Source organism: Hoplias malabaricus, chromosome Y, assembly GCF_029633855.1.
Source record: "Hoplias malabaricus isolate fHopMal1 chromosome Y, fHopMal1.hap1, whole genome shotgun sequence".
In the NCBI taxonomy this organism is placed as follows: domain Eukaryota; kingdom Metazoa; phylum Chordata; class Actinopteri; order Characiformes; family Erythrinidae; genus Hoplias; species Hoplias malabaricus.
Genome location: NC_089820.1, coordinates 84,687,075 through 84,831,253, shown reverse-complemented (window position 1 = coordinate 84,831,253; position 144,179 = coordinate 84,687,075). Strand labels below are relative to the sequence as shown.

The window sequence follows — 144,179 nt, the reverse complement described above, 5'->3', positions numbered from 1 at the left end:
TCACTTATGTGTGTGCGCGCGATAAAAGGGGTGGGGGGTTCGCTAATGTCTGTGCGCGATAAAGGGGTGGGGTGGTTGATCGTTAGCGATTACGGTAGCGAGTGTGCGTCTGATAAAGCGTAGCTCGTGACTTGACACCTGTGATGAAACAGAGCCTGTGCGCGCGTGTGTGCGCGATAAAGGGGTGGGGGGTTCGCGTATGTGCGCGCGCGATAAAGGGGTTCATCGTGGGGGGTCGTAGATATCTATAATAAAACAGAGCGAAGGGCGGGAATTACGGTTAAAATGCACGTTTATGATTGGTTGAGGGGAGGGCGGGAAATCCGGGGGTAAAATACACGCTTGTGATTGGACGAAGCGAGGGCAGGACTTTTGAACAAGGGCGGGAAAATACACGCTTATGATTGGTCGATGACAGGGCGGGACTTCCGATCAAATAAACGCTTCTGATTGGACGAGAGGGCGGGACTTCCTGTCAAATACACGCTTCTGATTGGACAAGGGGGCGGGACTTCCCTTCCAAAAGGGGGCGGGGCTTGATGACGTGGCACGCTCTGATTGGCCCAAATGACCTGTCAAAACGAAGTTACAAAAAGTGCCTCATATATCTCTCTGAGATGAGCCAAGTCTGTGCTGACAAAGGTGTAAACACATGCTGAAGTACATCCTGACATCAGAAAACATTTTTAATGTAATTTGTAAGATTACTTACTGTTGTTTTATAGCATTAGGCTCTGACAATAATCAGAAAATAGGTAAAGGAACAAACTGGCTTAGGTTTGCCTTGGTTTCAGTGGGTTTAATCATTCTTAAAGTCATTGTTGTCTTCATCACCATCAAGAAACAATCAGCAGGTATTTTCATTTCCGTTTTAAACCATGTCTATAACAATCTTCCAATTTTCTGGGGAAAAAAAGCTTTTTTTCCATTACATGATGGATACTATGTTGCAAGCAAACATGCCTTTGCTTCTGTCAGAGCTAACACAGCCTGTAAACATGTTCTCATAGTTCACCCCAAAATAAGTTAGCATTTTTAAGATTACATTAAAGATTTATTGACAGTATTTAATTGAAATAAAATACGCAGCATGCTTTTTAATTCTTATTTGTCTTTTAATTTGTCATTTAGAGTCACATTATTCGTCCATGAATGTTAGAAGGTCAGTTTTGTTCTGTAAATGAAACATAATGAAATGACAAACCAATCTAGAGATCTACTTGCATCATATCTATCCATCCATCCATCCATTATCTGTAACTGCTTATCCAATTCAGGGTCGCGGTGGGTCCCTGGGCGCAAGGCTGGACTACACCCTGGAGGGGGCGCCAGTCCTTCACAGAGCAACACACTTTTGAGTCGCCAATCCATATACCAACGTGTGTTTTTGGACTGAGAGAGGAAACTGGAGCACCCGGAGGAAACCCACACGGACACGGGGAAAACACACCAACTCCTCTGCATCATATACATATCTATAATGTATAATTCTTAAGGTTCTTTATTCTTAAGGTCACAGTTCTCATTGGAGTCCACTTTCTATAAGTGTTACTTACTATTGTGTATGTGTATGTCCGGTGTGTGTGTGTTTCATGTCTGTAAATAATTTAGTGGATCTGACTGCACAGGGCTGCTTTTTAAAACCACAGTGGGGCAGTGATGGTGAAGGAGGAAGTCAAGGTGTAAAGCAGGAAAGTAATAAATAGAAACTGAACAAACCACAGAGAAACACCAACTAAACTTTCACACACAAAGTTAGAACACACAGTGATGTTCTTATTGTGCTTACAGTTGCACAAAAGTATTTTTAAAAAGATTTTGTATATTTATGTATATATTTCTCTGTTTAAATATTTGAATATTTATTAAAATATAATTGAAAATGAAATGAATTGAAAGTTCATTTGTGAGATGTGACTAGTAAAACATACACTCTAACACAGATGTGATGAACAAAATTAATATAACTGTATGAAGGGCTGGCGCCCCCTCCAGGGCGTGTTCCTGCCTTGCGCCCAGTGATTCCAGGTAGGCTCTGGACCCACCACGACCCTGAACTGGATAAGGGTTACAGACAATGAATGAATGAATTAATGAATTTATGAGTAACTGACTACACGTTAGCAACTGTCCACTCAGTTTTACATGTACACTGCGTTGTTTTGTAAAAACCTGCAGTTAAAAATTTTCCAAAGACCAAAACAAATTCATTCTCTGTTCTATTTGAGAGTCCATGCATCATAAAATGCAAATACAAAATATACAAAATTTTAAATGTAATTGGATTTTCAGGCCCCATCTTTGTTTTGTTGTATAACATTGTATTGATCTTTGTCTTTATGAGTTAGAAAGAAACAATGAAAGCCTCTTGGGGTGTTTTCACAGTTTTTTTTAATGAACCAAGCGGACAGAGGAGGGATTATTCAGAGCTTCCTTTTTCCTTCTAAAAGCGAAGCTTCTCATAAACTGTAACATGGCGCTGATGCTCCAGCTGATCTTCACTCTGTTCACTCTGAGCTCCAACACAGGTAAGAACTGAACATCTCTGAAATGAATCTCTGAAGTGTTTAGAATGTGTGATTCATTTATGTCTGAGGCAGAAGGTTGATTATACACAATGATGAGTTTATGACATTGCAGTGTAGAAATTTATATTTTAAGCTCAATAATAAATTAAAGAAAATTACTTCATTAAAGAAAATATTTCATTGGGACAAAGGCTGTACAGCTGTAACCTAAAGAAGAGAGCGCTGACCTGACTGAAGTAAACCTAGGTTTAAACCTAAGCCTAATAATTAAATATTGTGTGCTGTAATGTTTAAAGCCAGAATTTTCCACAGTTGTTTCTCACTTCACCTGCTGAGTGTCAATCTGAACAAACAGCTGTAGACTAAATAAAGAGTCACTGTTTACTAGTTGAAGACCTTTAACAGGACTAACATGTATTTAATATGGAATTACATTCACTGTAGTGTAACATATACATATATTTTTATAATTTGTTTTATAGCCTTGACCTTATTCAAACTCCTCCAACCTCTGATATTTGACTTAATGAAATTAATTAAGATTTATAATTGGCTTAAGCAATTAAAACATTAATAATTAGTTTGAGAATGAATAATAATCATGCTAAATGAGTACGTCAGGATTTTCAGGAGAATAACGAACAAATCGCAAACACTGTGATTTCAAATAATGAGAGTTTTATTAATAAAGAGAAGATATTTAATTAACATAGCGTAGCCTTATAATCTCACGGTATCACCACAGGGAAAACCGATTTTGACCTTAAGGGGGGCTAGGCACTGCTGTCTTGTGATTAAATTGTTGCTAACTAAGGTTAATAAATGGTAAATTATAAAGAGAGTTTATTTAGACATCAGCTCCTGGAAAAGGTGTTAAATACGCTAGCTTACTCGTTCGCCGTTTCACCGAGCCGTCGCGTCCTGCTGTTTAATCTCCGTGTCCTGGGGTGCTCTCGTCGTTCCCACGTGGTGAGAAACAGGCTCGCTTATGGAGGATCTCTTTCCGGTTGAGTTGAAGACTTTCGATTCCAAGCTGAGCTGCGTCGATCGAGATTTCCCTTCTTTGGATTTTCACAGGCGTGGCTGGTTTTCCACCGTAGTGGAGCGGCTTTTTCAGAGTATTAGCTAGTCTCGTTGTTCAGTTTTCCAGGATTGATGTCTTCAGGAATCAGCTTATAACGTTAATATATCTATTATCGACTAATCAAAAGGTTGATATCTTATTCTGGCCACAAATATGTTTCACCCGCTTTGATCACTCGTGAGATCACACTTCGATGGGTAATAAAACATAAACAAGATTAAAAGAAAAGAAGATATTCGAATTACTCGACGTATTAGTAAAACTTCATACTCTTAGCTAATTTCGAGACGTCTCTCGTAAGCTTTCAATGAAGTCTCTGAGTTTTTCTTTTGTTTCGTTGTCGTCGGCGTCCTCTCTTTTCCGCTTTCTTTCGTGGTTCGTTACTTCTGTCAAGCTCTCGGGACTGAATTCTCGTAACTCTGTTGAACTTCGAACTGAACTGCGTTGGGCTGCTCTGTGTTTTCAAGGCTGGCGCGGTCACGCCTTAACGGGAGGAGTCCTCTTTCTGATTGGACACAAATTCAGTCTCACGTGACTCTCGCGAGGGGGAGAGAGTCGAAGGGGGTTTGAATCATTGATTCACACATAAAGAATATGAATTTCGCGTATCAAAATTCTTATACCTGTTATCAACATATAACAATGGGTACACTGGATTATTAATATCAAACATTTACATAAGGTTTCATTTTTAGGTCCCATTTATGACGATACGCTAGAAAGGAATATTAATCCGTTTTCTCTTATTCAGAGGTAGGATTTCTTTTCATGATAGAAACAATCCACAATATACAACATTTCATTAGGAGGTAGGCATTCATCTGAGGGTACAGAAAGTGACATTAATACATCTGTTTATACACAAATAATCAGAGTTCGACTATTTTCCGCTATGGTTTCCGGCGACTCCGAGCGAGGCGTAGTTTCGCCAGTGTCCATTTGGGGTCGCTGTTGATCCATGTGTAGGTTGTCGCTTAGATGAGTCAATGGGGTTCAATTCGAGGTCACCCCCTCTGAACATCTGTTGATTCCCGTGGAAGATAACGAGACATTGAGGTGCCACTTTGTCCCAAGCGGGATTATAATCCTTCCTTTTGTTTGAGGTTCCTGTCTCTTAAGAGCATTATAAAAATTGGTTATCTCGACAGTTCCTGTTAGTTAAAAGAGAGAAGGGGGTTGTTGGGGCCATGTGTTACTTTAAAGGGTTCTTTGATGTTTTAGATTGGGTGTGTGTGTGTGGGTGTTTGTGGGGGTGTAGGGTCCTGGTCAGAGTGAGAAAGTTTTAATTCAAAGCCTTTCATTTCATTATTTCTTCATTGTCCAGTGTTCATATTTGGCCCATACTCCACTACACACTAATGAATCATTATTATTGATACTAAACATCTAAGATACATTTTTAAATAAAATTAATTTTACTGCTGTATTAACTTAGAGTAACTGAGTTATTATTAATTAAAGGTATTTTCTTCCTCTACAGAGTGCAGTGATGTGTTTGTGTCGGTTGGTGACTCAGTTCAGCTGCACACACAGGAGCCTCTACCAGAGTTTACAACATTTATCTGGAAGTTTAATAAAACTGAAAAAGTTCTAGAATATTTAAAGAAATACAATGATGCCACAGCATTTCCCCGTCTCAAAGACAGAGTGGCGTTCAATAATGAAAACTACAGTCTGACACTGAAGAATTTACAGAAGACTGATAGTGGACTCTATGAAGCAATAGTATCAGGTCAAAAAGACACAGAAGTTGCAGCGTATAATCTCTCAGTGTGGGGTAAGTGTTACAGAAAAGGAGTCAAGTCATAAAATAAACACAGTCCTGTCGCAACACTGCTTTTATTATCAATGAGACATCTCAGTGGTCTGAGGGTAAGACTGTGATAAGCTCATGTACTTTATGAGTCTAATTATATAAAAAATAAAAAAATAAAATAAATTAAATGCTCTTAGAGAGGAGTTTGGTGTGTTCACCCTGTGTCTGTGTGGGTTTCTTCCGGGTACTCCAGTTTCCTCCAGCAGTCCAAAAACACATGTTGTTAGGTGGATTGTCAACTCAAAGTGTCCATAGGTTTGAGTAAATGTGTGAGAGTGTGTTGCCCTGTGAATATGTGTTCCTGCCTTGTGCCGTGATTCCGGGTAGGTTCCAGACCCACTGCCACCCTGAACTGGATAAGGGTTACAGACAATAATAATAATAATAATAAGTTATATTTATATAGCGCCTTTCTAATACCCAAGGTCGCTTTACACAAAGAGGAGGGGGAGAGAAGGGGGAGGGAAAAAAAAAAAGATAATGATAATTATAATAATAAAAATAAAAATATAGAGGAATACACTTATGCCTGCAGAGTGCAGAAGTACTGAGAGAAGAGATAGGTCTTTAGCTGGGGTTTAAAGGCAGAAAATGAAGAGCAGAGACAAAGGCTTTGTGGTAATGAATTCCAGAGCTTGGGTGCCATCACGCTGAATGATCTACCACCAGCAGTAACCAGTTTAAATTTTGGTACTGACAAAAGACCGCTCTCAGGGGACCTCAGTGATCTAGTAGGACAGTAGGAGTGTAAAAGTTCAGAAAGGTAGGCTGGCGCCAGACCATGCAGAGCTTTGTATGTGAGCAGGAGAACTTTAAACTGAATACGGAGCGAGACAGGTAACCAGTGGAGCTGATGAAGAACAGGGGTGATATGAGCTGATTTTTTAGAAATGAGAGGACTCGAGCAGCAGAGTTCTGAACACACTGAAGGGAGTGTATGGTCATAGAAGGAAGGCCAATGAAGAGAGAATTACAATAGTCTAAATGGGAGGAAATGAAAGCATGGACCAGAATTTCAGCATCCTTAACAGAAAGCAGGGGACGAAGGCGAGCAATATTATGTAGATGGAAGAAGAATGTTTTGGTAAGGCCCGTAATATGAGGTTTGAAGGACAGGGAGGAGTCAAGAAGTACACCTAAATTGCGAACAACTGGAGAGGTTTTTGAATGAATGAATGAATGAATAAAGTCTACAAAATATAACTGAACACTGTTGCTGTTAATATGCTGAACTTTCTGCACACAATCAGCATTCTGAGATTGAAGATTTTGTATAAAAAACAGGAATTATTGTTAAATACATTTGCCTTATTTTACAAATTCTAATTCAATGAGCATAAAAATAGCGATAATCAGGGGTCAGCAAAGTGTTATAAATCCATAGTAAAATAGCATTTGCTACTATGGACCACATCACTATTCCCATCACTCGTGAACAAGAACCCGAGATATTTGAACTCTTTCACTTGGGGTAGGTTCTCACCCTCTACCTGAAGGGAGCATGCCATCTGTTCCCAGGAGATAACCATGGCCTCAGACTGGGAGGTGCTGATCCACACACTCGGCTGCAATCCGCTCAAGAGAATTCTGGAGGCCTCCATGCGAAAAAGCCAGAAGAACAACATCATCTGCAAATAGCAGAGATGCCACCTCCTGAGCCCCTTGACGAAAGCCCTCATGTCCCAGGCTATGCCTCACCAACCTGTCCATGAATATCAGGAACAGGAGTGGAGACAAGGCATAGCCCTGACAGAGTCCAATGCCCACACTGAACAAGCTTGACTTATTGCAGAGGATGCAAACACAAGGTGTGTCAGCCAACACAGCCCTACAGTATTTTGGGCCTTCATTAACTCCAGGCAAATCTTATCCACTCCCAGGGATTTACCACTGTGAAGTTTTTTAACCACCTCAGTGTCTTCAGCCAAGGAAATGGAGGATAAAACCCTAGACACTTTTGGGCTTACCTCCTGCACAGGAGGAATGTCTGTTGGGTTTGGGAGCTGTGCAAAGCACTCCTTACAACGCCTGACAATACACTCAGTCGAGTTCAGAGTTTCACAATCCTTACTGAGCACAGCTTGACCAGTTTCCCCCATCCCCCTCCTGAGCTGTCAGAGTGTTTTCCAGAACCGCTTAGAGGCCGCCGAGAACTCATTCTCCACAGACTCTCCAAACTCCTCCCATACTCTGGATATTGCATCTGCAACTGCCGCAGCTCTCTTCCTGGATCAGGGCCTTGTCGTGGCGGAAGGCTTGTGTGGTCTCATGACCTCCAGGGCTATGTCGTCGGGAGCTGTTAGCTCCCAGTAGGGTCTCCCATGGCGAACAGGTCTGGAGTGAAGATCCAGACAAACATGATCCAAAAGCATCCCTATGAGTACACCCATTAAAATTCAGTGTACCCTGCATGGGAGAGAGTTACCGGGACTTACCCATGGAGCCAGGCCTGGAGGTCGTGTCCGACGGCGAGCGCCTGGTGGCTGGGCAGCCCACGTAACCCGGCCGGGCTCAGCCCGAAATGGCAACGTGGGAGGATCATGTGGGCTCACCACCCGCAAGATCCAGAGTAGGGGTGCAGTGCAATGCCCATCGGGCACAGAGTGGGGGCAAAGGGGCCCCTGGGGTTGTGGAACTTGTCAGCGGAAACTGGTTCTTGGTACGTGGAACATAACCTCACTGGGGGGGGGGGCAGAGCTGGTGCGTGAGGTTTAGAGATACCAGCTAGATATAGTTGGGCTCACCTCTACACACAGTGTAGGCTCTGGAACCAAACCCCTCAATAGGGGTTGGTCTCTCTCCTACTCAGGAGTTGCACAGGGTGAGAGGCGGTGGGCGGGTGTGGGGATACTCACAAGTCCCCGGCTGGCGCCTGTACAGCTGGAGACACTTGGGTAAAGAGAGGGGCTGAGCTGTCAACCGATCACCATCTGGTGGTGAGTTGGATCCGATGGCGGGGAAAGCTGCCGGACAGACCTGGTAAACCCAAATGTATAGTGAGGGTGTGCTGGGAAAAGCTGGCAGATGACTCTGTCCAGATGGATTTCAACTCTCACCTCCAAAAGAAATTCTCACATGTTCCGGAGGAGGTAGGGGGAATGGAGTCTGAATGGACACTGTTCCGGACCTCCATCGTGGAAGTGGCTGCATGTAGCTGTGGTCAAAAGCTTGTCGTGCCTGTTATAGCGGCAACCCAAGAACCCGTTGGTGGACACCGGGGCTGAGGGAAGCTGTCAAGCGGAAGAAGGAGGCTTTTCGAGATTGGCTAGCTCGGGGAAATTCTGATTCTGCGGATGGGTACCGGCAGGTGAAAAAGGCTGCAGCTGTAGCAGTTGCTGAAGCAAAATCCAGAGCATGGGAGGAGAGGCCATGGAGAATGACTTCCGGGCAGCCTCAAAGAGGTTCTGGAAAACACTCCGACAGGTCAGGAGGGAGAGGGGGGACACTGTCCAAGCTGTGCTCAGCAAGGATGGTTAAACTCTGAACTCGACTCAGCGTATTGTTGGGCGTTGGAAGGAGCACTTTGAGGAACTCCTTAACCCGAGAGACATGCCTGCTGTGCAGGAGGTAGGGCCAGAAGTGTCTGGGGGGTCAGATTCCATTTCCTTGGCTGAAGTCACTGAGGTGGTGAAAAAGCTTCACAGTGGCAAAGCTCCAGGAGTGGATGAGATTCACCCAGAGTTATTGAAGGCGCTCGATACTGTGGGGCTGTCTTTGATGACACGCCTATACAATATTGCATGGACCTCGGGAACCGGGGTGGTGGTTCCTATTTTCAAAAAAGGGGACCGGAGAAAGTGTGCCAATTATCTTGGCATTACACTTCTCAGCCTCCGTGGGGAAAGTCTATGCCAAGGTGCTGGAAAGGAGAATCCGTCCGATAGTCGAACCTAGGATTTTGGAGGAACAGTGCGGATTTTGTCCTGGCCGTGGAACTATGGACCAACTCTTTACTTTTGCACAGATGATTGAGGGGGTGTGGGAATTTGCTACTCCACTCTACACATGCTTTGTGGATTTGGAGAAGGCATATGACCGTGTTCCCTGAGAGATTCTGTGGGAGGTGCTCCGGGAGTATGGGGTGCCAGGGTCGCTCCGGCGAGCCGTACGGTCCTTGTACTCTCAGAGTTTGAGTTGTGTTCGCATCCTTGGTAGTAAGTCAAGCTTGTTCAGTGTGGGCATTGGACTCTGTCAGGGCTGTGCCTTATCTCCACTCCTGTTCCTGATATTCATGGACAGGGTGGCACGGCGTAGCCTGGGGCAGGAGGGCTTCCATTGAGGAGCTCAGGAGGTGGCATCTCTGCTTTTTGTGGACGATGTTGTTCTTCTGGCTTCTTCGCATGGAGGCCTCCAGCGTTCACTTGAGCAGTTTGCAGCCGAGTGTGAAGCGGTCGGTATGCGGATCAGCACCTCCAAGTCTGAGGCCATGGTTATCTCCTGGAAACAGATGGCATGCTCTTTTCAGGTAAGGGGTGAGAACCTGCCCCAAGTGAAGGAGTTCAAGTATCTTGGGTTCTTGTTCACGAGTGATGGGAAGAGGGATGGTGAGATTGACCGTATGATAGGTGCAGTGTCTGCGGTGATGCGGTCACTGTGCCGCGCCATTGTGGTGAAGAGAGAGCTGAGCCATAAAGCAAAGCTCTCAATTTACCGGTCAGTCTACGTCCCCACTCTCACCTATGGTCATGAGCTCTGGGTAATGACCGAAAGAACAAGATCGCGGATACAAGCGGCCGAAATGAGCTTTCTCCGACGGGTCGCTGGGCGTACTCCACATGATCGTGTGAGGAGCTCAGTGACTAGGGAGGAGCTCAGAGTAGGGTCGCTGCTCCTTCGCATTGAGAGAAGTCAGTTGAGGTGGTTTGGGCATCTGATCAGGATGCCTCCTGGGCGCCTCCCACTGGAGGAATACCAGGCACGTCCAACAGGAAGGAGGCCCCGTGGTAGACCCAGGACATGCTGGAGGGATTATATCTCCCGGCTGACCTGGGAACGCCTTGGGATCCCCCAGGAGGAATTGGTGGATGTTGCAAGGGACAGAGACGTCTGGGCTTCTTTGCTCGCACTGTTGCCACCGCGACCCTGAAATGGAAAAGCAGAAAAGAAGATGTATGTAATGTATGTAACTGCCGCAGCTGCAGCCTTTTTTGCCTGTCAGTAGGAGTGCTTTCTGGATCCTGTTCGCCATAGGAGACCATACTGGGAGTTCACAGCTCCTGATGACATAGCCATGGAGGTCATTAGACCAAACAAACCCTTCTGCCATGACAAGGCTCTGATCCAGGAAGGGTCATGTAACATGTCCAAAATATTTTTATTCATTTTGCTTTGTGTGAGCAAGCTTTTAGAGGCATTCATTTTCCCAAATGTATGGTTTCTAAAACCACCATTGAAATTTAATTAGGACATTTCATTGCATTACAGTGATGTGTCTGTGTGTGTTTTACCTCAGACCCAGTGGAGGCTCCAGTCCTGATTTACCAGCTAAAAAAGGAAACCTGTAACATCACGGTCTCCTGTAGAACTCATCACCTCTCTGTCAACTCCAGCTGTGATAAGAAAACCTGTGAAGAGAGGAAAGTGTCAGCACTTGGACTGGTCTGCCTTTCACTGTTTGTCAGCAGCAGCTCTATCATCTGTAACCATAGCAACCCAGTCAGCTGGAAGATGGATATATTGGAGATGGAAAAACTCGACTGTTCTAATGAAGGTGTGTACTGAGACTTAAAAATACATAAGAACTGTCACACAAAAGAAAAGTCCCCTAAAACTTTTAGATGTTTTTTTTTCTACATCACCCTGTTTCAGGATGTAGTCTGGATGTATTTCAGTTCTACAGTGAAATGTTTGCATACATACATAGTTAATTGATGTTTTATTACACTATTATAAGAATAAGAAGAATCTCTCTCTAGATATCATGTATGGAGAATGTGTTTTTCTTATGTGTTAGTTAATATTTTACATTTAAAATTATTGATTTACATTTTATTATAAAATAAATCATCTTCTTCATATATTAATATTGTTCTTTACTTCTGTGTTTCTGTGCTCAGTTAATAATGAGGGGCGTTTTTTTTCTTAGATTCAGGTTCATAGATCAAGAGCATAGGGGGGGACTAGTTGATACTAGTGATGGGCAATTTGGATCTTTTCAGCCAATCAGATCATCTGGCTCAGCTCACTAAATAAATATTACCCGTTTAGCTCTCTATTTAACAGCATTGGCTTTATGGGGCCTGTATACAGTCAGGGATTGAACAAGACATGCACAATGCTAATTAACCATTTCATTATTGTAAGGACTATGAAATAGATATGAAAATTATATATTTTAAATCAATGGTATCAATGTTTAGATCACCCCCCCCCCCCCAAAAAAAAAAAAAAAAAAAAACCCAAATAAATAATACTATGGACACTGGTGTAAAATTCTGGTGGCTTTATTTATTACAGTGTGTTTGTTGTATGTTTCAGATGCAGTATCTCCCTCTGCTGGTGTATCTGTGTGTTTACTGAAGATTGTGCTGTTTTCCACTGCTCTGATCCTCATGGTGTCTGCCGTCATCACTGTCCACGTCAACTCATACTGTTACACAGTTAATAAGAGTTGTATTATGTAATCCTTCAATATAAACTATATTACTCTTTGGACCAACTGAAAACTGAACCTTTTTCCCCTTACATTCATTCCTTCTGTAACCGCTTTTCCAGTTCAGGGATGTGGTGCATCTGGAGCTGGACACAAGGCAGAACGCTATGGAGAGAGATTAGTCTCAAAATACTTTACAAATACGTAAACGTTAATCCACAAATTAAACACAAGTCACAAATATGTTCAAGCACATCACACTCTGTGTTTCACAGTCTGCAGTTTGTACACATACAGTTACATTCATAAATACACGTTTGGTTTTCATAGATATATCACAATTTTATGTGAAAATAATTACATTTGTATAAATTTACATTTAATATATTTGTAAAATCGAAGTCTCGAATTTAAAATTTATTTGTAAATTGTTGAATCTGCGTTTGTAAATCGAGTTACTCACGAGTTTTCGGTGACGTGCATTTGTTCATTTCCTCTCGCGGGTTCCCTAATTCCCTAATTTCACTGCAGACTAGAGTTGTCAAATAAAATACTTTAAAATCATCCCGTATTTGGACACTAAAAGCGGTGTTGCGTATTAGACTGATACGGGACGCGATGTGTTTCCTATTTTTGCGATTGGACTGTTAAAACGGGGGATTTGTTTCAGACAAACACCTTCAGACGGAGGGTGGGTACCCCATAGCTCCTAAACAGAATATGCGCTTCTCATTGGTCTTCACTTTTATTTAGCCAATCAGCAGCCAGAGTTATCTTTCTATCATTTACTGCCACTGGAGTCATAGTCCCGCCTACAGGGGGTTGTTTCGCTGCCGCCCTGAGAGCAACAGGTTAGTTCTGAGACACTGGGGAAAACAACAGTGCCACCTAGCTGTGTCTTGTTCGCCTGCTGGCCACATTTGTGGATCAGGCTGCACTTGTATTTGGATCGGGTGAAATGTGAAAGAAAAGTCTCAAAACACAAAAACCCGCGAGAGGAAATGAACAAATGCACGTCACGAATAACACGTGAGTGACTCGATTCACAAACACAGATTCAACATTTTACAAATATATTTTAAATTCGAGACTTCGACTTTACAAATATATTTAATATAAATTTAAACAAATGTATTTATTTTCACATAAAATTATGATATATCTATGAAAACTAAACATGTATTTATGAATGTAACTGTATTTAACTTGTAAGTGGATGTGACTTGTGTTTAATTTGTGGATTAACATTTACGCATTTGTAAAGTATTTTGAGACTAATCTCTCTCCATAGTTATCCAAATATTTTTCTCAAATCCATGTGCCCAAATCTGTTTTTTATTCTTAAATCAATATGTTTGACAGATATGAATTATATGCAAACAAATGTCCCAACCCCACTTCATGTAGCCAGTCAGGTGTGGACAAAGACTGGTATTGCTGTGTACGCGTCAGAATATTTACTTCATTTCCATAAATGCAGTGAACAGAGCCAGTGGCAGAATGCAGCAAGGAACATAGACATGTGCCCTCACATATATTCTCACACTGAACACCTCTACCTCTAGGGGGCAATAGTGGACTAAAAAGATCTTAAAAGTAAGAAGTTAATCTGTTAATTTAATTATTATACTTTAGGTACATCTCATGTCTATGACAGATTTTATATATTTCTGAGAATAATCTTGGAATAATTCACTGCACGTAGAATGTGGCAGACACAACCACAGTGTAACTGAGGAATGCAGTGTGTTGCTGAAGTCATACTATGGTATAGATTTCAGGAATAAACACTCAGTCCTCTGCCACATCAGGACCAGATTGTGATTAGTGTTTAAACTCTGAATAAACACTCAGTCCTCTGCCACATCAGGACCAGATTGTGATTAGTGTTTAAACTCTGAATAAACACTCAGTTCTCTTCCACATCAGGACCAGACCGTGATTAGTTTTTAAACCCTGAATTGGTGCAAGAACCCATTTATTCAGAAGAGGGCTTGTTTCACAGGGTACAATTAATGATCACGAAAATGATCGATCCAGAGCATTACGGCTCGGACTCATGCAATAAACTACAGCCTTATGCATCGCAGTCAGGGGCTGCACTGATGGCGGTTAGTCGTCATGTCGTGTGAATTCGTTTAATAAATAATTCTGTTCACTTCACTGACTGCTTCTTTCAGAACTCACTCATGGAGCACAGACTGTTAATCTGTCTGTCTACATATTATAATCAATAATAACCCAAATATCTCTAAATATTCTGACTTTATTCTCTGAATTATACTGATCTTTTTTCAGAATTATTATGAGATTATTCTGAGAATTCCACTTTTTAAACAAATCTAAAAACAGAAGAAAATATATTTAGTATGTGGTTGATAAAACATAATACACAAAGAAAAAGTACAGCCTTAGAATTGTTCTACAAACATCCTTCAGTAAATTGCAAAGTGTCAGGAATCGCGGGACGGACTGACGGAGGTGGACGCACTTGCTAAAACACAGTATTTATTGAAACAATTGATGACTAAACAGAGATAGACAGACTCGAATGATTAGACAGAATACCAGGACAGAAGGAGACCTAGACAGAGACTTGAACAGAGAGATTGTACTGGAAGAGTTAAACAGGGACTTGGAGAAGGAGAGCAAATCAGAGAACTGAACAAGGAGAGCTAAACAGAGAACTAAACAGATACAAAGAGAGCTAGACTGAATTAAGATACAAACAGACCTGAGACAAGGGAAGCGATAGGAACAAGGCAAGGGAACGAGCGACAGACAAGACAGACAGACTTGAAAACAACATGACCTAGGAAACGAACAGAGGAAACGACATGACCTGGGAGTAGAAACGAGAACATGACATGACGGAGACAAACAGACCGGACTAGCGACATAGAGCAACACAACATGACTTTAGAAAGGAAATAACAATACTGGGAATTGGAACGAATGACCGACAAGAGGAAGTGAGACAAGGGGACTTAAATACATAACACAGACAAGACACACCTGAAACAGATAACGAGGAGGACAGACAAGGAGGCGGAACAAAGGCGGGACATGGGCAGAGACATGGACAATAACAAACAGAGCCATGTGCTGAGAGAGCACATGGCGGGGAAAACGGACACGGCAAGACAAGGGTGTGACAGATGCCCCCTCCTGAACATGCAACTCCCGGGGCGCGTAAACCTAGACCCCCCTGGAGCTGGCGCAGGAGAGAGCACGGAAAACAAGACAGACCAAGACAAGACAAGGAACAATCAGGAGACAGGACTCAGGACAAGAGAGGAACAGACACAGGAGCTGGGGACAAGACAGGACCAGATATAGGAGACTGGACTTGGGACAGGACAGGAGCCTGACAAAGGGGGGCAACAGGAGACTGAACAAGAGACTGCACAGGTGACTTAGACAATGGAACAGGAGACGGGACTAGGGACTGGAATGGACTAGACAGGACGGGAGTGGAAACACAAGACTTGACAGGAGACTGGGGTTGCACATTGGACAGGAACTGAGACAAGACTGAGGATAGGACAGGACCTGAGACGCAAGACTGGACAGGGGCATGTGACTGGACAGAGGCTGGGTGCTGGGACTGGACAGGAGACGGGACAGGTGACGGAATGGAAAACTGGGAATGGACAGGGGACTGGACTTGATTACAGACTGGGGACTTGAATGGAGACAGGACAGGTGACGGGACTGGGTGCTGGGAATGGACAGGAGACTGGACTTGAGACAGGACAGAGGGTTGAATCAGGGACTGGACTGGAGACAAGACAGGAGAAGAGCGATTTTGCTACAAACCTAGCGGTGTGCAATCATAAAGTTATAATTGTAGGAGATTTCAATATCCATTTTGAGAAGGAAAGTGACCCACTAAAAAAAGGCATTTACCTCAATCTTAGACTCTATTGGTATTACTCAAAATGTAATAGGGTCTACACACTACTGCAGTCACACTTTAGACTTAGTTCTGACACTAGGTCTTAACATTAACAAAATTAATATCTTACCGCAATCCTCAGCAATCTCTGACCATTACCTAATTTCATATGAGCTACGTCTTAGCCATAATATATGTAAGAACCCTCGCTATTCTACAAGGCGTATAATAAAATCATCTACTGCCCTACAATTTATAGAAAACCTCCCAGAAATATCAACACCAGTTCCCACTCCATCAGACCCAATGGACCTAGATGTACTAACTGATTACCTAGAAAATACCTGTCGATCTACTTTAGAAAAGGTAGCACAACTTAAACATAAAAGTATAAGACAGAAAAAGCTCGCACCATGGTATAATGATAAAACCTGTACTTTAAAACAAACATTACGGAAACTAGAGCGGAAATGGTGATCAACCAAGCTGGAAGTGTTCCATTCTGCCTGGAAGGACAGCCTTATAGAGTATAGAAATGCCCTCACTAAAGCTCGCTCAGCATATCTGGCCTCGCTGATCTCCAATAATAAAAATAATCAGAGAGCACTGTTTAGTGTGTTTTCTAGAATTACAAAAAGTCAAGCAGGTTCCGAACAACTAATTCCAGCATCTCTCACCAGTAAAGATTTTATGGACTTTTTTAATAATAAAATTGAGAATATTAGACAACAAACTCAAGCCACAGGATTAAATCCATCCTGGCTGCCACCTGATGTGAATGATATAAAACATAATGTAATTGTAAAAGAAAGACTTGAAACCTTTTACCCACTCCCACAGTTAGAACTAGAGAAGATTATCACCTCCGCAAACTGTACAACTTGCACACTTGATGCAATTCCCACAAAATTGCTCAAAGAAGTACTACCAGCTATTATCGATCCTCTTTTAACTATAGTAAACTCATCCCTTAGCCTGGACCATGTACCCAAAGCTTTTAAACTAGCAGTTATTAAACCTATGATCAAGAAACCAAATCTTGATGCTAGTACACTGTCTAATTACAGGCCTATTTCAAATTTGCCATTTCTGTCCAAGATCTTAGAAAAAGCCGTGGAACAACAATTTAGTTCATATCTACATAAGAATCTTATATATGAAAAATTCCAATCTGGATTCAGGCCACATCATAGTACAGAGACAGCTCTAGTCAAGATAACAAATGATCTTCTTCCTCTGATCAAGGCCACATATCCCTGTTGGTGCTTCTTGACCTAAGTGCAGCCTTCAATACAATAGACCACAATATTCTCATAGAAAGGTTAGAAAACATGGTTGGAATCACAGGGACAGCCCTATTATGATTCAAATCTTACTTAATGGAACGTTATCAATTCATAAAAGTAAACAATCTAAATTCAAATTATTCAAAAGTAAAATTTGGAATTCCACAAGGCTCTATTTTAGGACCATTATTATTTACATTATACATGTTACCGCTAGGCACAGTTATAAGAAACCATGACATTAACTTTCACTGTTATGCAGACGACACGCAATTGTATATTTCAGCCAAGCCCGATGACAAACACAGATTAAAGAAAATAGAGGACTGTGTAAAAGACGTGAAAGGCTGGATGTTGCGTAACTTCCTCCTTCTAAACAGCAACAAAACAGAGGTCCTGCTTTTGGGTCCAAAAGTGGCAAGAAATAAATGATCAGATTTTATTTTAAATCTCGCTGACTTTCCAGTTAAACCTGGTTCAGCAGCAAAAAATCTTGGTGTCACAATTGACCCGGATTTATCATTTGATCAACACATAGGCAGTATCACTAGGACAGCTTTTTACATCTTCGCAATATTGCTAAGATTAGAAACGCCTTATCCCTTCAGGATGCTACGACGGAGTTTTAGGGCCACAGCGGTAAAAAAAAAAAAAAAAAACAAGATTCTGAGATTAAAGTCAGAATTCTGAGAAAAAAAGTCGGAATAATTCTGAGAAAAAAAGTCAGAATAATTCTGAGAAAAAAAGTCGGAATAATTCTGAGAAAAAAAGTCGGAATAATTCTGAGAAAAAAAGTCAGAATAATTCGCTGCGTATAATGGAGCAGACACAGTGTAAAAGAGTAGAACTCCGGCGCCCACGAGGCTCCATCGTGTTACGGCTCGGACTCGACTTTTTTTCTCAGAATTATTCCGACTTTTTTTCTCAGAATTATTCCGACTTTTTTTCTCAGAATTATTCCGAGATTTTTTCTCAGAATTCTGACTTTAATCTCGGAATCTTGTTTTTTTTTTTTTTTACCGCTGTGGCCCTAAAACTCCGTCGTAGGATGCAGAAACATTAGTACATGCCTTTATTACTTCAAGGCTTGACTACTGTAACACACTACTGTCAGGATGCACCAGCAGCAATTCAAGAAAACTTCAACTAGTTCAAAATGCTGCAGCTAGGGTCCTCACTAAAACTAGAAAATTTGAACATATCAGTCCAGTTCTATCATCACTTCATTGGCTGCCTGTTAAATTCCGCATTGACTACAAAATTCTGTTATTAACATATAAAGCTCTACATGAGCTTGCTCCTGAATACCTTCAAGATACAATTTCCTATTATGAGCCTCCACGTTTACTCAGATCACAGAATACTGGATTTTTAATTGTTTGTCAACACTCAGGTTTGTTGACAGTGGAGCGGAGGGATGCCAGTGTTTCAGGATGCTCCCGTGTCTGTGTGTCCTCCTGGTTCTCTCCTTTTAGTTAAAGCTGTCATAGTCAGATCTGCTGGAGTCATTAGCCACACTCTGGAACAGACAGTTCAAAATTAATTCCATCCCTTTACATATTTCCGAGTAAACAACTGCCCACCTGTCTGTCTGGACACTGATGGATGACTGTCGAGATCCTCCTCCACACTTCAGATCAGCTGCCCACGCTCCAGCAACCACCAAGTGCCTTGAAGCTGCCCCTACACTGAAGTTCTCATGGACTACTAACTATTATCACCAGTAGATTGACCAGAGGAGGATGGGTCACCCCTTGTGAGCCTTGGTTCCTCCCAAGGTTTCTTCCTCAGCTGGAGGAGTTTTTCCTTGCCACTGTCGCCCCTGGCTCACTCACTTGAGGGTTTTACATTTAGTTTTTTACATTTCATGTCAAATCTTTGTCTTACTGGAATTCTGTGAAGCTGCTTTGTGACAACATCAGTTGTGAAAAGCGCTATATAAATAAATTTGATTTGATTTGATTTGAAAACGGACATGACAAGACAAGGGCGTGACACAAACAAGCACTCCTTGTAAATATATATTTATTTATTGCCTAATTTTAATGCTCTTTTTATAATGAAATACCTGCAAATGGTTTCTGCAAAGGTTCTTGATAAATGATTAAAACAATATATAACAGGAGAAAAGTAATTATTTTATTTTTTATTTTTTTGGAGGGTGTGTGTGTAAACATGTATTTTTCTTGTGTATATTCTGATCTGTCTCTTACTCTTACTCTTACTCTACTTATCTTTGATTTTTCTACAAGTTTCTAAAGACTTTCACACTCTCCTTTATATCTGTTCCGTACAAACCCACATTCCCACGAGTCAGATTCAGAGCCAGAGTGCTAGGGGACGTCTCGGGCGTGCAAGGCATACGAGCACGAGCCGCCACCTCCCGGTCAACATCACCGGTGCTCTGGCTCTGCCAAAAACTGGACCAGTGATGAAATACATTCCTCCGCCCCCCAAGGTTTGCTTTTGTTTTTATATTGTGCCCGCCCACTTTTACCCAGGATCACCTCCAGGTCATTTTCTGGTAAAGCCACAGGTGTGGAGACATTGCAGTGTTTCACAATTAGAGTTCATCTGACTATTCTATCTCCAGAGAGAGTGTGCTAATCATTTTGCTGGCCTTATTAAAAATAATCTGAGTTAGAGTTGGCATTTTCCAGAGGGAGAAACAGAAGATAAACAGTTAATCAGACAGAGAGCAACTTAAGCCAAGGGATCTCCCCATTGTCCATAATGAAGATTTTAAAATCTATTTGTTGATAGCTTCCCCTTTACCCTTTTTCGACACCGTCTGATCTCAGTGATCACACAGCCACAGATGATTCACAGGTTCCAGCTGAATATATAGGGCTCTCTACAGGCACATTTTTGTTCATCAATGTAAACAGTATAAATGTACCATGAAAAAGGTACAACAGTGGTTGTAAGCTCCAGTCACTTGTCTAATATAGGGTGTAAAAAAAATTCAAATATGTTTAGCCTTATAACAGTTTTGTGAATTGTTCAGAATAAGTTTCTTAATTATTATTAATTAGACTATAATTATATGCTTTAACTTTACCTTTTCATAAAATAGTAAGAATATCACACACTTCCTATTAATGACCATGATACCTGTATTTAATAAACCTGCAAGTGAATCCTATAAGCTGTAACTGACTAATACTAATACTAAACAAATACATACACACACACACACTTATTTCAAATGTACTTAATTACTTTTTATCATTTTATGATTAAATTTACAAGGATTTATACACAATCCTTGTACACAAGGATTTATACACAAATTTAAAAGAATTTATATATAATTTGAAGGTAATTCATAGTAAGATGTGTGTTGCTTTATTATAAATGGAGGAAAAAGTACCATTAAAAATGTATTAAAGTTATTTAATATACACTTGCCCCCTCCAGGGTGTATCCCGCCTTGTGCCCAATGATTCCAGGTAGGCTCTGGACCCACCACAACCCTGGATTGGATAAGCGGTTACAGATAATGAATGAATGAATAATATACACTTATTAAAACTGTAACTGTGGTGGTACAAATATATATATCAAATTTGATATTTGAATATTGACTGTATCAGAATACAGTACCACTGTACTGTGTCTTCTAACTAATGGTATCAAATATGTAGGCCTTCTCTTAAGAGTACCACCCCAGTGAATCTCAAAGAACGAAATATCCCATAACCTGTAGCTTGTATTTACAAAGCGTAAGCTTCAAACTGACTTTCAAGCTTCAAGCAGACCCTACACAACTTTTACAATCTCTTACTTAACTTTGAAAGCAGCAGCTATCTTTGCACCAACTAAGAAAGCCTCAATGACATCAGCAAACTACATGTGTTCAAACAGGGTGATTACAGTTACTAAAATAAACATAGTCTTCCAGTACACTGTCACTAGAACTGGACCACAGTGCATGATGTACATCAAAAAATTTAATAGTTAAAGTTTAATACAGCCACAAAAAAGAGAATATTAACTACTGTATGAATAAAGGACATAATATAATTATATATAAATGTATATAATTTTGTTCCGATCCCTTGGGAATATACAGCAAATAAGGCTTGGATCAGCTCAAGTTGTTTTAGGATTAGGATTACACACATTGGTTCTGTTCACCATCAGCACCGCCAATACACAATGCAATGTTATATTTACATTACATTTATTGGAAACCAATAAGTGGAATTTTTTTCAATATTCAGAATGATATGCATCAGATTTTAAGGACTCCTAAGGTAAAGCCTAATTCAAGCTAACCAGATGTGCACATGAAGCTTAAAATGTAACAGCAAAACAGAAAAAAATGGCTAAAATGTGATACTTGACCAGAGGAAGCCAACCATTGTATATTACTCTATTTTAAATGAATATTAATACTGTAAGAAATTACAGCATGGACCCAAATGTGACTGGCTTAACTTGCTGCAATCAACAATATAAATATCATAATAAATGTTCCAAACCAGTGTGTCTTCTTAGAGATAGGTTGACCATTTGGCATATTTAGAGCCACAACAGCTCTCACTGTGGGACCAGAAGACCTAATCAATATCAAAGGAAGTTTATTACTGAGTAATCAACAACCACCACAGACAAAGTGAACTAGTCTAGACATGAAGGTGATAGAACTCAATACACATTAGGTTCCTCACAGATGACAGGGTTCCATGTGTATTGTGTTCCTTAGGAGGAGCTGAGATGGAAGGCGGTATTGTCAAACTATATAAGCTGTGTTTTTCTATTACTCAATGTTCAATCTAGCTCCGCTGAACCCATGGTACATCTTTGTATCTTGCAACTACTTGCTGTAATAAAGGTTTTCCATTTTTCATCAATTTTTGAGAGACGTCCCATTTTTTCCTACAACTGGCGAGCCATCCACTCGAGGGATTTTCCAAAACAAAAAGTGGGGAAGACAAGTTGGTAAGTAAAATCAATTCTGTGTTTACATTACTGGTTTTAGGTTATCACCTCGTTTAAAAAAATCTAGAAAATTAAAGACAGGGATAATTCTAGGTTAATCTTTTATTCAATCATAGCAGGAGGAGTCGTGTACCAAATTTCTGATAAATCTGTAAAGATTCTAAAGTAAGTGAATCCTCCCGACGTAGTGTGGTAAACAGAATAGTATCAGTATTAGGTATTAAAGTTTCTAGAGTAACTGAAACTTGTGCTGTAAAGTTTCTAAAGTAACTGAAACTTATGCTGTAAGGAAGAGCAGACTGTAAATCTGTGCACGGTTCTGCATAGGAATCACAGGACTCTGTGGTACCTATAGTACTTATGCCATGAAATAATATTGTAAGCCAATTTTAAATGTTATTGGAGGTCAGTGCAATGATTGGCTATTGAAGATATTAAACACATAAAATAAAAATGATGCATTTGTGAAATCCGTAACAACCATTCATTAGTGGTTTTGTATTTACCATCTTTGCCGATGCAAGATGAAACAGTTCGGCCCATTTGACATTGTTGTGTATTCACACCACAATCTGAATATTAGTGTTTGTTTGTGCTGCCATTTGGCACAAACCCCCCACTGACAGGTCTGACACTCAGCAGTTACAGCTGTGTGATAAGGAGGGGAGGGACAAGGTGTGCAGGCAGCTTTCATACAAAAATATAAACACTTATGCTTCACATCATTATTTAGTGCTACAACTAATATCAGGGAAAACACGAGTGACTCTAAAGAAGGGCTTTGAGCAGAACCACAACATTTAGAATGTGGGGATCAAACTCAAAGTGAAGACTCCCTATTCCCCCACAAAGCGGTTAGCGCTTCCTCACTTCTCTTAGAGTCTAGAACTCTCATGGTTAGGTAGGGACAGTAGTAGCACTATTTAATATGTGAAAGTCCACAGTTATTTTAATAACAGATGCCATCAAAACAGGATAGTGCTGTTGCTTTGTTTATGCATTTCAGGAAATGTCGAGTGAGTGTTGGAGGATTTTCTGAAGCTATGGTGGATAAAGAGATGCCAGCAGATACTCTACTCAGCAACCTGAAACCAACTGAAACACAGATGACGACGGAAGATGCAACACTTAAAGCATTCATCTCTCCTACTGTCTTAAATGAAATTACCTCAAATGAAAACAAAAAGTGCTTTCAAAAAGGGAGAGATTTTAGGATTTATATATTTTTTTATTTCTTTTATATACTTTCCTTTCACATTCCAAATTTACAACCTTTCATTAACTGATCAAGCTGACAAAGCTGAGGTTGGTGTTTAATGTATAATGTTGTGGTGTGTGTATGTGTGGTTAGTTTTCACATTCCAACTTCCTCAAACACTTCATTTTGGCAGTTCCACTGAATGTGATGGTTGTTGAATGAGACTCCAAAAAATCTTGTTAATGTTTGGTTTTTTACTTGTTATTCTCTCATTCTCTTCTTCCTTGTAGAAGAACTGTTATGATAGTTTACTATTAGAGCAAGTATGTACCAGTGTGTTTTGAGGCACTTCTCCAATGACGGGTAAGACTTCTCAAACCAGTGAGGGGCAACCTAAGGCAGGAGGGTGTCGACCACTGGGTATCACTCAGAAAATTTATGTATAGTAAGTAGTTGATGTGATGCTTCAAAAGCATCAAAGGGGGGAACTGTAAGAAATTACAGCATGGACCCAAATGTGACTGGCTTAACTTGCTGCAATCAACAATATAAATATCATAATAAATGTTCCAAACCAGTGTGTCTTCCTAGAGATAGGTTGACCACCTGACATATTTAGTATATAAACAGGCAAAGCAGGAAGAGCCACAACAGCTCTCACTGTGGGACCAGAAGACCTAATCAATATCAAAGGAAGTTTATTACTGAGTAATCAACAACCACCACAGACAAAGTGAACTAGTCTAGACATGAAGGTGATAGAACTCAATACACATTAGGTTCCTCACAGATGACAGGGTTCCATGTGTATTGTGTTCCTTAGGAGGAGCTGAGATGGAAGGCAGTATTGTCAAACTATATAAGCTGTGTTTTTCTATTACTCAATGTTCAATCTAGCTCCGCTGAACCCATGGTACATCTTTGTATCTTGCAACTGCTTACTGTAATAAAGGTTTTCCATTTTTCATCAATTTTTGAGAGACGTCCCATTTTTTCCTACAATACACATTCAGTGCCAGGTTTGACAATACTTCTGCCTTCAACGTTCATAAAGAGAAGGTCTTAATGTACGTCACCATTTTCAGTTCCCTAAATGTATTTCCTGATTTTATTCACAAAGTAAAATGGCGATAGTTCAGCTGCTCACCATCTTTCTATGTTTTGTGCTCTCATTTACAGGTAAATACTCTTCTAAATTCTAATTTTCAGATAAAAACAGATTTACATCAAATTACTATACGGCTTTAGTCTTTTTCACATTACAATTCAAGTAAAGTTATGAAATCATTAAGTTAAAAACACACATTACTGTATTTATATAAGCTATATTTTATGATTTAAAACACTGAATAGTTACATTTACTGTTAGTACTAAACAATACAGAGATTTCTCCACCTTTACTAAACAATAAACACTGTTACTTTGTAACAATAAAGTCTGATTTGTTAACATTACTGTATTATATTATATTTAATACATTAATTATGTTAAAATGTATACATACATTATATTTAAAAGAAAATTATCAAGGAGGTGTTTTAAAACTCTCTTAAACAGTGGCTCAGACAAGCTTCTTAAACACGGTTAAAATGTTTCAGCAGGAAATCCCCTGATCAGGGCCACTGCTTTAGTCTCAGGGAGATTTCTTAACCTTAAACTCTCTGCTTCATTCAAGTTTTTCTGCTGTTTATTCAGTCATCACCACTGCTATTCGTACATCATCCAAAAAAGTCATTACTAAGTTGTTACAGTGACATAACATCAGAAACACAGTGAGGTAACAGAGGATTCCAGCTTTTTCATATTTAGATTTTCTTCTCATTTTAATTAATGTGAGGAAACTTCACAAAAGGGATTTTGTTCAATAATTTCACTGTCTGAGTCGCATCTGTTTCTTGTGCAAAGTAATAATCAGTAATATACAGAGAACTCTAAACAGACTCCATAAGAAAAAACACTTCCTGTATTTTTTTTACAAAGTGAACAAAATATGTAATTTGTACAATGTTAAAACTGTTGGATATAAATATGACTGTTATATAAACAAAATTACTATACAAAACTACTAACACGTTCAGAAAATAACCTAAACATTTTCTGTTATTTCTTCCTCTACAGAATGCAGTGATGTGTTTGTGTCGGTTGGTGACTCAGTTCAGCTGCACACACAGGAGCCTCTACCAGAGTTTACAACATTTATCTGGAAGTTTAATAAAACTGAAAAAGTTCTAGAATATTTAAAGAAATATAATGATGCCACAGCATTTCCCCATCTAAAAGACAGAGGGGAGTTCAATAAGGAAACCTACAGCCTGACACTGAACAACTTACAGAAGAATGATAGTGGACTCTATGAAGCGATAGCATCAGGTCAAAAAGACACAGTAGTTGCAGCGTATAATCTCTCAGTGTGGGGTAAGTGTTACAGAAAAGGATCTCAGCAGTGTGAGGGAAAGACTGTGATTAGCTCATGTACTTTATGAACTTAATTATATTTACAAAATGTGAATATTTCAAAAAAAGAATCATACTTATTCAGTAAACATCCACATCTGTATTTTACAGCGGGGTTTAAGCCAAAATAATGATTTTAGTTTATTACCATTTCCAAAAATTACAGACACTGAAGACAATGCAAACAAAAACAAAAAAATACTTATTTTAAATATGTATTATTAATATTTCAAATTGATTTTATAATAAAATTTTGAAATTAAAATATATTTTTGCTTTTGAAAAAATGCTCAAATTTTTATTTGATGACAGCAATAAATTTCCAATGGCGGCACGGTGGTGCAGCAGGTAGGTGTCCCAGTCACACAGCTCCAGGGACCTGGAGGTTGTGGGTTCGAGTCCAGCTCCAGGTGACTGTCTGTGAGGAGTGTGGTGTGTTCTCCCTGTGTCTGCGTGGGTTTCCTCCGGGTGACTGTCTGTGAGGAGTTGGTGTGTTCTCCTTGAGTTTGTGTGGGTTTCCTCCGGGTGACTGTCTGTGAGGAGTGTGCTGTGTTCTCCCTGTTTCTGCATGGGTTTCCTCCGGGTGGCTGTCTGTGAGGAATATGGTGTGTTCTCCCTGTGTCTGTGTGGGTTTCCTCAGAGTGACTGTCTGTGAGGAGTTGGTGTGTTATCGCTGTGTCTGTGTGGGTTTCCTCTGGGTGACTGTCTGTGAGGAGTGTGGTGTGTTATCGCTGTGTCTGTGTGGGTTTCCTCTGGGTGACTGTCTGTGAGGAGTGTGGTGTGTTCTCCCTGTGTCTGCATGGGTTTCCTCCGGGTGACTGTCTGTGAGGAGTGTGGTGTGTTCTCCCTGTGTCTGCATGTGTTTCCTCCGGGTGACTGTCTGTGAGGAGTGTGGTGTGTTCTCCCTGTGTCTTCGTGGGTTTCCTCCGGGTGCTCCGGTTTCCCTCCACGCTCCAAAAACACACGTTGGTAGGTGGATTGGTGACTCAAAAGTGTCTGTAGGTGTGAGTGTGTGAGTGTGTGTGTTGCCCTGTAAAGGACTGGCGCCCAAGGGTGTGTTCCCACCTTGCACCCAATGATTCCAGGTAGGCTCTGGACCCACCACAACCCTGAACTGGATAAGGGTTACAGAAAATGAATGAATGAATGAATGAATACATTTTCAAAATGTGAGACAGGATCATGTTCACTACTGTGTAGCTTCACCTCTTTTGTAACCACACTGTGTAAGTGTTTGGGAAATGAAGAGACCAATTGCCGTAGTTTGGAAAGTGAAATAATTTCCTTGACATTCTTGATATTCACATGTTGGATGATATGTCTAGACTACAGCAGGCCAGTTTAGACTCTTTTACTACATAGCCATGTCACTTTAAGACATGCAGGATTTGCTTTACAGCCACCTGGATGCTGATCTCCTCTTTATCCTGGAGAAGGACGCATCCACAATTTCCAAAATAAATTTTGATTCTTCAAACCTCGTGTAGTGGAAATAGTATGCACACGTTGTGGTGGCATTAGCACTACATAGCGAAGTCAATGATAATTAATTATTATTTTATTAATAATTAATTATTTAATTTATTTTGCTAACCTCCATGTTTGGGAGCCATTAACTAATATGTAGTGTCTTTACTTGTCTTAATTTCAGCTTAGACAAGAAAGCCATCTTCACATATTATACAGCAGAATTAGCTAGAATGAACTATTATTAATGAATTATGCTCATTGACCCACCGTGGGTTCTTGACTCTGAAATGGAATCTGAACTAGAAGTTATAATTCCATACAAGAAAGGTGCACACACAAACAAATAACCAAGGATTGGTTTTATCACACAACTGGTTTATTAATTGTAATATCAAATAATGAATATTGATTAGACATTCATATAATAAAATGGATTACAGCGATATATGAGGGAATTTCTCTATGATAATTATTGCCCTAAGTTCTAAGAAAGGCTATTGTTTATCCCAGCAAACTTTCAGTACCAACCCATGAGCCATGAGAGACATGAGACCATGTGACCTTACGTATCCGGAGTTGGACAGGGAGCATGTCGCTGATGGTGCCTTCCAGCACGACTTCCTGGAGAATTGCAGACGCTGGCCTTGTAGGTTGCAACCGTGGGCGTTCCTTTTCTCCCGAGGCTTTCAGACGCAGCCGTCTGAGCTGACCATGCTTTAAAGGCCCAAGACTGTTTAAGAAAGCCATGAGTCTGACGCCTGCAGAGTCATTTCAAAAACTTAGGTCATTTTACTCTTTAGCCTTGAAAAAGGCTAAAAGAGGAAACACCCCAAGTGTCTGGAGCCTTGAAGTGAAGAGTCAAACAGCGGAGAAAAAGGGGAAAAAGCCTGTGTTATTTGTCGCCACAGGTTTTTAACCAGAGTTTAGAAAACCCGCCCTGAATTCCTGATTCGTCCTCAATGAGGGAGAATTGGAGCTTTTCTTGCTCCTGATTGGCTGTTTCCTGTACCTTGGTAGTGGCATCATATAGAATTTATGACACTTGACAAGACAAAGACTTGATCATCCCTGGTTTCATCCCAGGATTCAGAATCATACTTTGCAAGATTATATGTTAACACAAAGTAATATCATTAAGACAACCATGTTCTACATAATTATTAACCAACTACACACATAGTATGTGGCTACCTTGGTTCTACATAAATTCAAATAAAACAAAATTGACTTTAAACACATGTAAATTAATCCCAGCCATTTTGATTGTCCAAATGGAATTAATTTCAAACAGTTGTGCCCATATACAACTTGTTTTCCATGTAAGAACTTTGGGATGTTTGAGTCTTTTAGAGTTAACAGTCTTTAAAAAGGTGTAAGAGGGCATTGTGAGTTTCAATCAAGATTGAGTCTGTGTGTCTCTCTGCATTCTTTTCTTGACCCTGGGGGTCCTTAAGTCATAAAAAAGGGTCTTTGGAGAGGTTTACGAGCCTGCTCTGGAGGTTTTTCTCACCTTACATCTGCTAGTGTGGAGATGTCTCTGAAACGAGCTAAAGTTTGGGTACTTAAAATTAAAACTCTCAAAAAGTCACAATTTCTTATTAGGAATTAATACACATTCATCTTATCATACTACATATCCCCCCTTTCAGATCATGTTATCTTTCTAGAAGCATTGAGCTGATAATGCAGAGATGAATGTGAACAGCAAGGTCAGTGGAATCATTCATTCATACATTCAGGGTTGATACCTTTCTGGGATAATTTAATATGGGAATAAACCTTTATCCATAAACCTGATCCAATATGATATTGTGAGTGTTCACCTTACTTTAAAAGTGTCTGTAAACTAGGAAATATTATTGTTATCAAAGGAAATCAAGGGTTGTTATTCATGCAAATACTTAAAAAAAAATCTGCCTTAGTGATAATTACTGGATAAGCAGAGTGTTCCTCTATAGTTAAGCTAACTAAGAACTCTGATTTAACATGACTAGTGGGCATAGGCCTGTTAGGCATTGAATGTGAGCGTTATCACCTTAGATCGCTGAAGAAACAAAGAAAAATACGTTTTCCAGAGAAAAAAAAAATTAAAACAGTACTGTGTGCTGACTGCGTCACCCCCCTTTTGAATCATTTGTTGTGGCTTAATGAATTAGCTGTGCATAGCGATGGACGGCGATACACGAGTTAGAATGGAATACAATGCTTGAAGTACAAATTAGAATTTTTATTTCTAGATTGATATACCACGGATTACTTTATCAGGCGGACGCAACGTAAGTACAGATGAAAGTTTTTTGTTTTTTTTATATATTCGGTTGTGAAAGAATCAGAATCAGAATCAGAATCAGAAATACTTTATTGATCCCAGGGGGAAATTGCAGTTATTACAGTAGCAGCCAGTTGTAAAAGAATAAACACTCTAATAAAAATTTAACACAAAAGGAATTTTTTACAAATATGTACACATCTATAATAATAAATACGGATATACTGTATACAGCAGTATGAGTATTGCACATTTGAGTTGTTACACTCATAATTAAAAAATTTGTTCTATTGTAATTACTGTACATGTGAAAGGTGTCGTGCTTTAAGTGTGGAGTTATAAAGTCTGGTAGCCACTGGTAGGAAGCTGACGATTAATACCATTAAAGGTATTCTGGGTGTCTGCTGCTCTTTTATGACTTAACAAGGGTGTTGTTGTTCCCTACAAGTCTCATGGTGATTTGGTGAGGTTCCATCTGGTTGTGAGGAACCCATTTGAAGTCAGTGCTTTGCTGATCTCTATTCACATTCCTGAACAGAAGATGAATGGTGGGGGAAAGATTTAAGACCTTGTGTGGGTCTGACTCATGTGGCAGGAACTTATTAGCTTGTTTCTCACTTTTCATGGACTTTTGGGCCAGTTTAATTGAGTTGTACTTTTGTAAATTGTCCCCCCTTTTCAGCCTTTCACAGAACACATTTTGGCCATAACCATTTTTGCATCCCCTTTTTGCTCTTTTCCAGTCTCTGCTGGCTGACTGCAAATGCGGCTCTGAGGAGTTTTGCAAGCTGCCCTTATCTTGTTGTGTGTTGTATGTATTTTGCTGGACTATGTGATGTTTCACTTTGGTCCCTTTTTGTCCTGCACTTGGGAATTGAATGGAATTAAAATCACATGGGATGTTTTTGTGGTTACCCTGGTTTGTCAGGTCTTTTAATTTATCTCTTTCTGGAGGCCATTTGGGATCCAAATGGGTGTTAGCAAAAGGGACTTTTATTGTGTGGACAGTCATTTGTTCATCATGAGCTGAGATTCTCTGGCTCATGGCATCCTTTGTCATTGTTGGAGTGTGAAAGGTGTTAGTAGTCTCTGTGGACCTGGTGTTTAGGTGACAGGACTGAGCTTCAAGGTGATGTGAGTGTGAGATGGGCAGGGGTTTGTGAACCTGGGCCCAGATCTTCAAACACTTGAAGTCAATCAGTGGCTCAAGCCTGTTGAGCAGGTCCTTGCCAATAAGGAAGGGAATGTTTTCAATAGGAGACAAATATACAGGGTGAACCAGACTTATGGGTCCTATCGTTATGAGCACTCTTGCCACGGACTGTATTTTGATACCAGTGTATGAATAAGGCACAATTCGGAGGGAACAGTTTTGTAACTGTAATCTCCATGGGGCATGGTCTGCTGCAGCCCACACTTTATCAAAGAGTGTGGATGACATCAGAGTGATGTCTGATGCAATGTCCAAGAGAGCTTCTTGCATAATCTTCTTTTACAGGACTGTGGTCAGGTTTAATCTACGAGCACCCCCCTTTTCTGTTAAATGGCCCATGTACTGTGGTGCAGGTGGATCACCTTGAACAACCGTGACATTAAGAGGAGTCTGATTTTCACCCCCCTTATTAAATTGGTCAGACGTCCAAGTCTGAATTGCAGGAGTCCTTGGGACATGCTCAGTTTCACATGAGATGTCTGAGAGGAGGTCAGCTGTCTTTAGACAGGTGCAAAAACACATGTTCAGTGGTTACTGGAATCTCTGTGCTAATTCCAAATACTTCAGACTCATTCGCATCCTCTGAGCTTTCACATTGGGGCCAGTTCTCATACCTGTTCTTGTTAGTTGAGTTAGGACAGGGGCTTTTGTCTACGGTTTTGTCGTGTGTGTGAGAGTTTTGGGGCCATCCATGGTCCAACATTTTCCTTGGGTGCTGGATTCTCGTGCCTACTGGCGGGGAATTTATTCTGAGAGTGCCCTGACATTAACTGATTAACACAGGAGTTTGAGTGATGTTGAGTTTCACCTGACCATTGAGGACTGGAGTGAGGCGGACTCCTATTGGATTATAAAGATTTATTATTCCCCTGGTTTTCTGTAAGCCATGGAGCGAGTTTTGGATACCATGATTTAGCCCTAGGGGCTTCGTCTAGCTCCATGGGGGAAGGCTGAATGTAACAATTAAAATTTTGTGGCATTTCTGGCTGTTGATTTAGTTTGTTGGTCTTTTAAAAAGCCTTTGAGTGCTAAGTCACGCAACTGTTTGCTAAACAGGGTGAGTGGACATGCTGCAACACCTAGATAATAACAAGTGTTGGGATAGAGATTTAGAACAAACAGTGTTTTGAAATCCAACTCTTCTTCCATTCCTGGTTCATTTTGGGGCCCGAAATAAGCTTGTCTAAGGCGGTGATAATACTGATGGGGTGACTCCTGCTTTTGCTGCTTAACTTGCAGTGCTGTCATCAGTCCTGCCTGTGACAGCTGATTGGAGAACTCCTTCTCCAAAGCGTCACAGAGCACATCATATTGTCTCCTGACATAGTTAGGTTGCCGTTCAATGAAACTGCTGACTTCCTGCTGGATGTCATTCTGATCAGGTACAATCTGTCATCTAACGTGGCCCCGGGGAACCTTTGCAAAAAGAAATTTATATCTTTTAGGTACAAATAGATTTCATTTGAGCCATCCGGCTTTGGCTCAAAGCGCATTATGTGGTGCGCGATTCTGTCCAGGTCGCTGTAGGAGGAAGTCTGGTAATGTGCTGGGGGCACATAGCTAAACTGAGAGAACCTATGTTCACCTGTGTTTGGGAGGACTCTGTTAGCCTCCAGTGGTGGAGCTGGTGTAGGGGCTGTTGGTGCTGGGAAAGGTGACTCAGGAATACCTTTGGACTTTGGAATCTGCAGCGCCCTTAAATATGTGAGTGGTTCTCTGTTGGTTGCTAAATAGCTGTGAGCATACCTTCTCTAGCTCTGCTTTAGCAATGTTTAGCTTGCTTTCTGTCTCTGACTGCAGGTGCTGAGACAATTGGAGTTCATCTTTGACTGCAGCAAGTTCCGCTGTTTTTGCATGCAGTGCCATTAAATGATCAGGCTCTTTGCAAGCATTTCTGATGTTCTCCATTTCTGGGCTCATCATTTGTGTTTTTACTGCTTCTAATTCTATATCCTGGAAAGTGTGTTTAAGTTTTTCTATTGCTGGTGTAGCCATTTGGCTGGCTACCTTTATTAAGGACTCACCTTTAGGTTTCTCCATTAAATGGAGAGCCATTAATTGTGACATCATATTTGCCATGTGAGAGGGCTCAGCGCTGTGGATCATGGCTGTATATTCTGACATATTCTGATATTCTGTGGCTCTTGTTGAGTGTCACGGATCACGGGGCGGACTGACGGACTCGCTAAAACTCAGAAAACTTTTAATTAAACAAAACAGAATACTAAAGAACAGACTTAAACAGAAAGGAAACACGATGACTGAAAAACAAATGAAAACAACGGAAACAAAACAAGGACATGAAAAACAATGAACTAGAAACAGCGGAGACAGACAGACTTGAGAACACAACCGAATAGACACGATACAAAGAACAAATGACCAACAAACAGGAAGTGCAGGAAGGGGACTTAAATACAAGACATAAACGAGACACACCTGGACAGATAACGAGGAGGACGGGTTAACAAATGACAGACGAGGAGGCGGAACAAAGGCGGAGACTAGAACATAAACAAAACATATTCATGTGCTAAAAGAGCACATGACCGGGGAAAACAGACATGACGAGACGAGGGCGTGACATTGAGCTTGCTAATTACAAATACACCTCAGTCAGGGGTCTTACCACTGATGCTTGGTGACTGGGTTGTGTGTCAGATTTAATGCTAATTAATGTCTAATTACTGCAGTTTTATTTTATTTCACCTCAACCAATATAGATTTTATAATCAGTAATTGATTACTTCCACTTATGGAAGAATGAGTAGAGGATAGAAGCAGTACAACAAATATAACCTACAATTTACATGTGAATTTGCTATACTTTATGAAAGACAACAGCTTTTAATTAGCTTGCACTTACACAAGTCACACAAAAGTGCACCAGAGAAACTTTAAATGCAGTAACACAAGTCATGCGAAAGGGGGCACTATAAATTGACTTCTGTTGCAATAGCACAAGTCAGCCACAGGGCTCCTGGTGTTTCCAGGGCTGGGTCAGTGGCAACACCTTATTTACTTAACTCCTCCCACTGGGGTAGGTTCACTGGTTTGGCGTAATTTAAACCATTCCAGTTCGGACACTGCAGGGAAAACACACCATTGCCAGTCTTAAAACAAAACAGGGACCTTTGTTTGGGCCGCTTTAGAGCGAGTTCACTATTCACGTTGTTTTACAAATTCAAGGCATGAGAATTATGAGCGCGGGATTCGCGGTCTCACTACTTATGGGTTGAATCAACGCTTCTCACAAATAATTTCTGAACGTATTTTAACAAGCCGTATGTCAGAGGTACAAAATTTGCCGATCAAAAGCTGGAATTCGCAGACTTTTGAGCCATTCAGAACGTACACATACACGGAGATTCGCACGTAGTGATTAATTTAACTTCCCACGGGTGTGTCATACGCTTTTCATGCAGGCGATTAAACAGTGACGCAGCACAGCTGACAAACCCACAGTATTACTTCACAATTAGGCGCACGGCGGCAGCCTAATAATTTCACTAATGAAAAGCGTGTTCACACTAATCATTAAATCAAAACAAGAGTGAAATGACAATCATCGCTCACATTCAAGGCTTAATTTAGGAACAGGTCCTAGTTATGAATTAGAGGGGATTAAGGTTGGGAGGAACCAGTTGTGAGGCCCGTATCTTAAACAGTCCGCTCTTATCGCTGAAGCACAAGGCTGCGCTTAACTTATTAGTGTGCGGTTTTCTTGTACAGGAATCATAACTTCTGATCATGATTATTAATCAGAGGCCTTACTGTTGGACGCCAATAAAATATATATGTAGCGGAAATAGTATGCACACGTTGCGGTGGCATTAGCACTACATAGCGGAGTCAATTATAATTAATTATTATTTTATTAATAATTAATCATTTAATTTATTTTGCTAACCTCCATGTTTGGGAGCCATTAACTAATATGTAGTGTCCTTACTTGTCTTAATTTCAGCTTAGACAAGAAAGCCATCTTCACATATTATACAGCAGAATTAGCTAGAATTAACTATTATTAATGAATTATGCTCATTGACCCGCCGTGGGTTCTCTTGAAATGGAATCTGAACTAGAAGTTATAATTCCATACAAGAAAGGTGCACACACAAACAATTAACCAAGGATTGGTTTTATCACACAACTAGTTTATTAATTGTAATATCAAATATTGAATACTGATTAGACATTCATATAATGAAATGGATTACAGCGATATATGAGGAAACAGGGAGATTAAAATATGAGGGAATTTCTCTATGATAATTATTACCCTAAGGTCTAAGAAAGGCAATTGTTTATCCCAGCAAACTTTCAGTACCAACCCATGAGCCATGAGACCATGTGACCTTACGTATCCGCAGATGGACAGGGAGCATGTCGCTGACTTCCTGGAGAATTGCAGATGTGGGCCTTGTAGGTTGCAGCCGCGGGCGTTCCTTTTCTCCCGGGGCTTTCAGATGCAGCCGTCGGAGCTGGTGGCGTTCTGAAGGTCTCTGTGGGGATTCTTCGTCGTCGCTGATCTGCCACCTTGTGAGAGAGAGACACGTCCATGCAGGTCTCTCCTGGGCAGGTTCCTCCTCATCTCAGAAGGTCATTCTGAGGGTGCGTGGGGCCTTCTTTCGTCGTTATTGGTCCGGAGGCGTTGTCGTCCTTTTAAGGGTCAGAGGTCTAAGGTTGCCTTCATGCTCTGGGTGTGGCGTTGAAATTTTGCTAGGGTTAAACTATAGCTTTTCTTAATCTGTAGTTTCTATCTGGACCATGCTTTAAAGGCCCAAGACTGTTTAAGAAAGCCATGAGTCTGACGCCTGCAGAGTCATTTCAAAAACCCCGGGTCATTTTACTCTTTAGCCTTGAAAAAGGTTAAAAGAGGAAACGCCCCAAGTGTCTGGAGCCTTGAAGTGAAGAGTCGAGCAGGGGAGAAAAAGGGGGAAGAAGCCTGTGTCGTTTGGCGCCACAGGTTTTTAACAAGAGTTCAGAAAAATGATTCATTCTCAATGAGGGAGAATTGGCGAATTTATTGCTCCTGATTGGTTGTTTCCTGTACCTTGGTAGTGGCATCACATAGAATGTGTGACCCTGGACAAGACAAAGGCTTGAAGACCTCCTTTGAATGAATCTCCAAGATTTTGAATCATTCTTTTGCAATATAAAAGTTTAGATGTTAACACAAAGTAATATCATTAAGACAACCATGTTCTACATAATTATTAACCAACTACACACATAGTATGTGGCTACCTTGGTTCTACATAAATTCAAATAAAACAAAATTGACTTTAAACACATGTAAATTAATCCCAGCCATTTTGATTGTCCAAATGGAATTAATTTCAAACAGTTGTGCCCATATACAACTTGTTTTCCATGTAAGAACTTTGGGATGTTTGAGTCTTTTAGAGTTAACAGTCTTTAAAAAGGTGTATAAGGACATATTGTGAGTTTCAATCAAGATTGAGTCTGTGTGTCTCTCTGCATTCTTTTCTTGACCCTGGGGGTCCTTAAGTCATAAAAAAGGGTCTTTGGAGAGGTTTACGAGCCTGCTCTGGAGGTTTTTCTCACCTTACATCTGCTTGTGTGGAGATGTCTCTGAAATGAGCTAAAGTTTGGGTACTTAAAATTAAAACTCTCAAAAAGTCACAATTTCTTATTAGGAATTAATACACATTCATCTTATCATACTACACTCTGAATAAGTCAATTTTAAACGAGCTCAGGCCAAAGAAGGTAGCAGCATTTCTGGATTTTGTTTACACATGGTTTCTTTGTTGCATGACAGTTTTAACTTGCATTTGTGGATACAGCGACAAAACACATTCACTGATATTGTGACCTAGTTTCTTGCATATAAACTCTCTAAACTATTTAATGATCAAGAATATTCTGTAGATGAGGAAATCCCTATGTTCTTTGCTATCTTACACTGAAAAAAAGATTTTTCATACAGTGGTGAATCTCTCTCTAATTAATGCCAGTGGAATTGCCGTTTTAATGCAAACACAGCGTCAGGAGAGCAGCAATAGTATTAGCATGAAGACAGCAGCTTGTTTCAGTAACTAACACATCCTTTATAAACTATAATACACTCTGGGTTCATGATTTCCCTCACCCTAATCCTAACGCTCACCCTAATTGTTAAGTGTTAACAAATTAATTCTAATATTAAGGAACTCAGCAAGTCATGACATTTTACCAGGCATTTTCAGGCAAGTTAGAGTCAAAAGCCACGTTTACATGCAGCCTGAAAATCCATTAATAATCTGACTGGTAATGCAATAGACCATTTGAATACCATTTCTATCAGATTGAATGAGGTGTATAATCCTTTATATAAACCCTTAAACATAAGATTAATAGCCATGTAAAAAGCAGTATCCAATTACATTAACAATAGAAACTTTTAAGCATGTTCTGCGCATGTGCATTTGCGAAGAGCAAATACTGGTCTGCAGAAAAGACAAAGTTCATGCTGCAAACTTTAAAAGACGTCATAATAGTCAGCAGGATGGAGGCCGTAAACCATGTAATTTGGGACTTTTATAAGTGTCAGGCTCGAGGGGTGCACACGGACTGAGGCGGATGCACTCGCTAAAACACAGAATCCTTTATTAAACAGAGGTTAACTAAACAAAGACAGGCAGACTTGGACAGAGAGAATCAAATGGAAACCTAGACTAAAGAGACAGATACTAACTAAATATAAACAGAGGGAACTAGACAGACAGAGATAAACCTAGACAAAGTAAGCAAAACCACGAGACTGGGGACTGGAATCTAATGAGAACAAGAAAGACACAAAACGACATGACCTGACTGGGAACACGACAAAACAAAGGTGAAAGGAGAAATGTTCGACAAGAGGAAGTGAGACAAGAGGGCTTAAATACCAAACATAGACGAGACGCACCTGAGACAGATAACAAGGGGGCAGGATAACAAATGAGACAAACGGGGAGGCGGAACAAAGGCGGGACCAGAACAACAACAAAACAAAGCCATGTGCTGAGATCGAGCACATGGCCGGAAAAACAGTCCCGACAAGACGAGGGTGTGACAATAAGTTGCTTTACTGGTGACTGTACCATTTCTTTACAGAACATATAACTTCATGACCAGGCTTTATGGAGGCCAAACTGGTTAGCGATAATGCGGTACTCATCATAAGATCCTAGCTTGTACCAGGCAACAGCAACTCCCATTATTAGCAACAAAGGTGCTCTTACTCTATGTCCCGCAGGGGCAAGATTATCTTTCACAAAGTCATGAACGAAATCTGTGGTATGCAAGAAGTTTGCTTTTACTCCAAATCAGAGAATTCCTGTAGTACAACACTCACACCAGTCTTTACTGCAAGTTTTTATCCAAATGATTGTCACCTGCGGTGGGATTGGTATCCAGCTTATGTGTCTGGGAATGTTCTAAGACATGACATCTTCCTCTTAGCCCTTCTTTAACATGTGAATGTGAAGTATGTTTTCCTGAGTCCATCATAATTCTAACACAATTAAAATAGCAAATACACCATCTGCAAACTCGGGTAACATAGCCATGCCACTTCTTTTACTCTAACTGGACTCACGTGATGCTCGTTGTCGTGGTAAAATAAGTGCTACTCCATAAGTGTGTTATTTTGTGGAGTTAATTTGTACTTTTACACATGTAAACTGAGATTTTCATGAGATTGTTGGATAGTGCAACACCACCCCCACCCCAAGCACAAAGCAAGCCAAGGTTGTAATTTTTTTTTTGTTGTTGTTTTTTTTGCTTGTGCCATTCTATCTGAAACAATCTTAAAAATGTGTTTTCACTGTTCAGTGTGAAGTTATTTCTTTGATATTTCTGATTGGCTCTTTGTTTTTGCTAGATGTGCTTTTTTCCTCCGACACATGCAAAAGAGATTTACAGCTTCAGTGACTGCACGTCATCACAGCCAGATTTATATGTTGATATTTTGCTTTAGTGATTCTCTGGAACAGAGTAGAGTGGTAAAGTGGGCTGCTGATTTGACCAGCGTGTCATGGTGGTGCAACAAGCAGTGTGCTGTGTCCCAGACCATTAAACATTGGAATTACCATCATTTAAACTAAGAAATGGTTCAGTACTCAGCTTTAAAATTGTAATTCTAACTGTGCGTTCACATCAGAAGGTGACAGAGCGAAAAGCTCTAGTTTCTAGATTCTGCTCTCTGGCCATTTTTCACTACCATTTCATTCCTGTTCTCAACAGTGTGGTTGTAAATGTGGAAGAGAAGTCATAACTACTAGTTCTTCTTTATGTGCACTTTTTTTTTGCTTATAGTCTTTATCACTCAATCCACAGCTGATGGGCCTTTAAGCAAGGTGCCTAAATCTTTCACCAGTCTTGCTGTGTGTATTGGTGCATTGTCCACGGCACCGCCTTCAGGACACAATGCTTGAACCATTGGATGCACATGGTCTTACTGGTGCAATGTGCAATTAATGAAGATTGGACACCAGGCTGCTCCAATTTAGCCATGAGACCTCCCACACTACAATGACAGGTGTTTCACTTTCATTGTCTAACCCCCTGTGTGTGTCTGTGTGTGTGTATACACCTCAGATCCAGTGGAGCCACCAGTTCTTACTTCATTCCCAAACAAGTCAAAGAGTGACCTTTGTAACATCACCGTCTCCTGCAGAAGTGATGACCTCTCCATTAACTTCATGTGTTATAACAAAACCTGCCAAGAGAAGACAGAGTCACAAAGTGGAAACACTGTCCTTTCAGTGTTTATCAACGAAAGTTCCATCATCTGTAACCATAGCAACCCAGCCAGCTGGAAGAATGTTGTTTTGAAGATGAAACGATTCTGTGGTGACAAAGGTGTAAACTCATGCTGTAGTATATTCTGTTATAAAAAAACATTTTATATTTTGTTGTAAGATTACTTACAATCTGTTTTTATACCATTAGACACAGACAGTAGTCAGGGACCAGCTCCTTTTCATAAGTGGCCCATGGTTTTGACCATTGTTATAGTCATCATCATCTTCAACGTCATCCTCATCTTGATCATCTTCAGAAGGAGAACATCAAAAGGTATTATCGTTTTCATTTCAAACCAGTTCTATAACAATCTTTTTTTTTTATTTAAACAACAAAAAGTTCCATTATATAAGTATTATATAATGTACATGCCTTTGTAAGAGTTAACACGTCCTGTAAAAATGTTTTGATATTTCACCCCAAAATAAATGAGCATGTTTAGATTAAAGATTTATTCACAGTATTTATTTTAATTAAAAGATGTTTGCTTGATTTCTAATCATAATTTAGAGTCACATAATAGTTTTTAAAGTTGCATTCATTCTATTCTTTGGGGACAGCACAGTGGTTTGTTGATTAGCATGTTCACCTCCCAAGTGCTGAGACCATAGGTTCCAGTCCCATCTGTGGGGAGTTTCCATGTTCTCTCAGTGTAAATAAATAAGTTAAATTTGAACTGGAAGATATTTCTCACATACATATGAACATTATGTGCCAGTTTCCTGGAGGCAGACTACAAATAATCCTAAAGTAGTTTTCATCTTTAAATCACCACTATTGTGCTACAAATACTAGAGGACGCGTTCAAGAATTATTTATCATTATACACTATATGAACAAAAGTTCGACATTATACACTATATGGACACAACACCTAACCATTGAATTCAAGTGTTTCATTCAAGCCCATTGTCACAGGGGTAGAACATCAAGCACCTAATCAAGCATCTTTATAAACCTTTGTGGAAAAGTTGGTTGTTCTAAAGAGCTCACTGGATTAGAGTGTGGTGTTGTAATAGGTTGCATTTCAACTGTATACAATGAACAGTGAAACAAAACAACGTTTCTGGAAGAACCAAGGTTCTAAATAGAACAGTCACATAATACTAAAGTGCATGAGTGCAGACAAGGAACAAGAACGCAAAACAAAATAACAATAAACAATGCAATGCATAAATATAACAATAAGTATTAAGGAGGGGAGACATCAATTGACCAGTCACAGTTCACACAGTGGGTGAAGTGAGTGAGATTAAGTGCAGTACGCAATAATTGTATATTGAATGGAAGGTAAACATTGTACACTAAATAGCAACAGAAGGAGAGCAATGATTTTCTGTTCAATAGTTCTACATTTAGCAACATTTATGATAAATGGAGAAAATTAAGTCCAGGATCCATGGATTTTGGTGGACTTTACAGCACTGCTGTATTATGACCAATTCCATGTTTATTATAATCGGCTGTAATTAATTTCAAATACTAATTTTAGCCAAATGTTTGCAAATGTATTGCAGCTCTTTGTAATTAAACATGCCATTGAATCCAACACAAAGAGAAATTTGAATGCAGGAAACTCTGTTTATTAAGTTTGTTTAGAGAGAGGTGTGTCATTCCTCAGTAGAACACAGTTGCCCGATCTTTTACTGAACTCTGCTGCAATTCCTCTATTCATACAATGTACAGTCTGCACAGCATTCAGCAAACACCACAAAATACAATGAAATGCCAAAATATCATGGATCAGTAGTGTGTAAATGGACTATGAACAGAGGAGTAGTCAAGAATTGTACTCAAGTAAAATAAGTGTTACTTTAGAATAATCTGACTTAAGTAAAAGTAGTCACCCAATTAATAACTTGAGTAAGAGTAAAAAATACTAAGTGAAAAAACTACTCCAGCACTGAGTAACTGCTGAGTGACCTCTTTGTTTAATTAACAAATTCAGAGCCGGAGAATATCCCTTAAGCAACTAAAACAATAAATTAAATTCAGCCACAAACAACAACTCTTATACGTGCAATTTATCCAAAAAGTTACTCTAGTAAATCTATAAATGTAATGGAGTAAATGTAGTGTGTGTCGCGGCTGCGTAAGGAGGACAAGGAGACGGACGTATACAGAATATAAGGAATATAAGGAATTTTATTTAAACAAAGACAGAATCAAAATAAACACGGGTAATAAATACAGATGGTAATAAAGACAAGACTAAACTAAACATAATTAAACTAGGGCAGACAGAGAAGAGCCATGAACTGGGGTAGGTAGACACATGTAAACAGAAGGACTGAGAAACATACATCTACACACACAACACCAGACAAAGGAGCACTAAAACTACAGGGGTATATCAGGACAAGACAAACGAGGAACACGTGGAGACAATAACGGGACAGAGGCAGGATTAAGGCGGAACTAGGGTGGAGACATGAACATTAACAAACAGAGCCATGTGCTAAGTGAGCACATGGCAGGGAAAACAGACACGACAGGACAAGGGCGTGACAGTGCGTTTCTACCCACCTCTGATTATGAAGTGGTGTTACCTCAGGGGGCAGCTTGGAAACACCCACACACCTGTATACGTTATTATGTGTTATTTTGTGTGTGTATAAAAGTGAAAAAAGAGTGGCAAGGCAATGTGAATTATCTGAGTTTGACTGAGGCAAGAAAGGGGATGGGTATTTACCATTTAAAACTTCATAATTCAGATTGCCTTGCCATGAATTCTTAGTGCAGTGTTCAGCCTCACTCTCAATATACAGTCCACAACCTCACACCATCTACAGCTGTGGGTATTTCTTAGCCATCTCTTGTGGTAAGGCCACTTCTAAATTAATTTTCATTTTTATCCCATGATATTTTGCATGTCAGTTTATATGAAATATACAATATTAAGATAAAAGGATTCTATCCGACATGCCACTATCACAGGTGTTTAGCCAGAGAGCAGGAGGATCATTACCAGAATTACCAAAATATACCCAGCTGAAATAAACCAGACTGAAATATTACATCATTTTTGAGGAAACCCCAAAGTTGGAAAAAGTGTGTGTGAAATAATGTAACTATTTGTAAATATACTTGACCTGTATTTAGATAAAAATATGGTGCAAAGATAGTTAAATAGTTTACCTAACTAATCCTCTGGCCTTTGGTACATGTTAATTCATGTGTGAAACACTAAAAAGAATTGAATAACAGAAACAATATGTCAGTAATTTCCACAATAGCTGCAGACTCACTGGTGCACTCCCTCCATTCATCCTTCCATCTCTATCAAGACATTTGAAAAAAATTCAAGATGATACAGTAAGTGCAGGATTAGAGTTTAAATACCACATAAAGAGTGAGTTCAACTCTGTGACTGATGACAGCGAGGGACGATTTTGCTTTGTGTCCATTGTGACTTCGTGCTTCAAGCCAAGCCTCGACGCACTTGTGACACAGATCAGATTTTGAACTTTCACATAGAGACAGTCTGGTCCACGCTTGGCTTTATAGGTGAGCACCAGGATTTAAATCTGATGGAATAGTTATTGAAGGAAGGGAAGGAAGCAAACACTTCAGTTGAGTAACTTTGGAAGGGACTTCGGAAGATTTAAGACCAGCTGAGCTGTTGTATTCTGGATGAGCCAAAGTGGCCTCTTGGAAATTAGTGTGTAGCAATTTGACATAGTCAACATTTGAGATGACAAACGACTGAACAAGCAACTCCTCAGAGCTAAAGGGTCAAATCCTTCATAAGCTGTAAAGGAGAAACCTCGGATAAAAGGGGATAAATGGCCGTCCGGCCTGTCCTTAAGTCTGTGTGGAGCTTGGGCAGACAGAGTGACTAGAGAGGTCTAGAAGGAGCTGGTCTATTTTAAAAGGTCTGATGAGTTGTAGAAATGTATAGTGTTCTCTGAAAAGTCAAACTTATAGATTATTAATCTAAATAATGATTGTGTTCTCAAGGCCAAAATGTCTAGGTGTTTATTAGTGTCAAGTTCAAAGGCCAAACACCAAATATTTAAATGGCTGTGTATAAGTGCACGTGGCATGTATAACTTCAACATCTGTGAATGCAGTGTTAAAACAAATTAGGAAAGACCCCATAAAGATGATCATCTAATTTCAAAAGACAGATTCATGGGCAGCATGTTGGTATCTCATGTAGGACCACTGTAAGAGCTCAAGAATGAGTGCCTCATGCCCTGTAATGGACTGGCACCCTCTGTGGGGGTGTTCCTGCCTTGTCCCCAGTGACTGTGGGTGGGTTCTAGACCCACCACGACCCTGATCAGAATGACGCACTTACAGAAGATGAATGAATAATATTCTTTAGGCACACAGCAAATGTCTTACCACACCCCCCCCCACACTTTTTTTTACTTAAACAAAATTTACTATTCACTGTTTTTTAGTTTTTATTGCCATCATACCACCCACCCCCTCTTTTTTTAACTGAAACACTGAAAAATCATCAGCAGATGATTTTATATATTCATCCGTATCAAATACATCAATTTAGAGCCAACGTCAGTGTAAAATTACTGTTTTACAATTATTGTGGCTAAATAACTAAAGTATGGTGACTAAATATTTAATCCCATCTATTTAGTCCCATCTATGACTTAAATTTGTATTTTCAGTTCAAAACCGCATAGGTGACCCTCAGTTTGAAAACACTCTCTATGCAGAGGTTCAGGTAAGAATTTAAGTTCATTCCTGAAGATATTTAAGATCAGTAAGTGCTGTGATTACTTTCATTCTGTAATCTGAAGGTTGTGTTGTGAGTACGTGCCAGTGTTTAAATCCTTTATTGTAATCATGTCTACAGCCCAATGGTGAGAATATTCCTCTGGAGCAACCTTCTACTGTGTACAGTGTTGTAGGGGCAAAAAGACAAACCTCAGGTGCCGGAGAGCGCAGTCAGACCACTCCAAGTCCTGAAAAACAGGTGAAGTTTTATTCAGATAAAAAAAGTTGTAAATACGTTACTTTTTATTAATTTGTTGATCAGTGTGTGTTTATTGATAATTATGTAGGAATTGGGTTAGTTAATGCAGCTGGGCTATAAATGCCAAATACGCTGCCCAAAATGATTAAGGAGAAACTTAAATCACACACCGGATCTCTGCTGCTCCTGATGAGACAATGGATGGTGTCCTGGGGGATAGCCTCGTACCTGGATCAGGTCGTCAGGGAAGTCCGGGACAGTCTGGATGCATTGAGACATTGCCCTAGAGATTCTCAGTTGGGTTCAGTTCTGGGGAAAATGAGATCCTGTGAATGCCATCAATGACTTCACCATCCAAGACCTGACTACACACTCTGGCCACATGAGGCTCGGCCATTGTCCTGCACCAGGAGGAACCCAGGGCCCACTGCACCAGTGTAAACCCTTCAATGGCCCTGAGGATTCCTCCCCAGACTAGCACTGACCCACAGCCAAATCGATCGTCCTGGATGATGTTGCAGGCAGCACAGCATTCATCATGGTGTCTACAGGGTCTTTGTCTGTCACGTGCTCAGTGTGAAGCTGCTTTTATCTTTTCAAGAGAACGGTGTGCCAGTGGTGGATCTGGTGTTCTCAGCTAACCTTGTGTAACGGCCCATGTTCTTGTATCTCCTCCATGCTTTTGAGATTGTGCTTGAAGACACAACAAACCAGTAATGTGTACTCTATACCAGTCCGTCATGGTGAAGAGAGAGCTGAGCCAAAAAGCCCCTCACCTATGGTCATGAAGTTTGGGAAATGACTGAAAGAATGAGATAGTGGATAAAACTGGCTGAAATGATAGGCCATGTCCAACTGGGAGGAGACCCTGGGGATGACCCAGAACACACTGGAGAGATTGTATGTCAGGTCTGACCTGGGAATGCCTCGATATCCCCACTGAGGAACTGGAAGAGGTGGCTGGGAAGTTCTTTGCTTGAACTGCTGCCCCCACCAGCTGGGCCCGGATAAGTGGCAGATAAGGGATGGATGGATGAATAGATGGATGGATACAAACTGTGATTCTGATCCAAAAAAATAAATAAATAAAACCATTTTATTTTGCTAAGGGCTAGGGCCAGACAGTCTAAATACAAGCATGTTTTTTAAGGTAAATGCATTCCAAAATAACACTGTGCCTGTGGATTTTGACTGTCACAATCCCCTGGTAGCACCACTCCACCCTCCTTGTGACAGACATATAATGTATATATGATTGTGTCCACCAAAATAACAAATGGCCAATGCTGTCTGCTCCGTACAAAATTAGTACGACATTGTTAATGTGTTGACTGCCAGCACACATTCATGAAATTAAAGTCTGTAATTAAAGTCTCTTTAAAAAGTAGTAAGTGAATATTATTTTAAAAATTACGATTTTAAACCTCCATGCTCTTCCATCCCATAATGTCTGTCGGGTTTGTTCAGTTTAATTGGCTTTACAGCCAAACTTTGATTGAGTTTAAGAATTTAAGTAGATTTTTGCTTGAAACCTGTTTTCCACAACGTGAAATAACAAGATAAACATGAGCGATTTTTTTAGAAAGAAAGTTTGCAGAACGTAACCAAGTTGTAGTAGACTTCATAGTCTATGATAGTATTCTATGAAGTCTATAAATCTATGATAGAGTATGATAGTACACTCATATCAATATCATATTGAATCATATATAATTACTGTGAATATTGTTTTTAATTAACCATGTCGTATCTTTTCCTGAAAATACCCAGCAGACGGACCCAACAACTCCAACTAACACGTATGAATCAGTGACTGATATGGTAAGAACAGCTAAATGCCACTAATTCTGTGAATGAACTTTGAACAAACGCTGTTGCTGCTCTGAGGGCTTATGATCATTTTGTTGGTTAAAATACAAATTAATGGTAAAATTACAAAGTAATGTAACAAAACCATGCCTGGGTAATGTACCTGGTGTTTTTTGAGTCTCTGCTGAGGTAATGCCCATTTTCCAAGTAAACTCTGTTAGAAATAAAATAAGTGTTCATTTAAAGTCACACACCATGACATCATCTGCTCAGAGAAACAGAACCAAGACTGAATTTAACCCAACTGTAGTGTGGCAGTGAACACGTGAACACTCTTCTTATTATTGAAGTGTAACTCGCTGTATTTTTTTTCCATTGTCCTTTTGTATAGAAACAGCAGATGCCTGAGACAGTTTATGCCACAGTTTCAAAACCCAGAAAGTCAATGAATGAAGACTGAATGGATGAATGAAGGTCAACTAGATAACTGTGAAAAATTAAACCACTGTTTTTACTGCTGCCTCTAGCCAAGATATTTGAATAATGAAAATACCAAAGATTTTGGAAAGTTCCTCCAAATAGAGGAACATGTGTAAATGGACAAGTTACATACAGGAAATTTAAACAAAAGACAATTAATGAATTAATTTTAATGAATTAAAATTGCTTTTGTATAATACAGAAGATATTTTCTGTATATATTTTTAGCCATATTTTGTGACTTAAAGATAATGGAACAAATGTATTAATTTAATTGTATTAATTTTTGTTAGGTTTATCATTGTTTACAACAAAAGCCAGATAAACAAATACATGCAACTTCATACAACACACTTCAGGGATTAACTGTTATCAATAATGTTAAAGTGAGAGCTAACATTTGCTTTGCACCATTTGCTCTATTTATGTGTGAACTTATATTTAATTAATTGACAATTCTGCTTAAAGGTGATGTGTAAAGCTTTGCCTACACTGTCAGAAAGTCTGTCTTTGTGGTGGTACCCTCAATGGAACATATTTGTACCTTTAATTAGGGAACATAATTCTACCTTATTTTATTATAATTAGATTAGTAGATTTAAAATTGTGTTGATTTCAGCTCCAGGACTTTTATTATCTTTTTTTTATGACACAGTTCTATAATGAAAGATTCCAAACATGTATCTCTCCTTCTGGAGAAGGGAATGTAATGTACCTTTAAGGAACAAAACTGGAATTTTAAACACTGTTGTACCTTTAAAAGGCACAGTTACACCGTTTAGTGTCCAATATTGTACCTCTACTGTACCTTTTTTTCTGAGAGTGTAGGTGTAACTGGAATTACACTTTAATAGCTGCTCATTGTGTGTTTATCTAATATTTTTGTATGTTTATATTTCTTTGTTTACATAGAGCCTGGTAACCAAAAGTGAGAGTTAATTTTCTGCCTTGAACCATTTGTTCTTCTACTGTGTTTTGTATTTAATATGTGAAGGTATTAATTCCATGATTTAATTCCAGTATTTTAAATGCCCTTTATTTGTTTTTTACACAAATGTTATTTTCAGGATACCTGTTCAGTAAGATGTGTCATTACTTTTTGTTTATATGCAGTGTTGGGGAGTAACGGAGTACATGTAACAGCGTTATGTATTTATAATTCCCCCACTGTAACACTGGGATCACTGGGTCCATCTAAGGAGTGAATTTTGTGTCAAATGTTTTACAAAAGCTAAATTAAACATCTGCAAACAAAATTCTTATAATCAAGAGCGGAAAGTATACAATCAATGCAAAAAATAATATATATATATATATATATATATAATTCCAGGTAGGCTCTGGACCCCCCGCGACCCTAAATTGGATAAGCGGTTACAGATAATGGATGGATGGATATATATATATATATATATATATATATATATATATATATATATATATATATATAAATATATATATATATATGTATATCAAAAGAATAGTTTTAAAATATACTTGTTAACCTTTTACTCTGCAGATATTTGATACTAATTTTTGTTTGTATTTTCTTTGCTTTCATGTTTTTTTTTTTTCAATCAGTTCTTTTGCTTCTGGATTCGCTCTTTGCTTCTGCCTTGTTTTATTTTGCTTCTGAGACAAATTTCACATGTGGGAGGAACTTAGAGGTCTGACACAGCCTCTTTCCCGATAGGGATAGGCCTGTTCCAAACCTCGCTTTTCCGCGTTTTCACTTCGTTTTTACTTCAAAAAGTTTCTCTCTTCTGTGCTCTGAACATTTTGACTGGAGGGCAGGATCTAGCCAGCCATTGGCTGCTGGAGATAAGCCTTGTCATTCTACACCAGCGCCAAATCAGACGTACAGTTAGCTGGAATTATTCAGTACTTGATAACACATTATTCTTCCTAAAAAACAGGGTGTGACTTCCACATTCACAGTTTTAAAATGCTGAGGTATTCTAAAGTTTTCAGAATACAATGCTCATATTGAGTCATGTAACGGAATGTCACAAAATACATTTTATTGCATGTATCTTTTTTTTCTGTAACAGAATACATTTTAACAGTAACCCTCCCAAAACTGTTGTTATGTAGAGTCTAAAAACCTGATTGTTCCACTAAATTTATAATAATGATTATATTAAAAATAATAATTATCATCTGCAGGTTAGCAATTTATGAAAACTAGAAAACAGTCCCACAAACCTGACTTTACACCACAGGTGTTACCCTCAAGGGCACATTTCAGTGTCTTTAATTAGGGAACATAACTGTAAATATTTGTAAATAAATTATTAAATTGTTGATTTCATACACTTCACTTCATTCCCAGGACTTATATTATGTTTTTTTTAATTTTACAAAGTTCTATAACGAAAGATTATAAATATCCCCCTCTACTTCTGGAGAAGAGAATGTAATATAACTTTAAGGAACACAACTTGACTTTAACACCACTGCTACCTTTAAAAAGTACGTTTACACTGTTTGTAACTTTAGTGACAATAACGTACCTCTGCCGTACCTTTTGTTCTGAGAGTGTATTCAATGCGGCATAATGAAACCTCTCTGATGTAAATGTGTAATTGCATGCAACATATGAATAAATGCTTTGTAACGTCAGTTTCACACTCCTTTACCAACCTGATGTATCTGAAGATTGTGAGCAATGTTATGAAGATTGATTTTTATAATTGAGTAAACACTGAGTAAAGGACATCTTGTTGATGTTGAATGATCTACTGTCATTATATCGGCAGCATTGTTGACATATTTATGGGATTTCTAATTGTATGTTAGCATTTAGCTAAGGCTGGTGCATAGAAATATTTGTAGCTATTCCTGATTGAACATGAGCCCTGAAGCTCAAACAAGGCATGAATTTAAAGAATACAATAATTACATGTTTACATGGGCGAATCTTTACAATGATTCAGGTTCTTGGAGTCATTCTGCATTTCTAATAACTGATTAAGATCAGTCCACTGCTCACACTGTCACAAATATGACTTGCCGAAGGCCTAGACTGATTCCTTCTCACAGACTGGTCCCATTGCTTGGAAATCCAAATATGATTAGCTAAGCTGATTGCAGTCTCTTAACTATATTAGTGTTTTTCCTATCTCAGTTCACTTAGAGAAGTAGGTTTTCATAGGTATAAAATTGATGGCTCCACTTAACCAATGTCCCCAACTATGAAAACTGACCTCACTTCTGAATATGAATCTCAGACCTATTATTTTAAAAAACACTTTAAGGAAAAAAAAAGTACAAATACAGCATTAAAATCAAATTCAGTTTAAACGGACTACCTGAAGTTATGTCCTGACATAGTCAATTAAAAAATTATATATATAGTGTTTTTAGCTCATTAAAGCAGGCAACATCTTAAACATCATAAAGAAGCAAATATGTATGTGTTGAAGATTGTGTTTATTGTATTTGCATTTTAATATTATATTAAACTGTGTCTGCTATCCGTGCATTCTATCAACTCACACAAGTTATTTGATTAATATTTGAACAAAACATGAAAAATCAAACAAAGGTGTCAAGCACTCAACATTTTGACTGCTAGAAAAACACTGCAAGATACTCCGGATGACTTTTCACAGTTATCTTCACACCTACCAACAGCCACATGTTTAACTGAAAACCACATCCTACACAAATCACCAAAGTACCTTCTGAGCAAGAGCTAGATGTAGAAATGTATGTCACTAGTTTCACTGTGCAGTTAGTTTGATGATGATTGAACATTAAAACCTTTCATTTCACACGGTGTTAAATAAGTGTGTATCGAGGTGTAATGAGTAAATAAAGGGTGCAGTAGTATTTTAATTTGAATTGTCTTTGTTGGAAATGCTTGACTCAACCTCTTACACATTCTTCCTCTCACCACATTCTTCCTGTCAGTGGGTTTATTTAAAAAGACGGAACAAACAGTTTCCACACTGCAACACAAGTCTACACTACTACACAAACATTATGAAGCTGTACTTTTAAGATAAAAAACTATGTAGTGTTCCTTTAAATCATGTCTAAAGACAAAACATTAATTTATGCAGCAAAACAACTTATTATATATTTCCTTATTCTTATGGCCAGTGAAATTTTACAAAAGACATAAGAGCAACAAAAACTAAGAATAAACACAAACTATTAAAATAAATACTTGCATTTCATCTTCAAACCCCCACATATACACACCCTTTCATAAATGGAGAACAGTTTTTCAGTAGAAAAGTGGTTTCAGAGAAACAGACACTATTCTCCATATCACTCATCATACATTGATAGGGAACTATACTCATTATTGGAAACTACATTCAGGAAAACGGTGAATAATTTCAGACACTAACTCATGCAGGTTTTTACCAAACAACGCAGTGCTTTGTATTTCTGCTATCCACTAGTGTCAGCTAGTGTACATGAGATGCGGTGCATTGTGGGATTGTTTGAGTACACTGAAACTTCTGCCACTCACAAAATGGCGGAACACAAAAATAGTGCACTATTTACTGAAAAGGGTATGCAAAGATGCAAGGTACATGTCGAAATATTATCTACCTTCACCAAATCTGTAAGAGGTTATAAATACATTCACAGATAGACTTAGAGTGTATATATAAATCTCACAATAAAGAACTCACATTAACAGCTGCTGCTATTCTCACACATAGTTTGGAAAATAGATGAAGAAAATAACACATTGAGATAAACTTGTTCTGTAATATCACTGCTGTAGGAACACTCTGCTCCGCTCCGTTGTTTTTCCTGGCAGGAATGTTACTGTTTTATGTGTGTGTGTCGTTTTTCTTTTATTTATTTATTTATTTATTTATTTACAGCGTTAGAAGCGGCTTTATTTATTAAGGTAATCAGCGCCACCTGCTGGTCATTAAAGGCATTTGAACTCCATTCAGCTAAATCTCTGAGATCATCAGACCCGCTCAGTTCACTACAGATCACCTTCTGCTGATATAACTTTTCGAGCTGGATTTTATTATTTAAATATAAACATTTACTTTTTTACAGATTTCTCTGGGAGATTGAGAATTTTATTTCTCCTGTCTATTATTATTTACTTTGCTATATTAAATATCGTAGGATAAATCTCAAAGCCTTTAGTAGTCAATACAAGTGTTTTTCCTTTATGCATTTTTCCATATTGTAATCAGGGAATACTGAGGTGTTCTACCTGAACTAAAGTGAAATATTTTACTCAGTCAGCTCCTCACAGCAAGCAAACTGTTACAGAAAGACTTTAATGAACAGGAGGAGAATGGGTTTCTGTTTTAAATTTCACTTCCTCTCAGCAGTACTTTGAAGAATCATTGAAGAAAATTGTGTAATTATATACAGTACAGTAAATATTATATTAATACATTAAATGTAATATTTAGTTACATTTTGCAATAGTTTTAAACTAGTGTTTTTATTAGGTAATTAGTATATCAATAAAGAGATAAACACAACAGCTGCATACCTTTATCTTTTGCATGTTTCTGTTCTTCCTTCCTCTTTTTTTTAAACTGGGCACAGTCCTGGGCTTAGACTTTATCCATTTTTGTGTGACAAATGTGGCTCTTGACTTGAGCATTTTTACCCATTTTTCAATACCCTCAGCTGAGAGTGAAGACTATACCAACTTTAAAATAATAATAATTTGTGTATATTGTGGCTTAATTGGTAGTATGTTATAGTGTTACTCCTGTTTTTACATGTTTAAGGACTCTTTGAAGAGTGGTATTTCACACAGATTCGTCTGATTCATATTCCTTCTCCCCTCTGCACCTGGCTTCCAGTGTAGAGACAGGACTCCACAGACCCCTCCACCTCTCCTCTCTACTGCTTGACAAAGTGAACTCAGGTGCTGTTATAATGTGAAATAAGCACGTGGTTGAACTGACAGGAGAACAGACAACAACAGGGAGGCTACATGACTCATGAGGACATTGTGATGACAAGACACCTGCTTCAAAAGTGGTAATTGAGCTACGTTCATTTAGTAATGTGATGTGCAGCCAAAATACCACAGTTTTTCTCCCCCAGTGTCGAGCGCCGTCCCTGTAGCAACCTATAGCTTTACCTCACCTCCACCTAAGTTTCAAGTTCAAAAGGAAGTGACACATTTACGTTCTTAATTTTTCACCCTCAGTCATATTCTAACGAAGCATAATGGCCAGTGTACAGCAGCTCATAATTCTCCTCTCTGTTCCTGTTGTAGGTAAATAATCCTTTAAACTTCATTACTTTGACTTGTAGAATTCTGCCTCACATCACAAGATTAGGATTAAATCATTAGTTATTTTCACAGCACAGTTGAAGAAACATTATAAAGTCATTACTGAGTTAAAACACTATGCTCTACTGAAATAAATTACACATTATGATGTTAATGGAAGGTCAAACTTTTAGACATCGACATTACTTTTTTTCTTTTTCAGTTTCTATTGATGTTCAGGTTAAACCTTATTTTAAAAACAAAAGGTAATTTATGGAGCTAAATAGAAGACAAATATTTGATCTGATTTTTGTATACATCTTCAAATACAAGGTTAGAGAAGTGAGCTTGAGGCTGGAGGGTCACTGATTCAATTCCTGGGACCGGCAACAGAGTATTCATTCTGCTGAAGTGCCCTTGAGTAAGTCACCTAACTGCTCCCATGGTGACGAGGTGATTGGCAGCACCCTGCTCCGGTTGTGTGTGTGTGTGAAGTTTTGTTCACTAGTGTGTGTTTGTTGTGTTCACTACCACAAATGGGTCAAATGCAGAGAAGCAATTTCCCTAAGGGTATCAATCAGGATCTTTCTTCAGAAAAAGTGTCCTTTACAATAAATAATGCCCCTTACCTCTGATGTTTTTAACATTAATATGCAAGCACTTTTATTAATCGGGTACAAAATGTATTGGACCAATGTATTCATGTAGAATACTGTGCATACCAGTGGCATTCTGGTGTTTGGGGGATTTCTGTGATCTCATCTGTTTCCATGCAGGGTTACACCAAAAAGATGTGCAGAGAAACTAGTCAGAAAGGTAATAATAACCAAATGTTTTCTAGTGGGTATAGGGACTGAGATCACTTTCAATTTTGTAAAATATAGAACAGAAAGTCTCATGTGTCACCTTCGCTCTTAAAAATAACGGTGCTACAAAATGTTCTTTGAGCGATGCCATAGAAGAACCACCCGGTTTCCTCCGGGTGACTGTCTGTGAGGAGTGTGGTGTGTTCTCCCTGTGTCTGCGTGGGTTTCCTCCGGGTGACTGTCTGTGAGGAGTGTGGTGTGTTCTCCCTGTGTCTGCGTGGGTTTTCTCCCACAGTCAAAAAATAAACGCTGGTAGGAGGTGACTCAAAAGTGTGCGTAGGTGTGAATGTGTGTTAAGATTCAAATACATATGTCTGCTATTTAGCTCCATGACAAAGAGGGAGAGCACAAAAATTCTTGCACATTTGCTAGCACAACATGTGACAATATACATAAAATAACACTCATTAAAATACAAAACATTTAATAAATAATCGTCAAATAACTCTGTTCTTTCTCTACAGTGTCCAGTGCTGTGTTTGGGATGATTGGTGAATCAGTTCAACTGTACACACAGAATCCTGGACCAGAGTTCAGAACCATTTTCTGGATGTTTAATGGAAGTGAAAATGTTATAGAATATTCTATAAGGAATAAAGATGTCATACCCTCTGTCCATTATAAAGACAGAGTGGAGTTCAATAATGAAACCTACAGCCTGACACTGAAGAACTTACAGAAGACTGATAGTGGACTCTATGAAGCAAAAGCATCAGGTGACAAAGTCAAAGTAATCAGCAGGTACCTGCTCTCAGTTTTGGGTAAGTCTTAATAGATCGTTACATTAAGTTGAATATAAAATAAAACATGAGTAAAACACAAAATGAAGTTTTTAAATTATACCTTTCCATTTACTGAGGATTTATTCCAAATCTTTATGATGATTGTTTAGTCTTCCTCGGGATTTTTTGATAGAGAGCAGATTTAAAGGAACACTGCGTAATATTTTTTACCTTAAAATTACAGCTTAAATTTTCATGTTTTGTTACGTGTGGCATAATAGATTAATGCTGCCTTTCTGTGTTTAATCTTCACCTTAGGCAGGAGTAACTGATTAGGATGTAGACCGATTTCTGATTGGCTTATACCTCTTTCAAATGTATGATAATGGCTTGGGGCCAGCATTTTTAAAGTGTTTATAAACGGTCAACAGACTGGTTATCAGTGTAAGAATTTAAAGACAGGGGTGCCATGTTCTCTTCTTTTGCTCTGAGTGAGACTCTGGCAGCTGCATTTTGAATCAGTTGAATCTGTTTAATGGTCTTTTTTGGAAGTAGATTTAAGAAACCATTACAGTAATCAATCCTGCTAGAATTAAAGGGGTGGATACGTTTCTCCAGCTCTGGTTTAGTCAGAAAATCTCAAAACTTTGATGATCCTAGGGTTATAAAATGCTGATTTAGTAACTGCTACAAACTGTTAAAACTCAGACCTGAATTACAAAATTACAAGCTAGTTGTTTTGATGTGAGGGTCCGACTCCAGATATAAATATAGTCTGTTCCTCTCACTCTCCTGAAACTTCTATATTCCCAAAAATTAAGTTAAAGTGGTCAAACAGGACCGGGATGTGAGGAAAAGAAACATACAGATTTGTTTACTAAATATCTAATTTATTGTTGTCCAGTTCTCCATGTGCGATGACTAGCAATACAATGATATATAAACTTATGTATGCACCTCAGATCCAGTGGAGGCTCCAGCCATGACTCAGCTAAGCAATGACCCGTGTAACTTCACTGTCTCCTGTAGAAGTCCTGACCTCTCTGTGAACTCCAGCTGTTTTAATAAAATCTGCAAAGCGAAGAATCTGACATTAGCTGGTGTCACTCTTTCCCTGTTTACCAGAGAAAGATCCATCATCTGTCAATATAGCAATCCAGTTAACTGGAAGGAGGCTGTTTTGGACATGGGAGAACTTCAACAGCACTGTGGGGGTAAAGTTACAAACATGTTAAAGCACATCTTGTTATTGGAATACATTCTGCAGATCTCGCTGTAAGATAACTAACAATATTCTTAAATCTCCCAGGCAATGACCCAAAGCAAAAGCCTGTGAGTTGGATTATTATCACCGTTATCATCATCGTCTTCATCATTGTCCTTGGCAGCAGCTTGTATCGTCTTTACAAGAAGAGATCAGAAGGTGTTACTTTTTTTTTTCAAATGCATGTTCAAAGAGCATTTTTAAATCAAAAACTGATTTTCAGTTACATAACGCGTGCCGGATTTTATTTGATTTTCATTTCATTCTCCAAATCCATATAATGTAAAAATTAATAATATTACTTTTTTTTTTCTTTGAAATCAAAACATTAATTCGCAAAAATCAGAAAAACTGTGCTTTTATTTTTCTCAAACAGGAAATGTAACACTTCCTCTTAAGTTTACTGTTTTCAGAGCTGTAAGTTCAAGCACAATGGCTCTAGAACCACACTCAGAAGCAATTGCACACATGGCAAGAAGAGGACTATATTTGGACCCTCTCTGTGGCTATTTTGCATTGTTTATTTCCTATATTTACGTATATTGTACCTAGTAGAATACACAAATACAAAGCCAACCTTTATATTTTCAATTGTATATCAATCTTACTGTTCCAAATATAAATAAATTAATACCCAGCTCCTACTTTGATGAGTTTGATGCCAAAATCATTCCACTGTCATTAAACAGAGGGACCCATTGGCAATCAACTGTTCAATCAATTCACTTTAATTTATTCGTGTATAAACGAATCCTCGGTGTTTGATCAGAGCAGAGGTGTAAATGAGTAGAGTTCAGATGAAATGGCTTTAATCGTGGATTACTCATTTGTAGAGATAGCACAGATCGTACAGATCTATGGCAAACATTATTCAGTTTACACATTTACTTCAGTTTAAAGTGTGTGGAAATATGTGCTTGAAAACAAGGTTTGAGTAGACTCCAGGAGTTTCGACTCTGAGAAACACTGGCCAAGAGTCAGTCCCAGCTCCCTGATGTTTGAAGTTAAAGAATCAGTATTTTAGGTAACGGACTCCTCATCACTTAATGATTTTACAATGACGTGTTCCACCTGCTTGTACTTTATACAGAGCTGCTAGTGCAGAATGGCTTGGAACCATACTCTGGACATCATTTTGGACAAGTCCCACAATTATAAGGAGGAAAGGGGTTTATAAATCAGAATTTAGTGTCGACTCAAACCATTTTTTCAGTCAAATTTTCATCACACTCCCAGACAAGGCCCCCATCATGCAACAGGCACAGTAAGCTGTTTGAAACTAATGTTTTATTTCTTATCTATAACGCACAGATGTCCTAGAGTTCAACAACACTGTGTATGCTGAGGTTGAGGTAAGATATCCCAGACACTTCCTGTAGAAAAGTTGTTATTAATGTCAGTCACTGCTGCAACTACTTTAATTCTTTAACATAAAGATGTTAAAACCTGCTGATGGTGAATTCCTTCATGGAAGAACAGAGTATATGACAGTTTGTCTTCATCATGTCTACAGCTCAATAATAAAAGTACTAGGCAGGAGCAAATATCTACTGTGTACAGTGTAGTAGAGAAGAAAGCAGAACCTCCAACAGAACCTCCAAGTAATGAAGAGTCCTCTCAGGAAACTCGAGGTCCTACCAGCCAGGTGAGATTACGCATTTAAACAAGATACATAAATAGATAAATCATTTCCTGTTATGAATTCTGTTCCTTAATAATTCTAGTAGCAGGGGTTATTTAAATTATTTACATTTTAAATTAAGTTTACAGTAAAAATATAATAACAATTGTACATGTTTTATACATGAGTTATATATATCAAGAAATTATATATTATTTTAATACCAGTTAATGTGTCATATTTATTCAATTTGAAGCTAATTGGCCTTGTATCTTAAACTTTATTTTTTTTAAATGTTTGAATATTTTCACATGAAATAAAATAATTTCCTCTGGGTTCATATGAATCTTGAGGAATTGGAAGCAATATATTGTCAGTGTCAAATTAAAAACGTGTCTCCATTTTTGTGGATGCTTAGTTTACTACATCATTTAAACACAGCAGCTGTCCTTCACATTGTGTTTAAATTTCATGACAAATGGACCAATAGAAATGCTCCAAAATGACTTTGAATTAAATATTTTTACATTGATTTCTACTGAAAGTTTCAAAGGTTAATATTTTGAGAGATACATGTTTTTATTGGACAGTGACGATATAACCTTTTGACTCCTATATAGTTGTGAATTCTGTTCTTTTTCACCACGTCATATTTTCCTCACACTATATAGACGCTGTCACTCACACCCACCCACAGTGACCCTGAAGATCTTCACACCTATCAATCAATTCCTGACATGGTAAGAGCTTCTAAAACCACTGATTCCATTGTAAGCATTTAGAGTATAAAAGGCTGAAGCCTCGTTTAAGGCGTACAGTTCTTTTGTTGGTTAAGAAACCTGCAGTTTGTCTTTGGTGAATATGGATATCTCGTAAATCTTCAATCACAATTTAAATCTGAAAGTTGTGGATTTGCTCTTTGTTCATTAATTGAGCTTTTGTTTAACGTCCTTGTTTAGAGACCTACAACGCCTGAAACCATTTATGCTGCAGTTTTAAAACCCAGCAAACAGTGAATTAAGATGGAGTGGATGAATGAATGCCAACTAAATAAACTAAAAAAAAATTTCTATATTTTTGAATGTTTGCTCATTGATGTTAATGTTGTATCTGGTATCTTCAATAAATTAGAGAATTGTAAACTTGCATGTGTATTTTATTACCATTTTATTGGCGTGCGATATGCTACATGTGGGGAACGGAAATTCCCCTTCGTCTGAGGTTGGGAATGATAGAAAAAGTTTGAGAACTGGGTCCATGTGGGTTTCCTCCCACGCTCCAAAAACACACGCTGGTAGGTGGATTGGAGACTCCAAAGTGTCCGTAGGTGTGAGTGTGTGAGTGTGTGTTGCCCTGTGAAGGACTGGTGCCCCCTACAGGGTGTATTCCTACCTTGTGCCCATTGAATCTGGGTAGGCTCCAGACCCACTGCTGTCCTGAACTGGATAAGGGTTACAGACAATGAATGAATGCACTAATCCATCACCTGGAGGGAGGGGCATAAAAATAAGAACATTAGATCTTTGGATGGTGGGCAGAAATGTAATCTCTTTTATGGCGTTAAATCCCTTACATAAAACTTGCATAATTCAGATGATAATTACAATAGCTGCTTTCCAGACTAATAATTGATCATAAAATGGATTTAAAGTTTTTCGGTTTCGATTTGAAAGCTTCGTTCTTAGTGCGGCTGGTGAAGAAGATGCATCATACAAAGTTCATGCATTTCTAGATGTAAAATTGATTTTATTTGTCATCATACAGAATATAATGAGCAACGAAAGGTGCCTGCACACTCTCACACACACGTGAAATAAGGGCGAGCACACAAACCTGGAGCGGCAGGCAGCCATTCCCAGCACCTGGAAAGAAGTTGTGCATCAGGTTCCTTTTGTTGAAGAACATTTCACCCATGGGTGCTAAGGGAGAATACAACATTGTTCCTTCACTTCCATTTGAATATGAAATTAAGTATGTGAAGTCTTCCAACAACTTCAGGAGAGGTGCTTACTAAGGTCCTCATGAAACAGGATCTCATTTTAGATGCGTATTATGACCATAATAGTGTAAGAACAAAGTTCTATAAGAGTTGTGCTATAGTTTTGACTGGGAATCTTGTGATTGGAATGAGACAGAGGAAGAAGAACTTGGGCAAGAGCTGAAACTAGTTAGATATTTGTTGTTTGGTTTCTTTTCCTTATTTTTGTGTGTGAACTTAAGATCGCTACTGTAACGTGCTGTTTTGTGTTCTGTTCTGTTTTTGTTCCTTGTTTGTGCTCCCCTTGTCATGTGACTGTTTCCCCGTCTTGTGTCTGCTTCCTGCTTGTTCCCTGGTCATGTGATATCCTCCCTTGTGTTTCTAGTGTAATGTGTCTTAATTAGTACCCAGGTGTTTCTTGTTGGTGTTGTCTTTATATAGTCCTTGTCAGTGGTTCATTTGTATGTATGTTTGGTTGTTGTTCATGGTCCTTAGCATTTTTCTATGTTTAGCCTTGTTTTATGTTTAATTATCCATGTTTAGCCCTTGTTTTATGTTTCAATTCCTTGTTTAGTGTTAAGCCTTGTTTAATGGTTAGTGTTTAGCTGTATTTAGCACTTAGCCCCTTAGTTCTTTATAGTCCTTGTTTAGCGTTTAGCTGTATTTAGCCCCTTAGTTTTGTTTAGTCCTTGTTTAGTGTTCAGCCTCGTTTACAGTTTAGCGCTTGTGTTTAGTGTCCCTCTGTCTGCCCCAAGAAATGCCAGATCTACCTGTCTAATAATGAAGGCCTATTATAGCATGTGAGAGAAAGGAGCGTAATTGTGATGTACATTTTAAACAGTTTAGCTTTATGCTGAACACATACCGATTTCCAGCCAGTGCAGAACAATGTGCAAACTTCGGCTCCTTAAAAGGCTCAATTTTAACAGAATACACTTTAAAGACATCCCATAAGTGCCACAAAACTAAAGCGCTCAAGTCACAAATAAATTTAAAACTTACAAGTTAAACTTCACCCACTGGGTACTTTCTGCTTCTTGCTCAAACAAACCGTTCCACTTTAAGAGACAGTTTGAGTGAAACACGTTATGGGGAGTTAGTTTTTACTTGAGAACAGCAGTTCCCCAAAACTGTTAACATTGATTTTAAGTCATCATCCTTTAGTCATTGCATGAATAATACGAGCTCCAGTTATAAGCTAGCAAACAAATCTCCCACAATCATGCCACGTGGTTTATGTAATTTCATAAAATTTAGACAACAATGGAGAGCAACAATAAAACACGAGTTGGTGACATTTTTTAATATGCTTTGTTTATTCACCATTTCTTTTATCAATGAAAGTCTTTGAAATGCAGACTAGAGTCCCTTCTGTATAACGTTAACTCCTCTTACGATGGAAAATCCAGAGCCAGAGCAATTTTAATTCTATTAAAACACTTACTTGTTTTTAACACACATTTCCAAAATGACATGCACAGCACCATCCCCAGGACAGACGCAGGACAAAACAAGGAGACGTATCAAACCCTTCTCCCGACACGTGATAAAAAGAAACAGAAAAGGACAAAATGACAGTGTTTGATGTAAGATATGATACTGCACAGCACAGTTCATAAAGACATGACATCACACAGTGGACAGTGGCAGCTGCTGAAAGTGCGTAGATTGTGCCGACACGAATACAACAACATCACTTCCTCGGAACACAGCGATAACGTCGAAGACTTACACTGCGGCAGTTTCGCACACAAGTGCATATACTAAAGTGACCATCGGTGTGACCCCATCACCCTGTTCTCAGAACGTAGCCTGACCACACTCCAGTGGGGGTGGTTTCCATGACAACCCCAGGTCCCACTACCCCAAGTGGAAATGTGGAGGTACCATCAACGTGATCACAGGGGCCTAGAAGAGTCCTTTGGCTTTTTTAAGGTTGACTTGCTTCCACCCGGGCAAGGCCTCATACTCCTCACGCTTCATCTCCAGAGCTTTCTGAGGAAACAGAACATACACGAGAGTCACGAGAGGACAGTCAGTGAGGACAAACCACCACCTAGAAGAATGTGGTGAGGTCTCAACATCTGTCTGAAATGTACAGCCATGGCAAAAACTGGACTTTCTCCAAGAACAGCCGTCAACAAAAAATTAAAATATTTAAGATTTATTTAGAATACCATTAATCTTATTTTATAACGTCTAAAACATGCGTGATTCTATCAACAATAATGTGTCTTATTGAGCTGAAACAGTCACTGCAAATACTCATCTTTATATCTGAAGTAGTACTTGAATACTTTTCAAACTCAGGCTTAAAGGCAACAAGCTCTGATTCTGAGGAACTGCTGTTGTCTTTGGTTTGTTTACGTATGGAAGCTCTCCGTCTTTTGAGGTGGAACAGTGTTTGGGGGAGAAAAGACTGTTTATGTGGCTGAAGTTTAACTTTTTATTCACTGTTTGAATTACTCAAGTCATTTAGTTTTGTAGCTGGTCTGTGTTTATTTTCATGCTGTTTCTCTGCCATGAGCAGGAGCAGACAGAGGATGCCTAGTATATTGGACCAAGCCCCTTTTTTATTTTATTTTTTATTTTTTTAAGTGACACTAGGTTTTCGTGAACACTTCAGATCTGTTTCCAGCTCAACACAAACAGCCTGGAGAGCGAGAAAATGGTGTGGAAAAAAGTCCACTTCATTTAATAAGTGTTTTGTCCTGCATTACAAACTACTTCTAGCACGGAGCATTGTGCTCGTTTTTAACAAGTTTTGTTTAGTTCACTATGAGAAGCAGCAGTGAGGATAATACACAGAAAGAGTTACATTCATTCACAGATGATCTACTAAAAATGAGCAGATAATCAAAGAGCTTTGGGAGTGACAGGCTCATCAAAATACAAAGAGGACCACCTTGAAACCCCTCTCTCTGCTGAATCTCATCATTCCCATTTTGCACATTGTGAGCTTTAGGTCTGTGGCCTAAAGTGTCTCTGACTGGAGTGAACTTCACCACTGCAGCCATCTGGGACCGACCAAGATTCCAGCAGCACGGTGTCTACACATCAGCGGAACTTAACAAAACAGGACTTTATTGACAGCTCTCACTAGAAGCTAGTAATATCACACCTCAATGATTCATGCCTTGAGTTCAGGTGAAAGGAATTTAACTATGGAACTGCATAGAAAGAAGAGAGGGTGAAACAGAGCAAGATCAAAATCAAATGAGGAAAGAGGGATGGAGGGAGGATGAGGGAGAAAGTGACAGTGATGGAGAACGGGAGGGAGTTCAGAGGTGGGTTGGGGGTGTTGTGGAACTAAAAGAGAGAGAGCGAGAGAGTGTTAGTGAGATCCTTTGAGAATGAGGGTAAAAGGTGCTAAGGTGCTACGCTAAACCAGAAGAAACAAAGTTGTGGTGATGCTAGGCAACCTAAAGTAAAAGCTTGGAGAAGTCCATAAATGTAAAACATGTACTGAAGCACGCGTGTCCTAGCCTTAGAAAAGGCAAAAAGAAGCCAAGGAAAGAAGAGTGCAATAGGAGAGGACAGGAGCAGTGATTTCTCTGTGTGAGATCCACTCGTGTATAAAGAAACACTCACCTACAAACCCCTACAAACCAGCCTGGAGTATGAAAACAGAATATCAGAATCTGCACATTTAGAAACTGAGTACAAGAAAACACCTCTCTTTTAAAAAGGACCATTCAGGCCAAATACTACTGTCCTTCAGGTTATTCATCACCAGTTATGACTTTGTACAGATTCAGTGTTTACGGATCAAAGTTCTCTCAGAAATTCAGTTTATCACAAGGGTTACAGCTGTTAATATCCTTCAGATTTGGGACCGAATATAATACCTTTAACATTCATATTTTATAAGTAAAGGATCTTAATGAATGAATGAAAAAAAATACATTTCGAATACAATCATTCTGAGATCTTAAGTTTGAATCCTGAGCACTGAGGAATGAATGGAAGGTGCATGATCTAACCTCAAAGTCGTCGTCGGAAAGGTAGATTTCAAGACGCAGAGGGTCAACGCCGTGGGGAAGGGGTCGGCTCTGCAGCTCTTCAAGTGGGTAGGTGCTTTGACAGAGACGAGAGAGAACGTCCTCCACCAGAATGATCTGTTTACACACCTCTGCCTCCTACACACACACACACACACACACACACACACACACACACACACACACACCAAGTTAAGTCAATACAATAGAGAAAAACTTTACAGTTTTGGGATGGAAGCTATTAATTGTTCACATCTTCTAATGCCATTAGAAAATCAGATGTTAAGAGAAAAATATAATACATTGTAATGCTTCCATTGTAGCTTTTTTAGAGTGTGTAGTAAGTTATTCTAAATCTATTTATATTTACAAAATACAATCAAGTTCTGTGACAACACTGAAATTATTTATTCTCAATATTTCTCTAGGGTGGCACAGCCTGGAGGTTGTGGGGTTCGATTCCCATTCCGGGTGACTGTCTGTGAGGAGTGTGGTGTGTTCTCCCTGTGTCTGTAGGGGTTTCCTCCGGGTGCTCCGGTTTCCTCCCACAGTCCAAAAACACATGGTGGTAGGTGGATTGGAGACTCAAAAGTGTCTGTAGGTGTGAGTGTATGAGTAAATGTGCGAGTTGCCCTGTGAAGGACTGGCGCCCCCTCCAGGGTGTATTCCTGCCTTGCGCCCAGTGATTCCAGGTAGGCTCTGGACCCACCGCGACCCTGAACTGGATAAGGGTTACAGATAATGAATGAATGAATATTTTCTAGGTTTCTCTCGGATAAATAAAGCTTCGAGGGAATAAACAAAGACTCTTCATTTTATTGCATTTTATACAAATGTCCCAACTTTTCTGGGAAAGGGGTTTGTATGTTGCACCAAACGTCCTGGAGGAACGTTATTTCATCTCACAGTGTACTGCGCTGTATGAGGCTGTGAAAAAAAAGGCTACTTTACAGGTTCAGACAAAAGCAACAAATTACAAACCAACATGAGTTTTTAAATGTGTCTTATTTTAACAATTCATTTTAAAAAGAAATAGCCCAGTTACCCACATATGAGAATATATTTCTATATACATTTTAGAATACAGAGGTTATTTACAGGTGTGTGTGTGTGCGCAGTCTCACCTGTTCTGTGATCTCTGCGATATCTTCTCGATGCTCCCAGCTGGGGAACATGTTAGTGAAGGTGAGGGGCTCCAGCCCGGCGTGGATCAGGTACGACTTCTGAGGATTTCTCTCATTCTTCTCTGAAAGGTGAAAACATCACCAGTTAAGCCTTAATATCTATTGTCCATATTTAATCAAAAAGTATAGGCAAACCCTGCACTAAGTTGGTACCTCACCTCTGCAGTATCGGAGCACAGTTTCCATGGCACATTTCCTATCAGCATCCCAACGGATGCGAGCTGACCCTGGTGTTTCAGTGTCCTGTGGCCACCAGCCCTGCCACAGGTAGACCTCATGATAGTTATCCACCAGGAACAGAGCTACAGAGAGATAAAAGCAAGAGAGCAGGAAAAACAGAGTGAGGCAAGGCAAGTTTATTTATAGAGCACCTTTCATACAGAAGCAATTCAAAGTGCTTTACAGAAAAAAAAAAACTTACATTAAAAGCCAGAATAAAATCATAAAAGTCCAATAAAACACTTACATAAAAAGAGTAAAATGATTAAATGATCAAAACAATTTAAAATGATAGAATACAAGAAAAGAACTAAAGTGCAGTTACAGAAATAAAAGTGCAGTATTTTAAACCGAGCTGTAGCTGCTCAAACAGGAATGTTTGAAGCATTGATTTAAAAGTGTCTAAAGTCAGGGATCTTCTAATATTCTCAGTCAGCTGGTTGCATTTAAGAGCAAATGTTTAGTTTTGACCTAAGTCAGGACTAACTGAGTAGTTCCTAAAGATCTGAGAGCTCTGCTCGGCTCATATCTCTGTAGCAGATACACTGGTCCTACCCAATTAAGACATTTATAGACCAGTAATGACACCTTAAAGTCTATTCTGTAACAGACTGGTCTCCAGTGTAAGGATTGGAGGATGGGGGGTGGGTGATGAGATCTCTTCTTTTGAGACTCTCACTGTGTTTTGAATCAGCTGAAGCTGTTTAATGGTCTTTTTTGGAAGTCCAGCTCAGAGACCATCACAGTAATCAATGCTAGAAATGCTAGCAATGCTAGACAGCCCATAGTCCTGTAGAATCTGGCCAAGAGGAAGCATGTATAAATTAAATAAAAGTGGACCAAGAATAGAGCCCTGGGGGACACCACAGGTCACTGGCATATTCGCTGAAATATAATTTCCTGTTTCTACAAAGTAGCTCCTGCCTTCCAGGTAAGAAACGAACCACTTCAGGACTGTTCCTGAGAGTCCAACCCAGTTTGTGAGTCTATCTATAAGAATCTTTTGGTCAATGGTATCAAAGGAAGCACTAAGGTCAAGAAGTAATAGAAGAGATACCTTTCCAGCCTCTGTATTAAAGCGGATGTCATTAATGACCTTGATTAGAGCAATCTCAGTGCTGTGATTAGACCGGAACCCGGACTGGAATTTGTCTAGGCTACTGTTTATGGACAAGAAACTAGTGATTTGCCTGAAAACTATTTTCTTAGTGATTTTGCCAATGAACGGTAAATTAGAAATTGGCCTGTAGTTACTTATCAGAGATGATTCAAAATTTTCCTTTTTTAGAAGAAGCTTTACAAATGCAGCTTTTAGTGAGGAGCTCGGAAAAAACCCCGACACGAACGAGGATAGAAGATAGAATTCTTGAGGTCAACTTATCTATGATGCCATCACCATCATAGATATGTGTGTGTGTGTGTGTGTGTGTGTGCGTGTGTGTGTATGTGTGTGCATGTGTGTGTATGTGTCTATCATAGTCTGTAAACATTTTATTAAGTGCATCTGACTGCACGAGCCCCACGCCTTTTTTTCTAAACCACAGCTTAAAGCCACAGTGGAACAGAAGCAATGAAGGAGGAAGTCAGTGCATAGTGCAGGATAGTAATAAATAGAAACTAAACAAACCACAGAGAAACACCAACTAAACTTTAACACACATAGTAAGAACCACCAGATAAAAACTGCATTTAAAAGCGAAAAGAGAAAAGTCTGCATCATTCTCTCTTTTCCTCAAGAGCACATTCTTCATAAAATACAAATCCAAAAGCTCTGGGCCCCGTCTTTGTTTTGTTTTAATTACATTGTATTTGTTTTTTATGATTTAGAAAGAAACAATGAAAGCCTTTTGGGGTGTTTTCACAGTTTTTTTAATGAACCAAACGGACAGAGGAGGGATTATTCAGAGCTCCCTTCTTACTTCTAAAAGCGAAGCTTCTCATGAACTGTAACATGGTGCTGATGCTCCAGCTGATCTTCACTCTGTTCACTCTGAGCTCCAGCACAGGTAAGAACTGAACATCTCTGAAATGAATCTCTGAAGTGTTTAGTGTCTGAGTAATGTATCATTTCTGAGGAGGGTCAGTTTTACAGACGGTGCTGATGTTGTTGACACTTCGTGACACTGCTGTGTAGAGGTTGGGCTTAAACTAAATGATATTTTAAACTCAATAACAAATTAAACACATGTTAAATTACAGTTAACACACAGTCAGATGGAGTAGTGTGTGAAGATGTTTACTTCATGAATAAGTGAAAATAAATAAACACTTCCTCTACACAGAACACACTTCTGCACATTAATGTTCATATGATTTGGTTTGATTTATTTATATTTCTATATGTTTAATTTTATTTGAAGCAAGTTCTAATAAAATGTGGACTGTACAAATATTTAGAAAAATGTTTTATTTTATTCTTTTTCTTTATTTTTAATGTTAAACCCAAACAGAACCTGGGCACTGAACCTGATAAACAGGGCCATATTTACTTCTATTCTTTTCAAATTAGAACATCAGCAAATATTTCACTGGAACAAAGGTGTACAGCTGTAACCTAAAGAAGAGAGCGTTGACCTGACTGAAGTAAACCTAGGTTTAAAACTAAGCCTAATAATTAAATAATGATTGCTGTATTTTTTAAAGCCAGCCTGCTGAGTTTCATTCTGAACAAGCAGTTCATAAAATGCTGTATTAAATTAGGGTAACTGCGTTATAAATAATGAAAAGTATTTGTGTCGGTTGGTGACTCAGTTCAGCTGCACACACAGGAGCCTCTACCAGAGTTTACAACATTTATCTGGGTGTTTAATGAAACTGAAAATGTATATATTTAAAATATATATATATTTAAGAAATAACCAAATTACTGTGTGTTTTTTCTCTACAGCGTCCAGTGAGGTGTTTAAGTCGGTTGGTGATTCTGTTCAGCTGCACACACAGGATCCTCTACTAAATTTTACAACCTTTGATTGGATATTTAATGGAACTAAAAATGTTCTACGATATTATGACTTAGGAGACATCAGAAGATTTAATCCCTCTCCCAGTTATAAACACAGAATGGATTTCAATGAGGAAACCTACAGTCTGACACTGAAGAACTTACAGAAGACTGATAGTGGACTCTATGAAGCAAGAGCATCAGGTTTCAAAAACAAAGTAGTTGCAGTGTATAATCTCTCAGTGTTGGGTAAGTGTTACAGAATATCAGTGAACTCTGCTGTTAACACCCTGCACTTTCAGCACACACTTATTACTTATTTACACACATTTATTCTTACAGCCCCTGAACTCAAATATCTGTATAAAAACACTGGCTAAATATGAACATACACAGTATATTATGAAATAATATTTAACTATTTTTAATATAGAAATTAAACCATGTGTCTGATGTTTTGTTCATTAATTTATGACTTACACAGCTAAGCGTTTAGAAACAAATTAAACTCAGCCAGAGCGGCCTGTCCAAAAGTGGCCAGTTAAAAATGAGTAAATCTTACAGGCTGCTGAGGAATGGTCACTTGTGTCAGTTCAGTGACATTAATAAAAATGAATAAACCTCACAGAAGTGTTGTTCAGTGCAGAGCTGCTCTGGTAGTGGAACATTTATTTATTTATTATTTGCACTAATTAAAGGGGAAATCCACTGATTTTTCTTTTTTAAGAACTGTCAGAATACAAGTACACAAACTGGGAGAAGGGCAATGTAATAAAACTGCACACAGATTTAAGGGAAGTGACAAACCAGGGATTAGAATGTCCACAAGAAATACTGTCCATTTATTTAATTGGTAAAAGGAACCGCGAACCTAGATATCATTGCTGTCCAATTAAAAACATGTATCTCCCAAAATAGAAACTTTACAAGAGAAGGAAAAACTAATTATATTATTATTTATTATTACAACTACTATTCATAAATTTAGTTGTTAATACATTAATAGTCATTAATAATAATCAGTTATAGATAGAAAGGGCAACCATGACTTGTTGTTTGCCAAATAGTGAACCCACATCCTTCTAAACAGTTAAACTTGCAAACTTTCAAAATACTTAACATAGATTGTCTTCTCCATTAGTCAACATTAACCCTGTCAGCGCCAGCACACATTTGTTAATAAGTTAAATCACTGCACGAGTTAACCACCAACAGAGAGTCTTTTTATACAGCAGTGATAATGTGGTGAACTTTAACATGTGAAATGACCAAGTTCACATTCTCAGGTCTGAGCTTATTCTTTACTGCAATATTTTCAGTAAATTCTGACACTTTCAGTATTAGACCAAAAGAGGTCACTGTTGCACTTTCGATCTCTGTGTTACAAAATATTATTAAGGTGTTTACAACCTAATTAATAACCATGCAATAAACAGGTTTTTAAAACATTTATAAACCTTTACAACTAAAATCTTACTTTAAAGTGGTACCCAGTTTCTGCATTAATATTTCTTTTTACAATTTATTAAATTAATTTTACACTAAAACCTATGTTCAAAACTATTATGTAGCATGTCCAATCTACAAACCAGATTCCAAAAAAGTTGGGACACTAAACAAATTGTGAATAAAAACTGAATGCAATGATGTGGAGGAGCCAACATCTAATATTTTGTTCAGAATAGAACACAAATCACAGATCAAAAGTTTAAACTGAGAGAATGTATCATTTTAAGGGAAAAATATGTTGTTTCAAAATTTCATGGCGTTAACAAATCCCAAAAAAGTTGGGACAAGGCCATTTTTTACCACTGTGTGGCATCCCCCCTTCTTCTTACAACACTCTACAGACGTCTGGGGACAGAGGAGACCAGTTTCTCAAGTTTAGAAATAGGAATGCTCTCCCATTCATGTCTAATACAGGCCTCTAACTGTTCAATCTTCTTGGGCCTTCTTTGTTGCACCTTCCTCTTTATGATGCACCAAATATTCTCTATAGGTGAAAGATCTGGACTGCAGGCTGCCATTTCAGTCCCCGGATCCTTCTCCTACGTAGCCATGATGTTGTGATTGCTGCAGAATGTGGTCTGGCATTATCTTGTTGAAAAATGCAGGGTCTTCCCTGAAAGAGATGACGCCTAGATGGGAGCATATGTTGTTCTAGAACCTGAACATAGTTCTCTGCATTAATGGTGTCTTTCCAGACATGCAAGCTGCCCATGCCACAAGCACTCATGCAACCCCATACCATCAGTGACGCAGGCTTCTGAACGGAGCGTTGATAACAACTTGGGTTATCCTTGTCCTCTCTGGTCCGGATGACATGGCGTCCCAGTGTTCCATAAAGAACTTCAAATCATGACTCATCTGACCACAGAACAGTCTTCCATTTTGCCACACTCCATTTTAAAAGACCCCAGGCCCAGTGCAAACGTCTGAGCTTGTGGAGCTTGCTTAGAAATGGCTTCCTCTTTGCACTGTAGAGTTTCAGCTGGCAACGGCGGATGGCACGGTGGATTGTGTTTACTGACAATGCTTTCTGGAAGTATTCCTGAGCCCATTCTGTTATTTCCTTGACAGTGGCGTTCCTGTTTGAGGTGCAGCGACGTTTAAGGGCCCGGAGATCACGAGCATCCAGTAGAGTTTTACGGCCTTGACCCTTACGCACAGCAATTGCTCCAGATTCTCTGAATCTTTTGATGATGTTACGCACGGTTGATGATGATAACTTAAAAGTCTTTGCTATGTTACGCTGGGTAACACCATTCTGGTATCGCTGCACTATCTTTCTGCGCAACAATGGTGGAATTGGTGATCCTCTTACCAGAGAGACACTGACACTCTGAGAAGCTCTTTTTATACACAATCATGTTGTCAATTGACCTAATTAGTGTTAATTGGTCTTTCAGCTGTTCGTTATATGCTCAATTTCCTTTTTCCAGCCACTTATTGCTACTTGTCCCAACGTTTTTGGGATTTGTTGACACTGTGAAATTTTGAATCAACATATTTTTCCTTTAAAATGTTACATTTACTCAGATTAAACTTTTGATCTGTCATCTATGTTCTATTACGAATAAAATATTGACATTTGCCATCTCCACATCATTGCATTCAGTTTTTATTCACAATTTGTTTAGTGTCCCAACTTTTTTGGAATCCGGTTTGTATCTGTGTCAGGGATCACGGGGCGGACGCACTTGCTAAAACACTGTAATTTTAATGAAACACAAGATATAACGAAACAAAGACTGGCAACTACGGAAACAACTAGACATATGAAATGAAACGAGGAAAGCGACAGAGACAGACAGACCGAACTAAGAAACAAGACACGGAAACACTGGAGGCAAAACAACGATATTTAGAGGAAAGAAATGACAAGGCTTGGGGAGAAAAACGAAATGACATGACTAGAAATGACACAAACCGACGTGACTTAGGAAACAGACAATACAAATGAACGACAACAAGAAGTGAGGGAAGGGGACTTAAATACACAAACAGACGAGACACATCTGAAACAGATAATGAGGGTGACGAACAAGGAGGCGGAACAAAGCCGGAGACAGGAAACAACAACAAACATAGCCATGTGCTCGCTCTCAGCACATGGCCGGAAAAAACAGACATGACGAGGGCGTGACAATCCGTAATCATTTTCTTTTGTGTGAGTTAGTTTTAAGAGGCATTCCTGTTCCAAAATGTATAGTTTTGTTTCTAATTCCACAATTTAAATTTAATTAAGAAGAAGATTTCAAATATTGACAGATTTCTACTTTAAAAACATTATTGATTATTAGGTCAATATCATATCTGCATGCATTGTACATTTGTTTTATTGCTTTAACATTACAAGTAAACGTATTTAAGTTTTTATTAATTGTCTCTTCTCATTTGGATCTTGGTTGTGTTGAAGCACACTGAATAGTTCAGAGACTAAGTGATCTGTAGCTTTTAATGATTTGAGTGATTAATCACTGTCTGTCTGCATTACAGTGATGAGTCTGTGTGTGTTTTACCCCAGACCCAGTGGAGGCTCCAGTCCTGATTTACCAGCTAAACAAGGAAACCTGTAACATCACTGTCTCCTGTAGAACTCATCACCTCTCTGTCAACTCCAGCTGTGATGAGGAAACCTGTGAAGAGAGGAAAGTGTCATCACTCGGACTGGTCTCCCTTTCACTGTTTGTCAGCAGCAGCTCCATCCTCTGTAACCATAGCAACCCAGTCAGCTGGAAGAGGGATGTTTTGGAGATGAAAAAACTTAAACTGGACTGTCCTAATGAAGGTGTGTATTGAGACTTATTAATATAGTGTTTCCCAAAAGTAAAGAGACAGAAAAGAAAAAGCACCTTTATAAACCATTATCGAATTTTAGACACAGGACACAAGAGTTCCCACTTGCCCCACAGCTTGTCTCTAAAATTGGATGTTTTATATGAGTGTTTCCTTTCTTTTCTGTCTCCTTAAGGCTGATTTATCCTGTGTTGACTCGACATAGAGTACAGCGTAGGCTACACAAGAGCCCCACACCGTGGTGAGCATTTATACTACTGCATTGCTCTGTAATTACACCACCACACCACTAGGGCTCAATCTCAAACATCTTCTTCTACACTTTGTAGTACATAATGCAGTGATGTAATAGAATTACTTTTATAAATATTTAAAGTGCACTATTTATGGAGTAGGTCATTGTTTGTGAAAGAGCATAGTTTACATGAGGTGCCATGAAAATAACACACCGTATTTTTCGTTTGTTCAACCTTTTTTATCTATCTCTGCCATCCACACCATGTCTGAGAAAATCTCTCACTGTGAATGTGCTGCTGTCTGCTTCTCTGTGTGTGAAGAAGTTGATTTTCCTGTACTTATTCAGTTCAATATAAACAATGTCCATCTGACTGCTGATCCAATCACAGACATTGCAGTCTATTGTCGATGAGACAATGTGTTGTCTATGGTGTAGGCTACTGAATAAAATTGAAATAAAAGGATAATATTGAAGGCCATTTGGCTCTAAACATCTTACACATGTGCGTTAACACTTTAAATTTTGTTGTGATAATGTGACAAAATAGAACACGTTTACATGCTTTTTAAGATCTCTGACAATGGGAGGCCTAAAATCCAGGCATAAATATTCATAATAGGACTTATATCACTTATTGATTTTTATTTTCAGCTTAATTCATTTATTTTGTTCCTTAATTCTGTATTTCTATGTTCATATGATAACGAGGGTCTGCTTTACTCAGGTTCAGGTTAGCAAACAAGACCAGAGGGGAAAAATGTATTCTTGTGATTCTGGTTCTTTTCAGCCACTCAGATTGATGGCTCAGCTCATCAAAAACAGGTTTTTTAGCTCTCAAATGGCTCTTTATTTAGCAGAATTTCTATATGAGGCCTGTATGCTGCCATTAGTGTACCTTCATTTCTGTAGCAGTCAGGGATTGAACAAAACATGAAGAGTCAATATAAAGAGTCTGATATCAAGTCACAACGACCTTGTTATTATAAAGACCAGGAAATGCAGATAATAGAAAATAGAGAAATATATAAGTATTTATATTAATGGTAAGTGAAATAAAAATATGTATTTAAACTTGGGTGTAGACAGTTGGGTTCATTCATTCATTATCTGTAACCCTTATCCAGTTCAGGGTCACAGTGGGTCCAGAGCCTACCTGGAATAATTGGATGCAAGGCGGGAATACACCCTAGAGGGGGCGCCAGTCCTTCACAGGGCAACACACACACACACACACACACACACACACACACACATTCACTCACACCTACGGACACTTTTGAGTCACCAATCCACCTACCAACGTGTGTTTTTGGACTGTGGGAGGAAACCGGTGCACCCGGAGGAAACCCACACGGACACAGGGAGAACACACCAAACTCCTCACAGACAGTCACCCGGAGGAAACCCACGCAGACACAGGGAGAACACACCACACTCCTCACAGACAGTCACCCGGAGGAAACCCACGCAGACACAGAGAGAACACACCACACTCCTCACAGACAGTCACCCGGAGGAAACCCACGCAGACACAGAGAACACACCACACTCTTCACAGACAGTCACCCGGAGGAAACCCACGCAGACACAGAGAGAACACACCACACTCCTCACAGACAAGTCACCCGGAGTAAACCCACACAGACACAGAGAGAACACACCACACTCCTCACAGACAGTCACCAGGAGGAAACCCACGCAGGCACAGGGAGAACACACCACACTCCTCACAGACAGTCACCCGGGGCGGGAATCGAACCCACAACCTCCACATACACACACTACATTCACCTGAAAATAGTTTAAATGTCGAAACTTTCCTCAAAAAATGTTTGCCCATTTTGAATTTGACTCCAGAAACACATTACAAATTATGGGACAAGGATATGTTTACCACTGGATTGCAAGCACCTCTCCTTTTACCAAAATTTTTTATTTTGACTCCATATCCCTCATACAAGACAAATACATTTAAAGGAGCTCTTGCAAAGCATCAACAAATCCACTGACATTGATCTCTCAATGAGAGACTAGAGAAAGTCAAATGGCCCACAACTCGTTGTGTCAAGGATTAATGCCTTTAGCTACAATGCAGGCTCCCCCACCTTTAGCAGAAACATGTGGAACAAACTGCAGTGAACGTGCAGTACTGTGAAAATTACTTAGACATCTAAAACTGTATTATTTTTAAAAAAATCTATATAGGCACTGTGCTTGTGTAAAATTATTTAGATTTATGAATACAGTAAAATTAAAAGGAGTGTATGGATTTGTTAAATCAACAGTACAATGGTTTAAAATAATGATGTACTTATTAATCAACAAAAGTGAATCTATACACAAAATATTATTGTATTTTAAAAGTAATAATAAATTGTATTATTTAAATGAAATGTATTTAATAATACCTAAGCTAATAAAGTTTGTTTTGTTGTGTTTTCACCTTCATCATAGGGTGTAGGAGGGTGGATGAGTATTCCACATCTCTCTCCTCGCACCAAACACAAATACTGCTGTGTTCACATGTTTTGTTCCATATGCCCTTGTAAGGTATAGTCAATAGAGAGCATAAAACGCAAAGTTTACATTACACTGCATTAAAGCATTACTGCAATTTGGTTTTAGAAAATGTTTGTCCTAAGAATTTATAATATTTGAAATGGTTATTAAACTACACACTGGAGTTTATTCCATCTGGCCTACTGTAATGTGGTTGATTGTAGTTAGTTGTGAAAATAAGGCACACTTTACTGCAGTTGGTTTTACAGTTTTGGGTCCTACAGTAAACACCCCTGAGACTTTGAGATTCAGCACAAGTTCCATAAGGACGTGCACTTTGATGACGGTCCTTTACACTGATGGAGCTTTGTCTAATACCTTTATTCTGATGGAGGCTGGTGTTATATCGTTTGGTCTGAAGTCTGATGTTCTATTTCACAAAGAGTACTGACACTGAGGTCTGACACTGTTCAAAAACTGTCACTGTGGTGGTACCTTATGTTCAGGAACAGAACTGTAAATTATTCAATAATATTTTAATATTTTAAAGTTGTGTTGATTTCATACACAGGTCTAATTTCCAGAACTTGTTCTTTTATTTTAAATGTTCTTTTATTTTACACAAATCTATAATGCAGTCTTAGAAATATTAATTTCTCTTTCTGGAAAAGTGAAGAGAATGTAATATACATTTAGAGAACACAGCTGGAATTTAAAAATCATGTTTTACCTTTAAAGGTACATTACACTGTGTGTGTTACAATAATGCACCGTACCATTATTTCTGAGTGTGTGTGTATGTCTTAAAATGGACACTGTACTGCTGGCATTGTAAGAAATGTAATGATCATGTTAGTGCTGTGAGCCAAGGCCAGTGAAGAGACAATGGGTCTGTAGTTAGCAATGCAGGAGAAGCTAAAGCTAACAGTGAGGCAGTGCAGAGAAGACAGGAGCTCACAGCCTGAAAGAACATTTCTGGGGACATTTACAATGCTGTGTGGATGTTTGCTTCCAACATGAACGTTTGACACCTACATGGGAGGCTGCCTGGGATTCACATAGGGAGCTCCAACGTGACCTGCAGCTCCCCCACAAATAGGTTGGAGTTATTTTGGGGATTAAACATGTTTTGGGACAGTTTGTATTGGGAATCTGGGGATTATGGATGTTGTTTTGTTGTGTTGTTTGTGGCGGGTGCGGTGAGGTGGTATTCATCCTCCTCTTAGTGTGTGTGAGGGTGGATGTTCCCTCATCTCTCTGCAAACACCAAACACCACTTAGTGTGTGTGTGTACACCTCAGATCAAGTGGAGCCACCAGGTCTTAATTCATTCCCAAACAAGTCAAAGAGTGACCTTTGTAACATCACCGTCTCCTGCAGCAGTCATGACCTCTCCATTAACTTCACGTGTTATAACAAAACCTGCCAAGAGAAGACACAAAGTGGAAACATTGTCCTCTCAGTGTTTATCAACGAAAGTTCCATCATCTGGAAAGAATGCTGTTTTGGAGATGAGACGATTCTGTGGTGACAAAGGTGTAAACACATGCTGAAGTACATTCTGTTATAAAGAAAAATCTCTGTGTTTCTTGCAAGATTACTTACAATCTGTTTTCATACCATTAGACACAGACAATGACAAGAGACCGGCTCCTTTGCTTACGTGGGTTGTGGTTTTGATCAGTCTTATAGTCATCATCATCATCATCATCATCATCTTGTTCTTCTTCAGAAGGAGATCAACAGGTATTTTCATTTCAAACCAGTTCTATAACAATCTATTTTCATTTTCTTTTAAACAACAGCAACAAAAAAACTGTTACATACGTGTTATATAACGTACATGCCTCTGTAAGAGTGTAAAAATGTTCTGATATTTCACCCGAAAATAAATGAGCATGTTTAGATTAAAGATTCATTTACGGTATTTATTTTAATTAAAAGATGTTTGATGGCCTTCTAACTTGTAATTTATAGTCACTTAATAGTTTTTATAGTTGCATTCATTCTATTCTTTGGGGGCAGCACAGTGGTTTGTTGATGAACATGTTCACCTCCCAAGTGCTGAGACCTTAGTCTCCAGTCCCATCTGCGGGGAGATTCCATGTTCACTCAGTGTAAATAAATAAGTTAAATTTGAACTGAAATTTGAAAATCATATCATTTTAATCATAAATTTGAATCATATTTTTATGAACATTATTTGCCAGTTTAACTGGATGGAGACTACAAATAATCCTCAAGTACTTTTCATCTTTAAATCACCACTGTTGTGCTACAAATGCTAGAGGACACGTTCAAGAATTATTTAACATTAAACACTATACAAACAAAAGTTAGTGACAACTCCTCATCATTGAATTCAAGTGTTTCATTCAAGCCCATCGTCACAGGTGTATAACATCAAGCACCTAGCCATGTATGTCTTTATACACCTTTGTGGAAAAGTGGGTTTGCCAAATGTTTACAAATATATTTCAGCTCTTTGTAATTAAACATTCCATTGAATCCAACACAGAGTAATTTGAATCAAGGAAACTCTGTTTATTAAATCTCTAGAAACCTTTGCTTAGTAAATTCAACTGCTTTGAAAAGGTACCCATTGCCTGCACAGCCACTGGACTGCACACCTGCTTGTATCAGCCCTAGAACAGAAAACACTGCCAACAGAATGTGCTAAGCTTAAGGTTACACTCTTACAAGTAAAGGTTGTACAAAGGGTTCCTTGAGCGATGTCACAGAATAATCACTTTTCATTCCATAAAGAACCATGTTTGTGTGAAGAAGCTTTTAAAGGTTTAAAAATCCAAAGAATCTTTACCAATTTAAATATATTAGCAAACACGGTTCTTTATGGAACCAAATGTAGTTCTTCTAATGCATCGCTCAAAGAATCCTGCATAGTACCTTCATTTTTAAGAGCATAGCATGCTGAAACTCAAGTGTCAACTAGAGGGTTATGAAGTCCACACCTCCAGTACTTTGAGATGAGTTGGAGTGGTGTTTTAAATGCTAGCTGTTCTAGGTGCTCATGTCTGGATCAATATGATATTCATGTATCATGATGATGTGAAATATGAGTACATCTATAAACCAGCTTTGTCTAATCACATTCAAATAATAATAATCTTAGAATTGGTCACTGGACCAATCTAGCAACAGAGAAAGTTTGTTGAAATTATAAGGTCCAATCTAATTTTAGTGCTGCTGTGAGACACTGAGTATGAAATATTTAACTTTCAGTAACGTCAGACAAGTAGCATGGTGTAGGTTTGTTTAGAGAGAGGTGTGTCATTATTCCCCAGTAGAACACAGTTGTCCAATCTTTTACTGAACTCTGCTGCATTTCCTCTGTTCATACAATATACAGTCAGCACAGCACTCAACAAACATCACTAAATACACTGACAAGCCAAAACATCATGGATCAGTAGTATGTAAATGGACTATGAACAGAGGAGTAGCCAAGAATTATACTCAAGTAAAATAAGTGTCACTTTAGAATAGTCTGGCTCAAGTAAAAAGTAGTCACCCAATTAATTACTTGAGTAAGAGTAAAAAATACTCCAGCACTGAGTAACTGCTGAGTGACCTCTTTGTTTAATCAGGACGATACATAAGATTAGATTAGATTCAACTTTATTGTCATTGTGCAGAGTACAAGTACAGGGCCAATGAAATGTAGTTAGCATCTAACCAGTGCAATATATAACATTATTTACATAATTCACAAAGTGCAGTTGTGATATGACATTGTGATTATGGAAGTTAAAGTAACCATATATACATATAGAAATATAAAACATGTAAACAAAGTAACATTGTGCAGGTGATGCATTAAGTACTGAGGAATAAATTAAATACAACTTTACAGAAGGTGCAATGAAATGATTGTGCAATGTTTGTTTAAAGTGCCTGAATAGTGTTCATCCGGATAATACACTTGAATGCACAAAAATAATAAACAGCAATGAACAAATTCAGAGCCGGAGAATCTCTCTTAAACAACTAAAACAATAAATTAAATTCAGCCACAAAAACAAAACAAATCAAAGACGTAGTGCATTGGACGGATCAATAATAATAAGTAGCGAATTGTGAGCAGAATGTAGCACCTCTTCTTCACAAATATACTCAAGTAAAAGTAAAAAGTGTGCTTCATTAAAACTACTCATACATTACATGCAATTTATCCAAAAAGTTACTCTAGTAAATCTATAAATGTAATGGAGAAAATGTAGTTAATTACTACCCACCTCTGATTATGAAGTGGTGTTACCTCAGGGGCAGCGTTGAAACACCCACACACCTGTATACGTTATGATGTGTTATTTCGTGTGGGTATAAAAATGGACAGAGCGGCAAGGCAATGTGAATTATCTGAATGAGGCATAAAAGCGGATGGATATTTACCATTTAAAACTTTGTGCTGTGCAGTGTTCTCTCTCATGCTTTGAGATGTCCTGATGCTCTCCAGATGTTGCCCTGATCCAGCCCCTGTGTCATGTACAAGATCCTGGCCTTGTCTCATCTACACCATCATGCTTGGACGTGCTGTTTTATCTCAAAAAATCTGCACCTACTTTTAACTCACACAGAATCACTGATCACCTCCTCCTTCCTCAGACTCACACGTCACTAATATACTACATTCACATTACAATAACCCCTTCATCTGTCATCAGTTCACTTTCACTTCTGTTCTCTGTTGTGTCTCCGGTGTCGACCCGAGAAGGATGGGTTCCCCGTATGAGTCTTGATTCCTTCCAAGGTTTCTTCCTCGTGTGCTGAGGGAGATTTTCCTTGCCACTGTTGCCCCTGGCTTGCTCATAGGAGGCTTGGACCTGGATCTCTGTAAAGCTGCTTTGTGACGACTTTTGTTGTGAAAAGCGCTATATAAATAAAATTTGATTTGATTTATAAGGTGGGATTCAAAATGTATCGTTTTCCATTCACAGCCTACGGAGCTCCATAGAGTCCAATGTAAACTGCTGTGGGACAGTGCTCTCTTAAAATCCCACTACCAACAGCTTTGCAGTCAACTCCTTCACCATAGCGTCGCCTAGGGACCCACGCGTTTACCATATCGACGGCCTCATTTGGAGCGGGAATGAAGCAGATCGAGGGACGGGGGTTTTGTATTGAGACGGCCAACTTTAAAAATGACAACTGTAAATAAATGTTAAAGTGTTGAAAAGACAACCTGTATATTTTGAAGGTGTTTTTAAAAAAAAAAAAAAAAAAAAAAAAATCCACCTTAAGAAACCCTGGATAATTAAGATGTCAATTTCAACCGGGGAAAACCTCCCATAAACGCGTGGGTCCCTATGCGACACTATGGTGAAGGAGTTGACTGCTAAGCTGTTGGTAGTGGGATGTTAAGAGAGCAGTTTCCCACAGCAGTTTACATTGGACTCTGGAGCTCCGTAGGCCGTGAATGGAAAACGATACATTTTGAATTCCACAATTGTATTGAGACATCCACATTTAAAAATGACCACTTGAAATAAAGGTTAAAAATGTTTAAAAGACAGCTAATATATTGTGAATGAGGTATTGTAAAAAAAATTCCACCTTAAGAAAACCTGGATAATTAAGACGTCCACCTAAAATGTTAGAAAGGACAAGTTTCTCTATCATTTAAAATTTAAATGAAGTTTCTAAGTGAAACTATAAGGAAGTTATGGTGAATTGTTCGGCTGAAAAATGAAAAAACGGTTTTCAGGCAGAGAAGCTAGAGTGCGATGACATCATCCATTCTAACTGCCACCCATTGAAATGAATGGAGGGATTTTGAAGTAGGGATAGAAAGAGAAGAATGAGTGCAAGAGGTCCGAAAACAGATGTGATGGGTCCCGGTGTGCCCAGGTCCGACCGTCTGAAATCTCGTGTCCATAGCTTGAAAATTGACCGAGTTGGAGCACTTTGAAAAAAATACCATTGAAATGACTGGGGGGAAAAAAGGAGCGAAAAACGAGTGTAGCGGGCGAACAAGTGCAGGTATCGGAAAGCTGTATACAAGCCCACATCGTTGCTATAAGACGCACGATTTCCAGTTGGAACAGTGTCGATAGCTCAAACTGCGGGACGAGTTCAGTGGACAAGGAAACGCAGAATAATAAGAATACTGAAAATTAGAAGAACAATATATTATATAAATATAAATGTTTTGGGGCCTTACAAACATCTTTCATCAACAAAATAGTAATGTTTGGCAGTGTATATGTACATTGAATATATTCTGACCTAATACTGGGTAAAATGGATTATGACTCGTCAGCGTGATCAGGAGAGCCCCACTTGCCTGCCATAAAGTGGTACGTTGAAATTGAAGTTTGTGCTTTGTCTTCATTGTACAATAGTGCAATGAAATTTTACCTCTGCATTTAATCCACCTGTGGCAGTCAAAGCACCTGCATCCTGGGGTGAATTTGGGGGATTTAGGTGCCTGGCTCAACTTCCATAGGCTATTAAACAAAAAGGACAGTGAAGGATTTTGTTGAACCTAAAAACAGGCTTGTTACAATCCGACTGCAATAAGAAGCACTACATCCTGAGAAGACGGGTGTATAGATAAGAGTCTTTGATTTGTGCCAAAAAATGCCAGATCTACCTGTCTAATAATGAAGGCCTATTATAGCATGTGAAACAAAGGAGCATAATCGTGATGTACATTTTAAACCGTTTAGCTTCACAAATAAATTTAAAATAAAGTCACAAATAAATTTTAAAACTTACAAGTTAAGGGTACTACTGCTTCTTGCTCAAACAAACCGTTCCACTTTAAGAGACAGTTTGAGTGAAACACGTTATGGGGAGTTAGTTTTGCCTTGAGAACAGCAGTTCCCCAAAACTATTAACATTGATTTTAAGTCATCATACTTTAGTCATTGCGTGTATATTACGAGCTCCAGTTATAAGCTAGCAAACAAAACTCCCACAAACATGCCACGTGGTTTATGTAATTTCATAAAATTTAGACAATCATGGAGAGCAACAATAAAACACGAGTTGGTGACATTTTTTAATATGCTTTGTTTATTCACCATTTCTTTTATCAAAGAAAGTCTTTGAAATGCAGACTAGAGTCCCTTCTGTATATAAACTGTACACAAAAGCAAGGCACTATGCTGTACATTTACAGTAATTCATTCATTTAATCTTTCACCTTCAAATCCTCAATGCTCCTGTACCTTTAAGGCAACAGAGCACCACAACGGCCAAACAATATCCATTCAGCAAAAGGAATTTGCAAACTCAGCACGTTAACTCCTCTTACGATGGAAAATCCAGAGCCAGAGCAATTTTAATTCTATTAAAACACTTACTTGTTTTCTTTTTTTGTTTTAACACACATTTCCAAAATGACATGCACAGCACCATCCCCAGGACAGACGCAGGACAAAACAAGGAGACGTATCAAACCCTTCTCCCGACACGTGATAAAAAGAAACAGAAAAGGACAAAATGACAGTGTTTGATGTAAGATATGATACTGCACAGCACAGTTCATAAAGACATGACATCACACAGTGGACAGTGGCAGCTGCTGAAAGTGCGTAGATTGTGCCGACACGAATACAACGACATCACTTCCTCGGAACACAGCGATAACGTCGAAGACTTACACTGCGGCAGTTTCGCACACAAGTGCATATACTAAAGTGACCATCGGTGTGACCCCATCACCCTGTTCTCAGAACGTAGCCTGACCACACTCCAGTGGGGGTGGTTTCCATGACAACCCCATGTCCCATTACCCCAAGTGGAAGTATGGAGGTACCATCAACGTGATCACAGGAGCCTAGAAGAGTCCTTTGGCTTTTTTAAGGTTGACTTGCTTCCACCCGGGCAAGGCCTCATACTCCTCACGCTTCATCTCCAGGGCTTTCTGAGGAAACAGAACATACCCGAGAGTCACGAGAGGACAGTCAGTGAGGACAAACCACCACCTAGAAGAATGTGGTGAGGTCTCAACATCTGTCTGAAATGGACAGCCATGGCAAAAACTGGACTTTCTCCAAGAACAGCCGTCAACAAAAAATTTAAATATATAAGATTTATTTAGATTTCCACTAATCTTATTTTATAACGTCTAAAACATGCGTGATTCTATCAACAATAATGTGTTTTATTGAGCTGAAAGAGTCACTGCAAATACTCATCTTTATATCTGAAGTAGTACTTGAATACTTTTCAAAATCAGGCTTAAAGTCAACAAGCTGTGATTCTGAGGAACTGCTGTTGTCTTTGGTTTGTTTACGTATGGAAGCTCTCCGTCTTTTAAGGTGGAACAGTGTTTGGGGGAGAAAAGACTGTTTATGTGGCTGAAGTTTAACTTTTTATTCACTGTTTGAATTACTCAAGTCATTTAGCTTTGTAGCTGGTCTGTGTTTATTTTCATGCAGTTATAATACAAAAGGGTTTAGAGTCAGTTCCACCGTAAAGTCTTGAATAAAACAATATCCTCACCTGTTTTCATGATTTTCAATGTTTGGAGGTCTTATCACTGTCTATAAATAGGTCCAGATGCTGTTTTTCTGCCATGAGCAGGAGCAGAGAGAGGATGCCTAGTATATTGGCCCGAGCCCCTTTTTTATTTTATTTTTAATTTTTTTAAGTGACACTAGGTTTTCGTGAACACTTCAGATTTGTTTCCAGCTCAACACAAACAGCCTGGAGAGCGAGAAAATTGTGTGGAAAAAAAATCCACTTCATTTAATAAGTGTTTTGTCCTGCATTACAAACTACTTCTAGTACGGAGCATTGTGCTCGTTTTTAACAAGTTTTGTTTAGTTCACTATGAGAAGCAGCAGTGAGGATAATACACAGAAAGAGTTACATTCATTCACAGATGATCTACTAAAAATGAGCAGATAATCAAAGAGCTTTGGGAGTGACAGGCTCATCAAAATACAAAGAGGACCACCTTGAAACCCCTCTCTCTGCTGAATCTCATCATTCCCATTTTGCACATTGTAAGCTTTAGGGCTGTGGCCTAAAGTGTCTCTGACTGGAGTGAACTTCACCAATGCAGCCGTCTGGGAATGACCAAGATTCCAGCAGCACGATGTCTACACATCAGCGGAACTTAACAAAACAGGACTTTATTGACAGCTCTCACTAGAAGCTAGATATATCACACCTCAATGATTCATGCCTTGAGTTCAGGTGAAAGGAATTTAACTATGGAACTGCATAGAAAGAAGAGAGGGTGAAACAGAGCAAGATCAAAATCAAATGAGGAAAGAGGGATGGAGGGAGAATGAAGGAGAGAGTGACAGTGATGGAGAACAGGGGGGAGTTCAGAGGTGGGTTGGGGGTGTTGTGGAACTAAAAGAGAGAGAGCGAGAGTGAGATCCTTTGAGAATGAGGGTAAAAGGTGCTAAGCTAAACCAGAAGAAACAAAGTTGTGGTCATGCTAGGCAACCTAAAGTAAAATCTTGGAGAAGTCCATAAATGTAAAACATGTACTGAAGCATGTGTGTCCTAGCCTTAGAAAAGGCAAAAAGAAGCCAAGGAAAGAAGAGTGCAATAGGAACAAAGTGATCAAGTCCATTGGTGAAGAAAGGACAGGAGCAGTGATTTCTCTGTGTGAGAACCACTCGTGTAAAAAGAAACACTCACCTACAAACCCCTACAAACCAGCCTGGAGTATGAAAACAGAACATCAGAATCTGCACATTTAGAAACTGAGTACAAGAAAACACCTCTCTTTTAAAAAGGACCATTCAGGCCAAATACTACTGTCCTTCAGGTTATTCATCACCATTTATGAGTTTGTTCAGATTTAGTGTTTATGGACCATCAAAGTTCTCTCAGAAATTCAGTTTATCACAAGGGTTACAGCTGTTAAATATCCTTCAGATTTGGGACCGAATATAATACCTTTAACCTCCATATTTTATAAGTAAAGGATCTTAATGAATGAATTTAAAAAATACATTTCGAATACAATCATTCTGAGATCTTAAGTTTGAATCCTGAGCACTGAGGAACGAGTGGATGGTGCATGATCTAACCTCAAAGTCGTCATCGGACAGGTAGATTTCAAGACGCAGGGGGTCAACACCGTGGGGAAGGGGTCGGCTCTGCAGCTCTTCAAGTGGGTAGATGCTTTGACAGAGACGAGAGAGAACGTCCTCCACCAGAATGATCTGGTTACACACCTCTGCCTCCTACACACACACACCTCAAGTTAAGTCAATACAATACAGAAAAACTTTACAGTTTTGGGATGGAAGCTATTAATTGTTCACATCTACTAATGCCATTAGAAAATCAGATGTTAAGAGAAAAATATAATACATTGTAATGCTTCCATTGTAGCTTTTTTAGAGTGTGTAGTAAGTTATTCTAAATCTATTTATATTTACAAAATACAATCAAGTTCTGTGACAACATTGAAATTATTTATTCTCAATATTTCTCTAGGGTGGCACAGCCTGGAGGTTGTGGGGTTCGATTCCCATTCCGGGTGACTGTCTGTGAGGAGTGTGGTGTGTTCTCTCTGTGTCTGCGTGGGTTTCCTCCGGGTGACTGTCTGTGAGGAGTGTGGTGTTTTCTCTCTGTGTCCGCGTGGGTTTCCTCCCACAGTCCAAAAACACACGTTGGTAGGTGGATTGGAGACTCAAAAGTGTCCGTAGGTGTGAGTGTGTGAGTAAATGTGCGAGTTGCCCTGTGAAGGACTGGTGCCCCCTCCAGGGTGTATTCCCACCTTGCGCCCAATGATTCCAGGTAGGCTCTGGACCCACCGCGACCCTGAACTGGATAAGGGTTACAGATAATGAATGAATGAATGAATGAATGAATATTTTCTAGGTTTCTCTCTGATAAATAAAGCTTTGAGGGAATAAACACAGACTCTTCATTTTATTGCATTTTACACAAATGTCCCAACTTTTCTGGGAAAGGGGTTTGTATGTTGCACCAAACGTCCTGGAGGAACGTTATTTCATCTCACAGTGTACTGCGCTGTATGAGGCTGTGAAAAAAAAGGCTACTTTACAGGTTCAGACAAAAGCAACAAATTACAAGCCAACATGAGTTTTTAAATGCGTCTTATTTTAACAATTCATTTTAAAAAGAAATAGCCCAGTTACCCACATATGAGAATATAATTAAATATACATTTTAGAATACAGAGGTTATTTACAGGTGTGTGTGTGTGTGTGTGTGTGTACGCAGTCTCACCTGTTCTGTTATCTCTGCGATATCTTCTCGATGCTCCCAGCTGGGGAACATGTTAGTGAAGGTGAGGGGCTCCAGCCCGGCGTGGATCAGGTACGACTTCTGAGGATTTCTCTCATTCTTCTCTGAAAGGTGAAAACATCACCAGTTGAGCCTTAATATCTATTGTCCATATTTAATCAAAAAGCAGAGAAACACTGCACTAAGTTGATACCTCACCTCTGCAGTATCGGAGCACAGTTTCCATGGCACATTTCCTATCAGCATCCCAACGGATGCGAGCTGACCCTGGTGTTTCAGTGTCCTGTGGCCACCAGCCCTGCCACAGGTAGACCTCATGATAGTTATCTACCAGGAACAGAGCTACAGAGAGATTAAAGCAAGAGAGCAGGAAAAATAGAGGGTCACATCACTGGGGTTGAATTCTTCAGCTCATTTTCATTTGTCTCAATTACTAAAAGCAATAGGACATTAATACAGTGTGTCCAGCTGTTCAGGGGTGTGGGTTAAACGTTACCTGGCTGAGGGGCAGAGTACAGGTCCTCCTGGAGGAATGGGAGTGAGCTGACTAGGTCTGGAGCTCTGGATGGGTAGAAAAATTCCTGAGCGACAAACTCACCAGAAGAACTAGTCAGCTGGAACAGTCGAGGGGTGAAGTTAAATTTTCCAGGGTCTAAAAATCAAGTCGACAAAATTAAGACTTGCAGTAGAAGTTTAACAAACACAAAGACAATGTTTATACAAAAAACATTCAAGATTTCAATAAATAAATACAGGGGTAAATTAGTTTTATCTGTAAATTTCAACATAATACAATTTTTGAGGTGTAAACATTCAAACAATTCATTTACTCTCCAAAATGGCATTAGGCTTGTTCAAAATCACTCTTTATAACATCTCTCTGTAAGACTGCTTATAGAGGACTGCTCTTTCCCTTGACACTGATCTGAATGAAGACTTTAAAGAGCAACAGTTAAAGGTAAATGTGAAAAGCCGTACCTTGAAGCATGCAGTCATAAGCTTTACGGTCCTTCCCGCCTAAAGCTTCCCAGAATTCCATCGGTTCTGCCCCCTCTTCACACTCATGGATGGTCACGTTGCAACTGCTGTGAAGTCCAGCCTCCAGAGGTCGCCTTGAAGGAACAGCATCAGGTTATTGGTGCTCAGTCCAGTAAATCGTGTTTTATTGAGCTTCTGCTTTTTGTTTATTATTTTAAAATGTGTTTTCATCAAAAAGAATACCACCATGTGGTGAACTCACTGCTCTCTGATCTTGTCCGCGCCGGTGCAGGCCACTTCACGGGTGTGCGCTTGAGTCTTGCAGCCGTGCCACAGATAGAGGAGGGCTTGGTTACTGTTCAGCAGGATCATGGAGGTGCGAGATCGCAGACTGCTGCAGTGACACGCTACTTCCAGCAAGTGTCCCTCGACTGGCACTTCACCACGAACACAGTACAGACGCCACTCACCTGGAGGGCAGAGATATTACTTCTGTAAGAGCTTAACAATAATATTCTGTGGTGTTTGGATCAAAGGAATTGAGAAAAACATGGCTCTTATTGGATAATGCTCTTTATTGAACTAAAAATACAGAGAATCTTAGTCTAGCACTTAACTACTCACACAAAGGGGTATCAAATACACAGGAACACGAGGACAGAGGCCACTAAACTCAATAAAACTACAGTTTTTTACACAAACATTTAAGAATGTCCCCATCAGGCCACAGGGAGAGCACAGTATTAATATAAAACTTTAACTTCTCAATGTTTCAGTATCTCTACAGAGGTAAATCCTTGTTGAGTTTTTACAAAAACGCTGCTTTATAAACGTATGACGTAACACAGCTATCTGTAGTTAGAACTGGAAGGTGACCATGAGGATTAAACAGACGAGAGAATTGTTCTTACTCTGAATGTTCTCCTCCTCTTCCTCCCTCTTCCCCGAATGAACAATCATGCCTCCATTGAAACACTGCAGGAAACATGGCGGTTCTTTGCCCTGCTGCACCTGGACCTACAAAATCACCACAAACTATAACCATCTGGAACAATGCCACCAGTCCAGTACAGGCCAGATGTGGGCGCACACATACGTACACACACTGCGAATAAGTAAATACATATAAATGAGTCATTGTAGATAATAAACACCACTGTTTTAATAATTTTTGGGGTGGAAAGTACTTTTAAAAGTAGGAACAGTGGTGTTTGTGCTGGTATGCAGATGCCACTACCTTTCACACACACTTTACCTGTGCCCCTCTCTCTTCATCCAGCTCGACAGTCATCAGTGCTGAGGTTCCTTTCTCACTCACTGTGGAGTTTCTGCCCTGCCAAAAGAAATAGCAGCACTTCTCCCGGCCAGGACCAGCACTGCGAACCTGCTCGGGCTTCTGCCTGCTCCCCACTACACACACACACACACACACACACACCAAACTAACATGTATCAAACTTCTAAACACAAAATAGTTTTGTTTTGTTGTGAGTGGTATATTCATGCCTACGTTAAGCCGTTATTTTCTTACATCTTCCTATTACAAATATTTAAAAGCTAGACATGGTGGAGACTTTTTGTTTTTGTAAATCCACTGATGTTTGTTCAGGAGCCCTGGCAATGAGCTGCCACTGTTTTCCTTAACCACGACTGCCCCCTGGTGGACCACAGGTTGTATGCACAGTATAGCATGTACATTCACAAAGCCAAGAAAGGCCCTTTCTCCACCACCCAATAAAATTGGATCCATTCATTAGCTGCTAACAATTATGTTGGTAGGTTAAATGTGTCCAGCTCCTAAAAACCTAAGCAAAAATACCACTGATTATGATTATAGAACTACTTTATTGCAAAACATTTTAAAAACCCTCCCACAGCAGTCTTTCAGCTCGGGGTACTGACCTGCGACGCTCACCATGTACTTCCACTTCACCACATATGCGTCTCCCTCATGGAACTGACCGATGCTCTGTTTGGGGAGCCTGCTGTAGTCAAACTCCAGTATATGCCAGACATCCACGCTGACGGTGCCGAGCTCCAGAGAGCGCAGGTGGTCCTCAGAGCTGCCATTCACAGGCCCGTGACCACGACCCACATCCTGACCGTCCAGGATCATGCTGACCGTCGACTGCAGCACCGGCAGCATCAGAGCCACGTCATACGCACAACACTCCGACCGGGAGTCCACACTCTGAGCCAGCTGTGCACATCGATGGGTGGAGGGGAGAGATTTGGAGGCTATCACATTCGCTCATTTTGGTCAGAAACAGTTAAAACTTTATGAACACTAACTGACCTAAATGCTGTTGTGCTTTTGAGAGTGTTGTGAACTCTAGATTATTTTCCCCTACATGTTACAGTAAGACCTAGAGAAATAGTGCACTAAAAACTAGCAGCTGAATTAAAATCGAAAGAGCTCATTGGCTTCTGGGTACTTGTATTAGACATGGTGAAGGATCTCAGTGTGTGTTCAGTAAGTTGCTCTTTTGTTTCCCTTTTATAGCTCTCTCATTGAACATGTCATGTGTGCAAGAGCCAATCACATCACTGAACACTTACAGTACACATTAACACCAAGTTATAAGAGTCAATCATGTAAAAACATACTTACCTTTTGCTCAAATGACTGCTCATTGCCATTTTTGGCTTGTGGTGAAGTGGCCATTTCCCTCCAGTCTAAAAACTTCTCTTTGAACAGAGAAGTTTCATTGTGTTCTGTCAACCTGCCGAATATGGCCCAGTCTGGACGGCCCTGGCCTTTCCTGCAAAAACAGACTTTCACCATCTCGAAAAAAGAGCAAGACAGAATACCTTCTTATTTGAGAGTGTGTTAACCGTGCCATTTCCAGACCTAGGTATGAGTGAATTGCAACCGCCTGGGTCCAGAGGGTTGATGTCGCAGTTGGTGTAGTCAAAAGTGCCATTCCACAAGTGCTTAGCCAGCTGAAAGGCCACTTTCCTCTGTGCCAGTGTTACCTCCTTACCATGCCATACATAGACCTCACTGCCAAGATCAAACACCAGCACCTACACACACACACACACAATACAAATCATGAGCAAAATCTGATTAGTTGGCTTACAGAGAGAGGCACTGTAAAATGTCTGGTTTATACGTGTAGAATGCACCTTTATTTACTTAGAAAACCAAACAAAATAAACAGGCTCCATCATCAGGAGATGCTATTCTAGGCTGAGAATCCAAGAGTACCATTAATTGGCCTCACTCCCTACAAAAATTGGTAGTCCTTCCTTTTCCTGATTAAGATCAATACTAGCCAGTTCAGGTGTCTGTTAGCTGGCAAATTAGCTCTGTAAACGTTCTCACATTGAGCTGGCACGGGGTTCCTAGTGGCCGTTTGTAAAGAGCTTGACTGGGTGACTCTTTGCTTACTAATGGATAGCACTGGCTGTTACTACAATTGGGGATAAAAGTGGGTAAATAGTTTAAATAAATACAATTTTTTTCATACGACTGTTTACATGACAAAGAACATCAGTTAAATTTGGATAAATTCCACATTATTCAAAATGTCATTAGCAGTCATAATTATTCAAATTTTTAGTGTATAATAACAATATAATATTGTGAATGAACTGTTATAAGTCTACACTCTGGACTGAGTTTAATAATAGTACACCCAGTCAACACAGGAAAAACGTCACGTAATCAGAGTAAACCATTTCAGACCTCTTTGGACCCCAGCAGGGAACTGCGAGGCATTTTGCCCCAGAAATCATCATCAGGAAGCAGCTTATCATCCACTAGACGGAAAACACAATTCGTCTCCACGATGGCGCTCTCAAAAAACTCGTCCTCTTCTGGGGAGCCAGCCGCTGTAACGACACACAACACACACATTTACTTTCTCCTACGTTCTGTGATTTTTCTGCTTGTTAATGCCTTCATTCATCGTCAGTAACTGCCTCTTATAAAATGTGTATAAATGTTTATTCAGTTCAGTCTCATTGTGTGTTGGTGTGTTTAGGTTTGTGTTGGAAACACACCCTGGTAACTGCCTGGACCGCCAAGAATTTTCCAGAACTCTGCTGCTGCAGGGCTTTGACTGTTCATCCCTTCCTCAATGGTCTCCACCTGTGTTGCCCGGCAACCAAGGTCATGGTTCAGCTGGATGAAAGTAGCCAACTCAGACGCCTAAACAAAAGGAATTGGGGGGGGGGGTATTACAGAATTAACCAACTTTCCTACAATAAATTAACACATTTATGCATATTATATAAAGTCAGTGCTACAGAATATAGTTTGTCAATATTGAAAACACTTCAATAACAGGACTACGCTCCACAAACAGTGTCAGGTTAACTGTACCTTTGCCTTCTCAATGACATTTGCAAATTCTCCCATCCAAACGAAGCAGTGCTCAGGGGTGACCAAAAGAAAGCAGTCACCACTGTTCAGAGAGGACACTCTAGGCTCCACTAGTCTGGTCTGGACATGTCTACGACCTAGGCAACAAATATATATGTTTTTATTAAACTGAAAAAATTGTCTTATACAACTTGCTTAAAAGTACTTATTAAATAATTACTAACCAATCAGACGTGGGAAACCTCCAGCCCATGGGGCATACACCGCCTACACTCAACAGCATATGTTCTGCCAGATATTTACACATTTTACTGGATAGATTGTTAGGCAAACAAATCGAGCCCTGTTCAAATGATTCAGTCGGCTGTGGGAACCATGATTTTTGTTTCATCCACTAGTTGCGTTTCTGCTATCAACTGTTAAGTCTGAAAAATGGCTAAGCAAAGGAAAGCCAATAATTTTTTTTATTTTTTCCCCACCCCTGCCATGAATCTTAAATGAATAACTTAACACACGTTAACACTGCCCTGCGTTCAAAAAGAAGAGACAAACTCCAAAAATTTATTTAGATCATCACTCTATATATGACTTTATAATAAATATGCTTATAAAACTAGACATAGAACATTGCTAATACTGAGGCGTGTATCTATATCATATTCAACATGTCGGAAGGTGTGGGACTGACCTTTAACCTGCATGAGCATCAGCTTTTTGTAGGGAGCCGCGCTGTTATTGGTGACCTGCTCAGAGATGCTGACGCTGCGTAGACTCACACTGCTGTAGTTCTCTTTACTGGCCAAACCGGCCAGAGCAGCATCAGACAAACTGGAGCTTTTACTCACTGCAAACACAAACCAAACATAAACAGAGAGAAACCAAATATGATACTGTGACTACACAGCTGCTGTCATTGCTCATTGTTCAAAAGATTGTAGACACCCCTTAAATTAGTGAATCAGCTCACACCATGGACATAAGTTTAGGTTTACAAGTACAACCTCCACTACACACCACCTCCAGGGACAAGGGGAGGGGGGGGGGGGGGGGGGGCGTGAGTCATGAGTTGATGCTCAAAACCAAATAGGTAAGAAGTCACCAGCACTGGCCTGTGAAACACTGTAGCTACATTCTCTGTGATATATCCTTTAATTTGGGAGAATATGAGTCCATCTTTTACACCAGATTTTCACAAAATATTTAAGGCCAGTTGTAACTTTAATTATATTAAAAAAAGTGTTGATAAAAGGTTATTTGACGTCTGAATATTTGACTGAGAAAGATGGCCTGCATTCATATGCCTGTGTTGGGTGCCCTGGGTCAAAAAAGAAATACAAATCCATGGCTCATTAACATTTAAAAATAAATAAAACACTCTCAGTATGGAAAACTAAAGCAGGCGTCTAGAAATTGTTCACAAACCTGCAGAAATTTAAAGACATTTAAATACAACTTATATTTTGACCAGATGCATCCATCTAAAATTAACCCTCAGTTATTTCTTATTTAAATAACTTTTACAGAATCAGTCTGTCATGGTAAAGACACTAATTTCTCCCTCTCTTCATCACTCACTCTTCTCCTGTTTGATCCTCTTGCTCTCCAGGACACCGATGTTTAGGCGTTGTTCAGTGTACTCGTGTCTAATGTCCTCTCGTGCTGCTAGTATCTTCAGTGGGTTGCGAGAAGCCTGAACATTACGTAAGGGACGCACTGCCCTCTTGTGCTGCACCATCGCTGAAGTAAGCCTGCAGTCAAACAGATCAAGGACCAAGCAGATGATGTATATGAATTTTTGTGGTGTATTAAAGACAAAAATACACACACACGACAAATTAAACCTAGCTTTGCCCAGAACAATTTAATGGAAGTGACCACTTAAAAAACACCAATATTGGCTTAAATTACATAAAAGCATAACATACAAATGTCAGTTAAGGACAAGAGCTTGGTGCAAGAAAGCACACGACATCACTCACTCACTTTAAGCATTGCTCTTGTTTGCATAATTGCTTGATTAAATGCTCCTGCAATGTTAATTAGCTGCTTCCTTTCACTTTCTGAACTCCTGTGATTAGTTCTGGCTGTCAGACAGCAGGAGCAATCTGGTTCCAAGACAATCACAGCTAAGAACAGCAACCGAGGCAGTTAATCAGATCATTCTTCGTTCAGTCACACCCTTCCCTTATCTACACATTAAGCAATATGAGAATGTTCAATTAAACCATGGAGCACGTCATTACATGCTAATCCTCAAGATTAGCATGTCCAAACATACAACTGTGTCATTTCAAAAAGAACATTAGACTAAAGAGACTTAGAAACCGCCATGTCCTGATATTGTTCTATTAAAATCCATTAGGACTGGCTTGAATATTATATTATCATCTTCTCACACGGCCCAAAACCCAATCTGCTACAATGTACCTGGATCAGCGCTGATTCCCAGTTATTAGGCTCCAACTGTAATACACTGGGGGTCCTCGACTTACGTCGTTGATCCGTTCCTACGTTGCGTAATAAACCGATTTTCGGTGTAAGTCGGAACATACGTACATACTGTACGTAAATAACATACTGTAAGCACTTATCCTATCCTTACACCTATCCTCCTTGGTCCCGAGCCGCGTAACTGTGTATTCTTCCGACGCGCCGCGCACACCACACACAAAGTTCACGTTACGACGTTTATGATGCAAAACCACTTAAGTCGAAACAAGGCTTTATACAGTAAATGGGAGATGTGTCGTAACCACGAAACATCGTAACTCGGGACTGACGTAACCAGAGGACCTCCTGTATTCATTACAATACATGCTTTTAACTTACTCCAGATATTGTTTATCAGTCTTAAATTTTTATTTATAAAATACTTAAAACACATTTTAACAACAGATATGTCATTTTTGCGATGGGTGAGATTATTTAAGATGATAGAATTTTATAATTGTGGCAATTTGGGACAAACATGCTCTCAATTTCAAACAAACCATAACCATACAGCAAACTCCCCCCACACAACGACCTGAGGCAGGGATCGACTACCTGCAGCATCAGAGCGCCACTTAAAATGTAAATAACCAGATGTTACGCCACGTCAGCCATCACTATTTGTTTTGCACTTACATTGGTGTTTGTTTGCCAAAGATGGCGTCAAAATCGTCTTCAATGGGCATCCTGCTGGTGATGGTGCGGGGAATGTCAGCCACATGACGGTAGAACTTTGAGAATATCTCATCATCCAACTTCATCACTTCCTTTACTGCCTTCTCAGTGACTGTCAGAGTGGTCTCCTGTAAACCTGTCACTGGGAGAGAAAGGGAACAAAAAGACCAACAAATTGTAGACTCAGAAATCCCCAGAGGATCTGGACAGATCAAAGCATCCACAGCTCTTACCTTTATTGTTCAGCCGTCCCAAAAACGTCTCCAGCTTATCTAGCTTCTTGTCAGACTCCATATCGGCTCTGGCTTCAATCTCTGTTAGGGAATATGTGTGTTACAGATAGTTTGACTAAACAAAAAATAAATAAATCATAATCAATAAAGCTGGTAGGTCACAGATGAATCACTGCACACGCGGAGTTAAAGGTAATATTACGGCACCATATAATACAAGGTGCATTAAAGGGTACACTTTCGGGGTGAATATTATGATTAGTAGTTGTTCACAGGTGGCGTCTGTAATATTTACCCTCTTGTGGTTTGGAAATGGCTGAAAGGCTGCTCTTCAGTTTAGCAGAGACAGGAGACAGAATGGGACTGATCACTGCTGAAGAAGCTGCCAAACCTGAGACAGAATCAAGGTCAAAGTCAAACCTTACGTCTTTGTACAGATAGAAAAGGAAAAACTGACGTGCCTTAAGAGTTTTTTTGGCAAATGCTGCAGAGACTAATACAACATGAGACAGTATTTAAAATCCATCGTGCGTAAACATCTTAAACATCTCATATTAATGTTACAATAATTTGATTTCAAAACAAACATATACATTTTTTAAATTATATTTAACAAAACCAAAAAATGTTCAGCTTCATTTTAATTACAATGGAACCTCGAGTTACGAAGTGTTCCGAACACGTACAAATCGAGTTATGAGTAGAGGTGCGAGCAAGGTTTCTGATCCAGTTACGAATGTTTTCCCGAGTTATCCAACTGATAGTTGGTGTGGTGTTCGCTCACAGATTCCTCTCGCATCCAGCCACCACATTCTTCTCACGTGTGACCACGCAGTATCAAGTCGTATCTCGTTCGTTATAATGTTTTACAAGTGTTTTTAGTGGTGAATGAACTGAGCAAGCTGTATGACCGAAGGGCATCGACGATACGTACGATACTGAAACAAAAAGACGCAATCAAAAGTGCTAAAACAGCGAAAGGCTTCGTTCCGTGCCAGTATCCCTCCCTCCCTCCTCAGCCGCTCTCTGTTAACTACACTCATCTGTCGCCAAGGTAAGGTTACTGTACCGTAATTTATATGTTTCTTAATCTGTTTTGTATATGTTCTTTCATCTGTTTATTTTGTTGTGTTTTGTGTGAGTCTTTCATATTGAAAAACATGCGTTTTTTCATAATTTAGGACATTGAGGACTTGTCAGAGGGCGGGAACCGATTAATCCTATTTCCATTATTTTAAATGAGGAAAATTTGTTCCAGTTACGAGCAGTTCCAGTTAAGAACTCGGTTCTGGAACAAATTAAATTCGTAACTCGAGGTCCCACTGTAACTTGTATAACTACAAAACACTAACTTGATTTTCCATTTCATAAATGAATCAATTGAATTTACTACATACAACACTGACTTAATCAAACCAATAACATTTTCCATATTCACGTTTATGGTTGTATCAGGAATGATTCATCACACTATATTTAAAAAAAGAAACCCTTAATATTCCATAACTTTAATAGAAGAGTAAATCTAATCAGTGATTTTATCAGAGGGCAAAGAAAGTAAGAGTGTACGCTCTGCTTCTCCTTCCCATCCCTTCTCAACAATGAAATGAAAAGCTCAGCGAGCTCAGTAACGTCGTCACATTAATGTGTGCCATTTCGATGGAGAATGTGATAGTTTCTGATTCACTTTGACAGTTGTTAGAGACTGAGTCAAGGCTATCTTCCAGCACGAAACTACATATATGTTCCAACCTTTCTTCATCATTCGAGCTGCCACAGTGTACTGGCCAGAGTCATTGGCCACGCCCTTTCCAGTGCTTTGCCACGCCTCCTCTCGGGTAGATATCATCTGCTTCCGCTCCTCGATGGACATCTGCTTCTCCCCCTCCTCACCAAGTCTCTGATGAGATAAAAGATCGCAAAATAGATGTTAATCTGTAGATTTGTTACACATGGTCAGGCTTGACTGATTTCAATATTTATTTTTATTATTATTTTTTAAAACAGTAAATCTTGTACTAGCTTTCAGTTAACATTCTTCAACTGTGTGATTGCGTCATCTCTGTGGGTAAACAAAGCAGGCCTCAGGTGTTATTTGAAAGTAAGGCACAATATTAATGAGTATTATTAAAACTAAATATTCAAGAATGCTAAAACTAACACTAATTCCCCGCCCCCTTCTCAGCTATAAGTGTGTAACCTTGCCTTTGACCCATAATTTCTAAGAGCAAGCGTTTTGGCACTGAAAAGCAAGGTAGGCGTTCTGTCATTTTCAATATATTCTACTTTTAACCTCCTGTTCAACAAGTGATCAGTTTTAGACCCAGTCTGACACCTTTTTTAAAACCAACAAAACCAAACTATTTTTCTGTGACACCCACCTGATACTAATAGCTTTATATTGCAGTATTTATTTATGGCACTGTTTTCATGAAACAATCCACTGACAAATGAACACTTAACTGTGGTCACATTTATTTAACTATATATAAACCCTGAATCTTTTCTATGCCATTTAAACTGAGCTGTGATACCAGCTGATATTGTATACCGACATATACATTGGTTTGACCATAATTAAGAGAGAAAATAAATAAACATACTCAAAGTTTACTAGCACTGCAAGTCCCAACATGCTCAAGGTGAACTTTAGAACAGAAGATGGCTGAAAAATGAAGTATGAAACAAACACACACAGACCCTTACCTGGCCTGGATGTTCTACGGATGGACATTTTGGGGTGGAAGGGAAAGGAGGAGGAGAATAGGTTGAGGCAAAAACAGGCTCCTACAGAGAGGAGATTGAGTAAAGTAGAAAAATAAAGAGGACAGAGAAAAAGGGAGAAATAAAGGCAGCAACCAGAATAAAAGGAAAGAACAGTAGGAGCAGTAAGAAAGGCACAAGGCAATGTGAGAAAATGATTCCAAATGTGGGTAAGGGCTGATGAGAAATCAAAAGGTGCTCAAAAGTAGGCCAAAGCATTATAAACCAAGTCTTCCGAAAGCTACATCTCCACAAAACCTATGAAAAGGTTACACAAAAGATGCATCCAGACTTAGTTGTCATGCACTGAGAGTCAAAATTGGTACCATACACCCACAATGAGACTCGAGAAAAAACAACCAAAAGTTCCAACACCTGCCAGAAATTTAAAAGCCTGAAAATGATACACTCTTAAAAATAAAGGTTACTGAAAATATGACCATAAACCTACCATCGATGGTTCCATAAAGTATAATTTAATTAATACAGAGGGTGACTTTGATCCACAAGAGAAATTGCAAATCTGATTACAGCAATCGATTTCTGAGACAGCTCTTCTTTGATATGCTACATGACCATGTTCCCATTGGAAAATCTCACCCCTGATCCAATATGGCGGCTTTCAAGTTGGAAGGGGGGAGTAGGGGAAAGACAGACCTGTAATTTCTCCTCCTCAGTATCAACGGCTGAAATTCCCTGGAGAAAGACACCTAACCCCAGAATTAGGTCTAGGGGTGTGTTCAACCTTTATATTTAAGAGTGTACGTACAGGACTGGAAACCATTCACCCTCCCTACAGGTGCTTTAACCGCAAACTAACAAAAAAAAATAGAGACACACCCGTTAGTGCACAGCCCATTTAAAACCTAGCAAAATTGAAATTCTTAAGCTTTAATGAAGGAGCCGATATGTGCTCATAGGCCACAAAATAGCTTTTTTAAATCAGAGACAAGCAGAACAACCAACAAGCCAATGTGGCTGAACGTCTAGACTTAGAGGCAGTGGCACGAGCCATTCCCTGCACTTGCAGAGCATCCATCATTCACCTAGAAGTATGAAACAGAGCAAGAAGCAGTGCACTGGCAAAAAGCCCTTTCAGTTGAAGCAGTGGCATTTGTTGCATCGTTGAACCTTACCCAAACCTGCTCTGTTGATGAGAACTCTTCACAAGCAGCCCTTTCTTCCTATAACACATAAGGAATGCATGCGCAAATGAAGCGCTGCCCAGTTCCATGGATATGCTTTTGCTTGCATACAGTAACTACAGCTGTAATGTTATGTAATTCAATGTTAAATTAGGCTTAAAAACATATTGGACAGAAATAAAAAATAAATTCATGTACAACAAATATTTTATGCTTGTATTTCACACGCTCATTTAACAAATTTGGTGCTTCACATCAATAAAACATTATGTACTTGTTGGAAGGAGATTACAATTTATTTGGTGGAAATCCTATTAAGAAATCACTAGCATGCTCCATGCACTGTTTACTGGACACTGATAGTGTATTGGAGTAGTTTATATTTACAATGATACTGTATATTGTATTGTAAATGTGCAGTAGTGTAGTATTTATGAACCTTTAGGTGAATTTAATAAAGTCACAATAGGTCAAAGAAGCTGGAAAAAAAGCCGCACTGTGACGATTAACATCGAATATTGTTCATGATTAGTTAGTCATTGAATGACCTAGAATTCCAGCAAAATAAGTGTATATATGTAAACTGACATTTTATACGTTTAAAGCTAAGAATAAAAGTTAGAGAATTTACCAGTAAACACAACTCATACCTAGTTACAACCTTTATGTTTCATGAATAAGATTGTACATATTTTCTACAAAAATTAATTAATTCATTCATTATCTGTAACCCTTATCCAGTTCAGGGTCGCGGTGGGTCCAGAGCCTACCTGGAATAATTGGGCGCAAGGTGGGAATACACCCTGGAGGGGGCGCCAGTCCTTCACAGGGCAACACAGACACACACATTCACTCACACCTACGGACACTTTTGAGTCACCAATCCACCTACCAACGTGTGTTTTTGGACCGTGGGAGGAAACCGGAGCACCCGGAGGAAACCCACACAGACAGAGGGAGAACACAATAATTAATTAATAAGTAAATAAATAAATAAACCTAGGATGTCTGCCATTTTACATTAGTATGGCGTCACTTGAGGTGAACTCAGTTTGACCAGCTTTAGCTGGATATTAAGCCAGTTACCTTCTTCTTGAGGCCTTGCTCCTGCCATATTTGGCTGCTCTTCTCACTCATTGACACCACTTCCTGTATGACCTCCTGTTTCTTATTGATCCTGTTCTTCCAATCCTCCTCTCCACTCTTTTTCAACAATGCTAATCTGGGAAAGAGGGGAAAAAAAAAAAAAAAAAAAAAAACACCAGTTGCTCACCAACTCTCCAAACACATCACTGGTACTTTTACTAAATTAGAGCAAATCTTCTGAATGTTCAGCAACTTAAATTCAGAAAAACAAGAAAATGTACAATTATATTTGTGTTAATGCGATTTTCCTTTGTCATAAATATCAACCGTGTATCCTTTTGCTTCTCGTTTCATTTCCCTTCTCACCACCATTCCAATTTCACCATCAACCATAAAGCAGGAGCAGACAGCTGAGCTGTGTTTAAAAATAGTGATCTCTCTGCGCCTCAGTAAAAGCTGGGTGAGGCACTGACCCACATTCATTCATCAAAAAGGACACAAGGAGAGCAGCATTAGTCCCCAAGCCCCTTGCATCAGCACATAATGCACTCGGTGACTAGGTACTACACACTCAGCATCAAGAACAAACACCAATTTTTAATAGTTTTCTTTGCAAATTTTGGTGGATGACCTAGCATTAACTGGATTGTCAATGGTCCAGGCTCAATCTAGGTCAGAGGAACTGGGCCCTTTGCTCATTCCATGACAGACCCAGGTAGTGCTATAACAGAAGGTTGTAGCACACAGAAAAACCCCGTTTTATATGACAGCAAAAATCCATGACTGCAGAGAAATGTTTACGGGTTAAATGTTGCAAATACGAAAGTGGAAAAGAAAGAAAACCAAGCAAAAACGACTAAAAACCAGTGTTTCTGCTGCTGACCCCTTGGCATTTGGATTAAACAGATGCTCTTTCTCATTTAAAGGAACAAGTATTGAAAATGTGACCAAAGCAATGAGCAAAAAGAATAAAGGCTGATTTTAAAAAGAGTCCGTTCAACTTTTCTCACAATTGAGCCTTTCTAGAAAAAGAGAGAAAAGCTGTATATTCTCCTTAAAAATAAAGGCCAGTGCTCTCAGTGGGACTAACCTGGTTAAATAAAGGGTAAAAATCAGTAAATAAATGAACAAAAACAAAACTGTAGTCAGATATCGAAACAGGTCTATCTTTGCCTAGTATCCATTCACCTTTCTTTGATCGACATTGATGTCATGGCCTCCTGTTCTTCGTGGGGCACAGGCTGATTCTCTCTTGAACTGGGGGCCTCTGGAAAAGAGATCTCTGGTGGCTGAGCTTGGCTGTAGGGCACTGGTTGGACCTGGGTCTGATCTGGTATGAAGTACTGGGGTTTGGGCTGCGTCTGTGGTGGTACCTTGGTCTGTGGAGGGGTGTAGGAGTATGACTGAGTGGGGACGAATGTTTGGGGCTTTGGTTGGGTCTGGGGGGCTACTTTGGTTGGTGTCTGATGCTGAGGACCTGGGTACACTTGGGTTGTCAAAGGCGGAGGAGGCTGGACATCTGTGTACTGGTGGAGTTGAGGGTGAGGCTGATTGTCTGTATAGGGGAACAGCTGTGCTCTAGGGGGAGTCTGAGGTGAGGTTTGGCTGTAAAGTTGGGGATGAGGGCGAATGTGTGTCTGAGGTGGAATTTGGGAGTGTGGTGGGAGAGGCTTGGGTTGGGACTGTAGCTGCAGCTCTGGCTGAGATTGAGGAGAGGTGTGAGGCGGTGTTTGGTTTAGGCAAGGTACAGTGTGAAAGGTGACGTGGGAAGCGTGGGAAGAACTTCTGGAGGCAACGGCTGCAGTGCTTACAACACGCACGGGAAGACTGGGCTCATGAGAACCTAAGGGAAAAAACACAAAGCAAGGATATTGCATTCAAGTCAGAATATGACATTGATTACTCATGACCAGAACGGTTTGAATAATAAATGTCCAATAAGTTTCTACTGTCGAGTCAATTAGTTTAATTTTCAATCACGGCACCAGACCAACGTTTATCTGACAACACAAAGACAAGGTTCAACCGAGCAAAACATTACAAATATTGAGTAGTTAATGAACAGAACACAAAACAAAAACAGCGCGCAAAAAAAAAAAAAAAAACTAGAACTAGAAATAACGTAAACTAGGCAAAATAGCTAAAAAATAAGAGCTTCCGTTTGCTCACTTCTCACTCCTGTGCACCAAGGTTGGAGTAAACAGTGGCTCAATATCATTTAAAGGAACAGGCACTGAAAGTCATTCTAAACAGTGTTGGGAGAATGGTTCTGTTGTGTCTGATCCTTGTGGTATTTTGATCAAAGCATGTCACAGATATTTAATTGACATAAACAAAAAAACAAAAAGACCCAAGGCAACAGAGTTAATAGAGGAAAGGGATAGATGATGTCCCTTTAAGGTGATGCAGACTTGACGTGGTTTATGACATGCTATGACTTAAAGTGTAAAGGACTGTTGTGTGTAGCAGTGTGGGCTGTTGTGTGTTGTGTAAAGGACTGTTGTGTGTTGTGTAATGGACTGTTGTGTGTAGCTGTGTGGGCTGTTGTGTGTTGTGTAATGGACTGTTGTGTGTAGCTGTGTGGGCTGTTGTGTGTTGTGTAATGGACTGTTGTGTGTAGCTGTGTGGGCTGTTGTGTGTTGTGTAATGGACTGTTGTGTGTTGTGTAATGGACTGTTGTGTGTTGTGTAATGGACTGTTGTGTGTAGCTGTGTGGGCTGTTGTGTGTTGTGTAAAGGGCTGTTGCGTGTAGCTGTGTGGGCTGTTGTGTGTTGTGTAAAGGGCTGTTGTGTGTAGCTGTGTGGGCTGTTGTGTGTTGTGTAAAGGGCTGTTGTGTGTAGCTGTGTGGGCTGTTGTGTGTTGTGTAAAGGGCTGTTGTGTGTAGCTGTGTGGGCTGTTGTGTGTTGTGTAAAGAACTGTTGTGTGTAGCTGTGTGGGCTGTTGTGTGTTGTGTAAAGAACTGTTGTGTGTTGTGTAAAGGGCTGTTGTGTGTAGCTGTGTGGGCTGTTGTGTGTTGTGTAAAGGGCTGTTGTGTGTTGAGTAATGGACTGTTGTGTGTTGTGTAATGGACTGTTGTGTGTAGCTGTGTGGGCTGTTGCGTGTAGCTGTGTGGGCTGTTGCGTGTAGCTGTGTGGGCTGTTGCGTGTTCTGTAAAGGGCTGTTGTGTGTTGTGTAATGGACTGTTGTGTGTAGCTGTGTGGGCTGTTGTGTGTTGTGTAAAGGGCTGTTGTGTGTAGCTGTGTGGGCTGTTGTGTGTTGTGTAAAGGGCTGTTGTGTGTAGCTGTGTGGGCTGTTGTGTGTTGTGTAAAGAACTGTTGTGTGTAGCTGTGTGGGCTGTTGTGTGTTGTGTAAAGAACTGTTGTGTGTTGTGTAAAGGGCTGTTGTGTGTTGTGTAATGGACTGTTGTGTGTAGCTGTGTGGGCTGTTGTGTGTTGTGTAAAGGGCTGTTGTGTGTTGAGTAATGGACTGTTGTGTGTTGTGTAAAGGGCTGTTGCGTGTAGCTGTGTGGGCTGTTGTGTGTTGTGTAAAGGACTGTTGTGTGTAGCTGTGTGGGCTGTTGTGTGTTGTGTAAAGGGCTGTTGTGTGTAGCTGTGTGGGCTGTTGTGTGTTGTGTAAAGGGCTGTTGTGTGTAGCTGTGTGGGCTGTTGTGTGTTGTGTAAAGGGCTGTTGTGTGTAGCTGTGTGGGCTGTTGTGTGTTGTGTAAAGAACTGTTGTGTGTAGCTGTGTGGGCTGTTGTGTGTTGTGTAAAGAACTGTTGTGTGTTGTGTAATGGACTGTTGTGTGTAGCTGTGTGGGCTGTTGTGTGTTGTGTAAAGGGCTGTTGTGTGTTGAGTAATGGACTGTTGTGTGTTGTGTAATGGACTGTTGTGTGTAGCTGTGTGGGCTGTTGCGTGTTCTGTAAAGGGCTGTTGCGTGTTCTGTAAAGGGCTGTTGTGTGTTGTGTAAAGGGCTGTTGTGTGTTGTGTAAAGGGCTGTTGTGTGTTGTGTAAAGGGCTGTTGTGTGTTGTGTAAAGGGCTGTTGTGTGTTGTGTAAAGGGCTGTTGTGTGTAACTACAGCACTGAAGTTTTCATTTGAGCCGTCCTAGGAACGTCATACATTGTCCTAAACAACTGAGACAACTCTTCATTAAGGTCACAGGTTTGTGAAAGTGACCCAAGGGATGGGCTTGCGTTTACAGTGAAGTAGTCCGAATTGAATAGAGCTTTATGTTATAACAGCTAACATATGCCTCATAGTTGTAGCTCTAAATTTGTTCACACAAGTCTTAGATGCCTACACCCCCCCCCCCCCACGAGTGTTATTATATACTTATGACACAGCTTCAAATACTGTTAGTGTTGAATAACCCTGAAGGTCTTAGAAAGGTGTCAGTCAGATTCTTTCCTGCAATAGGTACATGAATGAAAATGTGTTGGATAAATGCATCCGAACACACAAGGCTTCCTTTTGTGTATTTGTGATATGGGCAAAGTGGGTGGGGGGGCCCTACCTTAAAACATATGTGCGTTAATGAAACCTCTTAAAGGCCCTCATTCATTTTTCCCCACCTCAGAACAAGTCAGCAGTGTGTTAATATCATTCCACTCACACACACTTAACGCAGGGAACACATCCCTCTCTCTAGAGACAAAAGCATGAAGGAGAGATAGTAACACTCTACTGAAAAAAAAAACCCTCCCACATCATTCACACCAGCATCATCAGTTTGTTTTGCGGCTTCTCCAGTGCAGACAAAGGAAGCCGGGGGCTGGATGGATGGCAAAATTATGCTAATCACATTCAGCCTCCAGCAGCATGGCAGACGGAGCCTACTTAACCCAATCAGAGAGCAGCTTGGGCAGACAGGCAGCCAAGTGTGACCCTGTGTGTGTGAGACACAATAAGGACACCTCTTAGCAAATTAAAGCTGCTCTCCAAGTCATGCATGATTTTTTCCCCCTTTTCCATCTGTCCTTACCTTTGCTGCCGCACTCTTGATCCGTCTGAAAAGCTTCTGGGGAGAGGTAACCCCTTCTTGGGATGAGTGCACTCTCTTTCTCTCTCCTCTGCTCTGCCTCTAGCTCTCTCTCCCATTCACGCTGCCTGTCTCGCTCTGGCTGACGGATCTGCTCCGTGTGTGTGTGAGGGAAGGCGTGAGAGGGCTCCGCAAAGCCAATTTTTCCCCTCCACCCACTCTCCTCCTCCTGCTTCTGCTCACTGGCTGAAGACACTACGGCCACACCCCTGCCTTGTGCCGGCTGGCTGAAGGCCTCCGCTGGGGGCGGAGAACATATTTCAGGGGTGCGGTTCTCTCCGCTCTCCGTGAGGCTGAAATATCGAACTCCTCTGTCGTAGGCTGGAAGCTTATTGTCTGGCAGCTGATTGGGAGAGGGGTGAGCGGGCGGAGCGTAAGGGAGGGCTGTGGACATCCCCAAGTGGACGTCTCCAGTCATTGCCATAGAAGGGCTTGTCACCGTGGCAACAGAGGCCTGGGCGGTGACCGCAGCAACAGACCGGACCAACGATGCAGAGAGAGGCTCTAACTTCAGGCTGCCATTCTGCAGCTACAGTATGAAAAAAGAGGAAGGGCAAAAAGAAGAGAATACAGGAGGCATGAGGTGCAACGGGAGAGAAAAACAAGGGTGGTTACAAATATACAAACAACCAAACGGCAGGTTTTGGTTGTGAAAGTGCACACAATGTACATCTTCATTAAAAACAGGTACACGTAAGCATTCACGTCACCATCATTACCAACTCTCAGATAAGACGGACAAAAACACTCATCGCAGAGAGGTCGAATCAAACCAGTAGGATGCAGGGAAAGCTTGAACGGTGTCTACAAGCATGGCATACAAAGTAGCCCCTACATACAGTAAACCTGGGTTCCTCCTTTTCAGTCAATAAATAAATAAACACATTTCCAGCACAAATCCAAAAAAAATTGGAAAAATAAGATTTCAAAGGTCTCTGACATCAGATCAGCTGCTATTACAGGAGAGAATCCTTTCTCATTTGAAATATGATGCAGCATAACTCTTAGGAATGCTTTCCCAGAAAGGGATTAAGCCTAGATCTGGACTACACAGCATTTTGACTTGTGATTTTTCACTGAAAGGAGGATATAGTCAAGGACCAAGCTTAATCCCTCTCAGGGAAACCATGCCATAAGGTTGACACAAGCAAAAAGAAACTGAGAGAAACTGAGTGATATAAGCTGTATCAGTCCTAATGTTCAACACAGCTAGCTACAACATTCCCAGGTGTGCTGTTAAAGCTAATTCACCAAGCGGGCAAACGGATCCACGAACCACAAGGTGTCCTAACACATTCAGAAGATAAAGGCTCAAATATATTGAGAATTATGATGGTAAACGAATGAAAGAGATAAAGGAATAAGGCCTGCTGTACAAAGAAAAGGAGGACAAACCCAGGTTTCAAACAGCTATCATCAGTCATCACATCACTTTCACACACTGCACTACTCTGATGGAAACAAACTCTTACCAGGTATTCCAATTAAGATGCAGTGCACAGCAGTCACAAATACTCTAGATTAAGAAGCAGGTCTGGGGATGCAAAGCTACATGGTCTATCTATTGACCAATCAGGAGCTGTCCTGTAGCCAGGATTCATGAATGAGCTGACGAAACACGGCCTACAGTGTCTTACTTGCTGGCCCTGTGGTGATTCTACAGAACCGTTAGTCATGGGACCAGGATCTTTGTGCCCCAATGAAGCTATGTCCTGTGTTAGTTCCTGTAAAAGGGAAAAATGTACCTCCACACTTAAAATCATGGCATAGGAATGTCCAGTTAAACTAGAATAATGTTCACTGTATGTTTAGTTTTGGTAGGTTTTCTTTAAGTTAAGGAAGAAAGTGGGAGGGGTATGTTTTCCTACCCTCTTCCAAAAGTTACATAGTGCAGTTTCTATTGTGATAAGCCAACAGTAGCAACAACAGACGCTCCATTCTCCTTTTTTTTACGATATGAAGGATGTGAATCCTCTGTTGTAGCTACTCTGGGCTCATCACTATAGAAACTGCACTATGTAGCTTTTGGTGGAGTGTAAGAGGCCACGCCCCTCTCCCTTAATTTCAAGACAATGCTATGAAAGTGAATTACACTAACTGTAGAGGCAGCCCAGGAGCAAAATACCAAATCAAACTGTGCTCCGTTAACGCAACAAGGGTTTGTTTATTATCACACAGTAAATAAACAGGGGTCTCATGTCGTGAACGGTGGCTACACTCACCTGCTCCACCTCTCCCTGAGTGATGGGCTGAGTCTGGAAGCGTGCTTTAACCCTGCGCTGTCGTGTTTCGGTACGCGTGCCCTCTGCCGGTTCGGCTGCAGTTTGTGACAGGCGGTTAAATAGAGCCATTTTCTCAGCCAAACTCAGAGCCGATAGGTCTGGCTCATCTGTCTCTGGCCCCTGTGCCGTCTGTGCTTCTCTAGGTAGAACCTCCTTCTGCTCCTGATCCAGGGGAGTGGAGCCTGGGGCTGAGGATGCCTGCAGGCTGGGGGGACAAATATATCACAATTTTATACATGAAAGGAAACAGGGTCTATTAACAAACCTAGAAACAATCAAATAAACTCAAACAATGGAACCAGCGCATTTACATTCTTTAACTACAACAAAAGCCACACATGCGCCAAAGCAGCTTAGAGCTCACAAACGTAAAATCATTTACCAGTACCTAGTATTTAAAAGTATTAATCCTAAGAAGCATTACTTAGTAACAAACTTTAAATTACTCCCATTGACTTTTAGATCTTACCAGGGAATTATACAAAAACGGTTATAAATCAGGTTCAGACTCAAAGAATTTCTCAAACTCAGAAACACAAATGATCTTTATGAAATTAAATAGAAAAAAAAAAAACAATGCTGTGAAGTGAATAACACAAAGAACGTTACACTCAAGAAACTAGAGGAAACCACTAGGTGTGGCATACATTACTCCCTCAGTAAATCAAACTATAGAACAAAGTCCGCATGGGACATAAGTATTCAACACTATTCACTGATTTGCAATGATTTAAGCAAGAACGGAACTGTCGTTAAATACTGAAAATGAAAACCAGGAGTTTCCATGTGCATATCACTGCCAGATCAAAACTTTACAGTCCCGTTTGTGTCTTTTATTTCTCCCCAGTTTTGACCTTAAAAGGGTAAATGAATATAATAAGATCATTTTGATCTGAATATTTCTTTTAAATCAGTTACTAAAAAACCCCCACAATATTTACATTGTGAAATTGGTTTTCGTTAAATTACACTATTTATTGATTTGTATGTTGTTGAATGTTAAATAACTGTGCCGCAAAAGTGAAATGTTTTCTGTAGTTTATCAACTTAAATAATTTGACGAGAATCAGATACAACTCTTATGTAGATGAACACAGGCAGAAACAGGCCTCGTTCTAAACGGCTGCCCTCTTGATATGCCACCTTCCCGAGAGAAACGGAACGGATTTCAATGTTTGCTCAAGTGTCCAGAGCCCACTCTCAAACACACCTCATCTCACACAGGATCAGTCTGGGGATTTAATTAATTAATGCAGTAAAATCTAATAATAACCATAACATGAAGGGTTCGATTTTTCTCTGTGTGACACAAACAGGATTGTAACCGAGACAAACGCAGACTGGTGCCAGCAGAGGGAGCTGTAGAACAGCAAATCGCTGAAATACAGAATGAAGGGTTAATGGAGATCTGAGATGAGTTCAGGCAGCTGAGCAAGTCTGTGAATGACTGCAGCAGTGGTTAGTGCAGGAACTAGACTGTTCTATGGATGAAGCCATGCTACGAAGAACTGTAAATAATCGGTAAATCACGTCTTCAGATAAAACCGTGCTCGATAAACATTCAGACATTACTCAGAAGTTGACAGAAAGCATAATTGAAGCCTCATGTCTCATGCAATCACATGCAGGTACCTGAAGCTAGTCATTGTGGTGCTGACTACTGTGGGACTGGGCATTCTGGGGGTTGTAGTTTGAGTGGTGATTTGAGAAGAGGAACCAGGAGAACTTCAAAAAAGCAAAAAATAAATAAATAAATAAAAAGCCAGTGGATTTATTGTGACGAAACAGCAAAAGGCAAAAAACTACAAGGATTAAGACTGAACACACAGTCAAAACAACATAGGAGTACTAAACACAACACGTGATCGAATAACATCACAAAGCTTTAACCACGCACTCACTCACACATACACACCTTATGATCTGATGGTCCAACTCTACCAGGTATCATTTTCAAAATCATTTACAGTTGTTTTATTTAAAAAACAATTATTTAAAAAGAGAAGATACAGACAAAGTGTGTCTAGTAGCGATGCTAAGGGAAGGGACCTACGTGGCAGCGATGACCACTTCTTCTGTGGTGACGGGCTGGGTTCGTGAGCGGTCCTGTGTCCTCCTGAGTCTCCGCTCCACTGCTGCATTACGTGACCGAGGTTTAGGAACACCACCTTCTCCTGTTTTTTCAAGCTCCTAAGAGATATATTATTGTGCAAAATGTAGACAATAACTAATCAGACAAAGGCAGAAAGGAAGCAGTTTAAGAAAATTAAGAAAAGTGTAATGTTCAATAACTTAATCATGGTGTGTGCAACTAGAGAGCCAGACGAATCATACCCTGAAGAGGGACCTCTTTGCTGCCACACTCATCTTTGCTCTTTCATCCAACTTCTCTTCATCAGCTACCAAAAAAACATGGGCATAATTCAGTTCTCACATTTGTTTGCTAATCCTGCTAATTAGGTGAAGTCTGAGGTGTAAAACACAGCAGGTTTGAGGCTCACCTTCTACTACTTTCTGTAGCTCTGCAGGACTAAGTCGAGACCTAAAACGAAATTAAACATCATTGTGCTGTCATTGTCCAGAAAAAAAAGACCCGTTTTATCAGGCAGCAGTTTAGTTGCGCTCACAGGACATTATTCATCAAAGCTGCATTATGTTTAATCATAAGTTTGAAGTTTCGCTAAGAATTTTCATATTCATCTTTGCTGTCTCTATGATGAAACTCACGTGAGGGAAGAGTGTGTGCACATTCAAGCATAATGATTTAATAATGTGCTTTACATATTATAATTTATACGACCTCAGACTCTACCTATGAACATGGCTATTGTCTTATAAGACTCAGTATTCCAGGTTTTCTTCCACACGCTACCAAAACATTTGCATGAATTAAAGCATGTTTCCTGTAAACAACAAGCATATAAATCCTGCCACTGGCATGTGTTGTCAGCTTCATCCCAAGCCTCTTTGGCATGACTAGATTCATAAATCTATATTAAATAAATAGTCAATATATCATTCAGCAGTTAAATCTGGTCCCACACAATTTTGAAGAAAAAGGGCCTTTGTTCCTGTTAAAATAATAAGTAGGTCAAATAAAAAATCCAAACCAACACTAATAATCAATTACAAACACCACAAAGAAAAAAAGAAAACACTAATAACTTCACGTAATGAAAATGTATTTTAACATGCACACTGTTGAACGAATACTACAACTACACATTTAATTCAAAGATGTCTGCTTTATGAATGTTTAGGAAAGCACAGCACATCATTTTCCTAATGTAACAGAAGATACATAGTGCAGTAATTGAGCTTAAGCCAGTATTTCATGAAAATCCAGAGGGGAAAAAATAAAAAAAGAATAAATACCACTTCTGGAGCATTTTATTGTTTTTGTATTTGTCTTTTTAACCTATTAAACTATTTGACCAGTAGGGAAGCAATGCACCCATGCTTTTTAAAAAAATAAATATCCTAAAAAAAAAATGAGTTGCCGAATATTTTTCTTGTATTTGCTCCCTTCTGTAATAACTCTGTTTTGATTAAATTACATGTAAAAGGGGATGCAACATATGAAAATGGGATAAATAAGTTGTTTATGTTTACACTATAAAACAATTAATTTTTCCAAAAAGGTGTTTGCATATGTGTTTCTTCGCAGCTTTGATAAGAAAGGAACACTGTCACAGACGTGTTTACTAAACAGCTTAAAAACAAACAAAAAAAAACACAACTTTGGGAATCAGGAATAGTTTCCATATTGAAACCTGATCTGGAATCTTGGAAGGGAATATTTAAAGAAAAGCCTGACATGAGCAAAAACCTAAGCAATAACTTTGTTTCTGAGCGTACCTATCAGACTCTAGCCTTTCAGCGGATGTGATTGGCTGAGTCCTAAATCTTTCAGAAGCCTTTCGGTCATCACCAGGGGAAATATACCGCATAGGCCGCCGTGGTCCTCGGTCTATATCACCTGTGGTCTCGACCTCCACGGCAGCTGGGTCTGTCTTAGACTCCCTTTGCCACAGAATCAAAAAGAAAAGGGCACATACAAAATGGAGAAAATATGAATCATACTTGTACAGAAATTTTAAACAACACTGCAGTACATGACCAGAGTCATATTTTATAATTATTTCCTCCAAAATCAATTAATCACAAAGCAAACAATTTAACAAACACAAGCCAAAGTCATGCAATACGACAAAAACACCAATGTTAGGTTTTATTTCAGAAAACATGCTCCAGAACAGAAATAAGCCAAAATGACCACTACATACAAGCATACAAATAAAGATTAACAGTATAGATGGTTCCATATTCTGGCACAAAAAGGGCTCAACCTAGTAGTTTTAAAGTTCATTGGTTAGGGTTTGGTTTCAGGGTTTAGGGATTTTTATTATTTATTTTATTATTTTTTTTTTTTAAATCAGGGAACCAACTTTCAAATTTACAGGTTAGTGACCAGGGCACGTATTACAGAAACATCATTGAATAAGTCTAATGAAAATAGCCAAATCCTTCTTATAATCATTGTAAATTATCATTTAGAACATTTTACCTCAAGTTTAAAAACAATGCTCAATTTATACACTGCTATTCATTACTTAGAAACAGAGCTTAGACAATATAAACAATAACTAACTATAATATCATATCAGTAAAAACAAAACCAGTGTGATGATCGTGAAAAGTTCTATGTTAGAGCCTATACCCACTTTCTTAATAATCAGCCACATCAAAATTGGCTGCAATATTTAATTTGGCCTTTGGGTGCATCCTGACGTAAAAACATTATTTAGTATATTCTGCATGATTATGGTGTTTTTGTAATACATTTAAGGCTAAATTTAAAAGAAATAATCTGAAATAGCCACTGTCCCAAGTAAGATCCTAAAAATGGTCATGCCTTCAGCCTTCAGTTGCTTCTGTAATATGGTCCCTGGGTTTAGCAAAAATTCCAGGTTAATCCCTGATCGAGTTACATTTTATAAGGTGCACTAATTTAGATTTTCCTAGACATTTCTAAAATCTGCCACAGTTTATAATGACAAGATAGAAACAGGAGCTAGTTCATTATACACTTAAAGACTCGAACGCCAAGAAAACCTTAAGTAGTGCACGTTTGGGGACTATCAGGCAGTGTTAATGTCAAAGGTTTGAAACTGCGCCTCTTCCTCGACACTGGAATGTCATTACTAGTCAATATCTGTCTAAACGTCACGGCAAACGACATGCCTGCGTACAGTTCAAGCCTGCGTCCAGAGGCATTCTCCAGGTAGGAATGCCTGAGCTTCGCTACAGAAACTCTTGTATCCAAGGTGCTCACTTCCCCATTAGCAGTTCCTGCGTCTCTGGTATGGAGACCCAATACGGTTGGCATAGATTCTCGACTCGCGGCACGTTCAAGAGTTCGGAATACTGCAGACCTTTGAGTCACTCCAATATCTGACATGGAACGAGTTCGGATTTTTGGCTTGAGGTCCCCACCATCTCTGTTTCCTCTACGGCGTGCTTGAGGTAGGGAAGAACCGGTTTGTAAACACCCATCTCCATCTGACACCCTCTGATTTGAAGGCTCATTGACTTCTTGCTGTGGGGCTGTGGTGTCCATGGCTTCTGGTAGGGTCTGCTGTACCCGACAGTCCCAGTCACCTCCCTCCTCTTGTCCACCTAACTGGACATTTCCATCTCGACCTTCCCATGTATCATACTGGCTGATTCTATGTACCCTACGTCCTTTACATTCTTCCTCTGATTGACCTACCCGTCTGCGCCTGACTTGCTCCTCATCATTCTCAGGCTGGCTGATCCTCCTTCGTCTAACATATCCCTCTGTCGTAACATTTGGGATAACATTCTGACCTTCACTTTCCATTTTATCAAACTGGTTAACATTCCTTTCTTCCTTCTGACTGGTCTCACTGAACTGTGTAATCCTTTGTTCAATTTGTCCTTCTTTCAAACCTCCCAGAGTCACGTTTTTGTCCTGGCCCTGCACTACATCTGCAGTTTCCACTTGCATCTCTGAATCTCCCCTTTGCCCAGATTTTCCGGCATCTTCCAGCTGATCTGCTTTCTGCCCAAACTGACCTTCAACACACTGCTGAAAGTCATCTAACCTGTTAATTTTGCCAATGTGCCTCTCTTCAATCTGGTCTGTCCTCTTGTGGCCATGTTCAAAACTATGTCGAATCATACCCTTCCTGAAATCTGCTCCATCAAATTCTTGTGACTGACTGATACTTCCATCTTCCTTTCCTGCTCTCTCCTGCAACTGGCTGATCCTCTTTTCACGGTTACCTTCTTCATCCCCTACTGGTCTTACCCTCCTTTCATCACACCCTTCCCTTGCCTCCAAGTTACTCAACCTTCTTCGACCTCTACCTACACCATCATGCGCACCCTGCCTAGTTCGCCCTCTACCTCTTCCCTTAGTCTCCTCCAACTGACTGACACTCCTACTCCTCTGACCCTCTGAAATTCCTTCTGCTTGTCTCAGCATGGGGTCATCAACGCTCTTCTCCCTGCGGCGGATTTCGGAAGGCAGCACAGCCTTTCTGCTCTTCAGCAGGCTGTCCGAGGGAGGTTCGGCCCTAGATGTTGCACGACCCTCCCTGTGGACAGGCTGAATATGGTCAGCACTAGCTGTTCGTCCGCGTTCCACCGTTTCCCTACCAGGTTGCAACTTAGGTATGGATGGATGGTCTTGGAGGTCTGGGGGCTTGCGGGGTTGAGGTATTTTAGGAGGTCCGGGTGAAGAGTAGGCATTATCCCCATTCAAAGGAGCATGTTGTCTTGACCTGTTGGCCGGAGCAGAGGGAGGAGCTTGATCATATGTTATAGGCAATTCTACAGTAGAACTGTAAGGTAGAGCCTGATTATGCCTAGGTCCAGGAACAAATGGTTGTCCATATGCTGGATCTACATGTAAGGTGTGCTCATATTTGGGTGGCAGTTGAGCAGATTGGTGTGAGACACTGTCCACATGCGTCACTTGATTAGCATCCCTGTATCTTGGTTCAGAATGGGGGTCATAATTAGTGCCGTGTAATGGTCGCTGGGCTTCCTTGTATCCAGAATGCTGAGGGGGTCCATATGATTGAGAAGGCTGTTTGATTTCCATGTACCTTGCTTGTTGTGGAGCTTGCCTATAGTCAATCTGGTGACCCATGGTGCTTGGGTGTATCCCATGAGATTGTGCATCCGATGTATTCAGGTACTTCTGAGGTTCACCTGAAGAAACACGATGCTGGCCAGTTGAGTCCGTGTGATGGTACCATGGCCGGTCAGCACTCTGTGCTCGATGGGGATGTGTGGGTTCTGTGTTAAAGGTCTGTTGCTGAACAGGGGGTTCCGCACTCCGTGTACGCAACTGATTTGTGCTTTCAGAGTGAGGGGACAGATATGAAGGAGTAACTGTTGGGTGACGTCTACCCGAGGATACATCTGATCCTGAATCAGATGTCCGGCCTAAGCTGTCCTCCCTCGCTCGCCTTTCTCTCACTCGTATTCTTTGTGAGGGAACAAAAGAGAAAAATTAGCACTGCTTCAAAAGCAAATATTCACTGTTCTGTCACATTATGAACACCTCCATGTTTCTACACTCACTGTTCATTACTTCAACTGCACTGTCGTTATAAAATTAGTTACCCCATTATCACACTGTTTATCAAATGATCAGGACCACCACAGCAGGTAATATTTGGAGTGGTGAATCATTATCAGAGCTGCAGTGACACTGATGTTGTGGTTGTATGTTATTGTGTGTTGCGCTCATACTATTGGATCAGACACAGCAGCGCGGCTGGAGCTTTTAAAAAGGGGACATTGTGCCACTTGCAGGATTGACCACAATTTCAAAACACATTACCAGTTGTGTGTGTAGAGAAAAATAACTATAGTCCATCTCAAAATAGTGTACAAATTCCAAGTATTACCATCCTCAGCAAATTTGGATCTTGTAAAATTCTGAATAGATGAATGGGAGACAAAGGGGTGGGGGGTGTTATGGGGATGAGTTGAGGCTGGTCATTAGTTTCTTCCTGATATATCATTTTATTTTGTCAGTCAGGAAGTAAGTCTTCAACAAAAAAAAAAGATCAGATTACATGAAGGTATCTACGTTATAAAGGAAGACTACATATGATGAGTATATTTCTTTAAACGTAAAAGAAAATCACTACAGAATGAAGGGGATAAATGAAGTTAGAAGGTCCATGGTTTACGTGGGGACACACCCAGCACTCAGGTACCTGGAGGGCCAGCTGATAATAGAGATGGTGTCACCATCCAAGTCTTTCAGGAGCGACCACTCACTCTGAGAGCGAGATGTCAAGCTAAAGAACATCAGGCAAAACAATGCAGCTCAGAAATGCTGTAACTATAACGTCAGAACTGACACAATATCCAAGAATTTAAGGTGAAGCTTGAATCTTAGATTGACTTCCAGGTTATAAAATATACCAAAGCCTGTGACATTCCCCAGCCACAGTAACCCCTTACTTCCCAAGAGAGAGAGCCAGCAATAAGGGTGCGTCTGTGGTGGCTTTCTCAGATTTTTGCTCTACCACCCAACTTTGATATTTTGAAAAACTTCCTCCATATGTTAAATTTTAATCAGAGCGTCATCCCATTCGCATTAACAAGTAGTTTATATATTTTATTATTTTCAAATTCTACACCTTTCAAGTGAGACATTGACAGTTAGTTGTGATTTATCAGTTTCCAAATAATTAGGAATTTTTAAACTGCTGCTTTTCTGTATGGCACTTAACTCTGTGACCCATTTCTGCACTTTGCACAGGATTATATTTCATCATGTTTTACAAAATGTAAAAAAATAAATAAATATATAAATAATACCTATAGATTTAGAAGGAACACGTAGACTAAAAGTACAAAAATGGCTCAAAATATACACTGGAGAGAGAATAATTATTGCTGGTAATGATCAGATTCCCTTTAAGTTAAATTACATTTTAAATAAATTTTTAATTTCACCATAAGTCACCCATTGTGATTTCATTTTAAATGGTACACAAGACACCACCTTTGATTTCTTTACAGCTGTTGCGATAGAAACCAGATGTTGCAATGTCTTCAACAGAAAAAACCCAAAATATATCAGCAAGAATTTTTGTACAGTTTATAAAGATGGCAAAAGCTGTAAATATAAATAAATACTTGGGATTGATTCCTTCAACAAAATGCAAAACAGTCACAACAATAGTTTTGAAATATTTGTTATGACTTGTAATGTCATATCAATGACACTTAAGCATCTTTTGCTTATTCCAAAAAGTTTCACAGATCATGAGGGCTTCTTTATTTTATTTTATTTATTTCATTGATGCTTGTTGAAATAAACCTTTCTAGAAATTTATTTAGCTTTAAATGTGTTGGTAAATGATAGGACTGAAGGCTTTTGGAAGGTCAGACAGTGGATTTTTAGCAAGGCTCCCTTCCTTAAGCTCACAAATCTAGGCTATAATTTTACCGCTAATTATACCTCCAATGCCTAGGCATTACTCAGTGTGGGAACTTTCTGGGATAATTTAGGAGACCACATCACATCTAATATCTTCCTCACAAAAATCAACTTCAAATGCAACAGCTGCTACAATTTTCAAATAAGTGACACAGCAATAGAGATGTGGGGTCAAAAAAAAAAAAAAAAAAAAATTTCCAAATTGTTTTTGGAAGTTTGTAGTTCAAAAGGAGACATGTACATCATCGGCAGGGAACGAAGAATTTTTCTTCCAATTTTTATTTAGTTAATACGCTAAATTCAATTAAACAGAATTATTTATGATGCTCAGAGACTCACCCCTGACGGTTAAGAATATTCTGAGCCTGTTGCTCGATGAACAGATCTCCAGGGGATATGCCGTAGCGTGTGGAGGGCAGTGAGGAACGGCGTGCGGTCCGAGGGGAGCTGGCCACTGCCACCACTGCAGTAGCTCTGGCCGGCTGGGCTGGGGTCATGTCAACCGTCACGGGAGCTTCTTGAGTGCGTGATCTGGGGCTCCTCTCCGGATTTCGCCTGTAGTTCTCCAGGTTCATTACCCTCTCTCTCTCTCGCTCCGAATCCAAGCTCCGCCTCTCTTTCTCTTGGGCTGCGTAATTGCTTGCTCTCTCCTTAGGCAAAGAAGGGGCAGGGACAGAGGCAGAGTCGGTCGGCATGGAAACTCGTCCCATCCCAGAGCTGCTGTATTTCGACCTGCCAGCGTTTCGTTCGTGACCCTCTTCCTCTCTCCATGCCTCCTGTTTCTCGCTCCGCCCCCTGTCAGGTGGAGCTTGTTTATCAGACAGATCAGTCTCCCGTCGCGCTCGGCTGTACCGTGGTGTGTAATCCGTGTCCACCTCCTGGTCAAGGAGGATCCCGTATCGTTCCGATAGCTGTTTCCGGCGTTCGGCTTTGTAGCGTGCGATTCGCTCAGCCTTTGAACTGAGATTGGCTGGGTCAGGTGCTCCAGGGTTAGGGCCTGGGTCAGGGTGGAGAGGAGGCTGGGCATCAGGCCTGGTACGTGACCTCGGCTGCCTGTCAGGAGCCTCCAGTTCTTCGCGACTGTAGCGCCTCACTGTGGCAAAAACAAATATACAGAGAGTTATTTAAACTTAACATAAAGGATAATATTAATAAAGCAACTAATGATTAATACACGCTACAACATTCATAGAAATATTCCCTCAAGCTGTAATTTTTTGGATTCTATTTGAAGTCCAGGTTTCAGCAAATTCTCTCAAAAAGGTCTGTATAGATACATTTTTGTTAATTGAAGGCAGATTAGAGCTGAACGATACAGCAAAATTTATATTGCGATATATTTCTTTATTTCTGTCAACACGATATAATTCCGATATCGATATGAACAATAAAAAAAAGCCACAGAAAATCTGCCAAGAACTGAAAGCAACATGACATCATCAAACAACAACCTCTTGGCTTTGTCAGCATTGATATTTTTAAACTTTAAACTTAAACTTTAAAATTGGAAGCGACGAACTGATGACAGTGCCCTCTAATGACAGTCAGTCGGTGACAGATGCTGTAAATGTAAATTGAAAAATTTAAAGTGTTTGATTAATATTGAAACGTTTTATATCGCAATATATATTGATATTGAAATATTGTCCAGCCCTAAGGCAGATAGTATACTTTGAAAAAGAACTGTGGTGGTCTAACTACATGCCACTGACTGGACAGAAAGCTGAATATATCAAAACAAAATGGGAAAAATTTACAAAATTAAATGGAACTTAAAAATTAACAAAACGAGAATAGGCAATTATGCTCCCCAACTAAATACAATGTACCACCATTATAAAAGTTTGAGTGTACAACACCCAGCCAAAACTTTTAAGTAGATACTGAAACTGCCAAAATATGTCTAATTGGATATCATGTTAATGTTAGTTTTTATCATTGCACTGTTAGTTTGAACACTTGCAGACATGTCCCTACAGAGCGACTGTTCACAAGCACACACAGGAAATGTATCTTCAAATTAATGATATGACAGGTTTGTGGTAAAATGTCCAATTAGGCTGAAAGGGATTTTGACAGCATTCTGTAAAGCTTCTCCATACTCGCATACAAAATAAATACATTTTAAAAATCAATATCCTGTAAAAGGAGGCGTTTTGACAGTTTCTCATTAGGTGAAATTGGATATTTGGCAGCCATTTTTAAGGTTTGTCCTAACTGGCGAAAATAAAATCTGGTTGCAATAAAATCACATTTATGAGAGAAGCACATATAGGTCAGTTCGAGTTTACAACCTGCATCTCTAACACTGAATGTTTTACACTGATATTGTACTATGGTATTGTAATTAAATATGGTATCATTATAGAAGTCCATTTAAAATTAAATTACATCTTACCCACAATGCCTGATTCATTGGAGTCTGAAGCACGTGTGTAGCGTGGTGTGTCCTCCTCTAGCAGCCGATTGGTCACCAGACCAGGAGTATGTTGCATGTTTGAAACCAGCGCGGATGGAACATCCGTTTCAATACCCTCCAGCCTTCGTGCAATCCTCTCTTTTCTGAAAGGGAACACATATCTGGTTTTAGATCCTTCAGCTAGCACTTTCCCAGTGGTTAACGATTCCTAAACATAAAACTCGAGACCTTTACTTCAACTTACCTATTCATTTTTGGTTCAGTTTTGATGGCGTTTTCAAAATGCTTCTTTAATTCTGAAACTACAAAAGGAGCCAATTAAGGACTTCCAAATCCTTCTAAACTTTAGACTAAAGTTTGAGCGGCAGGTTTAGAGTCACTCACCTTTGGGCAGCACAGCCAGGAGGTTGGCATCAATGTCTGTAACACTTCTTACCAGTGTGTTTGTGTCTTCAATGGAAACGTCTTTTGGAAAGCTGCAAATGGGACAACCACATCTCAAATGTGACTTTTGCACAGTAATTATGCCCAGTGGAGACAAATTCTGCAAAACTCACTAAATATTTGCAAAAATTGATGCTTAAGAGAATCCAAATATGTGAAACAATAATCAGCTACATTTTAAACAACCAGAAAGCAATACGATAACTTTAAAACAAGCCTAACGTCCCCCTGTTCCCTCAATTTCTAAGTCATACTATTGCCACAGACTACCTTAGGAGTAATAAACGGGGGATGTTTTGGCATCCTGTGTTAGTCCCGTGCTCCTGTGTGATATTTTTAAGATGAATTAGCAGAGGGTGTCGAAGACTCTAAATGTTCTCTTGGTCTGCCACAGGAATAGATTAGTAGCTAAGCTATTAATACAGCATCACTCGAGTTCCAGTTTACACCATGCTCACCCTGTCTAAACAGGGCACTCCAATTACTGCACCCCCCCCAAATACACCACTCACCCTTATGCTAATGCAGCTTAGAACAACTTATCACACAACTTTTTAAACTGTAAGAATTAGTTAACAACAGGTTCAACATAAGACACATTAAAATTTCCTGGTTGTGCCATAGCACTGGACTGTATGTATTTATTTAATAAAAATCATAGTATGGTTTGAACAAACTTTACAGAACAGTGCCCCAAAAAAAAATTATTGATTTTATTTTTTTTAAATCTTACATTTAAAAGTATGATGCTACTGAGAAATCAGACCAGTGTGATCTAGTATATTATATATTGTATGTACCCAACTGTGTAGGTCAGTGTAATAATTGTTCATTTCATTACACAACTGTGAATAATAATAAAAACCAAGTTTTAAAAAGATACTTTGGTAAAATACACATGCCAAATAAAATATAGAATTTAAATTTGAATTAAGTAAATGTATATAGCATGTGTGTGTAATAGATAAATATTCTTATCCAGAAAAGTGGGGCACTCCAGAATGTTTGATAAACACTGAGAATACAAGCTCCTAATATGGACATGACATGCTCCAGAATAACAACATGACTTTGAGAGGTCTATGGAGCCATGTTGCTATCCGTAAGTCAGTCAGCAGAGATGGTCTGTCACACTCACAGGCTAAACTTCTCCAGTGATGTATGGACATTTCTTAAATAATTATTGCTGACCTCAGTATTGCCCAGTGTGCATACTTGAGTGTTTACACAAGAATGAACATCAATATTCTGTGCCACGTGCTCTGTTCTGTTCTCTGGTTTTCCTCTGGTCTGGAGCCAGTTTGTGGATTTGTTTAAAGACAGTGGTTTTATTTGTGATATATAATTAAGAGTTTTACACATAATTTTAATGTCTGAATATTCATAAGCTTTTACTAAAAGTTCATTAGTGCATCAGTGGAATAAAATGGTCTTAAAAATGATGATAATATTGTTTATGGACATCATTTGTGGGACAATATATTTACCTCAAAAAATAAATAACTTTCTATTGTAACAAACCTTTTATCACCTCATTTGAGTACTTACTAAAGAAAGCGCTAAACACTTTACAAGAACAATGTATATTACACAGCTTTGGGACAGAAAAGTAACACATTAAGACACTAACTACAGGGTGGACCATTTATATGGATACACCTTAATAAAATGGGAATGGCTGGTGATATTAACTTCCTGTTTGTGGCACATTAGTATATGGGAGAGGGGGGGGGACTTTAAGAAGGGTGGTGACCATGGCCACCATTTTGAAGTGGGCCATTTTGGATCCAACTTTAGTTTTTTTTTCCCCAATGGGAAGAGGGTCATGTGACACATCAAACTTATTGGGAATTTCACAAGAAAAACAATGGTGTGCTTGGTTTTAACTTGGTGACTTTATTCTATCTGTATATACTAATAGTAGGGCTGGACAATGTGTCCAAAATTTATATCATAATATATTTCTTATTTTTAGTCAATATGATTTAATTCCGATTTTGATATGAAGATGTTATTGAAACATTTTATATTGTGATATATACTGAATTATCGTCCAGCTCTAACTAATAAGTTCATTTAGTGTAGGGTTTCTTGGAAATATAAAACCTCATTCCTAAGATGTACGGATGAGACTAAATGACTGCTTGTGTGGCTTGTTAGTATTGGAATGAGGAATCATGCCACGTCCTGACAGAGCAGCTTAAAGTCAGTGGAAGAAGGCCTTTCTGTGGACTTTGCAGTAACTGACTTTAAGCTGTGAAATTTCCAAAGAAACCACAACAAGTCATTACAGAGTAAATGATCATCCAATACATGACTATCTGCTTTTAAAGGCTGCCATGAAATTTCTGGCACATCAAAAAAATTTGGCTGCAGACAGTGTGCCTGCTGACACCGCGATTAACCTCCTGTTCGACCAATAAGCTCCAGCATGCTGGCCTTTACACCAAGGTGGAGAGGATAAAGACTTCATCGACATGTCTGTCACACAGGCCAACATTAGTTATAGGTGTCATCTCTTCTTAACGTCCTTAATTTGTTGTCCCACAAACAAAGTGTTCTCTGGGACAGGATTCCTTTACTACGTACTCTCAAGAGTTTAAGAAAAGGATGTCCTCCCGTGGTTCGTGCTTGTCCTTGCACTTTCTGTTCTTTGGACAAAAGCATGTTAGGATTTATCGAGTCCATGCCGGCATGGGCTGGACCAAGTCAGTGACAAACAAAGGAGAGCTAGGGACAAAGGCCGTCTACGTCTCCAAAGCCGGGGGAGTAGACAACCGAAGGAATTTGGGTGTAGCTACAGTTTGATTCCTGTGGTGTTTTGATGGGGTTTATTAAAAAGACATTATAGAGACAGTACAATTGTTGTTGAACATAATCATGTACTAACTTTACACACGAAGGTTGTGTCCAAACGTGTTCAGAGCTCAGATTATAATGATATTTCAAACTCAAAACACACCTTAGAGCTCCCTTCTGCAGCAGCACTGGAGCGCAGCCTTTAACCGAAGAGTCAGGTCCCAGCCCTGCAAAGAGACACAAACCAAACCAAATTCAAAGATGATATTTGGATGTGCAAACCTCATTCTTCACACTCCAGAGGAGCATACAATGCCTTTATAAGGCTGGCTGCAAAGTCTTTGCAAGTATTTCCCCTCAGAAGTTGCCTTATAAAGAGTGTGTGGTAAAATGAAAGCTGTGAAACTGAAACGATTGATTTATGATACATAGTGGAATTCCTTAAGAGGGGGTGGATATAAAGTGACCAGAGGAAGGTAGTGATATTTTCATGAAATCATAGCATGGCTTGGAAAGAAGGCAAAAACTGAAAAAACAATTCTAAGAAGATTCCACCCAGCAATCCAGTCATTTAAAACTGTCATAAATATCTCCCCAGTATAGACAGCCTCTTAAGATACTGCCTTTTTTATTGGAGAGGGGGCCTCCTTACAAACAAACCCTTAAAACAGCAGACCTGCTCACAAGTAGCTATGGAAGATCCCACACTTATAGCACAGGACCCCTTCCCATGGTGATAATGTCACCTGTGTTTACCATCATCACCTTTAAGTTTCCAGAGAGCGTTCCCCTCTGAGATCCAACTACTGTTGAAATAACCTCTTAAGGTCAGAAAAGCCAAGTTATTTAACTACATTTGTTAGCAGTGAAACCAATCAAATTTTCGGCAAAAATATTTTGACAGTTAATTAGAGATGCTTTGATGTTTGTCATGCTTTAAACCTACATTTAACTAAATGTGTGTGACTTAGTTCTAGACTTAACCCTCATTCTAAACCCCAAAACCAGCTATAACCCCGGCCTCCGTAGGGTGCTGAATATTTAACAGTTGAGTCATTATTAACATCTCTGCTTTATGGTTCTTCGTATAAAACTGCTTTAGTACCCTTTTTTATATTGAAATCACCATTTTAAAGAGAGCAGTTTTCAATCAGAACACTGAATTACAGCTTATAATATCACAATCAGTGTCAATTTTAATCTTTCATTTCGTTTTTTAATATTTAGTTCCTATAACAAGAGTTGGACCAGTCAGAGGCAGAGTGCTGCGTACTAAATAGAAGTGTGGCATGATTTCGGATATAAAACCAGACCCAGATTAATTTCTTTAAAAAAAATAAATAAATAAAAAAAAAGGAAGGAAATTGGAGCACCCGGAGGAAACCCACGCAGACACAGGGAGAACACACCACACTCCTCACAGACAGTCACCCGGAGGAAACCCACGCAGACACAGAGAGAACACACCACACTCCTCAGATAGTCACCCGGAGGAAACCCACGCAAACACAGGGAGAACACACCACACTCCTCACAGACAGTCACCCGGAGGAAACCCACGCAGACACAGGGAGAACACACCACACTCCTCACAGACAGTCACCCGGAGGAAACCCACGCAGACACAGAGAGAACACACCACACTCCTCAGATAGTCACCCGGAGGAAACCCACGCAAACACAGGGAGAACACACCACACTCCCCACAGACAGTCACCCGGAGGAAACCCACGCAGACACAACACACCACACTCCTCACAGACAGTCACCCAGAGGAAACCCACGCAGACACAGAGAGAACACACCACACTCCTCACAGACAGTCACCCAGAGGAAACCCACGCAGACACAGAGAGAACACACCACACTCCTCACAGACAGTCACCCGGAGCGGGAATCGAACCCCCAACCTCCAGGCCCCTGGAGCTGTGTGACTGCGACACTACCTGCTGCTCCACCGTGCCGCCATTGCCTAAAATTATAATAATTTAAAAATAAATAAATATATCACACTTAGGCCTAAATTAATCCTAAATTAAGGCAGATATCAACTGTGCTTTAAAATACATTACTAACTGGTGCCCTCTAGATGTGTTGTGTTGTGTTGCAGCACTCACTTGAGTTCAAACAGATTGTTTACGTAAGTCACAAGACGTTTTGACAAACATGGATTCAGTCGTCTTTCGTTAAAACATGCCTCAGCTCAAATGCAGAAAACAGGTCCAATTCAAAACGTGTGTATTCACTAATTAATTATTGAAAACTCTGGTTGCTAACAACTATGGAAAATAAAAGCCAATGTGTAGCATGCTTCTCAGACTTGGCCTTGAAGGCCCTCTGCCCTGAACACTGTTTCCTGCTTTAACACATCAAGGAAGGCCTTGTTAATTACCAGATTAGCTGAATGATGTAGAAGAAGAGGGACAAAAATTATGCCAGGGCCTCCACAACTGTGGCTGAGGAACACACATTCTACAACATTTCCACTCTCAGTTTAGGACCAAAAGGGTAAACAAGGTGAACGCAGACTGTGGATCAGACCCCAGCTGAAAAAGCTGATGCAGTGTGATGAGTCTGTTTTGTGCAAGTGCCAGTGAGAAGCTTAAGGATGCTGACGGCCACAAACCCACAGCCCAGAGAGGGGAGGAATGAGGGATTTTCTAAAAATATAAGGAGGGATGGACAAGGTGAAAAATAGATCTCTCAGAGTGTGTCACCCTCCTTCTAAAGCACATGGGGCTCTCTGAGGAGAAATGAGAGAGCGACAGAGAGAGAGAGAGAGAGAAGTCTCAAACAACATAAGCACAGTGGGTTGTGTTTGGGGAAATGGTAATTATTATAAGGCACTGCTACCCGTGACAGCTGCTGTCATGTTTACTTTGTGTGAACATACAGGAGCAGGCCAGAGACATCTGGAGAATCCATGTTCATACAGAACCAAAATAAACCGGTATTGGGACTGAAAAACGTAGGGGATGTGTATGTTATTTTATCTACAATCAGCTTTTACTGCCTGGAAGATCTGGATATTAAGGTTCCAAGGCTTTTGTACTTAATGTAGCATCCCAGATCACCAGTCAGTTCTTCACTATTTGTATATAATCAATGCCCAAGCGCACATTAACCAACATCTGAACTGATTCCTCTCCCATTTAACACGCTCCACTTCTGTTTTTTAGCCCAAGGTGATGCACAATATGTCCATTCTCATCTTATGAAGATCCACTTTCCCTCAACTTCAGCTCTGTTTTGAAATTGCTGCTGCAAGTAAAACAGATTACTGCTGAAATCAGCAGTAGCCTAAAAAGCATTCAAACGCACGCACCTTCAGATGCAGAAAACAAACAAGGTTAGCCTGCCTTAAATCGAATCTACACTCTCACAGTCCAGCAAGGGGCCAATCAATCATTCCAGCGCCCCCCCGGTATCTGTCCCGAACCTGGCACCACAACAATGCCCCAACAAGGTTGTCAATCAATCAGGCTGCCTGGCAACAGTCACCAGTCCTTACCGTGGCCACACTGCGTGACATGGCTGAGATAGTTCGTAATCCACTGGTTCTTCAACATGTTTCAGTGGAAAAAGCGGTAAAAATGCAGTGAAAAATTACAGACGAAGAATCCAGGTCATACAAAGTAAAAGAAGTCCACAGGATAGAAGTCAGAGCGAGCGAGAGAGAGAGACAGCAATGAACACTGAACTCAAATGTGATGGAAATGCAGTCCTACGCACAGTCGTCCAGGGTTAGACCAATCACACAGAGAGGAGGGGAGTGTGTGTGTATGAGTGTGTGAGAGAGAGACAGAGAGCAAGAGAGAGAGAGGTGCTAAGGCAGCTCACAGGCAGTAATCTGATTACAGGCAGAAATTAGCCTGGATGATAAAAGTGGACTGTGGGAGCAAGGTGGATTCCCAGACTTACGACAGTGAGACACAAAGTTCAAAGGTGTCAATTTCTCTGCGCTGAAGGCAATGGTGTGTAAATGAAACATTTTAAATCAAGGTACAGGCCTACAATTCCTTTTTGGAGTACGATTAATAGGTCTCCCTAAAGTCACAAAGGCTAACAAGCTGGAACGGTGACAAGACGAAGACACGACAAGCCAGCCACTGCGTTTTTACCAAACCGCTGCCAATCCACAGCACTGGACAACTCCAAATGCTTCCAGAAGAGCACCAACTGTCCAACTCCTGTTTGCCAGCAGATACTCATCATGCTACCGGCTGGGGGATGATGATGATGGCCATGTCATGCAGCATTCCATAGCAGTATTTTAGTACATTTATTGCAATAGTTAATTTAATAAAATGAACAAATGTATTATTCTTTCTTACTTTTGTTCCTTTCTGAAATATTAAAGGCAATATCAGTGCGCAAAGTGACATCATTTACAAGTAGCAATGCTCAATAAAAAGTAGAACCCTACAATTATACAATCAGCAATTGGACATAGAACACTGTGGTGCTCAAACAAAATTAAATGTTGAAGACAATATATAAAAAACACTAAAGAGGAAAGGGCTTAGGGCTGAAAGGTTGGTTCGATTCGCACTGTCCTCTTCCCTCAATCCACACTGAGGTGCCCTTGAGCTAGGCACCAAACCCACAACTGCCCCTAGTGCACTTGTGTGTGTGTGTGTTCACTGCCACAGATGGCATTATATTTAGCTTGCGGGCTTCCTTCTGAATTAGCCAGCTAAAAGGATAAAAATATATACACCTCTCAGAAGCAGCCAAACCTTTCACCCCAAAAAGCTTTTAGCTTTTTAAAATGTTCCTCCCACCTTCAAGGTTAGAGTTAGAGACCATTAAGACCATTGTGGCCCAAATGTAGGTGGTGAGGAGGCATGTTTACCAAAGTGGATTGTAGCAATAGTTAAGCTTTTCATTTCAGTGCAAGTGTCCCTTGAATAACCACCGGCTACAACAGGACAATAGAAAGCACATACACCCACCCACTCATCCATACGAGCTCTCGTGATGATTACTCATTAAAAACATTGAGTCAAGTCCTTTCTACACATCAACTGCAAATGTGAAGATTAGCATGTTGCAACAAAAGAGTTACGTGCATTATCCGTTCAGAAGCACCAAGCTAACTCTTCTAAACAGCTGAGGGCGCTAATTTAGGGCGCACTTATAGCTGACATCTCTGTAGAAAAATCTTGTCAACAGAAAAGGAACTTCAGAAACAGCCACAGGAGCCCCTGTCACCATGACAACATCAAGAGTACACTACAGGGTTATGAAGACACTCAGTATTTGGCTGAATTGCAGCAGAACTATGAAATCTGCAGTGATGGAGTTCCCTTGAATACTTTTGATAGGAGTAGTTTGGGCATGATGGCACTGGCTCATGTGCAGCTACTCCCCGAGTGTCTCATTCTACTGTTTTGTTTTTCTTTTTTCAGGCAGACATTGAGAACGAGTTACAGTAGAAAAGCTCATTTGAATATAATCTATGTTCTATTTTAATGATATTCAGTACCCATCAGACGTCCATTGTTTAGTTCACAAACTATTTTCTTCTGCTACTAGTTCTCATTAAATCAAACATTTAAATAATCTCTCTCTCTCCCTCTCGTAACATTACGCTATGTGTACATTTAATGATCAATAATCAATCTCTACCCAGGGGGTAGCCACAGTTGGACCTGACCCTACACAAATTGGAACAATGCCCACCCGGTCAGACAGAGCCAGTTGCCGACAGGTCCCATAAGCGCACATTTGGTGTCGGATTCAGAGCTACACCCAGAGGAGACATTAGGTTTGCCAACCGTCCCGTATTTGGACACTAAAAGCCAAGTTCCATTTCATTTCTGAATATTTAAGGCTCCCTCAGTCGGTGGAAGGGGCAGATTCTTCAAGACTTAAGGCGAAAATACGCTTCTCATTAGTCATCACTTTTATAAGCCAATCAGCAGCCAGCGTTTACTGTCAGAGCTAAAACACCGGGATCTTAAATCTCTGCTTTTAGAGCGAACTCACCTCTGCACTCCCAAGGTTTACATTAGTTTATTATTCTAGAAAGAATATTTGTCCCCTCACTGCCCATCCATTTTTTTGCCCAGACGCACCCAGGGTCAAAGGTCAGTTTCTGGCTACACCCCTGCCCCTCCTACTGTACGTTTTTGTTTCTGAAAGCATGGAGTGGGTGTTTCCAGGTGAGCAGTGAGGAGGCAGGGATTAAGTGCATTACTACATCCATGAGTACTGAATGAAAATGAAGGTGAAGATCTAAGCCAATGTTAAAGGCATTAAGGGTGTTTTTTTGTTTTAACATAACTTTCAAAATGCCATTTTTAGGTGTTTATTTGCTGGCCATTATTTAAAACTCCTGATTTCAGAAGAAAAGGATGAACACACAGTGTATATCTGTTGAAGGGGCATTTTTAAAGGAGCTCACTAGAGGGCACAACAGTGTGCTGAGCTCCCACTGCACTGCTGTAAACACTGTAGAAGGAAACACGGAGGACATTCAGCTTAAATGACAATTTTATCAAAGCAATTTTTTAGGGGGGCTGTCAAGAATATAAACTTAAACATGGCAAAATACTGCATAAATTCAACTATTATATGAGTTTAACACATGGGGGGAAATACATAGTGTAAAATACTTTTGGACTGGTCACATTGGTGTAAAAGTAAAATAATAAAATGAAATAAAACAATAGATCAATAGCGTTCTCACCAGACAGGATGTTTACTTTCTGTCACTTGACCACAGGCACAGAAACTTTTTCTCATGACTGTAAACACACACAGCCCCCCCCCCAGTGGATCTAGTGGCTTTCATAGTTGCCCTTAATAAGGTCATGTGTGCTCTGATTGGCTGAGAGGCCAGCAAAGGGGTGTGGTGATTTTTTTTCCCTCTTTTAAACCCTGCTGTGGAGTCCCTCTCCCCTCTTGCCCTGCTTCACACTCTCCATCACTCTTCTTATCTCCTCTAAAAAGCCATTACTTCTCTTTCACTCTGGATTCTGTCCATCTTTAGCACTTCTCCCTTTCTTCCGCTGTCTTCACAAACAAGCGCAACTCAATCTTCAACATGCTGATCATTCTCGATCCGCTCACGTTCTCAGACGCAAATAAACACACCTCTGCGTGACGTGGGCACACGTCCTGGTCCTGCTCACACGGGCAAGCTTTTTATAAAACGTGAACAAACAAGAACTATCTACCGCTGAAATCTGTTCTAGAATATATCGAGATTACTGGCTTGTCCTTTTACTCTTGAAAGCACTCACTTTCAGGCCTTTCCAAGGCCTAGTTGTTGTGCATTAAATCACATAGAAATCTGTTCCTTGTAAAGATCTCATTTCCTTAGGAATGAAACAAAACAGTTTGACCAGAGACACCTATACATCTGCATTCTCATGTAGATCTTGGACAAAGGGAAAGTTAAGAGTCTTGCAGGATACGTAACCCTGCCAACTACAGTCTTTCTAGATCGTGCAGATCACTACAGGCCACCAATTAGATTTATTACAGCAGCATATAGTGTGTTTACAGTGTGTTCACACTTTTCAGTTTTGGTTCGATTAAAACAAACCCTGGTGCAACTGCTCTATAAATGCAATTAGAGTGTGAATGCTCACTTTCAAACTCAGGTGTGCACCACACAAGCAGACAGAGTCCGAGCAGGTGAGTCTCAGTCTGTTTCGGGACTAACTGTGGTGCGGATTGTTTCAGGTATGAATGAATTACAAACCAAACACAGGACAAGAAGCAAACTATATATTTGCCAATTTGGGTCGAATGTAAAAGTGCCAGTGTGGACTCAGTCCAAATCAGGACTAAAATGTAACAATAATTGACCCAGGGAAGCAAACAGCAAGTCTGAAATCTAATGAGGTTAAATGTGTTGTACACAACATACAGTTTTAGTAAAAGTTAGAACATGTGAAAACCTCAATGGCATCTTCATATATTTCATTTTTTTCCTTTTTGATGTAAACAGGGCAGTCCTCCTCTCAGACAAAGTTTGCATAAACATGACCGCAACAATCGAAAAGCTGATTTTAATGGACTAATGGCTGTGTTCTTCTTTGAAGTTCCTCTGAGTCTAGGCAACACTGCGAAAGAAAAGTTAATCTAAATAAAAGGAAGCTTTCCTGGCCAGAGCACTGTGATCATTCTATCACCCATGAACACTGAATGATGTGACAGCAGCCAATATGCAGTAGTGCACTCCCCACACGTCAGCTTTAGGTAGAAAGAGGACACGACGGGGAATGAATAAACCAAATGAAGACATTGAATAGGAGGCCAGAAGCTGCCACAGAGCTGGATTTAGCAGGACGTTGGGGTACCAGTCCTACTCATTTCAAGGAGATGCCCAGAGATCTTTTACGAACTCAGTCAGGATCTTGGTTTTCTGTATATTTTGTTCACCATCTCCCTGCCACTGCACTCAGGACTGGGATCCATGCAGACTACAGAGACAGCGCCCCCTGTTGGCGCCAAAAACCCAACAACATTTACTCTGAGGTTCCCATCCATTTACTAGCCAGTCCCAAACCTGCTTAGCTTCAGTGGTGTTGAACGTTCTGGTTTTTAATTACCATAAATGCTTTCTCCCTCTCATTAACAAACACTTCCTGAGCTGAAGTGGGTGTGTCCAAGCAAGACACACGCTTCCTACCCACCCATAAATGTTACGTTATGTGGTTTCTGCAGTGCTGAGCCATACGTATCTATGACAGAGGCACTGTTTTAACCAGTACATGTCAGTGAAACATCGCAACGATTTTAAACCTGTATTATTAATATAAAAATACAACATAGAGTTGCTTTAAAAAGTTTGGCTTATTTGCTACTGGCTGGGAAAGCGACTGAAGGATGTTAAGTGAAAAATATTCACTACATCACTCCTAATCAAGACAGTTCTCAGAGTAGTCTATAATTAAAGGTTGCATTTTTATTATTTTTATTTTCTTGTAACCATTTACTGAATATAAATTACCAGCTTTTACATGTGGCATTATGCAAAAAGGAGCTTACAATGACTTCTGTTATTCATGTAGAACATGAAACTAATGCTCCTGATAATGTCCTCATTTCTAATAGATGCATGCCTTTAATTTAATACGAGTAACCACCTGCACGGTTGTTCCCAAGCAACACAACTGTTTACTTGAAGAAAAAAAGAAAACAGGATGCCACATCAAAGCATAGTGGACGTTTCTCTGGTCAGACCAATAAGCACCAAAGACAGTAAAGTTCACCCTGCATTCTAGAGCATAAGCCACAGCTTACCAACATACACACACTCGCATGGATCTCACATTCCTGCACACTAGCCCTCGGGATCAGTGCAAGGCTACATGTAGTTCAGGTATTCCGTATTTACCGCTGTGAATACAGACACAGACAAACATGTGACCTGATACAGTTAACGTCTTTTAAATGTCTCCCAATGGAAATTCTAAATCCAGCATACATACAACATCACAGGAAAAAGAGAAGAGCTCCGCTCATGTCCAGACTGAAGCAAAGTCAATGTGATCAGAAATGTTGTCTTTTGAAGTGAAGGAATGATGCAACGACATATTTCATATTTCAAAAGGTAAGTATTTAGAGCTCCTGCCCCTAACATACACTAAGCTGAATCATAATTGAGTGAAGCCATGTTAAAGATGATCAGATACAATCCTGTAGTGACTCAAGGTAAACTGGAGAAACATTTACTGATCATTCACACAACAACGAGAGAACAGGCTGGAAATGTGAAGATAGCACTTCTATTATGCATTAACAGAAATTGCTTAGACCTGTTATACACACTTAATATAGCAGTAGGATAGTGATGTTTGCAATTATAGATACAGGCAAGTGTTGCACTTTTCACCAAACTAATGTTATTACTTAAATACTGGCACTTCATCCAAAAACATGTTCAGCAAACAGTTAACAACGCACACAGCGACTGGCACCAAATTCTCAAAAACTAGATTAAATTTTAGATGAAAACACTACTAATGATAAAACAGAAAATACTTTGAGTGCCTATGAACTTGATAGATTAGGTTTAGTCCTCTAATGTGCTCAATTACATCAGGGCTTCATTTTATTACACATGTAATTCATACTTTCACAAACAAGTTATTCTTTCACTTAAAACTACACAGAGAAGAAAGGGCTTGCCTTTCATTTAATTAATTACTTTAATCATAAAAGGCAGTTCCCTCGAAGGCCTACTATAACACTCACTGCTTTAGTGCCCTCATTGTTTTCAGGATGTCATCACTCAGGGATTGCACATGCACCCAGCCATCGCCACGATGACAACTCACAACAGGCCCAGTTGACCCAGGGTGATGTCGGTCAAGTCCTGTCTCAGAGAGGTGTGTGAGATTAGACCATGTTCAGAAATGCAGTGACAACTTACCACACACACACACACAAGTCCCAGCGACAGGCCCAGTGAGATTTGGATTCTGATCAATTTGGGTTTTCAAACATCTGTAAAAGTCGTTGAACCTAGTTTTAGTTACAGAAGCCTAACCCTAACTCAAGTAGAGATTTCATTGAGTTTTTATTGAACTGGGACAATCTGCATGAGTTAGAGTCCACCAGCGAGGTGGTATTTACTACAGGAGTCTCTAAAACTCAGCTCACTGATGTCACTCAGATGTTTTAAATGTTTAGTCTCTAGCCAAATTCAGACAGCATGTGTTTCAGTTTAGTTTACTCCCAATTAAATTATTTTACTTACTGTTACTGTTTTTATTTATTACCTTTCGTTATTTTTTTGGGGGGGAGTGAGTTCAAGCCCCTCGCTCCTGTTGTATTCTTAGCTGAACCTGTGTGCACTTTTAGGTCTTTTTACACCTTTATTTGCTACACATAGGAAAACATGGAATTTTCTTTTTTTAATTCATCCGAAAACTTACATTTCCGTTTCGACATAGCTGCTCGAGATGAGGGTGGGTACATGAGCTTTGCCTGACGTAAACAAGACTACTGACGTGCAGACTGACCAATTAAATGTTTACAGAGAAGGTCATCAACCAATAACGGTAGCTCTACAGTCAGACCGTCCAATCAGAAGATTTTAGGCTACTTCACCACGTCCCCTTCTCACTCAAGCGAACCAATCGGAGTAGGGGAGGGCGGGACTAGTTTGTGAACGAAACGCTTCTTGAAGTTCTATGTAAGCTCTAGAAAAACAACATCCCGGACGTTTGTGAAATTCCACCCGGACATTTTTTAAGTCTAAAAAAGAGGACATGTCCGGGTAAAAGAGGACGTCTGAAAAATTATATTTCAGATTTTTTTAAGATGAAAATGCTTGGCTGCATGTAAAGTGATGCATTTCCGGGATAAAATAAACATTGAGTGATCAGTATTAAAAAATAATGACTTTTGAGACGGTTAGCAGTAAGAGACTGCTCATATACACTACTATAACAGGAGATTCCAAGACTTTTCAAGTCTGTGCTGAAACATGGTGGAAGAGGATACTTAGAACAGTGGAAGCGCCTATGCCGGAGGTTGCCACCTCACACAAGGGGCTAGAAACCACTTTCACATTGAAGACAATGTTTTAAATTGCTACTGGGCCTGAGCACAGAGCAGGGGGCTGGACTGGGAAAAATGTCCTCTGTTCCTTGTTCTCAGTGCTCTGCCTTTATTAGGGCACAGAGAGCACATAGGCAGGGTTCTGTTTGTTTAACTTACCACCAGACTGTAGACGACAGTGTGAGATAAACCAGTCGAGTAGCACTGTTCTCACAAGTCCACAATTAGGAACGATAATCTTAAGACCCTGTTCGGTTGGTGAATAAACAGGACAGATAGCCACAGCACTGGGCACCAAGTTTTAGATCTGAACTCTTATGTTTTAAGGTCAGGCAATTATACTCAAGTGGGCACTCATTCTAGAGCACTAAAGGCTTTTAACACTTGGGGGGCAGGAGATATCTGCAGCTCATTTTCTGTGCAAATAAAAGGAAAAATGTCCATTCATTCAATACTGGAACACAGTGATCACTGGATTAGAAACACCTTGTGTCTACATTCACTCTCTGATTTATCAGCTCCAGTGACCACACAGGAGCACTTTGTAATTCTAAAGTTATAGACTCTCATCCACCTGTTACTCTGCATACTTTCTTGATCTCCATTTCACCCTAGTCCTCAAAAGGTCAGGACCCCCACAGAGCAGGTATGATGTGGCGGTGGATGTGTTAGTGTGTTTTGAGCCTGCACAAGTGGAATTGACAGATTTGTAGAGTCACTGCTGGACTGAGAACAGTCCACCAACCAAAAACATCCAGCGGACAGTGTCCTGTGTCACTGTTGTACAAGAGGACGACCAACACACTGCAGTGCCAGATCAGAGTGGACAGTGAGTGCACATAATGCATAAAATGTGAGCAAGGCTGCTGTGTCTGATCCACTCGCACCACACACACACTGGGAATGATCCAACACCACACCACACCTGCTCTGTGGGGGTCCATTGAAGACCAGGATGAAACAGGGATAGACAAGTATGCAGAGAGACAGGTGGACTACAGTCTGTAATTGTAGAACTACAAAGCGCTCCTGTGTGGTCAGTTGAATAGATAAAATGGACAATGACTGGAGATACAAGGTAGGAGTTCCTATTTCAGTCATGTTCAGTGTAGATAAGTACAACTGATAACTTTAATAACATTAATGCCTGAAGTGACTTAATGAAAGTCTATTTATAAAAGTAGGATTTGCCAATGTGGGAATGACTGGCTGATTCAGATATTCATTAGATCTCAGGCATTCATTTCTGACAATATATAAAATGTAGAAAATTAAAATGCATGCTATACAGCAATTCAAATGTCACCCAAACAATCACAGGACCAAGGACCACATGACCGAACATCAGATTTAATTTGGATGTTCTCAGACATTGCCATCTGCACAGAAAATTAAAAAGTTGGTGCATACACAACTTTAAAATCACACAACGAAGTCAAAACGATTAATATCTATATGAAATTTAGACTGAACACTAACATCCTTTACTTTCCTGCCTTTGAAAAGGGAAACACCAAAATTAGCTGCTTATTTAGGGTCAGGTTTCATGGATTCCACGTGACTTGCCACTGGAGCTTCAAGAATCTTTATGAAGCCAGGCCCTTACCCATTTTGTACGACATGACTCCTGGCTTCTATCAGTTTCCCTGATGTCCTCAGACTTGGCCATATAAGAGCACAGAGCGAGAGAGGGCTATTACAAAGGAACACTGGATATTTCTGAAAAGGGTGCAAGAGTTCAAACACAGGTCTGAGATTAACATCCTAGGGATACTTCCCAAACCATGGGTCTGTATTCACGAAGCTTCTGTGGGCTTGTCTGTTTCTGTCAGTAACATCATTCTTAATAAGACAGAAGTCTGATCCTAAAGTGGCAGCCTTGCTCTGAGACGCCTGATGAATACAGACTCGAGGTTCGAGTGCTGATTTAGGTTTAGATTTCATTCGTTAGAGAGAAGCATTTGGACAAAAGTCCTACACCAGCACTCCCTCTGAAAGCTGCATAAATATGGGCCCTGGCCAGTGTTTTACAGCCTTGTGTTTGGCCAGCTATAAAAGCGTTGTTTGGCAGCCTATTGAACAAGTGTGTACTGCCACATCCTAAATCAATGTTAGAAATGGTCTAGGTTTTAAATTGCTTCTTTAGTCCAAAGCAGACTGGCATACAGCTGAAGAACAACAAAATGTATGGCCACATTTGGCCTGAGAGACAACAGTAAGTGAAGGTAGACCTGTCACAATGAGCCATTTTTTAGATCGATTTGTTGTTCCAGGAATTACTGCGATAAGCCACTGAAAATGATGTCAAAAGAGTGTAATAATGCGTTCACACCTCTTTAAAGAGCAACTAAATATTAGATTAAGAATATTTAGACATTTAAATTGCACTATAAAAATAATATGTAAACGTCCCAAATAAATAAACAATAAATAAAAACAAAAACACTTCACAAAATTGACATAACAGCTCCAGAATAGAGAGAGCAGAGAAAACCATAGGACAGAAGAGAATACTGAATACTGGTGATATGTGAAGAAACATGCAAAAAAATACAGATTTCAGCAAACATTATTGTAGAAGTGTTCATATATTGTACAATGATTATAAGGGTGAATACCCAGTGTCTGGAGTTGTCTCGAGGGTTCTAAAGCCCCCAGAGTAAAGTTATGGAGCACTGACGCTGTTATCCAGAGTAACAGAGCATGATCTAACACATTCGGGTTGAGTTGGGCATTGGTCAATGAAGGGTCAAGAAGGCAGACAAACCAAAGGCAGACAAACCACAGAAGTGTTTACTTTGTTAGAGGAGACAGGTGCAAATGTGCATGTGATATCCTACCAGTTTCTTTAATGGAGTCATTCCTAAGCTGTGATTTAGCGTCAGTAAATTTCACTCGGATGTGGACGTGAACAATACATGTACTGTACGTAAGAAACACTTGTAAATGATGCATTGTGTCACCCACAGGCCTAGTCTAATACACGTAAATAATAAAAAAGCCCCCTTGAAAAAACCCGAAGTAGCAAATCTACGAAAGATGAACCGTGAAGTAGTGAGGGATTACTGTACTGATTACTGAGTGGTTGGGTAGGTTTTCACAAGAGTTTTCTTGCCACATCATACATTTTTACGTACTTATGTTACACGCACAGTCTCGGAAATGGTGTCCAAACCCTTTTGCTGTTTCCAGTGCAACCACAGCATTCCTAATGGCATTAATGAGAATCTAAAGGAAACTATAAACTAAAGGGCTAGTCACTATCTTCAAACAATCCTCACTGTGAGCGCTATCCTTAATGTCGGTTATACAGCCAAGGTCATTTACCTGGAAAGAGTGGTTTCACAACATTGTACTTAATCTGGCTACATCCTCTCTGAAAGGAGACCACATAAAAACACTTAAATGGCTGTTAAAAGTAGTATTCCAAATGACTTTTAAATCCCCAATACTTACGGAGGACTGTCGCTTTAACGGTGTATATATATAAACATTACACCAAAGCATGTAGCGTGTATATAGAGCTTCTAGCAGAAGCTAATTAACAGCCCCTGTCCCCGGGCTACAGCAGACTGTACTGTGTTCCAAAAGGTCAATATGCCATGAGCATGACTTAAAGCTCATCTCAACTCCATTTCTGTTTAATAGTCCTATTGGGTACATGTTACATGAGCCTATGTTTATTTGAATGCATATTATAAATTATTTTTTAAATAAACTTCTTACTGGCCTTTAGTGGAGGCCACAAGTCAGAGGTTAGTGGGTTCAGCCCCGTCTCAGATTACAATACACGTCTGCTGGGGCAATCTTCAGGATCAGCAACCTTGAATATTAGGTGTATGAACAGGCAAGGGACTCGAAACACTCCTGAACCATTAGGAAGGCCCAGGTAACCACGAAGGATACCAGCACATTTTTAAATCAGGCTCTGCTCCTAATCAGGGAATTCAACTACTTTAAAAGGGCACATATGTGTTCTGTGTGTTCAATTTATATATAAACCACCACCAACAGCATGAGAAACCATTAATGATGCCCAATCAACAGGCAGAATGGTATAAACTCCCCCAGTACTGGGCTACATAATGGGTGCATTAAACAAAACTGAATTTTATATAAAAAAAAAAAATAACAATGTTTTTGAATTAAACAGTGAACTTAACCTTTTAGAAAGAGGTCAATAGTTAAAGGCGATGCCCCTCAGGTTAAGGACTATATGCCACAGTTTTAGGAGAATGCATTTTAATTTCTAAAATTTACGTCATACAAGGTACAGAATTACAAAGCCAGGGCATATGAATATTTATTGATCAACAGAAAGCGTACACAGTTTACGGTAAGCAAACGGAAAGACAACTGATGACTATTACCACACTATTTAATCAGTTCTGGTTTAAAAGGGCAAAAGAGGGAGGAGTAAATAGACTTTATTCGATGTCTACCGTGATTTGTTTATTTCTGTAAACGTACTCATACTTATTCCAAAACCGACGCTAGCAACATGGCCCTAAACAGCTGGGTCTGGGGTTTGATCATTACTTCACACTCACTTTTAAATACGGTATGGTAGGTTGGGGATTGAAGACACAAACTGATCCCTATTTGGAAGCAGAAGTGTTGCCGTTCCTCCTTTTTTTGTTTTTTAGCCTCTGTTGTCTTATTTTGTGTCTTCAACAGATAAATCTGGACGGCTGTAAACCCAGCAAGGCCTTTCCTGTAAACTCCTTTCATAACCAAAAGCATGACGGAATTACCACAAGGTTCCTAATATTAAACCGCCCAGGTCTCATGTTGCAGTGTGTAGCAGTCAGCAATTTCAAAATCAGCGCACATTATATATAAATGAATATAGGTCAATAAGTATTTACAGAAGCGTCTACATTTTCCTGAGTGCTTTTTGTTGTTGGAATAGCACTGAGCTCCAGAAGGTTGAGTTCAGCAGCTCAAAGGTTGATATCGAAGCGACTCGGTTCAAAGCTCTGGCAATTTTCGCAATGTCGCTCTTTGCATCTCGAGGCATCCCAAACGTAAACAGACACACGCTGCCAAGCACAGAGCCGGCCCAGCAGCGACACTCGCCAACACGCTCTGGTTACACTGCTGCATGTAGCAGCTGATTCCAGGGAAGATCAGAGGCTCAGGAGGAACAGAAAGTTCTAACCTTTACATTTATGACTGAAACAATAACTAACACACGCACACACCATCTTCACACACTGTAGAACAAACAACTCAGTCTGAACTATTTTAGACACGTGTTAAACAGAGATGTACTGTGCTTTGCAACTAACATATCGTTAACTGAAGTCTTTAGGCTAATTTAGCATTAGCATCGCTATTATACTGCCATTTCCCCCGTGATATGATTACAAATATTGATTAAAAATGGTGATCCAATGCAGAGTGTTACAAAAAACCAATATCAATAACAACCAAGATCCATGTTTCTCTTCCCTCCAAAAACTCAGACATGGCCCACGAGTGTCCGAATATGGACAATATTCATGCTCCCAGACATTCCGACAAATGTTTCTACAAAGATAACTCACAAACTGGGTAAACAAAATACAGATCTGATAAGCAACCAACTTTACAAAACACCGCCGAACTGACTGAGGATGGCGTGAATACATGTGATGAACCCAGAGTTATGTGACTATTAAATGCATTGGTTGGAAAGCTGGGCCCAAGTCTAAAAACAAACACACCCAAAAAAAAAAGAGAGACATCTGTGTTGATGTATGCACAAAGTTCTAAGACGCAAGGTGGCCATTTACACTTATGGCTTTCCTGTCACTCTAGGAGAATTATCTGGGGAGTGCATTGGAAGCTTTAGTCTCACAAGATCAGAGACAGTAAGGAGATTCAGGAACTCACCTTCTTGCAAGATCTGTCCAGAGGTGGTGATATGAACTTACACCCTGCCCAGGTGTGGCAGGTGAAAGCTGGGCCTGTTTATTAGCCTGAAAGTATCTGTAACAAGTCTTGATAGCTCAGTATTCCTTGTGAAATCAGAAGAAGCCTGGAGGGCGAAGGAAAGAAATGACCTCCCTCGAAAAAGATGAGCATGACATGAAACTCAACTGCAAAGTCAATTCTGGAAGCAAAAGGGTTACAGGGTGAGGGGAGAGAAGGGGAAGGGAAGGGAAGGAGAGGGGGGTGAAGGAAGGGAAAAGGTGGAGGAAAGGATGGGGAGGGACGAGGGACACCGGCGGAAAAAGAAACGAGGAAATTCAAGAAGTGATCAAAGTAAATTGATAAGGAAGAAAAGAGAAAAAAGCTGGAAAATCAAAAGAATATTCCAAGGGTTTCTCCGGAGCTATTCCAAAAAGATGATGTTAGGATTCTCGCTGCAAAGGGGAAGAGTTCCTGCCAGGGTGGGAAAAGCCGCAGGTGGGAATATTCTAAATTTCCCTCTCAGCTAACAACACTGTGGAGCTTGGGGGTGACACAGCAAACTACTAGAGTGGAGTGGGGGGGTGCACCGGCAAGTGTGAGGCGAGAGCACACACACACGTGGGAGAGGTAACCTCACCCAGCATTGCTCCATGTATGGGCTTGAGAGAGGAGAGCAGCAACAGGGGAATCTGCCATAAATAGCCAGAGAGAGCGAGAAAGAGACAGACAGAGAAACAGAGAGAGGAAGGGAGAGACAGAGACAGACAGAGACAGAGAGCCAGAGAGGCTGGCTGTCTCAGAGAGGGAGAGACAGACAGACAGACACAGGCAGAGAGACAGGCAGAGAGAGACAGAAAGACATGGACTATGCAATAGCTGTATTATGACTATGAACTGTGCCAGTGGTGTGTTTAATTGGCTTTAGCCTCAGGCTTTCCTGCAGCAGCCCCAAGAAATGGTCAGTGTCGCTCTGGCCCTGCTGCTGAGCAGTGGCCATGTTGAACGTGACTCTGGGATTTTGTGACAGCTGTGGGCATACGAGGGTCCTCCCTCCGCTGCATGCACAGCCCTGTACACACACACATGCATGTTCTGCTTGAGGATATCTTTCTAAAACATGGGGGCATCAAATGTTTGCTTTTCATGATTTTTCATTTTGCATTAATTAATAATAAATAAATAAATAAATAAATAAACCTCTGCAAATATAAGGTACATTTTGCAACACACAATTCATGTTTATTAAGGTCTGATTTGTGTTCAAAAACCGTGGACACTTTCTTGTTAAGAGTATAAAAATTGGTCCATTCCTCCTGAAATTCTCTGCTGTTGTTTAAATGTTGTTCAAAAATTTAGACACACGGTTTTTAACTGGACAGTGACGGTGTGTAATGGCTGTTGCTAACAAACACAGAAAACATGCTCATACAAAAACACTGAAGAGTGTCACATGTCCTGTAATTCCATACATCACCTCAATATAGTTATAAAGACCACATATAAAAAAGATTCATTGGGACATAAAATCAACTGGCACTAGAATCGAATGAAAGACATGCAGAAGCTGTCACATGGCACACGAAACCTGACCCCAAAACAGCAGCAGATCACTGATAAACAGGACGTGGACAGCCTGAGAAAGGTGTAAAGGAACACACAGTTCATACTGGGTGAAGTACGAGAGAGAGAGAGAGAGAGAGAGAGAGAGAGAGGCCAAATGTGGGTAGAGTTCAGACATTACAAGAGAAACGTTAAAGTCACCATAAAAGGGCAATTACACTGTATTCTTTCTGAATTGAGAGTGATCTGAATGCACTACTGCATCAGTAAGAGTCAGTGATTTCTCTCAAACTGTATTAAGGTGTTTAACCGGGGCCAGGATTGAGCCCTGCGAATGTTAGTGGTTTAACAACTTAATGCTAACCACACGCTAGACGACTCTGGACTTTCAAAAGACTCCGAACAGCACTTCTGACAACGTTACGTGAAAAACTGAGATGATGTGGGTGCACTGCAACTCTAGCAAGACCCACCTGACTTTACTCCAACACCGGACATGTGTCTGGGACTGAAAAGTCGTTCACTTCAGCTCTGAAATACTTGTTCATTAACTGATTAGTTGGATCAAATTTGTTGAAAGTAGAGAAAGCAGTCGATGTGGAGGGCAGGGTGCCTCCAAATTCTCTTACAGTTAACCATTTAACCATTAACAATTTCAGTGTAGATTATAAAATCTACATTTTGATAACTCAAATAACTATACGTTATTCCACACCTGTTTAGAGGAAGTGCTGAGGAGTGTAAACATCTCATTAGCTTAAAATGTAAGTCTGTTAAGTCTCATTAATCATATTGATGTAGGGCTGCTTCATGTTTGGTTCACAACCAACGCTACTGCCCTGACTGATTAAACATATATACACAATCCAACAGTATTCAGGAGTCAGGATATTGAGGAGTAGCCACTCCAGAGTGCTCTCTGCTGGTCAAAACTGCATACATCTGTAAAGAAAAAGCACCCAGGAAGAAAAAACTAACAGTATTAAGTCATGATTAAGATCAGCATCTGTGGATATATTCAGAACAATGGCCTAATAAACAGAGTCTAACACAGCAGCAGTTCACTTTTATTATTGCATACATCTAAAACTGGAAAAGACTCATAGTTGGAGTAGATCTTCATGAATGGATCTAAGATATTTGAAGCTTAAACTTGTTTTAATAATAGTCTGCTTATACCACCATGAACCCCCAGAGAAAGGCACTTGTTGGTTAGATGCAACTCACATTCATACTGTATGTGTGGATCTATGGATGTGAAACTAGTACCTGCCTCCTATCTGCATTTATCCCTCCACCTGTCACTGGAACACAGCAGTTTCCAACTTGAAATAACTTAGGTCTTCACTAGACGCTTCTGAAAGACATCATAAATCACCTAATTTCACTCCAAGCTCATGCTCCAACCTCACGCCGCAGGTTTTAGGATGGTGTCAGACCCAAAAAAACAAAGACTTGTGAAATGGTGAGGAAGTTGAACCAGTGGAGGTAGAGAAAACCCAAAAGCAGACTGAGTATGAGGGTTTCCGAGGACATGGAATGGTCAAGAAGAGGTCCAGGGGTAGTGTGAGACATCAGGCTTGGACACTGCTGACCTGTCCACTGTGAGAATGCAAAAAGGCTTAGAGAAGAGAAAACGTTGATCAGATATGAAAACTGGCCATTTGCTCAGTGCAATAGGGAAATAATATTTACATCAGTGATTTAAGGCATGTTCCCTCACCTCTGATGTTGTTTTTCAGTGTAGTGAATAAAGCCATGGTCAAATATAAACAGGATAAGCTAAATATCAACATTTTTGAGGTCATTTTCCTCAACACCTTGCTTCGGTATTTATAATAGCAGACATATATCACTAGTCAACAGAACAACAGAATGGTGTTCTCAAACCCAGTGGAGACGTCTGCAAAGCCTCAGCTCTCAACATGTGGTTAAAAGAAGTGTTTGCTCACCTCCCCGTCCCGGTTCATCAGGCTGGCATTCTACAAATATGGAATTTTAACAGTACTCCTCGTTTAACTTTTCCTAACGGTCATTTTTTGTAGCGTTCCTTTCTCCAACGCGGCGCTGCAGAGGGAACAGTTGACGCAGGTTTGAGCTCTCATTTAAAACGTACGTCAAGCCCTGGAGCCAATCAGAAAGCAGCGCGTGCAGCCCGCCAATCACTTGAGGTGAACGTGAGCTGACAGTTTAAACACAACAACGCAACAATTGTACACATTTTTCGCTATGTGGTTTATGATAAAAAAAATAACTAAATTTAAGAATACACGAAAGATAAAACGCAGTAAAATCTATCCCAAACATATCATACGAAGCAAAGAGAAACTTACACCTGTTTACTGTTTGTGGGTGTGTCTCAAAATGGCTGTTCATTTGGCATTACACTGGTTTTCATTCTTGTGCTGTGGTGTTCCCATCTCAAAAATATGTAATCCATTTACATTTGTAGAGCTGGTTGGTTATTTATTTAAGTTTATTCTTAAGTAAATATTTATAAACTCACAAAATAAGTAAATGATACTAATAATAATTTTGAGGCGAGTGCCCTTCCCTATGCTCCAGTAGCAGGGTATGAGCACTGGGCTGTGGAACTACATGGTCTGGAGTAATACAGCTCCATCCAATACCTTTGGAATGAGTTAAGTGCAGTGCTGACTATTTTAATACACTTTTTACACCAATACACTTTTTTTTATATAAAATTCAGAAAATGGCTGGCACAGTGGCGCAGCAGGTAGGTGTCGCAGTCACACAGTTCCAGGGACCTGGAGGTTGTGGGTTCGATTCCCGCCTCTGGTGACTGTCTGTGAGGAGTGTGGTGTGTTCTCCCTGTGTCTGCGTAGGTTTCCTCCGGGTGACTGTCTGTGAGGAGTGTGGTGTGTTCTCTCTGTGTCTGAGTGGGTTTCCTCCGAGTGACTGTCTGTGAGGAGTGTGGTGTGTTCTCCTTGTGTCTGCGTGGGTTTCCTCCGAGTGACTGTCTGT

At 39.9% G+C, this 144,179-nt stretch overlaps 6 protein-coding genes across 7 annotated transcripts; 4 read left to right on the top strand and 2 right to left on the bottom strand.

Moving 5' to 3' along the window:
* The first annotated feature begins 2,460 nt into the window (after positions 1–2,460).
* LOC136678578 (SLAM family member 7-like) lies at positions 2,461–12,051 on the top strand. Its single transcript, XM_066656619.1, has 4 exons — positions 2,461–2,528; positions 5,093–5,389; positions 10,881–11,138; positions 11,906–12,051. Exons 1-4 carry the CDS (start codon positions 2,474–2,476, stop codon positions 12,049–12,051), a joined length of 756 nt encoding a protein of 251 aa, XP_066512716.1. The 5' UTR covers positions 2,461–2,473.
* A 12,422-nt stretch (positions 12,052–24,473) lies between these two features.
* Positions 24,474–48,172, top strand: LOC136678577 (CD48 antigen-like). Its single transcript, XM_066656618.1, has 8 exons — positions 24,474–24,528; positions 25,469–25,765; positions 39,346–39,609; positions 39,700–39,825; positions 44,190–44,245; positions 44,378–44,497; positions 46,268–46,318; positions 46,698–48,172. The coding sequence occupies exons 1-8, from the start codon at positions 24,474–24,476 to the stop codon at positions 46,764–46,766; spliced, it is 1,038 nt and encodes a 345-aa protein (XP_066512715.1). The 3' UTR covers positions 46,767–48,172.
* A 4,794-nt stretch (positions 48,173–52,966) lies between these two features.
* On the top strand, positions 52,967–58,578 carry LOC136679540 (CD48 antigen-like). The gene is made up of 8 exons (XM_066658133.1): positions 52,967–53,015; positions 54,343–54,639; positions 55,563–55,814; positions 55,910–56,023; positions 57,176–57,216; positions 57,378–57,509; positions 58,157–58,225; positions 58,445–58,578. Exons 1-8 carry the CDS (start codon positions 52,967–52,969, stop codon positions 58,499–58,501), a joined length of 1,011 nt encoding a protein of 336 aa, XP_066514230.1. The 3' UTR covers positions 58,502–58,578.
* A 2,793-nt stretch (positions 58,579–61,371) lies between these two features.
* On the bottom strand, positions 61,372–65,747 carry LOC136678575 (supervillin-like). Its single transcript, XM_066656617.1, has 5 exons — positions 65,708–65,747; positions 64,807–64,950; positions 64,589–64,710; positions 63,447–63,602; positions 61,372–61,458 (listed from the first exon to the last, which is right to left on the bottom strand). Exons 1-5 carry the CDS (start codon positions 65,745–65,747, stop codon positions 61,372–61,374), a joined length of 549 nt encoding a protein of 182 aa, XP_066512714.1.
* A 1,022-nt stretch (positions 65,748–66,769) lies between these two features.
* Positions 66,770–73,283, top strand: LOC136679517 (SLAM family member 7-like). 2 transcript variants are annotated; one of them, XM_066658099.1, is made up of 4 exons: positions 66,770–66,873; positions 67,755–68,057; positions 71,836–72,099; positions 72,283–73,283. In XM_066658099.1, exons 1-4 carry the CDS (start codon positions 66,807–66,809, stop codon positions 72,285–72,287), a joined length of 639 nt encoding a protein of 212 aa, XP_066514196.1. In that variant the 5' UTR covers positions 66,770–66,806; the 3' UTR covers positions 72,288–73,283. The 2 variants fall into 2 exon arrangements, with proteins under 2 accessions (XP_066514196.1, XP_066514195.1); XM_066658098.1 differs by having other exon boundaries at positions 71,836–73,283.
* An 8,598-nt stretch (positions 73,284–81,881) lies between these two features.
* svilb (supervillin b) lies at positions 81,882–125,779 on the bottom strand. Its single transcript, XM_066655744.1, is given in 40 exon segments — positions 81,882–82,735; positions 84,867–85,022; positions 85,987–86,159; positions 86,254–86,397; positions 86,552–86,707; positions 87,034–87,167; positions 87,296–87,503; positions 87,945–88,050; positions 88,289–88,443; positions 88,936–89,233; positions 89,645–89,795; positions 89,885–90,060; positions 90,725–90,870; positions 91,042–91,189; positions 91,364–91,500; positions 92,052–92,207; positions 92,939–93,111; positions 94,490–94,670; positions 94,762–94,842; positions 95,057–95,152; positions 96,514–96,661; positions 97,468–97,548; positions 98,661–98,708; positions 99,756–99,891; positions 100,944–101,598; positions 104,714–105,299; positions 106,408–106,494; positions 106,993–107,257; positions 108,685–108,777; positions 109,106–109,242; positions 109,387–109,451; positions 109,554–109,594; positions 110,911–111,075; positions 112,305–114,572; positions 116,888–117,641; positions 118,947–119,110; positions 119,212–119,269; positions 119,352–119,443; positions 122,374–122,437; positions 125,722–125,779. Coding segments are annotated over 40 exon segments (9,027 nt in total). The 3' UTR covers positions 81,882–82,648.
* Between the last annotated feature and the right edge of the window lie 18,400 nt (positions 125,780–144,179).

What these genes read in the sequence shown, in the direction of transcription:
- LOC136679540 (XM_066658133.1), top strand. Translation starts at nt 52,967, where the DNA reads ATGGCCAGTGTACAGCAGCTCATAATTCTCCTCTCTGTTCCTGTTGTA. An exon ending in GTACCTGCTCTCAGTTTTGG is followed by an intron (nt 54,640 to 55,562) that starts GTAAGTCTTAAT and finishes TATGCACCTCAG; the next exon opens with ATCCAGTGGAGGCTCCAGCC. An exon ending in CTGTGTATGCTGAGGTTGAG is followed by an intron (nt 57,217 to 57,377) that starts GTAAGATATCCC and finishes TCATGTCTACAG; the next exon opens with CTCAATAATAAAAGTACTAG.
- LOC136678575 (XM_066656617.1), bottom strand. Translation starts at nt 65,747, where the DNA reads ATGCCAGTGACCTGTGGTGTCCCCCAGGGCTCTATTCTTG. An exon ending in TGTGCTCCGATACTGCAGAG is followed by an intron (nt 64,711 to 64,806) that starts GTGAGGTACCAA and finishes TTCACCTTTCAG; the next exon opens with AGAAGAATGAGAGAAATCCT. An exon ending in TTTCCGACGACGACTTTGAG is followed by an intron (nt 61,459 to 63,446) that starts GTTAGATCATGC and finishes CTGTTTCCTCAG; the next exon opens with AAAGCTCTGGAGATGAAGCG.
- LOC136678577 (XM_066656618.1), top strand. Translation starts at nt 24,474, where the DNA reads ATGGCGATAGTTCAGCTGCTCACCATCTTTCTATGTTTTGTGCTCTCA. An exon ending in TTTTGTGCTCTCATTTACAG is followed by an intron (nt 24,529 to 25,468) that starts GTAAATACTCTT and finishes CTTCCTCTACAG; the next exon opens with AATGCAGTGATGTGTTTGTG. An exon ending in ATGAATCAGTGACTGATATG is followed by an intron (nt 46,319 to 46,697) that starts GTAAGAACAGCT and finishes CCTTTTGTATAG; the next exon opens with AAACAGCAGATGCCTGAGAC.
- LOC136679517 (XM_066658098.1), top strand. Translation starts at nt 66,807, where the DNA reads ATGAACTGTAACATGGTGCTGATGCTCCAGCTGATCTTCACTCTGTTC. An exon ending in CACTCTGAGCTCCAGCACAG is followed by an intron (nt 66,874 to 67,754) that starts GTAAGAACTGAA and finishes TTTTCTCTACAG; the next exon opens with CGTCCAGTGAGGTGTTTAAG. An exon ending in GTATAATCTCTCAGTGTTGG is followed by an intron (nt 68,058 to 71,835) that starts GTAAGTGTTACA and finishes GTTTTACCCCAG; the next exon opens with ACCCAGTGGAGGCTCCAGTC.
- LOC136678578 (XM_066656619.1), top strand. Translation starts at nt 2,474, where the DNA reads ATGGCGCTGATGCTCCAGCTGATCTTCACTCTGTTCACTCTGAGCTCC. An exon ending in CACTCTGAGCTCCAACACAG is followed by an intron (nt 2,529 to 5,092) that starts GTAAGAACTGAA and finishes CTTCCTCTACAG; the next exon opens with AGTGCAGTGATGTGTTTGTG. An exon ending in ACTCGACTGTTCTAATGAAG is followed by an intron (nt 11,139 to 11,905) that starts GTGTGTACTGAG and finishes TGTATGTTTCAG; the next exon opens with ATGCAGTATCTCCCTCTGCT.